The following is a 144,179-nucleotide window of genomic DNA, read 5'->3' on the forward strand; positions in this document are numbered from 1 at the left end:
AAGGCCGCCTGAGCTTGTGACATCTCCCACCGAGACTAGAGACTAGTCACGTCTTAGCCACACTGTGAATTCTCCCACACACCCTCAGTTTTGTTTTTTTTTTTTCTTCACAGCCCCGGTTCATAAGCTCCATGCATTCACTAGGTCTTAGTCTCCTTTTATTACTCCCCACCAGAATCAGGTTTTTCTGCCTGGCGGAGGGCGGGCACAGCCCTGAGCTGGCACAGCTGTTACACACGTCCAAAATGGTGCCTGCTCTATTGTTTGGCATGCCTTTGTAAGGTGAGTGGAGAGAGAGAATCGTGTCCGTACCATCCCTTTTATTTTTTTCTCTCCTCTAGTTAGGCTGGTGTACTCTTCCCCGCGGGGCTTCAAGCCTCGTTCCCTCTAGGCTCTTCCTGTTGCTTTTCCGCCAGTGTCTCAGGCTACTGCGGTTTCTCTTCACCTCTCTTTCCAGCACTGGTGTGGAAGAGACTGTTGGTAGCTGGAGTCCCGAGCCATGGGCGCCTGTGCCCTCCACATAGATCCACCGTGTCCCTCTATTTCCAGAAGAGTGTCCTCTGCCGTTTTTTCCCTAACTCTTCTCTGAGACTACACTATCTCCACTTTTATTAAACTATCTTTTCCTGGACTATCAGTGAGTTCCCTCCCTACTCCACCATCTTGGACCCTCCCCAAGTGTTTTTCACACAAATCCTGTGGTAGAGCCCTTCAAGAGCTAGCTAGGCATATTGCCTCCCAGTTCCCCTCACATACAGCGATGTCACACTGGAAGCTTGCTGTCGTCTGTGATAGGGTGTTTAGTTCATGGAAACCATCAGCACTACAGATTAACCACCTTACCCTACCCCAACCAAGAGCCAAATTTTCACAGCATTTCATTGGAAAGAAAATGATCTCGTAATTAGAACTCTCTCTGGAAGGCAAAGATGGATAAGTTCTTATGTAAATTACTTATTTGTTACTTAGAAATATATTGTTGAGATTCCAGGAATAACATCTAGCCTATCAGTGGAAACATCTGCATTTTACATTGGAGTACCTGGGTACAGTACTCAGCTCCAGCTCTTCATTGCAGATTCTTGCTAATGTATATTCTGGAAGGCAGTAGGCGATAGAACAAGTAATCAGATTCCTGTCACTTTTGTAGGAATCCTACATTGAGTTCCAGCTTCATGGCTTCAGCCCCAGCCCAGCCCTATCTGTTGTGGGCATTTGGGAAGTAAACAAATATATATGAATGTTCTTTCATTCTAATTGTGTGTGTGTGTGTGTGTGTGCGCGCGCATATCTGTTCTTCAAAGTAAACATTTTAAAAATGTCATGTAGATGTAGATTTTGATGCATTTTGCTAGAGAATTAGAGCTTAATTTGCTTTGTCAAAGAATGTAATCCAAACTATGCATCTACTTTGACATTTGTTGACATCAGAATCAATTTTTATAAATATCCTACATGTACTTAAGAAAATATATATGTATTTAATAATTATTATTTACAAGATACCATTTACACCTAGGTAAAATATGTTCATTTCACAGTTTAATCTTCAGTATCTTCATGATTATTTTAATCATTCTGACTTTTTAATAATTTAGAGAAATATTTAATATCTTACTAAGGTGTTATATTTGTGTAACCTACTTGTAATTCCTTCAAATATTTACTTTTTATATGAGTGTGTAAATTTAGAATTGTTATATATTCTTGGTGAATGCAAAGTTTTATTGATGTATACAGATTATGTAGATACTATTGCTAGTAATGTTTTTTATCTTAAACTCCATTCTGTCTGGTAACAATATGATAAGAAACACCTTAAAAAAGCATTTGACAATTGTGTATCTTTGTATTCCATTATTGTTCATTTTTTGTGCTCTTATAATTTAAGTATGTCAATAACTGAATGATTTTAAAATTTCAAATAATACAACAATAGTGGTGCTTTATTAGAAAATTTTAGTTATAAATATAGAAGGATTGAAAATAAATTACATAAGTATATAGAAAAAGTTGGTAAAAGAAAAACAGATGTACCCAAAGCCTTTTAGATGAAAAGATAATAAATGGTTAACCAAATCAGTAACATAGAAGATAACTCAACAAAGCCTTTGTTTTCTTTGAAAAGGCTAACAAAATAGACACACTTATAGCAAGGTATCTAAAAAGGTGAAGGAGCAAAGAAGAGACAAAGAAAGGTAGAAATGGGAAGAACACATAAATTTCTAACAAGAGATCTCAGCCAAGGATGATTATGTCCTCCAGGGGATGATTGACAGTGTCGGAAGACAGCTTCTGGAGATCTATGCCTCACTGAGTTTTGAAGGACGAGGAGAAAAGAATTTCTGCAGTAAGTAGGTTCAACAAAGGGAACAAGGCATGAAGCAAAAGGTAGAATACAAATAAGTAAAAGTTTTACTTAGTTTCCTGGATAGTTTAAATAATTATTTTTACTCTTAGGCACAGAAATTTCTGTTGTAAACACTGGTAATCTCCCTCTTAGGCATAGAAATTTCTGTTGTAAACAGTGGTAATCTCTACCTCTTGTTGCCTAGACTTTAGCCCTGAACTCTTTTTTTTTCCTAAAGTTTTATGTATTTATTTGAAAGTTGGAATCACAGAGAAAGGGAGAGGCAGATAGAGAAAAGTCCTCCATATGCTGTTTCACTCCCTAAGTGGCCACAATGGCTAGAGCAGAGCCAGTTCAAAGCCAGGAGCCTTATTTGGGTCTCCCATGTGGGTGGCATCCTCCATTGTCTTTCCCAGGCCATTAACAGTGACCTGGATCAGAAGTGGAGCAGCCAGGGCACAAACTTGGGATGCCGGCATCACAGATGGCAGCTTCCCCTGCTGCACCACGATGCAGGCCCCTGAGCTAGTCTTTACCACTTGCTTGCAGGCCTAGTCCAGGATGCCAAGATTGGTTCTACCAATCTTCATTTGCCATGTGTTTCTCAAGTTACCTACTACCGAAGTGTGAGTCTCCCACTTTAAGAAAAATATGATGCTACTTCTAGTCCAATGGCTTTACAGGAAACCAAAGCCAATAAAGAATTCAAATGTCACTAGGACTGAGCTCTCACCTTCTCTTTGAGCTATCTGCCTCTGTTCCTTCAAAATCAGGAGAGAGTATATGATTTGCTTCCGGGTAGGCAATACATTTCTTTAAGAACACCATACATTTGCAGCATCAAACTTTATAATCAATAAGACAATAATAGTAGGACTCTGTACTATCTGTTTCTCAACTCTTACATTCACTTACTGTGATGCATATCTTCTTCAAAGTTTCACAAGGAAGGAGCTTTGTTTTGTTCATTGCTGTATCCACACTTCTAAGGAGAGTTTTTGACACATAGCCAGTGCTTAACCAACTATATAGTTTAATAAATGATATAGCTTTTTTTACAAACAAGAAAAAATGCTTTTTATACTTTCACTTGCATAACTGCTTAAAATGCAACTAACTATAAACATATTACAAAGAAAATAAAATTATTGTGACCAGGGCTGGCATTGTGGCATAGTAAAGCCAATGCTTGGGACACTGCCAGCCCACGTTGGAGTACCATTTTGCATCTCAGCTACTACACTTTTGATTCAGCTACCTGCTTGTACACCTGGAAAGTACTTGTTCCTCTGCCATATATGTGGGAAACCAGGATGCAGTTCCTGGCTCATAGCTTTGTCTGGCCTACACCTGGTTATTGTGACCACTTGGGACATGAACCAGCAGGTGGAAGATCTCTCACTACATGTGTGTGTGTGTATGTTGCACTCTGCCTTTCAAGTAAATAAATCTTTAAAAAACCAAAATTATTGTGATTAAACATCTTACATATAGACCATAGATTAAATCACAGGGTTACTTTAAAAGACAGTAGAACAATTGCAGGAAAAATTGTTTCAGTTTTTCTGTATGAAATAGGAGTACCCTAAGTCCTTTTATTTAAATTGCAGATTTATCAAATAGAAAACTAGAAGTTGTTGCATTGTTTATAAGTTATTTCAAGGAAGAACCAATTAGATATATTAGCACTTTCCTGGAAATTATCTGCCACTTACTTCGTTATTACCAATCACTATTTATACGCAAAGTTGTTCCAGAAAGGATTTACTATGGCTTGCAAGGTTCCATAGAATGTGCTTAGCATAAGAAAAAGCCAAGCAAAAAAGACAAAGGACATAAAATGCAAGCAGGTTTGTTGCTGACATACATATCATTAGGCCCATGTGAACGTTAAAACTGAGTCAGAAATTAGCCCAGAGCATTTTACTGGGCTCACCAGAAGATGGAGATGGAGATCTGGTCAGTTACTCGAAGCACAGCTTCCATAACGTATGATTTGTCAGCACAAGTACAATTATTGCACCAAGATGAGATGGGATTTGTTCAATCATGTTCTTGTGTCTTACCTCAGTATAGGCTGATGATCACACCATAGCACAATTTAATCAAAGTGATTCAACAAAGAAGACATATCTTTTGGTGACTTGCTGCTGCTGCTTTACCTTCTTGCCATAATTGATTCGAGTAGCTGAGAAATACAGCATTCAGTAGCTGGGACAGCCCCTTATGGAGAATATGCCCACTTTTTTTGTCTCTGCGTTATCTTTTCATTTTTTTTGTTTGTTTGTTTCTTGCATTTCTAATTATCAAGTGCAGAAATAAGAAAAAATGGCATATCATTAACAGTGTCAATCAAGAAGAACCGCCAGTTATCTTGACTTTTATTAGGAGCTTTTTAGTTTACTACTCTCTGCAGAAAATGATGATGTTTACCATTTAAAAAAACCAGATATGTTCCACTAGTTCCTTTCTGTTTGTACAGTCTGTAGAGAACAGTACTATGCTCACTATAGCATTGGTAAACTCCCTTTGTTATGTAATTATTTATAAGATGAATAGAGGTTACTTTCTTTGACAAAGTCATGATGACTAAGCATACTAATATTTCCAAAGGAGGAAAATGTGAAATTTTCCTTTTTTGACACATAATTATTTTACCCTGCAAAAATAAAGTTAAAAATAAGCTTCATTTCTGAACCAGCCATGAAAGGAGGGCAGAATGGGTAGACTGGTTTCACCAGCATTTGTAGCAGAATGCTTGTATACCACTAAGCCAGGTAATAAAGCTGGTAATAGAGCCAAGTAAGAAAGGTAAGAAAGCGTACATGTGCACCACAGTAAGCATCCTGATACCAGCCCTGTGTGGTGGGCATTATTAATTCTATTTTACAAATAAAGGAACCGAGGCTCTAATGGCTGAGGCCTGTAAAGAGCCTTTGAATACATGTGTTAAGGTTTATGAGTCATTCAGACTCTATCACGGTTAATCAGCTCTTCTGCTGTAATGCCAAAGCAACGGGGACCACACAAAAAACTGCTGGGTATGGCCGTGTTCCAATGAAACTGTATTCACAAAGCGCATGGTAAGTCCTGGGCCATAATTGAAATATTTCTAAATGTTAATGACTTTCTCCTTTCCATAGCCTCTTCACTACCTAGAAAACCACTTAAAATGACTACTAATTTGTGAATAACTTTAAATCAGTTATTCTCAAATATAACCAAAATTATATGCCAGAAAAATTTTCAGAAAAGTATTTTAACATATCCAATCAATAGTCCACTAGTTGTTTCATTGACATGTTGACAAATAAAAACATTTTTGTTTAAGGATAGTTTATTTTCCTTTAAACATCAACAAATTAATCTGTTTTCCCAGCCAAAAAGTATTTGTAGAGAAGTTTCCAAATATGAGAACTGCACCCAAATTTGGAGAAGCTAAAATGAACGTACACTAATCAAAAAGAAAAGAACTGTGCCTTATTGCAGTGTACATGCAAGCCCTCTGAAGCAGATGCCTTCAAATGAATGCTTCTCTTGGTCTATAATGCAAGTCCTGAAGATACAAAAGTGAAACCAAGTAAATATGTACTGGCGCAAACTCCAGTGTTATTTAAAAACATAGCAAAACAGGTTATGAAAATGCAAAACTCAAAAATTCTGAGGGTTAGAAAATATTTTTAACATTCATTCAACAGTCTACTAGTAAGTACATTGACATTTTGACAAATAAACTTGAAAACTATTGTTTAATTAAAAGATAGTTTTCTTTCCTTCAAGTGAACACATCTACAATTTATCTGTCAAGCAATTGTGATAGAGCCAATACTGAATACAGATATAAATGATACATTATCATTTTTAAAGGTTTTATTTTATTTGAAAGGCAGAGTTACAGAGAGAGAAGATCTTCCACCTGCTGGTTCACTCCCCAGATGGCTGCAACAGATAGAACTGGCCAATCTGAGGCCAGTAGCCAAGAGCCTCTTCCGGGTCTCCTACATGGGTGGCAGGGATCCGAGGTCTTGCCCATCTTCCACTGCTTTCCCATGCACATTAGCAGGGAGCTGGATGGGAAGTGGAGCAGCGAGGACTCCAACCAGTGCCTATATGGGATGCCAGTGTCAAAGCAGTATCTTAATCCACTACTCCACAACACCGTCCCCAAAAAATGATACATTAACAGAAGAGAACTGATCAGTAGAGATGAAGAAAGAGAATTCTCAATATATGTCTGTCTCCCTGTCTCTGTCGCTGTATCTCTTTCTTCATTTCTCTTCCTTTCAAATAAGAGGAAGGTTAAACTGAAACAAAAGATGGTGTGAATAGAGTGTAAAGAAAGAAGCGGAACATAGTAAGAGGCTTTACAAATTAAAAATAAATGCAATATTGTACTTGAAATTTCAACCACAGCAATAATTAAACTCTATAAATGATCTAAACATCTCTGTTAGAAAGCATAAACTGTCAGGCTGAGTTTATTATTTTTAAGATTTATTTATTTGAAAGTCAAGATGGACAGAGAGAGAGAGATCCTCTATCTGCTGGTTCACTCCCTAATTGGTCTCAATAGCTGTTGATGGGTGAAGCTGAAGCGGGAAGCCTGGAACGCCATCTGAGTCTCCCACATGGGAGCAGCCAGGGTGTTTGGGCCATCCACCACTGCTTTCCCAGGTGCATTATCAGCGAGCTGGGTAGGTAGCAGAACAGCCAGTACATGAACAAGTGCTCTGATGTGGGATGCCGGCTGTGCAGGTGATGGCTTAACACACTGTACCACAATGCCAGGCCGCAGACTGAACTTAAAATGCAAGACTGAACCATAGCTGCCTATAAGAAGTTGCCTTTAAATATAAAGACACCATAGGTTAAAAATAAAATAATGGAAGTACATGAAATTTGTTCCCTTTATATAAATAAAACATTTTTCATACCAAAAATGAATGAATAAATAATAAAATGGAGAAAATTGTCATACTAGAAAAAATAAATACTATAAAAGCCATACCATATAAAATAAATAGCTGGAATGGATATATTATTCTCAATTCTTTTCAAAGTAGATTAAAAAATAAGGAATGCTATTATATATACATAGGCACATTTTCTTAATGACAAATAACCAACATACAACAACCCTAAATACTTATTAATAATAATTCTTAAAAAGATAAAGCAAAAAATTGAGAAAACTTAAAAAAGATATAGATACACTATAAATTACAGTTAGAATTTTTAACAGTCTTCTCCCAGTAATTAACAGGACAAATCAGTAAGAATATAGGCTTGAATAGTATTAACCACTTCACAATTACAAAACATTCCACCAAACAATTGCACAGCACACAATGTTTTAAGTGTACAAAAAGCATTCAGCAAAATAAAACATAATTTATTTATATGTTTAATAGTTATTAAAGTACAGTTGAAATTGTTATAATAAAGTTGAAATTGTTAAACATTGAAATTGTCTAAAGACAGTGGAATTCAGTCAGATATTAGTCACAGAAAAATATCTGGATTTTCAGCTCACTGGAAATTCAGCAATACAACACCAAACAGTATACATGTAAAATTTGAAATTGGAAGTAAAATTCATGTTTTGAGCTCAATGAAAATGAAAAAACAACATAAGATTTTAGGAGAGGTAAACTAAAGCAGTGCCAGTGAAAAATTTAGATGATTAAATGCTTATTAGGGGCCAGCACTGTGGTGCAGCGGGTTAACGCCCTGGCCTGGAGCACTAGCATCCCATATGGGCGTGAGTTCTAGTCCCGGCTGCTCCACTTCTGATCCAGCTCTCTGCTGTGGCCTGGGAAAGCGGTAGAAGATAGCCCAGGACCTTGGGCCCCTGCACCTGCTTGGGAGACCAAGAAGAAGCTCCTGGCTCCTGCCTTCGGATCAGTGCAGCTCCGGCTGTTGCGGCCAGTTGGGGAGTGAACCAGCAGATGGAAGACCTCTCTCTCTTTCTCTCTGCCTCTCCTCTCTCTGTGTAGCTCTTTCAAATAAATAACTCTTAAAAAATATAAAAATAAATGCTTATTAAATAAGAATGGTCTAAGTCAATCTAAGCTTCCATATTAAGAAATAAAAAAATTTTAAATCCTATTTAAATATAAGGAAGGAGGGAAGTTATAAAGATAAGAATAGAAATCAATGAAATAAAACAAAATTAAGAGAATATCAATAGAAGAAAAGTTAAGTGTTCATATAGTATAATAAAGTAAATAAACCTCCACATAGAATGATCATGAAAAAGGAAGGAGATACTAAAATCTTACCTTGATCTTTTCACAAAAAATAAATATGTCATACTATTAAAGTTTAAAAGTAAAACTACAAAACTTCTGGGGCCGGCGCCATGGCTCACTTGATAAATCCTCCGCCTGTGGCGCCAGCATCCCATCTGGGTGCCAGGTTCTAGTCCCAGTTGCTCCTCTTCCAGTCCAGCTCTCTGCTGTGGCCTGGGAAAGCAGTGGAAGATGGCCCAAGTCCTTGGGCCCCTGCACCCGCATGGGAGACCAGGAAGAAGCACCTGGCTCCTGGCTTCAGATCGGCACAGTGCCAGCCGCAGCGGCCATTTGAGGGGTGAACCAATGGAAGGAAGACCCTTCTCTCTGATTCTCTCTCTCACTGTCTGTAACTCTACCTGTCAAATTAAAAAAAAAAAAAAAACTACAAAACTTCTAGAAGAAAACATAGAAGATTTGTTATGGGTTATACAATTTTTCTCAGGTGGAATACAAAGATCCACAGAACAACAAAAGTCAATAAACTGTACTTTATCCAGAAAATATCATTTAAAGTTCAAAACACATTATCAAGAAAGTGAAATTGTACATTTGGTGTATATATTGACACAAAGAAGTTGGATCTAAGATACAAAGTTCTCTCTTTCAACTGAAACGTAAGACAAAGTTCAATTTTAAAAAAATGACCGCATGATTTTAATAAACAATGCACAAAAGAAGATACAGGAATTGCAAATTATCCCATGGAAAAGCTAGAAACTTCATTAGTTATTAGGGAAGTATAAGTTAAAAGCATAAATGAAATACCACTATATACTAAGATGACTGCAATTCCAAAAACTGACACTACTGAGTGCTAAGAATGTAGAGCCATGAAAACTCTTTAAACTGATGAAAGGAATTGGAAAAGGGCACAGTCACTTAGAAAAGTCTTACAGTTTCTTACAAAGTGAAGGACACACCTGTCCTAATACCAAGCAATTCCACGCCTACGCATATGACAAGCAAAATGGAAGACATATGTCCACACCACGACTTATTTTTTTGAATTAAAAGATAAGTTTATTTTGTTGCAATGAATTTAAAATTTATTGCTACAGGAGGTCTTCAGAAAAATGATCTCTTTTCTGTTCCACTGGTCCAAGATTTTTATGCAAAACCACAGTTTTAATTACTATGGCTTTATAATGTATTTTGAAGTCAGGTTTTTTTTTTAATTTATATTTGTATAATACCTCTTACTATGTTCTTTTTCCTCAAGATTCTTTTGATTATTCAGGGGTTTTGTGGTTAGATGCAAATTTTGGTATTTTTTTTCTTAGTTCTGTGAAATATATCAGTGGTGTTTTGAGAGATTGCATTTAACCAGTATTATGGTTTGGGTATTATAGACAATTTAACAATATTTTTATAATTAACAAGCATAGAATATTTTCATTTCCTTGTTTCTACTACATTTTGGGGGTCAATGCTTATAGTTTTGATTATAGAGGCTGTTTACCTCTTTGATTATATCTATGAGTTATTTTTAGTAGCTATTGAAAATTAGATAGCTTTCTTGATTTCTTTCTCAAATAATTTGTTGGTGTATAAAATATTATTTATTTTGGCCAGCGCCATGGCTCACTAGGCTAATCCTCCACCTGTGGCACCGGCACCCCATGTTCTAGTCCTGGTTGGGGCGCTGGATTCTGTCCTGTTTGCTCCTCTTCTAGTCCATCTCTCTGCGGTGGCCCAGGAAGGTAGTGGAGGATAGCCCAAGTGCTTGGGCCCTGCACCCATGTGGGAGACCAGGAGGAAGTACCTGGTTCTTGCTTCGGATCTGCACAGCACAATGGCCATAGCAGCCATTTGGGGGGTGAACCAACGGAAGGAAGACCTTTCTCTGTCTCTCTCTCTTACACTGTCTACCTCTGCCTGTCAAAAAAAATATTATTTATACTTTCACATTGACTTTATAGACTGCAAATTTCTAAATTTATTTATTAGGTCTAATAGTTTTTTGGTGGACTCTTTGGGGTGTTCTATATTTAACATCATGTCATCTGCAAAGTGACAAATTGACTTGCCCCTTTCCAATTTGGATGACCTTCATTTCTTTCTCTTGCCCAGTTCCTCTGGCTAGTACTTGGAATGCTAACTTGAATAAAAGTGGTGAAAGTGGATATGCTTGTCTTGCTCTAGATCTTAGAAAGCCTTCAGCTTTTTCCAATTTGGTATATACTTGGTATATACACCCTTTATTATGTTGTGGCATGTTCCTTCTATATATACTTTGTTCAGAGTTTTTATCATGAAGGGATGATGGATTTTATCAGTGCCCTTTCTGTATCTGTTGCAGTGATCTTGTGTTTTTTAAAAATATTTATTTTTAATTTGTATGTGTTTCATAAATACATATGGACATAGTAATTCTTCCCATCATGCCCACCCTCCCATTCATTCTGCTCCCCCTTCCTGGCCTCTCTCTTGTCTTATCTGAGAAAGAGAAATAGAAAGGAAGAAAAAGAAAAAAAAAAACAAATGGAGTAAAAAAAAAAAACTCTAAATGTTCCTCAACTGTCTATACGAGGGCTGATCTATGTTATTGCTTCTCGAAGATGATTTCGCTTTTTTTTTCCCCTTCCTCTTTTCCTTTCCTTCCTCCCCCTTCTTTCCTTTTAGAAACTTAATTGTCTTTAAAGAAGAACCCAAGGATGTTACTTCTTTTGCGAGCTCTTGGACAAAAGTATATCTTATGAGACATAGTAATATCCTCCTTTTAATATACTAAAAGGAAGTGATTCCTAAGAACAAGTTTTACAATTAAGTTTCACAGTACAACTCTTTGGGGACAGAAATCCTGCATAGGAAGTTAGTCCACATTGATTCTTACTGTTTATTTAACAAACAATATTCTTATGTATGGCATTAGTAATTGCCCAAGGCTCTTCACATGATCTATCTCAGTTATGGAAGTCTTTTGGATTCACTATCTCAACACAGCCATAAGCAAAGTGGAAGTTCTCTCCTCCCTTCAGAGAAAAGTACATCCTTTTTTGGTGGCCCCTTTTTTCCTCTGGGGTCTTGCCCATAGGGGTCCTTTGTGTAGGATAGATTTTGCCAGAGTGTCTTGGCTTTCCATGCCTGATATGCTCTTCCTGGGCTTTCCAGCCTGGCAAGAGTACCTTAAGTGCTGATTCTGAGGTCCAAGTGCTACCTAAAGCAGCTGTCCTTACATGAAGCTTATGGATTGCTTCTCGTGTTGGAGCCTTCTCTCCTTTTTAGTTCTGTTTATTATTATTTCCATGCACTTAGTTGTATTTATATGATCATGTGCTCACTTGATCCTATTTATATGGTCACTTTAGTACTGAATCCTATCTATTTGGTCTTTATAACACTTAAACTGCTATTTTTATCAGCCAGCTTGAGGGATTTTGGGGTCCTATGGCATTTTGTTTAGCTTTACTCATATAAGTGAGTCTGTAGGGGAGTATGTAGGACTATACTGCTTTGTAGTTATGCCCTGCATGCTTTTCAGAATTATAGCTTTAGGGTCTTGGCAATTCTTCTCACCATGCCCACCTTCCCACCCACTCTCCCACCCCCATTCCTCTTCCCTTTCTTATTCTCACTGTTATTCTTTACTAAGGTCTATTTTCAATTAGCTTTATACATATATGATTAACTATATGTTAAGTATAGTGTTCAATTATTCATATGAAAGAGGAAAAGGTGAGGAAAATACTCTAGAGGAAAAGGAAGGAAAGGATAACCAAAAATATAGAATAAAAAGCTACTCCTCAATAATCAAGAGAAGGGCTGTTCAGATCATTGCTTATTCTTATAGTGTCAATTTCACTTCTCCATGTTGCCTTTTAGGTGCTCTTTTAGTTTTTGGGTGTCAAAGAGAAGATATAGAATTTGTCTTTTGGGATTGGCTTATTTTGCTAAGTATGATGTTTTCCAATTTTGTCCAGTTTGTTGCAAATTCCAGGACAATTTTTTTTAGTGCTGTGTAGTATTCCATGGTGTACATATCATAATTTTTTTAACCCAGTCTTCAGTTGACAGGCATTTGGGTTAATTCCATGTCTTTGCTATTGTGAATTGAACTGTGATAAACATGGAGGTACAGATAGCTCTTTCATATGCTTTCATTTCCCTTCCGTAGATTCCCTGAGTGGGATGCTAGGTCTGTATTCAGACCTCTGAGATATCTCCACACTGTCTTCCATATTGGCTTTACCAGTTTACCTTCCCACCAACAATGGATTAGGGTACCTTTTTCCCTACATCCTCTCCAACATTTATTGTTTATTGAGTTCTGTATGAGAGCCATTCTAACTGGGGTGAGGTGAAACCTCATTGTGGTTTTGATTTGCATTTCTCTGGTGGCTAGTGATCCTCAGCATTTTTTCATGTGTCTGTTGACCATTTGGGTTTCCTCTTTGGAAAAATGTCTGAAGAAGACTTCTTTAACATGATAGTAGTTTTATTCCAAAAACCCCAACCTTGACTTTTTGGAAACCATTAGGATGGACAAACTAAATGTCCATTAGCTGGTAAATAGGTATCAACAAATTGAGATATAGTCATACAGTGGAATATGCTTAAGAATATAGAGGAACAAATTACCAACATACACACAGCATAAATGAATCTCAGAAGCTTACTAAGAGAAAGAAGGCAAATAGAAAAGGTATATATCGTATGACTCCATTTATATGAAAAAGTAAAAGGGCAAACTTGTAATGGTAGGAAGCAGATCAGTGACATCCAGAGGCTAAGAATAAGTGGGTGTTCAGGTGGTAGAGTCCCAAGGAAGGGGGAATTACTACAACCAAAAGGATACCCAAAGGGATTTCAGGAGTAATGGAATTGTTCTTTGTAATGATTGCCATGGTGGTCACAAGTCTACATGATAGAGTGAAAATTCACTGAGTTACACATTTCAAGTGGATTAGTGTTATGTATAAATTATATCTCCATAAAACTGACTTAACATTTGCCCACACATGTTCACACTCACACTGCCAGTCCACCATCTTTGTCATTGCTGGGGTGTTCATCATGAACCTATAAGTAATTCACCAGCTAAAATTTCTCCATGACTCTTCACTGTTTTTTCAAATTATTTATTTTCATTTTATTTCAAAGAGAGATGAAACAGAGACATAAAGGAAGTTGGGGAGAGAGATCCTTTCACTGGTTCACTCCCCAAATATCCAGGAATGGGCCAGGCCAAAGCCAAGAGCCTGAATTCAACCCAAGTCTCCCACACTGGTAACAAGGACCCAAGTACTTGAGCCATCATCTGCTGTCTCCCTAGGGTGTGCATTAACAGGAAACTGGATCAGAAGCAGAGGAGCCAGACTCAAGCCAGACGCTTCGTTAAAAGATGTGGGCTTCCCAAGTAATGACTTAACCTCAGCACCAAACACCTGCCCCCTTCATTTTCTTTAGAATTAAATACAATTCCATTTCAATCTTATTTATATGAGATCCTTCATGATCCATTTTCTGACTTTCTAAATAGTCTTACTTCCAATTCATTTGATTTTTCCTGTGCCCCAACTAGATTACAATATTTGCAGTTCTCAGGACATGCATCAATGTTTTAAGACTGCATTCTTGGGCCCACGTTGTGGCCTTATGGGCTAAGCTTCAACCTGCAACAGCAGCATCCCGTATGGGCACCAGTTTGTGTTCCAGCTGTTCTTTTTCTGATCCAGTTCTCTGCTTAGGGCCTGGAAAAACAGTGAAAGATGGCCCAAGTGCTTGGGCTCCTGAACTCAAGTGGGAGACCTGGAAAAAGCTCCTGGATTCAGAGCATCTCAGCTCTGGCCTTTGCGGCCATCTGGGGAGTGATCTAATGGATGGGAGATCCTTCCTTCTGTTTCTCCCTCTCTTTGTCTGTAACTTTACCTCTCAAGTAAATAAATAAAATATTTTTTTAAAAAAAGGCTGCACGTTTTAGGATATGAATTTATCTTTTTTATAATGTCCTTCAAAATTCTGTTTAAATATCAACTTTTATAAAGTCTGTTGAGCCCAGCCCCAACACAGTTAATCTCTTTCCTGTAGTATTTTGTACATTTTTTCCTACTTCACTTGATCATAATTCTTACATGTATCTGAATGTTATCATTTTTGCTTCTGACTGCCACTATTAATACAGGAAAGTAAATCTTTTACTCCAGACTGCTAAAAATAATGTGGAGAGAGAGAGAGAGAGAATGAGAATGAGAATGAGTGTGTGTGTGTGTGTGTGTGTGTGTAGGGGGTGATTAGAAGGACAGGTGACACATTTGAATGCCTCTGTGTGACAGGAAATGTAAATCACAAAGATGAGAGCTAAATATTTTCAGTCTCCTTTCACAAAAGCTGAGACTTGTTGTGGAAAACTAATATTCCCGTCATCATCCATTCATTGAGTGACAGGATCTTAGTTGGAACCTGTTTTACTGTGTTAAAATTCTATTTCATTTTCAACATGTTGGAAATAAGGAAATAAATGGTCTGTGTACTGTTAATGTGGTGTAGATAGGAAGTTTTTTCATTCTGTTTTCCTTCACTCATAAATATATGACCAACTTCTAAAAACAAGAACTAGAACACTCTTAGGATCTTAAGTTAGACAGACTACTGTGGCTTGCCATTTATCAGTGTCACAGCCTCAGGTTGGGCAATGCAGACCCATCCACCACTGGCTACGCTGTAACCTCTCTCAATGATACCTCTGGAGTTGTGCAGTATGTTACTTTCCCAGCTGTACCTGGAAGCTGCTCTGGTTCATTTATTCACTAAATAAATTTTTATTGAATATCTGTCGTGTGCTAAGCTTTGCATCAAACTCTAAGGACACAGAGATTAATATGGAACTTAGATCTTAGTGAGGAACTGAACAGAGACAGGTGATTGCAATATATTATAGCAAGAGCAAAATGGAATGGTAAACCGTAGAAAAGGCTTTGGACTCAGAGACTGGAGGGATGTCTGGGATCTCTCTTCCCCATACCAGTATTTTATTGCTCTGCCACTAATGCAGAGTTCCTGCTCCACAGAGTGTGGTGGACAAGGAATGGTCTCATTCTTGACTCCTTTGAGATAGATTATGGGGGACTTTTAGATTTGTTGGCTTATTATAATCTCTTATATAAATTGACCTACAAGGTAAACAAACTTTTTTCTGTGACTGTTGAAGCTTTTCTACATTGAATGTCAATGTTATCAGGCTAACAGTCTCCCCCAGGGGAGGCAAAGTTGGGAAGGAACCTAGGAAGGTAACTGCATACAGAAACTTTGTTCTTCCAGGGTTGTGAATTCCCTCAAGGGGAGCCATGAGTGACTTTTTCCTGACTATAGCCCACACCCTGCACACATATGAGTGCCAGATTGCACTGGAATAAAAAAATTAAAAGAATGAAGGAATGATTGAAGGCTGGATTGAAAAAAAGTATTAGCCAGGGAATGTGGACATTTCAGTTAATGTGAAAGAATGCACCAAGGAGAGAAGAGCATATACAAAAGCATACAGGGGTAGTGGGTTGGAGGCCTAAAGGCAGTATGAGAGGCTCCAAGAACTGCAAATATACTAACTAGTCTGCTAAGAGTTGAGAATGAGGGGTCAATAAAAGATGGAAGCTAGAGATGGAATTCTGAATCAGATCTGTTCATCTCAGTCATTTGACATCTCACACTTGATGAAAAATTGCTTCCTTTTCCATAGACTGTGTTGGTATTCTCTAGCATGCTGTACTATCTAGTCAACAAAGGATTAAACCACCTTCTACACATTAGTGTAGATAGTAGGGTATCACAAGTATATTGAGCTAAAACGCATAACATATTTTACATTTTCCCCAATATTAATTATTTTATTCTACTTGTCATGGCTGGGAAACTCATGAAATCATTCTATAACGTTAAAATACTGTTAATCAGTCTCAAAAATTAACATTTTCTTTCTTATGCCTGCAGCAATGGCTTCTGAGAGCTTCATTTTAATTAAAAATGTCCAATTATAGTAAATGCCTCTAATGAAGATGTAAAAGGATAGTAATAAAATCAGAAGGAATGGGGACATAGTAAAGAAAGGTTCTAAGGGGCAACTATTATTCAATTTCTTGTAATAACCCTCAGAATTCACCATCTCCCTTAAAAGAAGGAAACTGAATTATAGATAATGTATTAGTAACAATTACACTTTTGTAGGCCTATATAAGGTCATGTATCTTCCCAGTCTGAATATTTAAAGGTAATAACATTAATTTTAAAGCATACTAGAGAGAAAAAGGTTAATCCTTCTCTATTCTTCCGAGACATCTATTGATTTGTTCAGGTGTACTTGCAAAAAAGTTATAAGCAAAGAAATTGTCAAGTGCTAGCATTTACTCATTTTAACCAATGAGCTCATATTTTAGCTGTCATAATGTTGAAATTCTCAGCCTTAATTCTTAATTATTATAACATTAACTCTGCCAACTCTTGGTTTATGTGGTGCACAGGGGGGAATATTTCCTGATCAGTTCTTAGAAGGTGATTGAAATTCTGGACTTCTGGTTAGACTTTTAATTCCATCAGTAGCATTAGAATCATTTGAATCTATTTGAATGAAATCTATGTGCACAACTTTCTTTCAATATGTTAACATCTGTCCAAAGATGGAATTCATTCAAGTTGATGGTCAGTGAAGTACACACATTTAAATTCAGAGATAAGGGCTACTTTAACAAGCTTTTCTCTACAACAAGTAATCAGTTTTTGTTCTGCTTTTGCCCATGAGGAAATCTAGAAATTTTAGGAATCACCAGAGCAAGTCCATGAAATAAATGCATGCCTATTATTTGTCTGCTGTGTAACGGGATTTTTAGTTCTATGATTTAATTTAATTCTCATATTTCTACAAGTTAGATAGGTTGATTTTATACCTAATTGATAAATAAGGAAAATGAGGTTCATACACTTGACAATGACTCAGATTAGAAGATTCCATGTCAGTTTAGCTCTAAAGCCTCTGCTTTTCCATTCTACCCAGAAGCCTATCTTACATAAGTTTTTTAAAACATGAAATCAGTGCTTTGGAATATGTGGCAACTTTACCTCCTTAGTACTCATATTTTAGTACTTTTCGTCCCTCTGGAATAAAAGAAAAGATTGTATCCCTGTAGAATAGCAGATGGGAAGTACTCTGAACAGAAGATACCCAGAGTGAATATAGTGCTTTTGAAATTTGTGGCTCTATTATCTAGGCCCTCTGTTTTCTATGACTCACATTTAAATACCATTCTATGGGAAAGAGCCAGCACGTGTAGCTCTTTTTTTTTTTTTATTCAGAGATTTACTTACTTATTTGAAAGAGTCACACACAGAGAAGGAGAGGCAGAGAGAGAGAGAGAGATCGAGATCTTCTATCCACTGGTTCACTCACCATTCTGCCGCAACAGACGAAGCTGCACCAATCTGAAGCCAGGAGCCAGGAGCTTCCTCTGAGTCTTCCCACACAGGTGAAGGGACCCAAGGACCTGGGTCATGCTCCACTGCTTTTCTGGGTCACAGCAGAGAGCTGGATTGGAAGTGGAACAGCTGGGTCTCGAACCAGTGCCCATATGGGATACCAACACTGCAGGCAGCAGCTTTATCCACTACACCACAGTGCTGGCCCCACAGCTGTAGTTTTTAATAACATAATCAAAGCAGACAACATTTCCTCACCTCCATTTTAATTTCTAAAATTATAAATCATCTTTCTAAAGAAACCTTAGTATAACTGGCTAACCATAAACTCCCTACCATATTCTGATTATGGAAAATCTACCCCATAGGAAATTCCTTTTCAAAAGAAATATGGTAGATACTGAGCCTCAGGAAAGCTGCATGTGGAGGAATGGGAATTGTTCTGTGGGTTTGACATTTCCCTTTCTTCAAATCGCATTTAAGCATCTTAGCAATAGCAGAGCTGAGGAAGCTTGGAGGCATCAACTGAAGGGAAGACTCCGCTTGATGACAACATGGTGAGAGAGGGAGAATAATGCCTCTTGGCTTCTCGTTAAACATGCATCAGTTGACGTTTCTTCCCAAACCCCACCCCCAACCTTCCACTGGCTCTTCCTCGTGGACTGTTCCATCAGCCTACTTCCCAAGTGATCTGAAATTATTATAAACAAAACACTCTACTTCCTTTTGAGCTCTTGACTGGATGCAGACTAGAAACTAAGCACAAAGACTTTAGCATCATTTGGCTTGAAGTTGTATTCTGGACTTGAACAGACTGACTATGCCTGTTACCCCATGTATTAAATGGGATTAGTAACAGTATCCCCTTCACATAGTGGTGAGAAGGGTTAAATGTGAAATGTTTACAACAATGCCTGGAACAGAGTTAGTTTGCAATCATAAGCTATTACTAATAATTTGAAAAGTTTTCAGTTTAATTCTCCAACTCCTTACTGATATAATTATAGAGATTCCATTTATACTTGCAATTTAATTGTGTAAAACAATGTGTTTTTTTTCCTCAGCTTCATCAGATTCTCATTAAGTACTCAGAGAAACATATTCCACCTTTGCCTAAACAATAGTTGAAATCTCACTGGTCACTGAATTCCCTCTATTCAATGCTTCTCTGCACTCCTAGATTTTATGATCATGTGTTTTTAATGAGACAAAAGAGGAGCGTTCACATTTTGACATTTTATTTCCCCTAGCTTCTAATGAGAACAATAAATATTCTCACTTGTTTATTAATTCACTGTCAGTCACAGCTCACAGAATACTTTGCAATCTTTCCATGTTGCATATATGAGATTATTTTCAAAATTTCATGGAAAGAAAACATGTTTATTTTGGTGCAAAAATCGGTGAAATCCACTTATACAAAGTATGCTTCAAAAGTTCATAATGAAAAAAATCATGCATGGATTTAAAAACATTTATGCATATATATAGGTGTGCCCTCTCATTTCTATGTAAGTATGCACACAGAGCTATTTAAACCAACAATTGTTCTGTTCTGTCTTTTAACTCATGTGAACAATCAGGCTTACAGAGAATGACTCACCAATCCCGGTTTTCTGGGGATTTTTTGGGTTTTCAAATTCCTAATTCCCTGTCCCATATATTTATAGTAGAAATATCTTTTTAGTTCAAAGTAGAAAGAATAACTCATTAAATTGCATCCATGAGTGAGCATTTTTCCATATTCTATACTGTCTTCCACAGTGGCTGTATAAGTGTACATCTCCAATAACAGTGGATTACGGTACCATTTTCCCTACATCCTCACCAGCATCTGTTGTTTGTTGGTAAAGGTGAAATATCATCGCAGTTTTGATTTGCACTGCCCTGATGGCTAGTTATCCTGACCATTTTTTCATGTGTCTGTTGGCCATTTGGATTTCCTCTTTTGAAAAATGTCTATTTAAGTCCTTTGCTCATCTCTCAGCTGGGTTGTTTGTTTTGTTGTTGAGTTTCTTGAACTCTTTAAATATTCTGAATATTAATCCTTTATCAGTTGCATAGTTTGCAAATTACTTCTAAATTACGTCACTTGCATCTTCACTTTGCTGAGTGTTTCTTTTGCAGTGCAGAGCTTTCTCAATTTGATGTAATTTCATTTGTCAATTTTGTTTTTTCCCTTTTTTATTATTTTTTAAATTTATTTTAAGGAATACAAATTTTATAAGTACAACATTAGTAATATGGTTGTTCTCCCCACCATAACCACCTCCTACACACACTCCCACTGCTCCTCTTCCTCCCTCTTCCCTTGCCAGTCACATTATCCATTAAGATTCATTTTCAATTAACTTTTTACATAGAAGACCAACTCTAAGTAAATATTTATACAATTTGTACACACACACACACACACACATGCACACAGAGTGTTTGAGAACTAGTTTTACAATGAACTTTCATAATACAACTCATTGAGTACCTGTGCCTGTAGGGTCTGTTCCAAAAACTGTTTCTCTATGTCAATGTCTTGAAAGGTTTCCCCAATGTTCTCTAATAATTTGATAGTATTAGTTCATAAATTTAGATCTTTGATTCATTACTTATTTATTTGAAAGTCAGAGTTACACAGAGAGAGGAGGAGAGGCAGAGAGAGAGAGAGAGAGGGAGGGAGGGAGGGGGAGACGGGGAGACTCTCTCTCTCTCCCCCCCTCCCTCCCTCCCTCTCTCTCTCTCTCTCTGTTCCTCTCCTCCTCTCTCTGTGTAACTCTGACTTTCAAATAAATAAGTAAATCTTTTTTTTTAAAAAGAAAAGTTCTTTTTCAATAGTGGCATTTTCTTTGTATACAAAGGCTATTGATTTTTTTGTGTTAATTTTATATCCTGATACTTTATCAAACTCTTTTCTGAGTTCCAATAGCCTCTTAGTGGAGTCTTTTGGATCTCTTATATATAGAATCATGTGATCTGCAAATAAGGGTAATCTGACTTCTTCATTTCCATTTTGTATCCCTTTGATTTTTTTTTTTCTTACCTAATGGCTCTGGCTAAAACTTCTAGGACTATATTAAATAGCAATGGTGAGAGTGAGTATCCTTGTCTGGTTCTGGATCTTAGTGGGAATGCTTGCAACTTTTCTCCATTCAATAAGATGCTCGCTATGGGTTTGTCTTGAATATCTTGTGGAATGTTCCATTTATACCCAGTTTGCTTAAGTGTTTTATCATGAAAGGATGTTGTGTTTTTTCAAATGCTTTCTATGCATCTATAAAGATAATCATGTGGTTTTTGTCTTTCAGTTAGTTAATGCAGTGTATCACATTGATTGATTTGCAAATGTTGAACTATTCCTGAATACCAGGGATAAATCCCACTTGGTTTGGGTGAATGATCTTTCCGATGTGTTGTTGGATTCAATTGGCTAGTATTTTGTTGAGAACTTTTGTGTCTATGTTCATCAGGGAAACTGATCTATAGTTCTCTTTCTTTGTTGTAGCTTTTTCAGGTTTAGGAAATAAGGCGATATGGCTTCCTGGAAGGAGTTTTAGAGGATTCCCTACATTTCAGTTGCTCTGAATGGCTTGAGAATAATTGGAATTAGTTCTTTAAATGTCTGGTAGAATTCAGCAGTGAAGCCAGTCCTGGGCTTTTGTTTATTTTGATATTCTTCATTACTGATTTAATTTCTGTCTTGGTTGTTGGTCTGTTTAGGTTTTATATGTCTTCATGGCTCAATTTAGGTAGGTTGCATGTGTCCAGGAATCTATCCATTTCTCCTAGGTTTCCCAGAATACAGCTATTTGTAGTAACTTTTGATGATTCTTTTTATGTCTATGGTGTCTGTTGTTATATTTCCTTTTTCATATCCAATTTTATTGATTTGGGTCTTCTCTCCCTCCCTTTTTTTTGGTTAGTTGGGTCAATGGTGTGTCAATTTTGTTTGTTTTCTCAAAAACCAGCTCTTCATTTTGCTGATGTTTTGTAATTTTTTGTTTCAATTTTATTTCTTCCCTAATTTAATTATTTCTTTTCTCCTACTGGTTTTGGGTTTGGTTTGCTACTGTTTTTCTAGATCCTTGAGTTGCACTGATAGCTCATTTATTTGGTGCCTTACAATTTCTTGATGTAGGCACCAATTGCTATAAACTTTCCTTTTAACACTGCTTTTGCTGTATCACATCAATTTTGATATGTTGTGTTGTTGTCTTCATTTGTTTCCAGAAATTTTTAGAATTCTCTTTTGATTTCTTCTATGATCCACTGTTCATTCAGGAGCATGCTATTCAGTCTCCATGTGTTTGCATATGTTCTAGAGATTCTTGAGTTGTTGATTTCGAGCTTTATTCCATGGTGGTCAGAGAAGATGCATGATATGATTTCTAATTTTTTTGAATTTGCTGAGACTTGTTTTATGGTTACCATGAGGTCTATCTTGGAGAATATTCCACATACTGGTGAGAAAAGTGTGTATTCTGAAACTGTAGGATAAAAAATTCTATGGATATCCACTTGATCCATTTGTTCTATAGTGTTGATTAACTCTGATGTTTCTTTGCTGATTTTTTTGTCTGGTTGATTGTCCATTGTTGAAAGTAAGGTATCAAAGTCCCCCATTACTATTGTTTTGGAGTCTATGTCTCCCTTTAGATCCATTAACTTTTCTTTTAAATAGCCAGGTGCCCTGCAATTAGGTACATACACATTTGTTATAGTCACATCTCCCTGTTGAATTGATTCCCTAATCATTACCTAGTGTTCTTCTTTGTCACTTTTAACAGTTTTTGTGTTAAAGCCTATTTTGTTGGATATTACGATGGCTACACTAGCTCTTTTTTGGTTTCTGTTAGCATGGAATATCTTTTTCTATCCTTTTACTTTCAGTCTGCAGGTATCTTTGTTGGTGAGATGTGTTTCTTGTAGGAAACAAATAGATGGGTCTTGTTTTTTAATCCATTCAGCTAGTCTGTGTCTTTTAACCAGAGAGCTAAGGCCATTTACATCCAAGGTGACTACATATGACTTGTATCTGCCATTTTTCCATAAATACTCTTATTGTTTACTTCTGAATTTCTTTGTACTTTTACTAGGAGATTTTCTGCCTTCACTTTCTTTCATGGTGATGACTATGTTTCTGTGTTTCTGTGTGTAGCACATCCTTAAACATATTTTGTAAGGCTGGATGAGTGGTAACAAATTCTTTCAATTTCTTTCTGTTATGGGAAGTCTTTATTTCATCTTCATTATCGAGAGCTTTGCAGGGTACAATATTCTGGGTTGACAGTTTTTTCTCTGAAGACTTAGTCTCGGCATTCCCTTCTAGCCTGTATGGTTTCTGATGAGAAGTCAGCTATGAGTCTAAGTCCAAGTTGGGCATGGTAAATCTACTTTTTTATTTTTTATCAGAGAGGAGTGTTTCATCAGAGAGGAGTGTATTATGCTCACCTCCTCTCCTCCAAGGAGACCAAGGCTAGGTGCTAGCCCCAGTGGGTGCAATATTCATCTGTACTGCCAAAAGAACTACACAAAGGACCCATGCAGTCCTCAGTGTGAGCATGGAAGCTGCAGCAATGACCCTTACCAGGCAATCAGGGAGCCCTGAGTGTGTGGAGCCACCCACAGTGACTGCTTAGAGACCTAGGCACACCCTGCACCCTCCCATGCAGCCGGAGCATTTTCACACTTTCCCATCACACAAAGCTACCACAGTCATGAGCAACCAGCCCGCTGTCAGTTCTTCCAGCCAGACTCAGGTGTCTCCTCTTGGTTGCTCAGTGTGCAGACACAAGCTGGCTCTGCCGTTACATATGTCCAAAATGGCTCCTGACTTTTCTCAGCTAGTTACAGAGTGCCAGTGCCAGGTTGTTGGGGAGAGAGAAATGTGCCCATGTTTTTTTTTCCTCTAGGTTGACAGAAACAGACTCCTCCACAGGTCTCTAAGCTGGACTCATGCCAGGCTCTTCCTGGAGCTTTATCACCAGTGGCTTGAGCTGCTGCTGTCTGATCTCACCTCACTCTCCAAAGCTGGTGCTGAGGTTCTCATGGTGTGTGTCTGCTCCCTCCATGTAGATCCACAGTGTCCCTCTAATTTGCATAGAGTTTCCTCTGCCATTTTCTCCCTAACTCTTCCCTGAGATTGCACTCTCTCCACTTTTTTTTTTTTAAATATCTTCCCCTAGACTAGAGCAGTAAACTCCCTCTCTATTCTGCCATCTTGGAATCCACACTGAAAAATGTAATCCCAAATCATTTCCAGCTTTCAACTGTATTAGTTCAATAACTTCTCTTCCAAAATGAGATATCAGAATCTTTTACATTTAAGGTATATACCAGGGTTAAAAAAAAAGTTTTTGCCTATATCTCAACGCCTTCTATTCTGAATAGTTGTGTAAATTATGTACTTTCTCAGTGCACCAAGCGAAAGATTTCTTTGGCTTATCTTAATATTTTCATAATTTTTCTTCTGAAAGGAAATGCTGCCAGAACATCTGTACTACACCAACAGAAAGCTAAAGAATTGGTCTCCACCAAATCTAAGCAAAATGTCATTTTAACTGATGATGTCTCACTCAGGCAGTTGAACCAAAAACACCTTCTGTAGTTATTTGAGATCATTGTGATCATTTTTGGTTTGGTACAGTATTTACCATCTCTACCCAGTACTATGCCAGCCTTCCTACTCCTTCTAGTGATCACTGATTCTGCAGCCCGCATCACTTCTCTTCATACAAGAAAGATCCAGGACTTGCTTGTTGTACAATTATTTAAAGTACAATTATTATTTATAGACAATCCTGCTGAAATGAAGCACATCATATCTCACTTGGCCTTGTTAATTGCTGAATTTTCTCTTTAACACTCTTAACAACATGGCGCCTCCTGTTCAATTATTTCTTTGGAACTTGTTTCTTCCTATATTGTATACTTAATAATTAAGGGGAATTGGGGATGGCAATATTAGGGGTGTGCAGTTACTTCAGGGAACTTTCCACAGCAGACAAATTTTGGTGCCCATCTCCTACCCTACATAAATGTGCCATTAGCCAAAATGGTCCTTGATCCAGCTGAGCCTAAACATGCTCCCAGGCAGCCTAGTTTATTTCCTTCATAGTCCTACCAGAAACCAGCAGAGGTACCATCTGAGAATCAGAGGATCATGGGATCACATAGACTGGCAATAGTCCTTCTCAACAAAAGTGACTACAAATTTTCATCTACTAATTTTGCTTGGTTCTTCTCACCAATGAAGTTTTTCATCCATTTTCTTATCATTATGGAGATCTATTCCTTTTTGTTTAAGTTCTTCATATTCTAGAGGCCAGAATTCAAATTCCATTATCCTGTCCTCCCCTAAATATCAATAATCAGTTCTCAAATTCTAACAATTCCTTTCCCATGAATCTTATTTTGTTTTTTAAAGATTTATTTATTTATTTGAAAGGCAGAGTTAGAGGAAGAGATGGAGGCAGAAAGAGAGAGAGAGAGAGAGAGAGAGAGAGAGGTCTTCTATCCACTGGTTTACTCCCTAGATGGCCACAATGGCTGGAGATGCACAGATCCGAAGCCAGGAGCCAGGAGCTTCTTCTGGGTCTCCCACTTGGGTGCAGGTGCCCAAGGACTTGGGCCATCTTCTACTGCCTTCCCAGGCCACAACACAGAGCTGGATTGGAAGTGGAGTGGCCAGGTCTCAAATTGGAGCCCACATGGGATGCCAGAACTGCAGGCAGCGGCTTTGCCCACTATGCCATAGCACTGGCCACTTGCATGAATTTTAAAATCACATTTTCTTCCCTCACTTTATCCCTTGCCACAATCCTAATAAAAACAATAACTACATTTTGGGCGGGGTCTTCCTTAGGTTAGGTACTTTTCATAAACTGTCTCTAAATTACCATGCAATATAAAAGTTATTGCATGGGCTTGGTCTTTATTTTCTTACATAAAATATACATATAAAATATACATAAGTACATATGTATATTTATGTGTATGTGTGTTTATTGATTGCCTCAACCAACCAGAAAATAAACTCCATGAGGACAGGAATATTTTTTTTGTTCTTACATTACTGTATCCCTAGCTCCCAGAACAAGTTTCATGTTGGCAAGGGCTAAACCCATTGCTCATCACTTCTTTTTTTAAATTTTATTTAATGAATATAAATTTCCAAAGTATGGCTTATGGATTACAATGGCTTCCCCCCCATAACGTCCCTCCCACCCGCAACCCTCCCCTTTCCCACTCCCTCTCCCCTTCCATTCACATCAAGATTCATTTTCGATTCTCTTTATATACAGAAGATCAGTTTAGCATACATTAAGTAAAGATTTCAACAGTTTGCTCCCACACAGAAACATAAAGTGAAAAATAATAGATGATTTTTTAAATGATGATGAAATCACATCAGACCTATTGTCATGTTTAATCCCAGTGAGAGTCAAGTTGGGAATTGATAATTTCTTTTTTTTTTTTTTACAGAAGATCAGTTTAGTATACATTAAGTAAAGATTTCAACAGTTTGCACCAACACAGAAACACAAAGTGAAATATACTGTTTGAGTACTTGTTATAGCATTAAATCTCAATGTACACCACATTAAGGACAGAGATCCTACATGAGGAGTAAGTGTACAGTGACTCCTGTTGTTGACTTTACAAATTGACACTCCTGTTTATGACATCAGTAATCTCCCTATGCTCCAGTCGTGAGTTTCCAAGGCTATGGAAGCCTTTTGAGTTCTCCAACTCTTATCTTGTTTAGACAAGGTCATAGTCAAAGTGGAGGTTCTCTCCTCCCTTCAAAGAAAGGTACCTCCTTCTTTGAAGACCTGTTCTTTCCACTGGGATCTCACTCACAGAGATCTTTCATTTAGGTTTTTTTTTTTTTTTTTTTTTTTTTTTCCAGAATGTCTTGGCTTTCCATGCTTGAAATACTCTCATGGGCTTTTCAGCCAGATCGGAATGCCTTTAGGGCTGATTCTGAGGCCAGACTGCTATTTAGGACATCTTCCATTCTATGAGTCTGCTGCATTGCTCATCACTTTAATATATACAACACTGTCTTGAATTTGTTTAATATTAATATATTTACTATATGTTATTAAATAATTATAAAGCAGTTAATCATAGGAAGATTATGAACACATAAGAAACCTCTTCTAATTTTGTCTATATATATATATTTTATTTTTGGCATTCCACCCTTAATTAGTTCACCTCTTTGATTTAAAACTACTGGAAGGGTACTTTTCATCAGGAAGGGTGCAATCAGAAAAAGTAGAGCTAAAAGGGGAATCCATTGATTAAAAAAAATTCCTGAGATATCCAAATCTGCTTATAAGCATTAGATAATGGAAAGGGGAAGAGATAAGGGAAATTAATCAGGTACAGCTGCAGGTGAAACCAACCAGACTATTTCTAAACTTTCCAGACTACTAGCTGCAACCAATTCAGAAGCAAAAGAAATTTCTCATTATTGACCATCCTCTTATCTTAAAGCTTTCACCACACTTCATATAATCCACCCCTCTAATCTATAGCTAGTGAAGGTACATTTTCCTTCCCCAAATTTTATAAAAATACTCTTACCTCCAGGTCTGACAGACAGGTTTCCAACTGGTATCCAGCCTAGCTGCTGGTTGTTTGTGGAAACCTGTTTCAGAAACTAGCTCTTTCCCTGGACAGCATCCATAATGACTCAGTAAACCTTTTACTACAGAGACCCTTGGGACTTAAGAGTTTTGGTTTGACATCATAATATGAGATTTGTCACAGGATTTGACCTTCCACAATTGTGGTAACTGATTAAGTTGTCTGTGCAAGTTCTTTGTTTCTGATGTTGGATCTTGAAATCCATTCATGGGCGTGGGGGGATGGAGGTAAAAATGGAGGATATTAAGAAAAGCTGAAATCTGTAAACATAAGCCTACAAGGAAAGACTGAAACCAGTGGTGGTTCCTGTCACCTCTGATCTTGACAGTGTGGGTGTCAGCAGAAATTTGAGCCTTTGTCATAAAGAGTTAAACATAACACAGCTTTCCCAGAATTCCAAGAAGCTAAAGGGTAATCCAGAGGGAGAAGGATCCAGTTGTGGGCCTGGCTGCTGCCTATACTAATAGGTGACCCAGCCACATGACACAGTGTTGTGCACACTGCGCTCTACCTGAGGCTTTCTTTGTGTATTTCAAACATCCTGCAAGGATCCCTCTTGTTCTCCACTATCTGAAAACAGAGCAAAAGGAATTCTGAAAAATGTAGTTCAGCCTAGCCACGTTGACAGATTATAAATGTTTCCCCCACATCTTCTAATTAGCTCATGACAACAACTTTGAGTCACATTCTACCTCTTTGTCACCCTAAATTAGATTAAAATCTTGAAGAACAATATTTAGTTATTTTAGAAAGGTTTTGGTAAGATTACTGAATTCCTGTATTCCTATTAGGATTTTTATTTTGCTGTGCCATTTAACATTTGATAGAAGGTTAGTTTAAGTGAATATTCTATCAGTTAGAAATGAAATTGTCTACAGACAAAATTAAGACAAAAAAGAAAGATAATATAAAAATGTACTTTAAAAAGATAATATAAAATGTATTTAAAAAAGATTATATAAAAATGTATTTCATTATCATATTAAATAAATACAAGCATAGAAAGTCTAGGAGCAAGTCTGTCCATGTTTATCAATGACCCAGGCATCTTTTATCAAGTCTTTGTATCTTCAAAGTTATTTCATACTTCATGATAGCTTCCAGAGCTGCAGTTATCACACCTACTTCCCAAAAAGGGGGGAAATCCGAAGAGCTCACTTACCAGCTTATTGCTTCCTGTGGGCCTTTTTGGAAGTCCTGAAGGGCAATTTCCTCTTATAACTCAACAGCTGCAGGAGAAGCTGGGGATTATAGCCCAGAGGTGTGCCTATTTCTCAGCAGAAAATAAATATCAGGAGGCGAATAGCAATGTCTGCCAAAATATCTAGGAAGAAATACTCCCTGAATAAATCAGAATTATTAAGATGAAACATTGCTTTCTTCCCTAGAGTTAAAAATATCAAATATAATGGGGGGCTTTGCGCTGGTTAATTTTGTGGCAGGCATCTTCATTTAACATTGCCAATAAATACTTCAGCTCTGCCCTTACAATGTGAGTTACAAAGTCAGTTCTCAAACTCAGGGTGAAGCAGTGCAGATAATAGAGAAACCCAACTTTTGCATTCAAAGGCATGAAATCACTTATATAAAAGCTGTGCAGAATGTCATGAGAGCTCTGTGGGACCCTGAATGTCCATTCAATGGGAGTAAGAACCACAGGAAGTACAGACTGATTAGAAGAGGGGTATGGATGGGGCACAGGCTGACTCATTGCAATCAACAAGAAACAATGGTGTCTTGAACCAGGTGGTAGAGAGTGCAGGGCTCAATTAAACAGGGTCTCATTGGTTTACCACAGAGCATTTCTCCTGTTGAGAGAAGATAAGAGGTCTAGGATGAGAAGCTTGATGAAAATTCTGGGAACCAACAGAAAGGGAAGGAGTGAAGCAGAACTCACTTTGGCCAGAGTTTGGCTGTTGTATATGCAGGCATGTAAGCTGAAACTGCATTCTTTGTGGAATTACTTTAATTAATCAGCCACACGATTGTGCATACCATCACAGTATTTCCTGTCTTCATTATTGAGAATAGTATGCCAGAAAAACTTAACCTTACTGAAATCAAGGTAGTGCTCCATGTTTTCTTCTACTGCCTCTGCCTTCTAGCATTAACAAAAAAGCTACTTTGTCAACATTTGTCAATTTATCATGTTGATTATGACATAGGAAGTAGGACCACAGTATAATGAAAGTGATATCTTACAAATTCAGTGGCATCTACATATCCTAATGAATCCTACCCCTTTCAAAATAGCCTTGGGCTAAGAAAGCACTTAAATGGTCACTACAGTTCAAAATATTTGGAAGTTCATCTTTTAAAATTCAGCCAAGACTATGGCATCTGGAGGAGGGGAGCAATCAAGTGTGTGGCTTGGTTATATTAATTCTGAAATCTGATTCCTTAGGATTTCAGAATGAATCTTTACTGTATGCATTAGAGAGGCCCATAGCGTGATGATCAAGACCACAGGCTCCAGGGACAAAGCACCCAAATTCAAATCCCAACTCTGCTTCACCCAGGCTAGACAACCCTGAATGAATTTCTTACAACCTGTTGATCTCAACTGTCTCACCTGCAAAATGAGAATACTAAGAATAACTCTACATCATAAGATCTGGGGTAGGGCATAGGACTCAGATAAAGTTCACTTTTTAGCTGTTTCAAGAAGGTAGCTTGGGGGCCGGTGCCATGGCTCACTAGGCTAATCCTCCGCCTTGCGGCGCTGGCACACCGGGTTCTAGTCCCGGTTGGGGCACCGGAGTCTGTCCCGGTTGCCCCTCTTCCAGGCCAGCTCTCTGCTGTGGCCAGGGAGTGCAGTGGAGGATGGCCCAAGTGCTTGGGCCCTGCACCCCATGGGAGACCAGGAAAAAAGCACCTGGCTCCTGCCATCGGATCAGCGCGGTGCGCCGGCCTTGGCAGCCATTGGAGGGTGAACCAATGGCAAAGGAAGACCTTTCTCTCTGTCTCTCTCTCACTGTCCACTCTGCCTGTCAAAAAAAAAAAAAAAAAAAAAAAAAAAAAAGGTAGCTGGGAACAACTAGAAAAGGAGTATGGTATTGGTGAACAAATAAGTATGAAATTATACTTCTGACTATTTTTTCTCATAAAAAAATACTTTTAAGCGATTAAGTGAAATATGAACAACCAGTTACCTGCTCTTAAAAAAGGGGGAGTGCCTTTGTAATTAGAGTATTAAGTCTTTTAAAAATCATAGATTCTCAATAATGTAAAGAAAGAGCAGAACACGGTTTTCCAAATTAATACTGCCGTTTTGAAGGCAAATTAAAAGTAACTGAGAAATTAAAGGGCAGTCTCTAGATCCTCTTTTAATTCCCACCAAGACTGCATTCTAAGGTCTGCACTCTTGGATGACTTCACCTCCTCTTTTCCGTAATTCAGCATACCTGAAACTGTGTCAGCTTGACAGGTCAACCTTAGTCTGAAGGAGCAAATGAGAAAAATACAATCAGAGACTGTATAGTTTTAAACATCTTTAAATTGCATAATTGCAGGTTCTATTGATTTTATTAAATCTATTTTTACTCTCCATTAAAAACTGAATGGGTATCCCCAAACCACCATGTAAAAACGGACTGCCATCTGCTTTAGTTACAAAGCCCTAGGATAGATGGATCCTTCAGGCCCCATGACTCCCTCACAGCCCAGGACAGCGGATCAGACACACTGCTTTCCAGAATCGAGTCAGTCTTGCCACGAAACAGTTCACATGCTTTAGAAATGTTAATTTGTATTTGTAATTTGGGTTTTGCATGGATACACAAATTCACATTCATGGGTATCTATGCAAAGTGTTTCCTTATTCCCAAGTAGACCAAGAGTGAAAAAAAAAAAATTCCCATGTGGGCTTTTGATTGGCACTTTAAACCCATGAATTCATATGAATGTTCTGGAAGCTAGTCTTAGCCTTTGCTTTTTCCTTCATTCTTTTTCAAAAGAATGCATTTCAAGCAGCAAATCCTTGCCTTTGTGGCATGGGTAGCCCCTGTTTTTGGCTGTGAACCTTGTACAAGCAGTACCTGAAAGTAATTTATACAATGAATTTGAATCAGCTTAGAGTGAGCCTTTATTAATTCACAAAGAAGAATTCTTTCAAATCTGAGATGAAAGACTGTTTAGGGGTAAATATTTGTAATCGATTTCAACTCATTTTTCCTGTTTTTAGTATTATTTGCTTTTATTCTTATTTCAAAGTGTTAATCTGATGCTTTGAGAAAGTTTCCTTTAAAATATTTTTAAGATGCTTATTATGAATTCGCTGTAGGCAGTTCAAAGGGAAAATCCCTAGAACTCCTTTAAGTTCCATGAGTTGTGAAGAACACACTTGTGTCTGGCATGATATTACATTTTTGAACTTCAGAGAATCCACAGGATGCCTGTAAAAGGCAATGCAGCAGACTTATTTAAGTATTATACAGTGTTTAAAAAGCTAAAACATTGTTTTTCAAAATGAGTTCTACAGTTGGGTATAAGGTAAAGGCATACACAAACACAAATACACACGGGGCAGGTGGTGGCCACATACAATGGGGAAATGTTACACACCCTGCCCCTCCATAGAGACATTTATTATCTTAGGAAGGTATAAAATCTAACCAAGAATTTTTCAAAGTTGTTTGAACAAAAAAATCCTCATTACTTGAGGTTATCAGGACTTGTATTTTTAGTAAAACACTTTGGGAAATAGTCTTTCAATAGTCACCCTTTTATATCTATATCAAGGATTGGCAAATACATTAATCACATATTTTTCAGATTTTTATTTTTATAGACTTTTTTCAGAGAAGTTTTGTGTTCACAACAAAAGAAAGAACAGAGATAGAGTGTACAAAACTTGCATGGTCACATGCACAGCCTCTCCCATCATCTCCACCCTCCTCTCCTCAAAGTAATATGTTTGCTACAACTGATGAAACCATATTGATACATAATTATCACCCAGGGGCCATAATGTACATTAAGGATTCACTCTTGGTGTTGTATATTATTGAGTTTGGGTAATGTATAATGATACCTGTCTACCATTAGGGTATCATAGTTTCATTGCCCTGAAAATCCGCTGTACAGCTCCTATTTATCTCTCCTTGCTTTCAACCCATGGCAGCTACCAATCTTTTAATTTATTCCAAAGTTTTTCTCTTTCAAGAATGTCAGATAGTTGGAATCATACAGTCTGCATGAATTCAAACTGGATTCCTTCACTTCGTAATATGCATTTTTTAAGTTTCCTCTGTGTTTTTCCATGGCTTGATGGCTCATTTTAACAATGAAGAAAATTCCATAATCTGAATATATGATTTTATCCAGTTATCTACTGAGGAAAGTAAGTGTTGCTTCCAAGTTTTCACAATTATGAATAAAATTATTACCAACATCCATGTACAGGTTTTTGTGTGAACATATGCTTTTGATTCTTTTGGGTAAATAACCAGGAGCATGATTGCTGGATTATATTGCAAGAGTACAGTTAGTTTTGTATCACTAACAAACTGGCTTCAAGGTGGTTGTAACACATTTCATTCCCACCAGCAATGAATGAGAATCTCTGCTGCTCCACATTCGCATCAGCATTTGGTATTACCAGTGTTTTAGATTTTGACTATTCTAACAGGTAGTTAATACATTTTTGTTTTAATTGTCATTTCCCTGATTACATGTGAAGTATATTATCTTTACATATGTTTATTTGCCGGTTGTGTAGCTTCTTTGATGAGATGTCTATTCAGATCACTGGCCCATTTCTAATTGGGTTCTCATTGAGTGTTTTTTTTAAGATTTATTTATTTACTTATTGAAAGGCAGAGTTACAGAGAGGCAGAGGTAGAGAGAGAGAGAGAGAAACAGAGTGAGGACTTCCATTCTCTGGTTCACTACTCAGATGGCTGCAATGGCCAGAGCTGAGTTGATTGGAAGCAAGGAGATTCTTCCGGGTCTCCCACGAGGGTGCAGGAGCCCAAGGACTTGGACCATCTTTTACTGGTTTCCCAAGCCAGAGAACCAGATCGGAAGTGGAGCAGATGGGACTCGAACCAGCATCCATATGGGATGTCAGCACTGCAGGTGGCAGCTTTACCTGCTATGCCACAGTGCAGGCCCCTTCATTGAGTTTTAAGAGTTCTTCGTGTATTTTGGATAACAGCACTTTATCTGATAGGCCTCCAATATCTGCAAATATTTTTCCCCTGTCTGTGCCATATCTTTTCATTCTCTTGAATGAAGTATTTTTTGTCGAGCAGAAAATGTAAATGTTAGTTACCTTCCACGTATCAACCCCTTCTTTCATCGATTATAACTTTGCTGTTGCAAGTCAAAAGTCATCACCAAACCTAAAGTCATCCACATTTTTTCATATGTTTTCTTGTAGATTTTGTAATTTTATATTTTACATGTAGGTCTGTGATCCACTTTGAAATAAGTTTTGTGAAGGGTGTTAAGTTTAGATTTAGGTTCATTTTTTGCATGTGGCTATCAAATTGTTCCAGCACTATTTGTTGCAATAATTAAACTTTTAAAAATAATTATTTTGTCAATTTTAATGATTTTTTTCTGTTAACTATTTTATTTCTTCAATAGTCATTTGTGTGATTTGAACCTCCATTAAGTAAGGATACTAAAATATTGAAGTTAGTCTTTAGAGGTCAAGAGATGAGGCCTTATTTAAATTAAGAAATAATTACTTCTCTCTGCTGATAGTTTCTTTGCTTTTTTTCACTCTTAGATGATAATCACAGTAGTTTCCACACAAATACCATGGCCAGGTATAGAATGAATATCTCCCAACAATCCAACAGGTAAACTTACGTACATTTTGCAAATAAAATGAAGCTCAATCAGATTTGCCTCAAACGGTAGAGTTAGAAGCGTGCCAGGGGATTCCAATTCAATCCCATTAAGGTGGCATGTACCAATGCCATCTCACTAGTCCAAGTGATCAATCTCAGTTCATAACTGATCATAATGAAAGAATTAAGAGTCAAAGGGATCACATAAACAAGACTAGTGTCTGTTAATACTAACGGGTAGAATCAAAAAGGAGAGAACGATCCAACATGGGAAGCAGGATACACAGCAGACTCATAGAATGGCAGATGTCCTAAACAGCACTCTGGCCTCAGAATCAGCCCATAAGGCATTTGGATCTGGCTGAAGAGCCCAAACCCACGAGAGTATTGTAGGTATGGAAAGCCAAGACACTCTGGCAAAAAAAAAAAAAAAAAAAAAAAAAACCACAACTGAAAGATCTCTGCGAATGAGATCCTAGTGGAAAGAACGGGCCATCAAAGAAGGAGGTACCTTTCTCTGAAGGGAGGAGAGAACTTCCACTTTGACTATGACCTTGTCTAAATAAGATCGGAGTCGGCAAACTCAAAAGGCTTCCATAGCCTTGGCAACTCATGACAAGAGCCTAGGGAGATTACTGATAATGAAGCTTCCAAGATGCTGAAGTGTTTAATTAATGAAAAGCAGAGAGAAGGACTGAATACAGACTTGCTTCACTCCATCTGCTGGGCCACACAGCTCCATTTACTCAGAAGCATATCTGTTTTTGTTTCTCAGGCAGAATATTAGAGATCTGTGTCCTAAATGAGAGCACACTGTTCCTATTGGTTTTGAAGAAAATTGACTGTGAATTGTTACCTTCAACCAAACACCATCTACACACACTTCTGTCATCACAATTGTCACACTCTGTTACAATTATTGACTTAGGATCTCATTTGCCAGGTTGTGAGCAGACAATGGCTGTGTTTTTTGTCCCTAGATACTCAGAACATACAATAGAGATTTGGCAGATTACAGGTATAATGACAACTAATGCTTACTGAGCAGTAACTTTGTGTCAGGTCTTGATTTGAATGTTTTCGGTGTACTAAGACCACACCGAGACCACTAGGTGAGTACTCTTTCAGATGAGAAGTCTGAGCTGTAATAACGTTAAGCAATTTGCCCAAGATCACACAGCAGGTAAATAAAAGGGGCCAAGCTGAGCATGACAGGGACACAAGAACTCATGTCTGAGTGACTAAATGAATAGCGTGAATATTGATTGAGTTCCTGCTGTGCACTAGGTGCCATTCTAAGAGTCTGACATTTGTTGTCTTGTTATCTGTTATTCTTCACAATAATTCTGTGAGGTGGGTATATTTACCTTTTCCCTTCCTCTCACTTCTTACCGAGAAGGAAACTGAAAAAAGACAGCCTAAATAACTTACCGAAAGTCTCGAAGCTACTAAATGATGGGTCCAAGATTAGATCTGACTCAGAACTTGTACTTTTGTGCTCTAAGTGAATGAATAATTGTATTAAATTTTTAATGAACCCATCACAACACAACTCAATGGAGGATAACACATCTTAAATTACATAGGAAGTATATACTTGTGAAAGTGATAATCTCAGAATTATTATTAAAAAGCAATGAAGTGTTTCCAGTGGTCTCCATTATGAAATTCTCTGATTTAATGTCTGGATTCCCTAAATTAGACGAAACATTTTGGCACAGCCTTCCTTCCTATGACTTGTCCTTTAAAAGGTATTTAATTAAGATTTTGATTTGTCTCCTATTGGAAAGATTTTAAATCAATCATGTACAAAAAGTAAATTCATTCCAAATAAAATATTCCTATCCTTTATCCTCCACACTTCCCTTCAAAAACAAAAATTCTCAGCTTCAAGCTTTCCTAAAGGGACAGAGGCCAGAAATAAATGGGAACAGATAAATGAGGAGAGGAAACAACCAATAACATTTAAAAAATTTAAAAACCCTCTAATTCACCAACAGCTCTGAGAGGGCCATTCTCTGCTGCCCAACAGCTGTATAACATTCAAGGGAGAATATTTGCCTCTCTGGATTTATGAGGTGTAAAAAAGTGCCCGTTATAAGATCTCAAAATGATGAGACTGGTCCTGGAATCACCATGTCAACACTTAGAAACTGCTGTGAAAGGCAAATAAAAATGATTAAGTTTTGTGAGACAGAAGGTGCCGGCACACAGAACACAAACATCTGTTTCCACAGGGAGTCATTTATCTTCAGCGGGATAGAGATGGTGGTCGGGAGCTGTTGGCCAGCGGCAGGTGGGCGAAAGGAAACTGGCGTTGTTTTGGTGACTGCCAAACAAAGGAAGCGTGTTTGTATCTTCACTCTGAGTTGTATTTGTTCTTTCCAAGCGGGTAAAGTCTTGCTATTTCAGTTAGTCCCATGATGATCCGGCATCTTCCATAGTGTGCGGAGGTTCCTGTAGTTACTAATTACGCCTGTTAGTGAACAATTCTGATCAGTTTACAGATTCCCTCTACTTTCACCCTCAAAAACCTCCATGCACAGGTAGTAACGCCAACTTCCTTGTACACATCAGGGGAACCAAGTCATGAATCAATCAACTGCCCAAGTGAAAACAGCTAGAAAGGAAAGTTCCAGGAGTTAAGCATAGACAGTCTGACCCCTGATTCTCTTCATAGTATATGCCAGAGGTCTGTGAACAGCAGCCTGTTGGCCTCTGTTGCCTATTATTTTAGTGGCCTATGAGCTAAAAATATGTTTTTACACTATTGAGTGGGAGAAAAAAATTAAAAGAACAGTATAATATATTGTGATACAAAATCATATGAGAGTCTAATTTCCTGTTTCATAGATAGATTTTTATTGGAACACAACTGTGATTCACTTACATATAGTCTGACTGCTTTTTGTTGTGGAGTGGCCCTTGCCTATGCTTGGTCCTAGTTCTCTGCACATAAGAAGGAATTCAAGGAAGAGACATAAGCACAGCTGAACAGAGAAGCAAGATTTGTTTAGAGCAAAATTGCGTACTTAAGAATGAGTATAGGCAAGGTCAGGAGAGCATGAGCTGCAGTCAACAAGGTTTGGGGCTGCCCTTTTCTATGACTTGAAAGACTAGGGGTGGTATCTGGGCCAGGGCTTAACTGAAAATTTAAAGAGGTCAGAGTTTGGGGTGAGGCTTGAGTACCTCCCATTTCTGTGCCCTTTTATGGAAATTTCCGAAGCATCATGGAGTCATGTGCATGATAGTATGGGAGTGTTGGCCGTGGGATTTTATTATAATTACCTAAAGGCCATCCTGGGGACATGGCCTGCAGCCTTATTGAGTATTTCTCGTTGGCACTGGTTCTAAGTTGCAAAATCAGGGATGCTACAGTTTCCATGACAAAGAACTGGGGGAAATTGGCAGTGCACAGAAAGGGAGGTGTAGGCCGTTGGCAGAGGCTGGGGTTAGACAATGCAGATGCTGGGGACGGGCGCTGTTTTGAGCAGTGCTGACTGGGCTGTCCCAACGGCCAGGGCTGGCAGGTGGGGCAGCCAGGGCTGGTAAACTTCAGCTTTTCCCTGCTTTTGCTAGCTCCCTGCCTACATCACTTTTGTGCTCAAGTGGCAGAACTTAATAGTTACAATGAATGGTTTGTGCTGCAGAACCAAAAATATGCCTTCTCTGTAGCATTATAGAAAACATTTTTCGGAGCCTGGTCTATGCAATCCTGAGCTGAGGAGAATCTGCCAAGTTTGCCCTTCCCACGTGATAATCTGTCTTTCCACTACTATCCAGCCAAACCTTCCATTCTGCTTATCTCCATCTACTTCATTTCCGTATCTTTGTTCTTTCATGGTAATTTGGCATAACACCAAATTCCTGATTCATCACCCACAGGTTAGTTTAGTTTGTGTTGAAACGTAGGGATGGAAATATACTCATGGTGCATCGGCAAAGTTGGATGAAGACATCCCTTATAAAATTGAATTAGAAGCAAAGCCAAGCTTCCAAAGTAGAGTTATTATGGTTAAAAAATATTTGGCCAGTGTTCCAAGTAGGAAAGGAGAAATAAACATTTGAAATATCCCTTTAATTAGGTCAATCTCATCAAAGAATAGAAGGTTAAGCTCAGCCCCCCCAAAAAAAGCAGTCTCTTCAGCTGTTCTGTGCCTGCACCATGGCTCAGCAATTCTCACCTGGGAATTAAAAAAAAAGCAAGTGAGTCACCCTTGCTGAAGACACCTGTGTGCATACACCTGTGAAGACAAAAAGGCAAAGGTAATTGGGAAAGTAGTGCTTTAGCCTCCCAGATTTCAGATATCTTAATAAATAAATTAAAAATCATAAATAATTTAAACATTAGTATGATAAAAATTTCACCTGAATCCATGCCTGGCTTTTATCTCTCAGGAATCACTATAGCAACAGCACAGGGGCAGGATTCAGCATTTCCTTAACCTCAGTTAAGTGAGTAACCAATAGAAGATGTGAGCTTACAATGAAAAAATCATAAAATACACATCATTAGGCCAGTAGAGCTCTGCTTTTCCCTTGAATTAAAATATACTCTATAAGAACAGGAAGCCCATGGGTAACTATAATAGTTATCTCTGAAGATGTGGCTTTATCCTGTACTCTCAAGGGGACTCATCTACATGTGTACAGTGAATTTAAAGATCTGCAGGAGCTTAAGTCTTTGCCAGCATGTGGGTTTTTCTGCTCTGTTCCTTTATGCAGCTTTAAGTCGCCACAAATAGTGCACTAGCTAATGGCATTAAGCCTTTGACACCCAAGAGTTTGGGTACTTTTCCACAATGTAACAAAGGCAGCACAGAGAAGTCAAATACAATGGCCTTCTAAGCTGCCAGTCAAGGTAGGCAGTGTAGTGTTAACGGCTGTGATGAAATCCCTGGGTACAACCAGAGGGTCAAACTTCCTAGTCCAGCTCCTGAATACCAGCTGTGTCCATCAAGAGAAGAGACTGGCTTCCATTTTAGTTCCCCAAAATGATGAGTGGAGGAAGGTGCTATGCTATGACTGAGCTACCTGAATCTTAAACATCTTTTCTCTTTGGTTCTCAAGATGATTGTGGTTCTCTAAAATAAACCTAAAGTCAAATGTGTAAAACCAGAACAAGTCAATTATTCTAATTCTCTCATGGATAAGGAAACTGAGGCACAGAAAATTAAATTGTCACCCAGGCAATTTATGAGATGCTCAAGTTTTTTTTTTTTTTTTTTTATGAGACACTCCAAGACTTTTGTTTACATTATATAAATGACCCTACCTCCCTGCTCTTCCAAGCAAGGAATCAATTGTGTTTTTTTAGAATGAGCAAGCAAACAAAACAACTCTGAATTGCTATGAATTATACTAAACTTTGGTTGCCAGAAACTAATGTTGCATGTTGAAACATGTTTCTAAAAGTCTATGTCCATGACCGGCACCACGACTCAATAGGCTAATCCTCCACCTGTGGCGCTGGCACACCAGGTTCTAGTCCCGGTGGGGCACCGGATTCTGTCCCAGTTGCCCCTCTTCCAGGCCAGCTCTCTGCTGTGGCCCAGGAGTGCAGTGGAGGATGGCCCAAGTCCTTGGGCCCTGCACCCACATGGGAGACCAGAAGAAGCACCTGGCTCCTGCCTTTGGATCAGCACCATGGGCCGGCCGCAGTGCGCTGGCCTTGGCAGCCATTGGAGGGTGAACCAAAGGCAAAAAAGGAAGACCTTTCTCTCTGTCTCTCTCTCTCTCACTATCCACTCTGCCTGTTAAAAAAAAAAAAAAAAAAAAAAAAAAAAAGTCTATGTCTAGAAGGAGGAGAAGATCTGCTTGTTCTGCCCTGGAGAGCTGGTGAACACTTGACATAATTTAATTGATACGAGAGAGGAAGGTTTCAGGTTGCAGCCTATAGCACCTCTCTTGAAAGGCAGTAAGTCAATCAATACAAACTGCTTCAGTCTTTGAAGTATGCTAACCCCTTAGGTAAGCCAATTCAGCCAGAATTTTTTAGAAACAGGCATGATATTGTAGACATTTTCTTTTTCCAGCTGCAACACTATTCAATTACAGACACTCAATAGAGTATCCAGGAAAGCAGCTATTTTGGCAAGGTTCAGCATATCTTCAGTTATTAGAATGCTGTAGAAAAATATACAACATTTATTTCCAAAGACTCCCTTATTACTAGGAAATATGGCAGTGAGTAAGTTAGAACAAATCATACTTCAATTAATATGCTCTACCCTCTCATTCCTTTAATCTGTTGTACACATTCTTCCCTCAGCTTGAATTACCCCCTTCCTCTTTCTCCTCTCAAGATTTAGGTCAAAAATCAGTTTGTCCACGTGCTTTTTTGATCCTTCAGACCAAATTGGTGGCCACTGAACAGCTCACTGCATTTCTTCATATTTCTATCACTGAAATTATAAGGTGATATGGAAATTCATATTTTGTGTTAGCTTCCCTTTCTAATTGGACTATAAATTCATTAAAAACTAGGCATTCTTTGATTTTTTTTTTTTTTTGACAGGCAGAGTAGATAGTGAGAGAAAGAGAGAGAGACAGAGAGAAAGGTCTTCCTTTGCCGTTGGTTCACCCTCCAATGGCTGCCGCGGCTGGCGCACCGCGCTGATCCGAAGGCAGGAGCCAGGTGCTTCTCCTGGTCTCCCATGAGGGTGCAGGGCCCAAGCACTTGGGCCATCCTCCACTGCCTTCCAGGGCCACAGCAGAGAGCTGGCCTGGAAGAGGGGCAAGCGGGACAGAATCCGGCGCCCCGACCGGGATTAGAACCCAGTGTGCCGGCGCCGCTAGGGGGAGGATTAGCCTATTGAGCCACGGCGCCGGCCTGGGATTCTTTGATTTCTCTTTTCTCCCTACAAAACATAGGTGTATGGTAAATGTTTATTGTCTAAAACAATGATTTACAAATGACACTAATTGAATCTTTAAGTTCTGCATATCCCTGCCATTTTCCCTAAAAGCATGCCCTTGAAGACTGGTATTTTTTTCTTTTGCATATATTTCCCTCCTTTTTTCAGTCTTAAATTGATTAAATCATTTGGCTACAACTCAGGAGTGGTCTGAACATTGACACTGGCTTTGATTGCCAAGGTGACTGAAATTCTAACAAGAAAGTCCACTTGCCCAGGCAGCTGGAGTAGGGGCTGCTTATCTTCTCTTTATCATAGTGATTTTCAAACTCTTTCCATTCAGACCCACAGTTAGACATGATTTTACATGATAACCAAGTTCTTCATAACTTGTAGATTCAGGTTTCCAGGTTTGGATCCTAGGTCTTGAATTTTTCAAATTCAGTCCTCAGAGAAGTAATTTAATACCATGATTTCCTCATTTGCAAATTGAGTAGTAAGAAGATTTACCTGTTGGAATCATTTTGACAATTAACTGAGATTTCATATATAAAACTCTTAGAACAATATAGGGCACTATTTTCAATGTCCATAATTATATTATTACTTATATGTATAAATGAAACTAAAGGTAAGAAATAGGTGGTGGTCATTTGGCCATGTGGTTAACATGCTAGTTGGGACACCCACCTCCCAAGTTGAAAGGCCTGACTTGATTCCAGCTTTCTGCTTGTGCAGAATCTTGGATCCAGCAGCCATAAGTAGAGTGACTGAGTTCTTGTCACCCACATGGAAGACCTGGGTTGAGTTTCTAGCTCTCCATTTGGACCCCGACCCAGCCTTAGCTGTTGTGGCATTTGGAAAGTTAGCCAAAAGATGGGAGTTCTCTCTTCTCTGTCTCCCTGCTTCTCAAGTAAACTTTTTTAAATAATGAAAATAAAAGTTAAGAAACAATTCTCACTATTACATGCTATCTAAGAAAAGCATTTCTCATGAAAATTTAAATTGATTTCAGAACCCAGCATTGGCTCCAAACCACCAGTTTGAAAATGACAGTGCTTGGATGGTTGTTGGGCATAGCAGTTAAAAGGCTGTTTAGGATGTCTTCATCCCATATCAAAGTGCCTGGGTTTGAGTCCTGGGCTCTGTTTCTGATTCTGGTTTCTTGCTAATATGTACCCTGGGAGGCATCATGTGATTTCTGGAAGACTTGGATTCATTCCCCAGATCCTAGCTTCAGCCTGGCCTAATCCTGTCTGCGGCCATTTGGAGAGATGAACTAATCAATGGTAAATTTCTCTCTCTCTCTTTCTCCTTATCTATATCTCTCTCTCTCAAATAAATGTTTAACATTTATTTGATGTATTTAATATTTAATAAAAATAACTATTTTCTTTAAAAAAGAAAATGATCTTTATCAATTTCATTCTTTTTATATATTTTACTTGAGTTCGGAGAAAATCAATTGCTTTGCTTTAGGATAAGCAGGAAAAATATAAAATGTAATCATAATGACTCAGTAAATATGGGCACTCTGATTCAGTTCAAGGATTGTTAAGCAAAAGAACAAGAGCTACCTTATACATTCTCTTCATCATTAAACAGACTTAAATCTTCTCAGGAAGTTCTCTGCAACAGCAATGATCATCTAGCTTTCTGTAGATGGTCCTGCCACTTCATGATACCAGTAGAATACTACCTAGGTACAACATGAGAAGCCCAAGCATGAAGAATCAGCAGAATTAGAAATTAATCTTTTTTCTACTATAATTGCAATAAGTTTTAATTATTATACTCATGAAGGCATAATTCCAATATTTTTAATTATTTCACTTATTCTTTTGTTTAAAAAAAGTTATTTATTTGAAAGTCAGAGTTACAGAGAGATGGAGAGACAGAAAGAGAGATCTTACATTCACTCCTCAGATGGTCACAACAGCAAGCAATGGGCCAGGTCAAAGCCAGGAGCTTCACCCAGGTCTCCCATATAAGTGGCAAGGGCCCAAACATTTGGGGAATCTTCCACTGCTTTTCCCAGGCCATCAGCAGGGAGCTGCATGCAAAGTGGAGCAGCTGAGACACAAACCAGTGCCCATATGGGATGCTGATCAGCAGATTGTGGCTTTACCCACTATGCCACAATGCTAGCCCCTCATTTCATTAACTCTTAAAAAGAAAAAAAAAAAAAAAAACGCAGAATCCTAGGAGACAGCTACTATTACTATCCCAACTTTGCAAATGAAGACATTGAGACACAGAAAATTTAAGTGATTTCCCAACATCACAAAGACTCTTGATTGCTTGTTTTTTCATCCTGAGCTTGAATCCTGTTGACCTTCACCATACCACTCACATGGATTTCACACTTCTAATCCTGTACACCCGTAAACCCTCAGTGGCAGCCGCTGACACACTTACATTATAATTGGCAGTTCCTGGAGGCCACCGATGCCAGGTTAGCAGTTCCTCTGTGCTTTCCATATTCACTTTTCATGATCCTATCGTCCTCAGCGTCTGGTGTAGAACCTGTCAAATAACTGTAAGTAAGCACTTAAAAAGCGTGAATGGATGAACAGATGAACTTTTACGCTAAAGGTGAGAAATCATTCTGTAATGCTGTCTCGTAATTCATTTGCCATACCTCTTCCCTACCATTCTTTTCACAGAGACTTTCCCAGAAGGCTGGAAAGTTGAAGAGGAAATAAGATATTTCCAAAGCTTTCTACTTTAGAAGAAATCAATATCATCTCATAAACTGAAACTTTGTTCCATATGAATGTTTTATTTTTTTAATCATTCCCAATGCAAAGTGACCTTTGATTCCCTAAATTACTATGCTTTTGATTCTGGGAGAGTTCGCTCATTACCTTCTTCAGAAAACCACCATTTCCTTTCAACATCCTTCCCCACAAGCCTCCACTCCACTCACCTTCTCCAAGGATTTGGGTCACCTGTGGCACCAACAGAAATCATTTATCTGGAAGTGTGGTCCCTTCTGCACATCAATGCTAGGGTGATCTCATCAGTAGCTCCAAATATCCAGCTGCTGTATACAACCTAAAAATTAAGGTACTGAATTTTATTTATAACCACTCTCTTTCTTCTCTTTTTTTTCTTTCAAAATTTGGCTTCAATAATCTGTACTGTCCTTTCTATCTTTAGATATGACCTAAGCCAACACACTGAACACAATGAAGGTGCTTTGTGACAATACTGATTTGTTGTATAAGTAAATAGATTTCTCAAATCATTGACTTAAACAATACTTCATAGAACAGCTGTGATGGGTAAACAATGTACACATATCAGGGATAAACTCTGTAAAGCTTAATGTATTTACTGTTCTATAAACATAAAGACATAGTGAAAAACGAAAACTGCTGTTATTGAACTTGCTAAAAATCATTTAGCACCATTAAAGTGATATCTAAGTTATAAGATATATCCTGTGGAGATTTTTGTGGTTTGGTTAAGACATGTCTCTATGGAGACTAATGCCACATCACCAAGGAGCTATAAAATAACAGAGCTTTGAACTACATGATTCAAAAAGTGACAGAAATGGAAAAGGAAATAGAAAATCCTCAATTTTTGTTGAATATTTATACTCCATGGCTCAGTAATTGATAGAAAAGTAAACTGAAAAATCAATGGAAATATATAATTCTTAGCACTACCAATCATCTTGAATTAATCAATTTTTATAGAACACTCTACCCAACCAAAGCAGAACACATCAAATAGTCACCAAGTTAGATAAAATGACAAACCATGAAATAAGTCACAATAATTTTTTAAGATTTATTTATTTACATGAAAGGCACAGTCACAGAGAGGCAGATACAAAAAGAGAGGTCTTCCATCTGCTTGTTCACACCCCAAATGGCCACAAAGGCTGGAGCTGGGCCTGTATGAAGCCAGGAGCTAGGAGCTTCTTGTGGGTTTCCAATGTGGGTACATGGGCCCAAGGACGTGGGCCATCTTCCACTGGCTGTAGCAGAGAGCTGGATTGGAAATAGAGCAGCCTGGACTTGAACTGGTGCCTATATGGGATGCCGGCACTGCAGGTGGCAGCTTTACCTGCTATGCCACAGTGCCAGCCCCACAATAAATTTAAAAGAATTGAAATCACATGATGTTTTCAATCCAAAGTAGAATTAAAATAATAGTAAATACCAAATATATATCTGGAAAGCCTATAAATATATAAACATTAAACAATATTTATAAAGTCTAAAAGATTATATAAAACGAAAATCAGAAAATATATTGAACTGAATGGAGATAAAAATATAGCATATGAAAATTAATGAAATTCAATTAAGACAGTGTTGACAGGGGAATTTATGATTTTAAATACTTACATTAAAAAGAAGGTTCAGTGGGAAAAATTTGTCCTAGAAGCTAGGACACTCATGTACCATATCAGCATACTTTAGTTTGATACTCAATTTCATCTTCTAGGTCCTGCTTCCTGCTGTATGAGTGCTGGGAGACAGCAGTGTTGGCTCTGTGTGGTGTGCTTGAACTGAGTTTTCAGATCCTGAATTTGTCCTGGCCCAGCCCCAGTTTTGGTGGCCATTAAGAGAGTGGCCTGTCTGTCTCTGTCTCTAACTTTTTCATTGTGCTTTCAAATAAAAAATAAATTTTTAAAGTTTTTTTAAAAAATGCAATCTTAATAAACTGTATAAATTCACTTGAAGACAAATAATTAAAAGTACTTATGAAGTAGAAGACAACAATAGCTCCATATCTGGTAAAGAAATTACATTTTAATTAAAGACCTTGTAACAAATAAACTCCATGCTCAGAAACCTAGTGAGTACTCTCAAATACTAAAAGAGGAAATACTACAAATTCAATAAAAATATTTCAAAATATAGAGAAAGTAGGAAGCCCAATAACTTATTTTATCAGGCCAGTATTGTCCATTAGAAAAACCAGACAATCATCTTACCAGAAAAGAAAACTAGATCAACACCATTGAACATCAATGTAAAAGTCCTTAACAAAATATCATAGGCAAATCAAATCTACTAATATATCTATTAACTCATTCGAAATTCAAGCAATGCAATTTAATATATTAACAGAACAAAAGAAAAAATAAGCATACCCATAGACAAAAAACATAAATTGGCAAAATTCAATATCCATTCTTAATTAAAGATACCAAACAAGAAAAGAATAGAGAACCTTCTTAGCTTAAAGAGAGTTTCTGAGTAAAACCTACACATTAACTTTCACGTTAACAGTGAAAGATTAAATTGTCATATCTACACACATATATCATCTATAGGAACGTCAAAAGCATGATGAATTTAACATAATATGTTTAAGACCTATGCACTAAAAACTGCAAAACCTTCTTTGGAGAATTTAAAGGACACCTAAATAAATAAATATATAATTGTCTTGGATCAGAAGAGTCTACACTATAAAAATGATAAAATATTTCTATAAATTCTGTGTATGTGTACCTATTAATAGAAATGCCATAGAAACAAACACTTGGAAACAATCCAAATGTCCACTAAAAGTAAATGAATAAACAAAAAATGATTTATCTACATATATTCATACAACAGAATATCCTACAGCTATAAAAGGGAGCAAGCTACTAATACATGCAACAAATAATGTATACATGTTTTTAACTATGCCAATTGAAAGAGATCAGACACATAAGAGTACATGCTGTTGAATTCCACTTACATGAAAGTCTTCAAGCATTAGTAAAATTTAAAGGTACAAAGATGAACAAGAGTTACCTGAACGCAGAAGTGGTCAAGACGTAAAGAATTGGGGCTGGCGCCATGGCTCACTTGGTTAATCCTCCACCATCAGTGCTGGCATCCCATATGGGCACTGGGTTCTAGTCCTGCTTGCTGCTCTTCTAGTCCAGCTAGAAGTCCAGCTTAGGCACCTGCACCCACGTGGGAGACCAGGAAGAAGTACCTGGCTCCTAGCTTCAGATTGGTGTAGCTCTGGCTGTAGCAGCCATTTGCGGGGTGAACCAACGGAAGGAAGACCTTTCTCTGTCTCTCTCCCTCACTGTCTAACTCTGTCAAGTAAAAAAAAGAGAGAGATAAAGAACTGACTAAGAAAGCACGCTAGGAATATTGCAGTTTAAGGATAATGGAAATTACACATATATTTGGTTATTGGCCTTTCTGTAGGGTTTTGGGAATCAGTGTTTATGTATGCAAGTGTGTGTGTGTACATGCACATATATATGACTTAATAAGAAAATAAGAACAGTAGAGCAACTGAAGATTTAAATACCATGCAGATTAATTTAATGGGCAAAAGGCATTTTATTGGTTTGACCCAACAATTCATGTAAATACATAAAATTTGGACTTCAGAGTCCCTGGCAGCCAAAATGAAGAATTAGCCATTATCACCTAAAATATAAAATGTTATGAAAACTTCAGATTAGTTATTTTTAAGAATTTATAAAACTTTGGAAATAAGTTTTTACAGTGTTCCATAAAATGTGCAATAAATTATAGTAGATATGAACACAGTTGTTAGACATTTTGATTAAAGTTCTATTCTTCAGTGGGCTGACGCCGTGGCTCACTTGGTTAATCCTCCACCTGCAGCGCCAGCATCCCATATGGGCTCTGGGTTCTAGTCCCAGTTGCTCCCCTTCCAGTCCAGCTCTCTACTGTGGCCCAGGAGGGCAGTGGAGGATGGCCCAAGTGCTTGGGGCTCTACACCCACATGAGAGACCAGGAGGAAGCACCTGGCTCCTGGCTTCAGATCGGTGTAGCTCTGGCCGTAGTGGCCATTTGGGGAGTGAACCAATGGAAGGAAGACCTTTCTCTCTGCCTCTCACTGTCTGTTAACTCTGTCAAATAAATAAATAAAAAGTTTTATTCTTTAATATTTTTTGTAGGTTTCCCCAAGGTACACTTTGGGGAAATGTAAAAACAATGTTAACCCTTCCTGAAAATACTGTTCACCTGTCCACATCATGAATGTGCACACCATGAAGGGAAAGGAGCTATATAGACTCGTTTGTACTTCTTCATTTCCAAACATTCTTAGGTCAAGTTCCACTGTACTTTGTTTTAAAATGAAGATCCTATTTTCTCCCCAAACATTGACACTATGAACTATGAAAGTATATACGGAAAAGACATAGAAAGGGAAGGCAGATTGTGCTCAAAATACACATTATTACCATACAGCCTTTCAGAGTCGGCAAGACTTCATGCCTTTTCCAATAATCCAAAATCCAACTTTATAATCCCATTACATATTTTCATTTGTTGATCTAAAGCCAACATATTCTCTGGCTAATATTTAAATTTCAGCCAAAATTGACTTGGACATTTTTTTCTATAGTTTGCCAAAGCTTTCTTCTATGCAAGGGCCTATGATGAAGCCCACACCTGAACAAAGGAAATATAAGGACATTTCATTTAGTATCTAAGCGACTTAGCATCACAACCTGTGTTGACTTTCTTTTCTACCTCCAGGGCCCAGAAAGCCCATACCAATTCCAGTGACCAACTCCTCATACTGTCAGTGTCTGAATTTTAAGATTGCTTCACATGCAGTATTTTTAATTTTTTTTCTTATTTGTTTTAGAGGCAGAGAAACAGAAAGAAATTGAGACAAAGAGACAGATATTCCATCCCCAAGTATGTGCAACAGACAGGGTTTGGGCTAGGCTTCAAAGCCAGGAGTCAGGATCTTAATCTAGGTCTCCCATATGGGTGGCAGAAACCAAAGTCCTTGAGCCCATCACCTGCTGCCTCCCAAGGTGTACATTATCAGGAAGATGAAATCAGAACCAGAGTCAGCAGTTGAATCCAAGCTCTCAAAATGGGATGGGGGCATCCCAAGTGACATCTTAACCACTGGGCTGAGTGCCCACTCTTCAGCATTTCTAACACTGAGAAGCCTTACAGATTATACTATTTCTTTCAAGAACCAGTATTGTGTGCCAGTGTTCTCTGCTATCTCAGCTTTCTGATGCTGTCATTTTTCCTAACATTTGTAGGTTACTTGGACCTAGTTTATTTTACCTCCCTGGCCCTCCTGAAGACTGGGCTGCCATGTACCACCAAACTCTCACCTCCTCAGACCAAATTCTGTTGGCATAGCTCAATGGTTCTCAACCATCATTGAACATACCAAAGTTTGACCTTCATTTTCTGATTAATTAAATATGAATATATGAGAGAGGTACCTAGGAATCTATAATTTTACCAACTTTCAATTTGAAATTCAGCCAGAGATGAGAAGACTGAAAACAGGTAAATAATGACATAAAACTTAATGGGGTCCAAATAGACACATTAATAAAGATGATATTTGAATGCAATATTTTCTGAACTCAATGCTAAGCAATCCATTATAAACAAAATATCAAAATTTTAATAAAGGATCAGTCCTTGGTGCCTATGGAAAAAGACAAAAATCATTATACTGATCCTATCTTTTCTTAAAATTTTGGCATTTTATACATTATAGATGCTTACACATTAATTTTTATTTATTTTAAAATATATCACATTAAAACTTATATGATTGCTTAGGTTTTTGGTTTTTTTTTGTTTGTTTGTTTGTTTGTTTTTACAGGCAGAGTGGACAGTGAGAGAGAGAGAGACAGAGAGAAAGGTCTTCCTTTGCCGTTGGTTCACCCTCCAGTGGCCGCCGCGGCCGGCTCGCTGCGGCCGGCGCACCGCGTTGATCTGAAGCCAGGAGCCAGGTGCTTCTCCTGGTCTCCCATGGGGTGCAGGGCCCAAGCACTTGGGCCATCCTCCACTGCACTCCCAGACCACAGCAGAGAGCTGGCCTGGAAGAGGGGCAACCGGGACAGAATCTGGCACCCCGACCAGGACTAGAACCAGGTGTGCCGGTGCCGCTAGGTGGAGGATTAGCCTATTGAGCCATGGCGCTGGCCTAATTGCTTAGGTTTTTAGCATCCATTTAAATTTTACCTTCTTCTTACCTGGATCTAATCATACAAATCATTGATTTAGCTGGATCTTTATACCATCAGCAACTTTCTGTGGACCTGGTGTCACTTGACTACAGCAAGCACAGATAGTCTCTTTTGTGACAATCCCCCATCAACCAAGCTAAGCTCCCACTAAGAAAGTACAAGAAAAGAACACAGGCTAGGACAAGAAGATCACGTTGCTTGCTTCTGTCCAATGTCCTCATCTCTCTCTTAGATTCTACAGTGATCCTAGGAAGCACACTTATGCCCCAAAACATGTAAGAGGATTAGACTAGATACATACATGTTAAAACCCTGTCTAAATGACTCTTATTCATCATTTCTCTCCATTACAACCATTGAGTGGAGCAGGTGTTTAGTACAGCAGTTGGGATGCCTGTAACCCATATTGAAGTGCCTGAGTTCGAGTCCTAGCTCTGCTTCTTATTTCAACCTGCTAATGTGCACCCTGGGAGGCTGCTGGGATGATTCAAGTAGTTGAGTCCCTGCCACACATATGGGTGACCTGGATTGAGTTCTGCCCAGACCTAGTTTTTGCAGGTATTTGGGGAGTGACTAGCATATGAGAGATCCCCTACCCCAGCCTTTCATATAAATAAAAACGTTTTTCAAAAAATCATTGAAGTAGATCATATAGTACAATATTACTCAAAGTATAAATCAGCAGCATCGGTATCACCTGGAAGTTATAAGAAACCCATACACTTAGTCTCCATCCTACATATACAGAAATAATAACTGAGGAGCAGAGGCAGCAATTTGGGTCTTACTAAGTTCTGTAGGTGATTTGGATAGATGCATGCTAAAGTTTAAGAAGGGTGATACCATAAATAATCATCTAATGGATTTGTGATGATCAGCAGAAAGCTAGCCCCTCCCTAGATATCTAAGACCATCTCCAGAGATAAGTGTAGGGATTGTCTGAATTCTTCCTGTGTGGAAACAGGATGACCCCGCAGGTATGATATCATGTCCCATGGACAGAGATTTGGGCAAACTGCATCCCATGGACAGAAGTTTGGCCAAACATACAGTTCCCTGGAGTAACTAAGAAAAGACTTGCCAAGAGCAAGTCCTATCATTGGGAACTCCAAGGGGGCAAAGCAGAAGTGCTGTCTGCCCTTGCTCAGGAGGCAAGTCAAAGCCAAACAAGGAAATGAAACTCCTAGCGAGAAAGCCAAGGGCATTCATAGAAGGGAGCTTGTGAAGCCTGATGCTCATTTATCTTGATGGTAAGCCAAGCAGACACAAATGAGAAAGCCTGGCTAAAGGTGTATGGTCAGAGAAAATAGGACTGAGAAGTGGACACAGGAAAAAGTGTGTGCAGTGTTTGGGGTTTGCCACCTATACTTTTGCAGCTTTGACTTGTCCTTTTCGTTTAACACGGATGCCCTAGGACTGTTTTTAAAGTAAACAACTCTCTCCAGTCAGAAGTACTCATAAAGACCACACTTTGTTAGAATTTAAGATAAAGTTGCCAGAAGAAAAAAAAAGATCTTAACCCAAATGTCCATTTTATTCTAATTTTACTCTATCTTAGAGCAGTTCTTTGTACAAAGTGAACATGTATTAGATTTATCTAATTGAAGTAAACAAGTGAAAAACTCACATTATGAGACCACAGTTGTTTTGAAAACACAGTCTTGTAAAGAACATGAAGTAAATTGAAAGCACACAGAGCCATAAAGAGCAGGCAGGTCTGGGATGAGGAAGTCAGAGTGTGGCCTCCATGGAGTTGAAAGAACAACCAGTGAAGGTGGAGAGTGGAGGATGGGTGAGTCAGAGCCCACGGGAGAGCTCCTTATCAGAAAACCGCCTGGCAGTCATCATCACCAGCTCAAACTCCCCATGGCCAAGGCAGACTCATCAAATCCTTCCCCAGCCACCAAAACCTTTGCAGTTTTACACAGCTGAGTCCTGACTCCCTTATCCTCACTGGTTAGAATTTCTTCATGCTTCCTATCAAAAGAAAGCTCTAGTTTTCTTCCAGACTCTTCTCAAATGTTTCCTCCCTTTGAAAATCTTTCCTGGTCCTTCAGTTCACTGTCCCCACCACCCACAAATGTTGTCCGTTCGGAACCCAATCCCACTGAATGTATGCTTTTAGTGTACATCTCATAGTAACTGTTTTCAGTCTCCTCTCTCAACAGACCTACTTGAAGGTAAACTCCAACTTTTATGTATTAGCTATAGATGGTTTAGACTAGGGGCTTAGCAATGGGAGAGTGAAAAGAAATTCAGAACAGTAACCTTGCCTAGAAATACTGGAGACTGTCAATGGGAAGATTTAAAGCAGAGGGCAAGTGGAGAGCAAATAGCATTGCAGAAGGCTGCTCCCTTGTCTTGAACACCCAACTCTAAGATTTGAAGGAAGCTTTTTTTCAGGGAGCCTAAAGCCTGACTAAAATCCTTGGGAGAGCGAGAGGGGAAGGTGTGCTCAGGTTGGAGGTGGTAGGGTTGGGATGGAGTAAGAAGATGAACCCTTCACCTTAGAAAGCATTTTTCATTCCGAAATGCAGAAAGCTAGGCAAGACATAAGCTACTGGGGGTAATCTCTGTCTTCTAGATCAGGCGTAGAGGTGAAGGAGACATCTGTTGTCCTGTATGCTAAATCGACTACAGGAGACAACCTCAATTCAGGCAAAATTCCTGCTCAAGGAAAACGAATTGACATTTGTGTGATTCTCCTGTACTATCTTCCTCGGGAACGTCAAGGTGATGCAGGGATCAAAGCTGATGGCAGCGGGAGTCCGGCTTGCATGCTTACTGAGTGCAGCTGTGTGTGATGCCAAGCAGGGAGTGTGGAGTGAGGAAAACAGAAAAGGGCCGAACTGCCCCAAACTTCTCCCCACCACCACTTCTGAGCCTTGGAGGGTGATTTCTATGTGGAAATCTGAGTCTGCGGTTGCCAGAGCTTTTGGATTTCAGTGAGATAAATCTGATTTAAAATTTTATTTCTCAATTTTGAAGGGTAAAAGGTAATCAAATTAGTTTAGAGCACTCTTGAGTCTACCTTGTGCAAACCAAACAATGTGGGCAGAAGGCTGAGTCGGGTCCCTGGGTTGCTAATTTGCAGCCATGGGGGATTTGGAAGGAGAAATGTGCATCCAAGGTTCACTCTGACCCCAACCTCCACCCTTATCTCATCATTACCTAGCCTTAGACACGTTTTTGATACCCCAATGATCCTATCTACCCAAAACCAGTTTCTTCCGTCAACATCTTCCAGAAAGAAGAGCCTCTAAAACTCTCAAGCTAGTCAGCCAGTTCACCATGTTGGAAATTAACCTAAAGCTCTTTCTTGTTGTCGCTTAAGAAGATAAAAGCAGACAAACAATAGCATTTCCTGTGTTCACTTAGTGTCTGGAAAAGACAGACATATTTTCTGTGTCTTCATAAAAAGTATAGATTTGCTTATGGGCTACTGTAGAGAAATAAAAAATCAAGCTGAAGTGTACTTCTCTAAAAAAGATGGGTTTATGAAATTTCATTTCACAATTGTGGTACCAGAGCAGCACTGGGCTAAAATTCCACTAGATGATCCTTCCACCTAGAAATAAACAGAGACAAAACATTGCTTGGTGATAAATGCAATTGGCAGTGCAGAAGATAAGTGACAGGGCAGGCACCTAGATTGGTTAGAGAGACTCTGGTACAAGGGGCAGAGGCAGAGTGCAAAACCACTTACCAGGTCATATGCAGGTTTAAATAGACACTCTTGAATCAGTTTTTTAAATAATAATTTTATAAGCCTCAGAAGATTACAGTTCCAATGATTTAAAATCAATTTTAACATATTTTCCTTTCATATACCATGAGAGGAGGGAGCCAGTTTTACTGGTTCATTGGCTAAAGAGGCTAATAGTTTCCACAGTAGGGGAGGAAGTAGACTTCAGCTCAGATGGATTATTTCAAGCTTCAAGGGCCTTGTCTAGACTGAGAGGGCTTTGCTACCCCCGTAGCCTTGTCAAGCAAAACGGGTAGAGGTATTTCAGGGCAGCTCAGGTAGTTCCTGCAGAACTTAAAGTCTCAGCAACCGCAAAACAGCTGCCTCTGGTTCCCTGGCTTGTGACTCCTGCTTTCCAGGCAGAGGGCTGTATCCTGAGCACATATAAAAGTGAATTCTTCAAGGAAGGGCAGATGATTCTGCATCAGCGAGGCCTGACTGGCATGTGTGAGTGTGAGCATGTGTGGATGTGTGTGAGTCTGTGCGTGTGTGAGAGAGCGAGCTGGGGTGTTCTCATTAGGGAACGATCTATGATTTGACAGCCTCGCGCAGCTCCTGCTGCTGCTCAAGCCGCTGCGGCGGCTGACTGTTCTGTCATGAGTTGAAAAGGGCTGCGAGTGCTTAGGGGAACAGCAGTTCTGGAGACTGAGCCCTGCTAAGTGGTCTCTCTGTCAGAGGGGACAGAATTTTCTGCAGGATTGCAAACTTGGACCTATTACCACTTCATCTACCCAGAAAAAGAGGCAGTGCTACAGAGGATACGGTAGGAGAGAAAATTGTTCTCTTTGGGGTTGTGGGGCAGGGGGCAAGGGGAAATGCTTGCTGTTTTATGTCACAGAGCTCTCATCCTCACCCTCAGAGCAAGTGGCACCAGCTGAATTCTTACAGAGCCTGACCATTGAGTCTTGGCTTCCCCGACCCCGTTCCCTTTTTCCTTTTTATTATACTTTCCCCCAAGCATCTGAAAGGTTTCTTTGTGTTTATTTTTCAGTTTTCAGCTATTGTTTAGTTTTCTTCCGTTGAGCAGGCTTTCAAAACAAATGACTTTTTCTTTCTTTAGTATTTTACTCCGTGAAAAGGGAATGAGTTCCTTTTCAAGTGAGCTGATCAAAAGAGTTACTCCATCCGACACTAGAGTTGCAATAAAAGAAGTTTTCTAAGCACCTCTGAGCTCTGTTATCGTAGACAAATGAGGGTGAAAGGAGAGGAAGTGAGAGTTGTAGACAAACGAGGGTGAAAGGAGAAGAAGTGAGAGTTGTCTGTGACTGTGAGTTGATCAGAAATGGTGACATTGTGAATCAATGTGTACTGTGACCCTTACAGGGGGATAGAACCGCTGCAATTAAGGTGGGCACTGGAAAGAAGATGTTTTGAGGAGTCAGTGTTTCAGAGACTGGAAGCCACTAACGATGGAAAACGAGACAGTCAGTGAACTGAACCAAACACAGCTTCAGCCACGAGCAATGGTGACCCTAGAATACCAGGTGGTCACCATCTTACTTGTGCTCATTATTTGTGGTCTGGGCATCGTGGGCAACATCATGGTAGTCCTGGTGGTCATGAGAACCAAGCATATGAGGACCCCCACAAACTGCTACCTGGTGAGTCTGGCAGTTGCTGATCTCATGGTCCTGGTGGCTGCGGGCCTCCCCAACATCACAGACAGTATCTATGGCTCCTGGGTCTATGGCTATGTCGGATGCCTCTGTATTACTTACCTCCAGTATTTGGGAATTAATGCATCCTCTTGTTCAATAACAGCCTTTACCATTGAGAGATACATAGCAATCTGTCACCCGATCAAAGCCCAGTTTCTCTGCACATTTTCCAGAGCCAAAAAGATCATCATCTTCGTCTGGGCTTTCACATCCCTTTACTGTATGCTGTGGTTCTTCTTGCTGGATCTCAATATTAGCACCTACAAAGATGCTACTGTGGTATCCTGTGGCTACAAGATCTCCAGGAATTACTACTCCCCTATTTATCTGATGGACTTTGGTGTCTTTTACGTTGTGCCAATGATCCTGGCCACCGTTCTCTATGGATTCATAGCTAGAATCCTCTTCTTAAATCCCATTCCTTCAGATCCTAAAGAAAACTCTAAGGCATGGAAAAATGACTCAACCCATCAGAACAAGAATTTGAACTTAAATACCTCTAACAGATGTTTCAACAGCACAGTATCCTCAAGAAAGCAGGTAAGCAAAACTGAACCTCCAAGTCAATAGAGGAAATGTGAGATAGAGTTCCTGGCAACATGAGTTTCACGTGACCCTACCTAGCTGATGGTGAAATCAAAATACAATCATGCAAATGTTTCTCAGGGCAAGCTTCTGCTTTACATATTAAACCCATCTCTAAAGCAACTGAAGATCTAAAAATAGGTGAGAAAGTTGTGTTAGCATATCAGCAGGTATCAACTCAAGTGCTAGAAAATATAAGGAAAACATGTAGACACTCTAGAAATCTACCTTCAAAATGTGCCTCTCTAGAAATGCTATTAGAGTACTTATATCATTTCTGGCTTCCATAGGGAATTTGGTTGTACAATAAAGGTTTGAAGAGATAGTTCAAGAATAAGTGAGACAAAATAGTGAAATTTTCCTTGCCATTTTACAGTTAGACACATAATTGAGAGAGGTTCTGGGACTTATTTTTGTTGGTCTTAGTTGGAGAAGATTCTATCATCTTTTTCTTCAGCTCCACATAAGAGTCCTGGGATACAGAAGCTGAAAATGCACTTTGCTCGGGAAATGTCCCAACACAGGGAAAATATCAACTTCAGTTTATTACAAGAAACCTGTCAATGTCTTTTGTTTCTTGATAAACAAAACTAAAAATTCCTTACACTTTCAGATAACTAGAATGTCCATGTATTTACAGTTGAATAGTGGTTTAACCAGTGAATAAAATGCAACTGTATTATAATAGACATAATTTATCTCATAATATAAGAATAAAGTGTTTTACATCATATAAACATTCATCTGTATTTACACAATTGTTCTAAGCTATTCACCTATTTAGCTTTCAGTTACTTTTCCTCCTTTGTCAAACATAATCAGCAAATGATAAATATTATTCTCCAAGCTGAAAAAGAAAACTTGAAATCAATAATACTGTTTCTTTCAGTTGGGTTGAATTTACTCATTTTTTCCCAAAGGGGATAACAGTTCTTTGTATGTACATATATAGAAACTGAATATACTTTTCAAAGTATGCATTTAGATCATCCCTGCTATTACTTCCTGAACTAAGTTAGCTGAGTGCATGAATAATTGTCATTCGATATATGATCACATGGTGAAATAAACAAAAATCTTTAGGCAGTTTAGATATGCATGAAATGAATAGTGAACTGTGAACTTAATGGAAATATATACAGCATTTGAAATGATACTGTAATTCTTGATTTATATAAAATTTATTATTAAAGATACTTAGATAAATGATAGAAGGGAAGATCTGATCAACTATTGCCAGCTCTTAGATTTCTATTGCTTTGAACCCAGCAGTGCTGCCTCATACAATGCATATTTAGCCATCTATTATCCAAAACTTGATTGATGGAAATTTGGAGAGATCTGTTGACCATCTGCCAAGACAAACATTAACAAATAAAATAAGGGAGTAAAGAATATGTACATCTCAATTACAGACTAAACATAGGTAAATGTCTATGGCAAGGAAGTTCAGCAAATAAATTCATTCATTAGATTCCAATTTATATTCTTGTTTTAACTTCTAAAAAATTGTTTGCCTGGTCTAATGTCCTTTCTTTCAATTATAGTCATTAGTACCTATCAACATTAATAATGGACTTGAAATTGGTAATTAAGTTACATGTTCACACTCTTATTGCAAAGCTGTTATAGATAAGTTGTATTTATAGAGGCTGTGTGAAAGAAGAAAAAGGCAAAGATTTGGTTCTAAATGCCCTGGGCTTAATTGTCAGGGCTACAATCAAACTATGTGACTGTGGATAAGCAGAACTCTGAGAGCCTTGGTGTCCTAATCCATAAATTGATACAGCATCCCCAGGATCAGGGTGTGTGTCCAATGAGATAACTTATAAACGACTTCTGAAGTGGATTGGCGATTATTGCCTGTTAGGCACCTTCCTAGTGTTTTAATGTTACACCTCTAAGATTTTGTTCTTAAAAATACACATTTACCATTTGAAGATGTATTCAGAGTATTTGGGGTCATCACATTAACATCCAGGAGTGAGGGGTGTCGAACGTCCTGCAAGATATAAGACGGTCCTGCCCAAAAAGGTGTCCTCTTACAAATATCAGCAAGACCTCACTGATAATCATGAAATGGCATCTTTCAACACGAATTTATTTAAGTACTGAGTCATGTAATTCAGCCCTGATTATAGATAGCAGAGGAGTTTGGTGAAAAGATGGAGAGTGTATGAGGCTGATGCAATCAGAGAAGTCATCATAGAAGAGGTAACATTTGAAAAGGCTCTGGAAGAATAAGTATAATTCAAAAAATTAAAGTCAATAGGAACAACATACCATGCTACCATGCATAAAAGATGAAAGATTATGGCTGGGGTAAGAGTGTATGGGCTTGCAGAGGGACAAGGAGGGTTTCATAGCATGGGGCTTTTATGAATGGAAAAACTTCATTAAGTAAAATGAATGAAGCATTTGGGAGAGTGGGAAAAACTAATTTTTAATCAATAGAAGTGTGTGAGAGAGGGAGAGCTGGGAATGGGGGGGTGGGCAGAGAGAGAGAGAGGGAGAGGTGAGAACCAGCAAGCCTGAGACTGTGGAAGCTCCCAATTATCAGCCAGAGAAAGGAGTTTAAACTTAATGAAGAGACAACAAAGAATTTGGGTGGTGAGCAGGGTGCAGTAATGATGACTGGTGTTTGGGAATGAGAAATCTGACAGCTGTGGGTGAGGCAGATTTGACGAGGGAAAGACTGATGCCAGAAAGGCCACTTTGAAAGTTGTTGGTAGAGATACAAACATAAGGTAGTAAGCTTCTCCAACAGGAAAACTTAAAAGTAAGGTATAAACAAGAGATCCTTCAAAGAAAGGCTGAAGTGTGAACATGTCAGTCACAAAAGATGAAGAGAGGGCAATTCACTCTGGGGCAAGGCTCCTGAGCCTAGTGGAACCAGAGGCCCTGATGAGTGGGACTGAGAGCTATGCAGTCTGTTCTCTCCAAAGTTAGTGCTCCTTGATCTGGACTTTTCCTTTTTGGAAATGGCTCTTGCCTTAAATGTTACAAAAGTTCAAACCGTCACCTTCTATAACATAAATACTTTTATTTTAATATTTCTCTGCATTTTTTCTTTTAGCAAGTTTAATTTACATTCTAATAAATACCAGTCTAGGTCAGGTCTTTCTCACCAAGTTTTTAAAGTCAAATGTGCATCGCCTAAAGGAACCACATTTACAAAAGAATTAAAAGAGCATTTACATGTAAGGGGCAGATGTGAATTTTTTTTGTTTGCAGAAAATCCAGGCCAGAATCCTCTACTCCTATTATTCACAGTCTCAATTATCTTTAGGAAACACTTGAATATTGGATAAATTCAATGAAATAAGTTACTCAAACTTACAGCTTGGACAAAAAATTATCTAATAGACTAAATATTTTGCTTTGGAGCTGTTTGTTTTGATTTTGAGGAGAAATTGTTTAAATGATCGGATTTGTTGCACTGCAGTTCTATCCCCACAATGCCAAAAGATTCTCCAGTTCAGACAGTTGAGGTGTTCAGCATTATGGAGACACAATTTCTTGAATTAGATATTTTGTTATTTTGGAAGCATGGAAGCACCTATACATCTTGGTATACATTAAATGTACTCATCCTAAATACTGATTTACAAAAGGTGCAGTGATATGCAGAATACTTTATAGATCAGACTTTGTTTCATTTTTAGTGGAGTCACTCTAACTTTTTTTTTTCTTGCAACAAAACTGGTAGGGGAAACTGTGTTACACAGCCTTAATAGAATCCCCAGGAATTTATGGGAAAATTTTTGTTCTGAGTTTTATTTGACAAATCAAATCTGGAAAGTATCAATCTTTGTTTCCAAAAAAAAAAAAGTCCTTGTTTTTTAAAGATTCATTTATTTATTTGAAAATTGGAGTAATACAGAGAGAGAGAATCTTCTACCCTCTGGTTCACTCCCCAAGTGGCCACAACCGCCAGGGCTAAGCCAGGATGAAACCAGGAGACAGGAGTTTCATCTGGGTCCCCTGTGTGAGTAGCAGGGGCCCAAGCACTTGCTATTCCTAGGCCATTAGCAGAGAGCTGAATTGGAAGTGGGGCAGCCAGGACATTAACTAGCACCCATATGGAATGCTGGCATCACAAGAGGCGGCTTTACCAGCTACACCACAATGTTGACTCCTTCCAAAAATTTCTTAAAAGCCTTCCACCTTACTAGAAAGGTGTCGGCAGCTCAATAAACAAAAGTGACTTTCTTTTTAAAAGCAATACAATCCTGGCTGGTGCCGCGGCTCACTTGGCTAATCCTCCACCAGCGGCACCGGCACCCCGGGTTCTAGTCCCACCCGGTTGGGGCTCTGGATTCTGTCCCAGTTGCTCCTCTTCCAGTCCAGCTCTCTGCTGTGGCCTGGGAGTGCAGTGGAGGATGGCCCAGGTCCTTGGGCCCTGCACCTGCATGGGAGACCAGAAGGAAGCACCCGGCTCCTGGCTTCGGATCGGTGCAGCACTCTGGCCGCAACGCGCCAGCCATAGTGGCCACTTGGGGGGTGAACCAATGGAGAAGGAAGACCTCTCTCTCTCTCTCTCTCTCTCTCTAACTCTGCCTGTCAAAAAAATAAAAAAATAAATAAAAGCAATACCATCCTTTTGTTGTTAGTGACAATGATGGTTATCACAGTGATATAAGAGCAATCATGCATATTATAGGTTATACAGAAAACTAGAAATAACACTTTACCACACTCCACTAAACCAGTATCATTATAATTTGGTTATATTTTTTCTTATGTTTTCACTGGATCTTTTTTATATTTGTAGTAAAAATGTAGACATAATTTTATATCACACAAAATGCTGAAATTAATATTCTCAAAATGAAAAAAGCAGAGTAAAAGAAAGTGATTCGGATTGGGTTGCTTTGCAGCCTCAGTTATCTCATGACCGAAATGGGGAGAACAATTACCTCACAGCTTTGTTGCTGACATCAAGTGGCATCAGACTAAGTCCATTTTTGTTCTCCCACATGTCCAGCCACTTCTTAGGGACCTACATCTCCCTGGGTACCCTCCTGACTCTCTCTTCAGGAATCTGCAGTCATACAATGTGCGCATGGACAATTAAGACAGAGAAACGGTCTCCATGTGTCTTCTGTATGCTCCTCCTTCTTCCCTCCAATGCTATTGACTTTTTAAACAAGACATCTGAAAGAAGAATATGTCTTTTAAGACACAAAGGGAAGGAAGCATTGTTGCAGACAGACAGGAGGACTGGCACTCAGAAACTTAGAGCCCTTTGGGTTTTCTGACTTAAGTAACGGATAATTGCACCACCTCTAATAGAACCCTTGCTCAATTCAGTCCCCACCTTCCCAGTTAGCTTAATCAATGATTAACCTTACAAGGCAAATTAATGACACTAAACTCAGCAGCATTAAAACTAAATTAGAAATTTCCCAAGTTTACTGGGGCTATTTTACAGCTTTATTTTAATTTTTAATTGTTTTATTTATTCCAGTTGACTGGGTTCAACTAACTATATGCAAAGGTCCCTAAATTGGAAATAAAAAAGTGCAATTTTTGTCACTTAGCACCCAGGTAGCTAAATGTGCCATTTTACTTTTATTACTAAAGAATAATTTTCCATTTTGCTTCACAATCATGTATACAAGAACATGTTTAATGTATAGCTCATAAATTGACACAGGGGTGCTCCCCTGCAGTTTCATGCTTTTGTTCTTTGTTTCAGGTGAGCATACACTGTTCATGCCCAATTTTATATCTACAAGTTTGAGCCATAATTCCACCAGTAGAGAAAAATGAATTATCTCAAATACCTAGAGACAGGAAAAACTGCAGTCGTACAGAATTCTCAATTTGGCCATGCAAAAAACATCTTAAAATCAGTCAAACTTGAAAATGACAAACTGCTTTACTTTGTACTTCTTAATACAGCGTCTTGTGAATTCTTCAAAATGCAGGTATCCCAAGTTCCAAACGGACAAAAGGTTAATCTGTAACTCTGTTCTTGTTGTTCTTTACTATTTGTTATTAACTGCGGGAAAGGAACTATATGAAGCTAGAACTAGGTCAGTATTAAACACATTTTACAGTAGGCCAGTTAGATTCAATATCCCCCCAATTTGGTTAAATATTCATTCAGATCTCTGAAAGCACCTTGCAACAGCCTAGGTGTGGAGGTCACAAGGATCCATCAAAACAAACTCATCTTCGAAGAGTCCAAGGCTAATGAACACAACCAACCCAGAGCAGACCGTTATATTCCAACAGAGAGGACATAGCATCCATGAGGGGAGAAGTGAAAATGGAAGGGAATGGAGGTAAACTTTATGAAATACGTGATATGTGAGGGGGACCTGAAAGACAGACAGAATATCACAAAGCAGCGATGAGGAGATGGCAGAAAAGGAAGAAATGTCACCAGAAAGGAGAGAGGAGGTGGCAGAGGACTGGGCGTATCCAGAGATGGAATTATTCAGTATTGTTGAAGGGGTCTGTGGAAGGGAAATGTCTGGAGAGGGAAGGGAAGTCTGAACCAGACTGTAGTGTGGCCATGCACAATTCCCATCCCTCCTCCCCAGCCCGGCCCCTTTGTCATTTCATATACTTTCCTCCATATCTGTGCTTATAGCTGCTGCCTATGAGTCTACAGTATATACGGCTCCAGAAATGACATCTCCTGTCCCATACATGCAATTGCTTCTTGGATGTAATGTAATTATATCAAACTCACTGGTTTCTTTCATAAATGTCTCTTTTTCTTCTTTTCTGTTCTTTTTATTTCTCTTTATTTTTCTTCCTTTCTTTCTCCCTTCCTTCCTGTTGTTCTTTCCTGTTTTAGGTTCACAAACTATAGACCTGGGAATCCTTTTCTATTTTTTTTTTTAATCCAAATATTTCCCAACCAGATCTAAGCAATAACCAAGCCCTAGTGATTCTGGCTGGTAACTCCCCCAGCTGGCCTACTTCTCCACTTGCACTGCCATTGCCTGCAGTTGCCACCTCTCACTGCCCTACTTCACTAACACCTCACCAGCCTCTCTGGCTCCCGGTCCTCTCTCCTCCAAATCATCCTTTGTGTTACCAACCAAGGGATCTCTCTAACAGAGATATATTACCAAAATAAATTTTAAAGTCCACTGAAGCCTGGAGTTTCAACTGCTTAGCATAACAAATAAGATCTTGGCTCCTTCCAACATTTTCAGCTTCATCTCTTGTGCTCTCCCAACTTTATGCTCCAGGAATACTGAATTATTTGCAGTTCTTTGAACATGCTGTGTTCTCTCAGCCTGAATGCTCTTTATCTGGCAAACTCCCAACTGTTTTTCAAGCCTCCAATCAAATAATGCCCCATGCAAACATCAAATCTTTCCTGAGTTTCTCAAATTTATGTACCTGGACCTCGCAGCATAACTATTTAGATGTTCTTCCTATGTTTCTATAGTCCTTTGCATATAATTCAAGTTTAGTATTTCTTCTGGACCATAATTATTAACCTGCCTGTCTCTCTACTGCCACTAATATCCTTAAGAGCAAACTTTGGTATATAGTAGGCTCCCAAAATGTTTATAAATGTATTGGTGTGCTGCAGCCAAAGAGTATGGGCTTTCAAGATCAAGTTGTTGGACTGTCATCCCCATGCCACTTTCAAGGCCATTACATTTTATTACTTAAAATTAGCCATGACTGGCAGACTTATAAAAGAGAGATCAGTAAATAGGATAACCCACGCCCCCCTACTTTTGTGGAGAGATGATTGTTAAATATGTACCAGAACCTTTCTATTTATGTGTGTATAAATACAAATACATGTATGTTGTCATATGTATCAAACATATATAATTTCACATATATAATAAATTAAAGTGTGAAAGTTCAGTCAAAGCCAACACTCAGTTTTGCTCCCTGAAAAATTATTTATGTCATATCCTCCAATTTTAATTAAAATGTATTTTCTTTTATCAAATGCATTTTGAATTCCTAAATATCCAAAGTCAACTAGCCAGAATGGTGGTGATTTTGTTAGTAGATAAGACATTTTAGGAAGATTCTTTCCCTTTCAAAGGGGGAAATATTTACTTACAAACACAGCAGACAGAAAATAATTCACCTTGTTATACAAAATCACGTTGATTTTCTTGTTATCCTTTAAAATCTTCTCCATCAGAGAGCTCTCTGAGGCAGAAGGGGCAGAGAGACAGAGGGATGGCAACCCGGGGGAGGAAAACAATCCAAGCAGAGATTTAAAGAAGAGAATAAATCTACTTGAGTGCCCTTGTGTGACTGCTTTCCTGAAACAATTTGCACGCATTCTCTTCCTTCGGAAGGAACTATCTCCACTCTGCTCTGACAAGCTTTCAACACCCTCTAAAATGTGACATTTCATCATATTCCTGGCACTGTTCATCCACTGTCTCGTTAATTCAATGAAGATTCATTGAATGCCAGTTTCATACCTGATATTCTTCTAAAGAACCAGTGATAGTCACCAGCTTATCAAATTTTCAATAAAATACAAGAGATTTGATATTTAAATATTTAGAAAACACAAGATTAGGCTGTCCAGCATGCAGAAGGAGCAGCAGCAAAGGGCGAATACTGTACTTAAGACTGGAGAGCAAACCCCCAATGGAGTAAGTCACTCTCACTCATGAAGAATGAGTTGACATTCACCAGGCCAACATGAGAAGACGACTTTCATGTCAACAGAACTAGTCATTTAAGTCACCAAACTCGGCCCAGACAAGACCATGGAAAACCTAGTGTGTCATTTGAAGATTGGTTCTAAGGTGCTAGGGAACCATAGGTGGTCTTTCAAAAAGGCAGTGGTAAATGATATTTGACTTTGAGAAATTTGCTATTAAAATTGTCTGATGGGGCCAACCAGGAACCTGGGAAACAGGAATGAAGTTGCTGCAATCAATCAAGGAACGCATGAATTCAGGGACAGCATTAGGGATTGTTAGGATAGAATGTATGTAGATGAAAAATATTCAGAAGGCAAAATCAGAATGATTTCAGAACTAATTAGGTAGATAAAGAACAGAAAAAATTCCTAAAGGGAGTTTAGGTTCTTAGCTGGGGCAGTCTATGGTTTATTAAACACAGCACAGAATACAAAGGGACGAGCAGTACTATTTATATTTCTCTCTTCTCCACAGATTCAGACACATTGAACAAGAATTTCCCGCACATGCCAAGTTCATTAGTACTTTATGACTTTGCTCATGCAAATTCTCCCCGCTTGTAAAGTCCTTGCTCTTGGCACTTCCACACATTTCTACAATGTGCAGGTTCCCAGCACAGGCTGCAATTAGGTCAACAGATTAGGGTAGACTGGGAGGCAGGTTGAGCATGAGCTCTAGAATCAGAAAAGCATAAACTCCAATCCCAGCTCTTTTAATGCTTGTGTCTATGGCTTTGGGTAAGTCATTTTATTTCTTGATACTTTAGTTTGTTCATATATAGGGTGAGATACTAATAATTCTCACTCATAGAGTGTGAGGAAATGACTAGTTCATCATAAACATTCAAAAATATTACTGTGGTTAAATTATAGATTTCAAATATCATGTACTCTTTCCTTATTCATAAAGCAATAAAAATATAAAATGGTCGTACGTTCCTGAAGAAGACAACAAAATTTATAGGTTATAACAGAGGCAGATCTTGCAGGGCTCTAACAGCATATTAATAAGATCAAATCAGTAAATGCTTCCTGCACTCAAACTGTGTGCCCAGAGAGAAGTACAACACCTAATGACACACAGAACAGAAGCTAGACATTATTCACTTTTTATTATGTGTTCTGTACTATTCAAAGTGTTTTACATAAACTCAGTAAATCTTAACAACAATCCTGGAAAGTACAGACTTATAGATGATAATTTGGTGGCATTGAGATGCTGCAAAACATGCCCTGAATCACTCACACAACTAGTTGTGGCAAAGCCGGGACTTGAACTCAGCACCTCCGCTCCAGAGTTTACATAATGTCAACCACTAGGACAAAGAACATTAAAAAAAAAAAAAAAAGATGAGATTGGTGGAGGTTACAGTAAATTTTCTTGGAACTGATAGGATACAGTATAGAGGTTAGGTTAGTAATTGAATAGAATGAGAGAAGAGAAGTTGTTATAAGAGAAGTAAAGGGAGGATTGAGAAGATATGATGGCATTGTCAATGGAAAAAATGGAATTAAAATAAACATGTTCTGCCAGAGGAATGGTGGTGAGATTATCCAAATATGTTACAGAGACATGAAAAATAAATTTGGAGAATGGATAGGCTGAGATTGGATCAATGATGTCAGGACACGAAGCCCAAAATCACCTCCAAGAGCTGCCTCGGTTTCTTCATCATGCTGTTGAGCAATGCCCATGACAATCACATTCCTTAGATGGTGACTACGTTATCCTTGGAGTTCCCATTCCAAATGTGCTCCCAGTGATCTCTGCCTATCCATTTGCAGGACATTAATCACGTCCCTCCTTTGATTCTTGAAATGCCTATTTCAAAACTCACTCTCAGGTAGTTGTTATCTGCCACCCCTCCCGCAACACACACAGAAGACACCCAACATCTTTTCTATTGTTTTTGCCTCTGTTCCAGTCTCATCATTTCCCTTTTGTACTGTAGGTGAAAAGGCTGGTTTTCTGCCTCCCCAAAGTTTCAGTGAATTCATAACCAATATCTGTGACTCTTAAATGTTATCTTCTAATTCATTTCCTAGAGTGCTGATACAATCATCAAAATCGCAGACTTGATACCATCGCTGTGCTGCCTGAAATCCTTCACTATTCTCATTTCTTATCTGTTGAAATCTCAGGTTGCTACCATGCCCTACATTTATGATCTGTTCCCTAATGATTGCCCAGGATGTCGCCTTCCTTCCCCCAATATAATCCTTATCTGTTATACTCTAGCATACCTCCAAGCCAGTGGGCATATTCCCCCAAGTTTTAAGCCATCTAATTGACCTAATACTTCCAATTCAGCCTCTAATGGGTCACTTCTCAGAGCAGGCTCCCCTGATCTCCACTGCCAAGGTCTGGTGTTTCTTCCTCTCTGTTGTAGCACTGTGTGCTCTCATCTGTCCTACTAATCATGGTTTTGTTAATGACCTGTTCCAATGGCTGTTTTCACCACAAGATTGTCCACATCACCACTGCAGAAACATCAGCCCATTAATCTTTGTGTCCATGGTGCCCCACTCCATATGCTTAGGAACATATTGATAAATGACTAGAACAGCATGGAAGTGAAGAAAAAAGTGAAAGAATCAAATATGACTTGAAAGAGATTTTTCAGAAGTTACTGAAAGACATGTTCAGGGAAAGGTATTTAAAACACTGCTAGGGGAATGAGTGTTTAGCTCTGTGTTAAGGTGTCTGCATCCTGTACAGGGGTATCTGGGTTCAGGTCCTGGCTTTCTTCTTGACTCCAGATTCCTGATAATGCAAACCCTACAAGGTAACAGTAATGGATCAGGTAATTGTGTTCCTAGCACCCATGTGGGAGACTTGAACTGTGATCTTACCTTCTGGTTTTAGCCCTGGCCTATTGCCTACATTTGGGCAGTGAAACAGCAGATGGAAGCACTGTCTTTCTCTCTACCCCTGTGACTCTCTGCTTCTAAAATAAATACATTTTAAATTTAAAAAAAAATCAGAAATGTTCAATTTGAGATGAGAAGTAGCTGTATGGAGGAGTTGGAGATATTAGATAGTGAATGATCAGAATCAGATATGTAGATTTGAGAATCACCAAAATAATGGAAAGGAACTATGACAAGGATTCTAAGTTTTTTTCTATTTATTTGAAAGGTAAGGCAGGGAAGTGGTGAGAGCAAGAGTGCTGCCATCTGCTGGTTCATTCTCCAGATGGCCACAATGGCCTGGGCTGGGCCAGGCTGAAGCCAGGACCCTGAAACTGCTTTCAGGTCTACCATGATGGTGGCAGGGGCCCATGAACTTGAGCCATCTTCTGCTGTATTCCCAGCCACATCAGCAGGAAGCTGGATTGGAAGTGGAGCAGCTGGGACTCCAATCAGCACTTAGACAGGATGCCAGTGTTGCAAATGGTGGCTTAACCTGCTGTGCCACAACACTAGCCCCATGAGGATTCCGTTTTTAAAAATGGGAGGACAGATTAATAAAAATTGAGATCTAGAAGAATGCTTTTATTTCAGAGGCTAAAACAGAGTTGGGTACTTTGCTAGAAATAAAAAGACCCATTTTCTCCTCTTGGAATATGGCCAGGTGAACAAAGATAGATTTTAGTGGGTACTCCCACTTGGGAAGGAATGTGAGGACAGAAGTATTAGTCAAAGTATGAGGAAAGTTGCTGTTAAAAGAATAAGTGGATTTATCTAAAACAAAAGTCATGGCCTGGCCACCAGAGTCAGGCACAACGCTTGAGAGCTATGTGGAGACACAGGAGAAAAACTTGAAAAAAATGTAAATTAAATTAGACCTAAAAATTAAACAAGGCTATGCATATGCACATGAAATAAAGTGAATAAGACACTTGATAATCATATTTAGTAGACATAAAAATAATATCCTAGAAAAAGAACTAAACTGGGGCCGGTGCCGTGGCTCAATAGGCTAATCCTCCACCTAGTGGCGCCGGCACACCGGGTTCTAGTCCCGGTCAGGGCGCCGGATTCTGTCCCGGTTGCCCCTCTTCCAGGCCAGCTCTCTGCTGTGGCCCAGGAAGGCAGTGCAGGATGGCCCAAGTCCTTGGGCCCTGCATCCCATGGGAGACCAGGAGAAGCACCTGGCTCCTGCCTTTGGATCAGTGCGGTGCGCCGGCCACAAGGCGCTGGCTGTAGCGGCCATTGGAGGGTGAACCAACGGCAAAAGGAAGACCTTTCTCTCTGTCTCTCTCTCTCACTATCCACTCTGCCTGTCAAAAAAAAAAAAAGAAAGAAAGAAAGAAAGAAAAAGAACTAAACTTCCATAAACAACACTGGTGACTCCACTGTACCCTTGAATAGTTTGCCCAGAAAAAAAATCATATAGTAACTTTAAAGCCTCCTATGCTCCCCCATTTGGGACCTTAGTTGTTTGAGCGTGATGGAGGTTTATGGCTATGGGAGAACTCAGTGTATTTTCTGCAGGCAGAGGTAACTTAGTTTTGAAAATAAGAAAGTGACTCAGGGAGAAATGTGGCAGCGTTGTGAGAGTGAGAGAGGACATAGGCAAGGCAAAGGCGGAGCAACCCATGCATTTTTCAAGATCATTTGTAAAGTCAAGTGGCTCAAGCCCCCACAGATATGCGGCACTGAACCTTCTGCCACACTTTCTTGGATGGGAGTTCAGCTTTGTGGTTGATTCCTCTTGGTAAACATTTGAAAGATTATACAGACTTAAAATTTTGGTTGGTGGACGGTAGAGGGGAAGAATGCACTAATCCATTTTCTATTTTACCAGGAAAGATAGGAATAGGCTCAGATCCAGGGTAAATTTACAAGAGAAATATTTAACTAGAGATTATAAAGTACTAGGATGAACCTCCAGGGATTTCTGTAGGAATCCATTAGACAGCTCTCTGAAAAAGTTAAAAGCAATCAAATCAATTCTTATGTATAAACCAACTACAGTGCACAGTGGAGGTGCTTTCCTGGAATTAAGTATGGTCTGGTTAAATTATTACAATCCCTTCCAGCACTTAATTACATGGGTTGGGAAAACAGGCAAAGTAAAGAGCAGATACACATATTCAGGACAGATTTTCACTTCCTCACCAATGCTTTAAAACCTCTTCTCTGCCAGGCACTGTGTTCATCCCTAGGATATGAAAATAAATGAAGAGTTTTTCTCAGAGGAAGTTCAAAGTCTAATAGGAAAAGCAAAGTAAACTGATAAGCTATAAAGGAATGTACTAGCGTGGTGAAAAACACAGATTAGTGGCTCTTGATCTGGAAGGTTGGGTAGAGGTGGTCATCAGAAAGGCTTTCTGGAACCAAGGACTCCTAAATTAAGCCTTGTGAATTAGCAGACATCTTATAGATGAAGAAGGAAAGCGGTGTCTGCAGTGGGAACATTACAGGTGAAGGCTAGAAATACAGACTTATCCAAAGAACCTCAAGTATCTCATTAATGCTGAGTAACCAAAGATGAAACTAATGAGGTAAGTAGAGACCAGGAAAGAAGGTGGTTAGTATACTGAGGGATTCAGACAAGATTCTAAAGGCTGTGGAAAGCCACTGGGAGATTGCCAGGCAGGGAGTGTTATAACCAGATTTATGCTTGAAGAATATCACTGCTTTCCATATAGGAAAATAGTTGGTCCAAAGTCAGGGATTTTAGTTAGGAGAGGACTGCAATAACATGAGCACAATGATAATCACCCTGTGTATGCCTAACATGACAAGGTAAATAGCTATTAGTAGAGAAAGAAATATGTACAATCAGAATAGAATCAGTAAAGTTGGTGTGAGTAGATGTGAGAGAGGAAGGCAAAGGTGGCTCTCTTGAATCTTTGAGAGCAAAAGTGGTGTGACAGCCAAGAGATTAAATTCTGGATCTAACCCCCTGGGATAACATCCTGGATTGCCAATGATTATGTGATGTGAACCAGTTAATTTGCAACCTTGAGCCTTAGTTGATACACTGTGAAAATGGTGATGATAACAGCACCTATCTCTCAAGGTAGTTATTAGGACTTGCTGCAAACAAACAAACTCTTTATAAAGTACATATCACAGTTCCTGGAATATAGAAATAATAAATTTTATTTACTGCTATTATTAAGTGGATAATGTCATTTACCTGAATGGGGACAGTAAGTGGAGGACAAACATTTCCTTGAGGTGAAAAAGTTTAGCTTACTGTATTTGAAGTATCTACAGAAGACAAAGACAGAATCAGAAATACAGATTTAGAGCTCAAAAGAAATAAGTAGCCTGCAGACATAGATTTGGAAGCAATTAGCATACAGATCATTTATTAAAGAAACCAGAGTAATACCATCCCGGGAGGCAATTTTGTGGACTAGGAAAGAAACACTGAGTAGCTAGAATTCTAGGGAGAATAAGAGCCTGTGAGATAAACAGAGAAGGAATAGGCAGAGACAGAGGAAGGAAACAAGAGAAAAGTCACAAAGACCAAAGAAGGAGTCTATTTTAAAGGCAGTCAATGGAAAACATCAACGATAGGGTCTAAAAATGCATTGGAAAATTTTGCAAGTGGTTTCCTTAAAGCATCAAGGAAATTAGACTGCGTGGATTTGATGGAGGAGGATGTATGATGGGTGGAGGAAACTACAAAGAGGTCAGGAATCGATCTCTGTTATAACAGCCTTGATTGTGATAGAGAAAGTAACAACTGGAGAAATAAATATAGGGTGTTTTTGTATCACTTTGCTTTACTTCTTAAGTTGGAAGAAACCTGAGCCTGTTTAAGTCTTGATAGGAAAGAGCTAGTGGATTAGAAAGAATTATTTGGAGAAACATGAGTAAGACTCAATATCGATAGAAAATAGTTTCTGAGGAGGCAAGAAGTGATATGATAGGGGCCATCATTCTTTTCTTTTTCAGTGAGGTTTGGGTCAAGTTTACTGAGGCATGTGCTGCACACAGCAGGGTCTGGTACATAGAAGTACCTAATAAATGTTTTTTTCAGTAAATAAGTAGATAAATGAATGTGTTCTAAATGAATGGATTAAAAAGGGAGTGAATAAGATACAAGGAAAAGAGATAAGGATGATCATGGTTGCTGATGAATTTTAGATTAGAAGGCAGAATGTTCTCATTAGATGGTCTCTATTTTCTCCATGAGATAGAACAGGAAGTCATGGGCTGAGAATGATGAGATTAATGCCAGGGAAAGGGGACAAGAGTAGAAGCATGGATGTTCATTGTGGGAAATGGGAGAGGTAGGTGATTGGTGAAATGATAATGATTAGATTCCAATAGTGTTTTTTTAAATGAACTAGTGTGATAGTAAATTACATTTGATATGAATTTCTTAATAATATCTGAACATGTTCCAGTTGTCTTTTCTGGGACTCATTCTCAATAGTCCACATTTAAATGAGCCATTTCATTGACCAGAAAGCTACCTGGCATGGTCCTCAAGGTTGTTACTGTTCTGCCGCAGCAAGTGACACATCCACAGCCAGGATAATTTCTCATTTAGCATCCTATTCCCCTTCATTGAGGCAAAGATCTTATGATAAAGGGCCAGACTGGATTAGATTGGAAGTATTACCACAGGGCAGAGACTTCTTCATCTGCTAAAAGTTTGCATCGGAAGCCCTGACTCCAAATCAATAAAACCAGATGCTTCAATAAATCCCTTACTCAAAGCCATTGTGAACAAGACCAGCTCATAGGAAACAACTCCTTCTTCACAATCTTGAGCCAGCTCTCTCCTTTATCAACATCCCCAGATGAACATCTGAGCTACACAGTCTGTTTTTCATTTCCACTTTATCTTTGAAAAATTCTGGAAACACATTTAGAAGCAATTCGCCTTGGGACAAAAGCAGCACATTCCGTTTCGCACCTGGTTGTTGACTTCACATTGCTGCTGACTTTACCTCAATGGAATATGGTGTCATGAGGCTTGAACACTTAATAAACAGGGATCGACACAATCAAGGGTGCTTGACTCTTCTGGTTCATAGGCAAGTGTCTGGCTTTTTGTTCCTCACTGAGACCCTTGAGAGTACTATAGGCAAAAACTAAAGTACTAAAGGCTTCCGCTATCAATGTCCTGCCCTCACACTTCAGCATCATACAGGATGTTTGTTTATTCCTGGGGGAGCTCTCTGAACTCAAGGAGTCTGTGTCAGTCACTCAAAATCCAATGCAGACCAAAATTCAGACAGGAGGGAAACTGCCGTTATTGACCATGGCTTTTAAGCTAATGAATAGCGGTTTCTGTTGCTGGCTCCTCCTCAACTCTAGCTATTTCATCAGAATAATTAATCAAGAGAGGTTATTAAATCATCCAGGCTATTGTCCCCATAGTAAATATGCTTTAAAATAGACAAATACCTATGCATATACTCCAAGTAGAGAAAGCAATTTTTATTTTTTAAAAAATGTAATGATAAACACTTAGGCACCAGAAAAAGAAACTCCTGTCCTTATCATGCCCTGGTAGTCAAGACATAAACTTCAGGACTGCAACAGAATGAATTATCTCACATAATTTCAGTGGTCATTAAGAAGATCTTGGCAGCATTTTTGGAAGGAGCATTAATTTTTGCAAACTGATTCCTAAATGTAAACCCACTGTCAGATAATGCTGCCTTCTTTTAGAGAATTACAGCGTGAAGCTCTTATAATTAGAATCCTATTCATTCAATAGAGTCACCTTTTTGCCTGAGCTAAACTGACCCAACATGATCCTGAAAGCTATTTTTTTTCTTTTGTAGCAGTGAGAAATATAAAGCATTCTTTCAAAAGCACTGATAATTTATCATAAAGGCAACTTGAAGAATGTTGATTAGCAAGCATAAAATTCAGAAAGCCATTTTCCCTAAAGAGTAGTAGAAATGCCTGCATTCAGAGGTAAAACATCTTGGTAAACTGTTATATAGTGGCACCAGGGGAAATGCTGTGTGCAAAAGCCTTTGTAATGAGTAGCTATTTCCTCATAAACTGATGAGTTAATATTTCATATATTTGCTGTGTTCACCATCATCATAAAGATTCAAACATATTATATCTTAACAAGGTGTTATAAATTTGTTGTTCACATTTATTTCACTCCAAAATTCCTGAAGAATAGGACATTTTCCCTTCACTTTTAAAGGCATATCCCAATACAAATTCTAACGAGAGGGCGAGATTTCAGACTCCCCAGACACCATGGAGACTTTTGAACATTTCTCCAACTGATTCTTAAAACCCTCCTCAAAGCCTCTCCATCCACTTGTATTCCAGCTTAGATTCTTCAGTTAGTATCATGCAACAGACTACGTGTTTGGTCTTCCTCCAAAACAACACAGCCTGGAAAATAGTCTATCCCACCTGCGTAAGTGTCAAATCATTAACCAACTTTTATGATAGATGATACTACTGAGCTCTTATTATGTGCCCAGCATGGTGCTAAGACATTTTTACCCATCATCTCACTTGCACCCAGGGTGTAGTCATAATGTATGCTATCAACTTCAAAATGGGGGCTGACATTTAGTGACATTAAGCTTAAAGTCATTTAAAAAAAATGGAGGAGCAAGGAGTTTAAACCTAGTGTCTAATTCAAAGTCTCTGGCAGCAACATTATACTCCATATCTTCACATACCTGCCCATGGTGCTAGTATCTCAGTGATGAGATACAGAGTGAGCCATATCTTCACAAGATAAATGGGATTTATTACATGTGTGACAATTAAATTCATGCATTCATTCCATAATAATGCATTGAATACCTGTTTGAATGTTCCAGGCACTATTTTAGACCTTGGGAACACAGCAATGAACAAATCAGACAAAAATCTATTCTAAAGAATTTACCCTCTAAGACAAAGGTAGGAAACAGGGAGTAAAGAGACAAATACATATATCATATGAAATTGTGGCATATCCTATTGTGGATAAAAATCAAAAAGAAAAGGGGGATAATGAAATGCTGAAATGGAATACAATTTTAAATAGGATAGTCAGATATATTAAATAATAGCCTCTTTTCAGAGTATGATATTTTGATTCTCTATACAGACACTAGCAAATGGCATTTATAAATCAATGCTCAAAACTCAACACAGTTTTTCCCACTGGTGCAATATTAAAATCCCAAGTGGACTTATAGAAGTCATTTGATTTTTATGTGCAGGAAGTATAGCATTAGTGATACTATTCAATTATATTTCATAAACTTTTATAACACCCATTCTAAATGAAAATGTATTCTGATTCATAACTGAAGTGTTTCTTGGTGTTGGAATAGGAACCTTTTGGTGGATCTGTGATTAAGAGAAGTTACTGATAATTGTTCCTACATCCAGGTACAGTGTTAATTCTCTCCATTTTTGTGAGAAAGTATGACAGTCTTGCTCAAGTCCTCACCTGGGACTAAGAAACAGTGACCTTTTCAGAGACAAATCAGAGAAGACTCTTCTACCCAGTTCAAATCTTCATTTTACCCTTAGTATGTGGTGTATGAATTTCTTCAAGTGTGAAATGGAGATAATAATAGTACCTTGTGCATAATGATCTTGTCTAAATATGATAGTACGTAAGTGAAGCACTTAGAACACAGCTTGATTCACAATAAGAACTGAATATTTACTACTAATAGGTTTCAAAAATAGCTTTAACTTTTCAAGAATTGACTATGTTTTGAGAACTGGCAGGAAGAACTTAACATTCTTACATTTATCTATACGGCAACCATGCAAGATAGGTCAAGTTACTGCTTCCATTTTACTAAAGAGAAAGCTAAGAATCAGAAATAGTAATGGGTCCAAATGGTAACAACTGTCAAGTGCTGGAGACAGGCTACTAGCCCAGCCTGGCTGCCATAGAAGAAGAGAGTCTTTTGTATTGCAGTATTAGGAAAGTCTGAGTGACAAACCCAGGGACTGGTTTATTTGGGACCAAGACAGCCAGCTACCACCAATCTGTAAATATGCCTTCTTCAAGTGCCTCTTGACATGGTTTCTATATGTCTTCCAATCTAATAATTCTTAATAGTTCTCATCTTCTGGAAAAGTGGGTCTCAGGGTGATTAAAATACAGTGAAATGATTTCATGAATTTTTTTTTGTTGCTAGAGAGAAAAAGCTAACCATGAATCTGATATAAGATAAATCAAATTTTGAATAAAAACTTTAGTCCACAAGATAAGAGCCAGGATTATTTAATCTTTATTTCTCATAGGCTTTGATAATTATGTGACAGAATTGACATTTTAAGCCTAAATCATAATAGTGGTTTGAAATAGGTTGTACGTCATTTGTTTTATTAAAAATATTCAACTCTTCTGTGGTTAGCAAACTAATTATGGACCGAATTCTGACCTCCTGCTTATTTTTCTAAATTGAGTTTAAATCAATCTTAAAAGGCTATACACATCCATTTATGCATTGCCTATGGCAGATTCTTCCCTATAATGAAAGACTTTTGAGTAGTTGCAACGGAAACTGTAAGGTGCACAAAGGTTAAAATATATACCATCTGGCTCTTTTACAGTAAAAGCTTGATGACTCCTGGACTCTTCCTAATTAAGAATTTGTTTGTGAAAATATTAGATACTTAGTACAGCTACTAGTGCATGACAGGTGTTCACTAAATACGTAATAAAATCATGCTAAATAAAAATGTTTAGATTGCACAAAATCTTAGAACTAGAAAATCCAAGCTTACCACGAGCAGCCCAAGTTAGCAGCTAATGGATCCCAGGCTTTTATCTTTACTTTATATCCCCCAGAGCAAATGCTCTGTCCATTACATTGCAGAATGTTGATTCTGATGAACCCTAAGAATACAAATTTGTATTTAGATGCAGAGTGATATCAGGAAAAATAGCTTTCTATAACTTTATAAGTGACAGAGAAGTCCCAAATGATTGACTGTGACAGCAGGCAGATAAGACAGAACAGTGCCTGTCATTTGGAGGCAAATCCCATTCTACTTTGGTGTATATTAACATAGTGTCAGTCAACACCCACTAATGGGAAGTGAACTCAGCATAAATCATATTGAGTTAGTATGCCCTTAGGTCTTTAATTTCCCTACATTCTTCCTACCAATACAGTCACCAATTCTTCAATTTTGCAGAATAGCAAACTGTTCTCCAGAATATTTTATTCACCATAATTTGATCTATCATATCTCTTTTGGAGAAAGAATATTTACACACTGATTTTCATTTTTAACTTTTAACTTACAGTATTTTTTGATGCCAGACTCTGTTTCAGGAAATAAAGATACTAATATGCAATAAGTTATTCCTAACCATTGAAATCTCACACACCAGAAAAGAAACGAGACACAAAATAATATTTGGGACTAGACCAGAAATATAAAATGGCCACACAGAATTCTGTCAAAGCTGTACATCTTAGAATAGTCAATTTGTTTCTTCATTCCATCGTGTGTTCATTCATTTTCTGAATATTTATTTCATTGACTAGATGGCAGATCCTCACACAGCTTCTTGCAGATAGAGTAGAGTAAGGCTCCTCAAGGAGTGGTTATTCTCGCGAGGATAGACAATAAGTAGGTAAGTAAGTAAAACAAGATCCTTTCAGGTTGTAACCATGAATGCAAGCAAAATAAACAGAGAGAAATAGGAGCAACTAACTTGGAGGAGGACTCCTACTTACCACTCTAAAAATAGTAACTCCTCTGGATCTCTTTTTTTGTTCACCTAGAAAATGAAGTGAATACCTATGTCATAACTGCTGTAAAGATGTAATAATTCAATAAAGTCTTTAGTACTATGTTTAACATACTGAGTGTTCAATAAGGTATTACTATAGTGGTTGTCAAAGGCTTCTCTACCTTTGGTTAAATCCTCCACATTTTCCCAGTGATGGGAACTTTTACCATTCCAAATTATGTAAAATTAGCTGTCATTTGTTGAGGCCCATAATCCATGCCAGTGCTTTATATACATTTCTTTCTTCATTTTTCTTACCTGCTTTTGTTTCACAGATGAGTATACAGGAACTTAGAAGGATGAAATGTCTTGTGCTATGCCATACACATAATAAGTAGTAGAATGAGAATTAGAATGCAGCCATGTCTGTATTCTATGTATGTGTTCTCTGTATGTATGCATTCAACAGCCCATTTTCCTTTTTTTAAGATTTATTTATTTTATTTGAAAAGCAGAGTTAGAGAAAGAGAGGAAGAGACAAAGAGAGAAAGAGGGGGCTGGTGCTGTGGCACAGTGGGTTAACACCCTGGCCTGAAGCTTCAGTATCCCATGTGGGTGCCAGTTCAAGACCCAGCTGCTCCATTTCCAATCCAGCTCTCTGAAGTGGCCTTGGAGAGTAGTGGAAGATGGCCCAAGTCCTGAGACCCTGCACCCATATGGGAGACCAGGAGGGGCTCCTGGCTCCTGGCTTCGGATCCGCACAGTTCTGTGTTGTGGCCAATCGGGGAATGAACCATCAGATGGAGGACCTCTCTCTCTCTCTCTCTCTCTGCCAATCCTCTCTCTGTGTAACTCTGACTTTCAAATAAATAAATAAATCTTTAAAATATATATATATATATATATATATATAGAGAGAGAGAGAGAGAGAGAGAGAACTTCCATCCACAGGTTCATTCCCCAAATGGCCACAAGAGCCAAAGACGGGAGCTTCATCCAGCTCTACCATGTGGATGCAGCGGCCTAGGGCCTTTGGCCATCTTCCAGTGCCTGAGTAGAGAGCTGGATCATAATTGGATCAACTGGTACTCAAACTGGTTACCATATGGAATTCTGGCATTACAGGTGACAGCTTAACCCACTATGCCACAATGCTGGCCCCTACTAACCCATTTTCTTAACCACTGCACTACAAAGCCACCTAGACCATCCAAAAGACGCTGATGTGTTCATCTGTGTTGAAAGTTTGGACCTCATAGCCAGAGCCAGCATACCCTGTGCCTCAAGTACATTGTAGACTCAAATGATGTTCTGACCAAACAGGTGAGAAGCAAATACAGAAAAACTTCATTCAGTTTGCAAGGTGAACACAGGGAGAAAGTTGGCACCCATTGCAAAGAATGTAGATTTCAAGACAGGATAAAGAATATGGCACCCCCCTCCCTTTCCAAGGTGGGCATTTGATATATAAGTTCAGACACCACTTGGGATAACCTGCATCCCATATAGAAGTACCAAGATTTGAGTCCCTGCTTCAATCTTGATTCCAGCTTCCTGCTAATTTGAAACCTAGGACATAGCAGGTGATGGCTCTAGTCATTGGATCACTGTCACTCATGTGGGGGACCTGTATTGAGTTCCTGGTTCCTTACTTTGGTCTGGACTGTTTCCAGCTATTGCAGGCATTTGGGGAGTGAACCAGTGGATGGGAGATCCCTGTCTCTATCTCTCTCTTTCTCTCTCTCTCTGCCTTTCAAGTAGTTTTTAATATAAAAAGATGACTACAATAGCCCTTTGTATTAATATAGTACCTGTTACAATGGATTTCATGTCTTCTTTTTTAAAAAACTTTTATTTAGTAAATATAAATTTCCAAAGTACAGTTTATAGATTACAATGGCTTTTTCCCCCCTATAACTTCCCTCCCACCCGCACCCCTCCCATCTCCCATTCCCTCTCCCATTCCATTCACATCAAGATTCATTTTCAATTATCTTTATATAAAGAAGATCGATTTAGTATATATTAAGTAAACATTTCAACAGTTTGCACCCACACAGAACATAAAGTGTAAAATACTGTTTCTGTACTAGTTACAGCATTAATTCACATTGAACAACACATTAAAGACAGAGATCCTACATGAGAAGTAAGTACACAGTGACTCCTGTTGTTGACTTAACAAATTGACACTCTTGTTTATGGCGTCAGTAATCTCCCTAGGCTCTAGTCATGAGTTGCCAAGGCTATGGAAGCCTTTTGAGTTTGCCAACTTCGATCTTATTCTGACAGGGTCATAGTCAAAGTGGAAATTCTTTCCTCCCTTCAGAGAAAGGTACCTCCTTCTTAGATGGCCCATTCTTTCCACTGTGATCTCACTCACAGAGATCTTTCATTTAGGTCCTCTTTTTTTTTTTTGGCCAGAGTGTCTTGGCTTTCCATGCCTGAAATACTCTCATGGGCTCTTCAGCCAGATCCGACTGCCTTAAGGGCTGATTCTGAGGCCAGAGTGCTATTCAGGACATCTGCCATTCTAGGAGTCTGCTATGTATCCTGCTTCCCATGTTGGATTGTTCTCTCCCTTTTTGATTCTATCAGTTAGTATTCGCAGACACTAGTCTTGTTTGTGTGATCCCTTTGACTCTTAGACCTATCAGTGTGATCAATTGTGAACTGAAACTGATCATTTGGACTAGTGATATGGCATTGGTACATGCTACCTTGATGGGATTGTATTGGAATTCCCTTGGCACGTTTCTAACTCCACCATTTGGGGCAATTCCGATTGAGCCTGTCCCAAATTGTACATCTCCTCCCTCTCTTATTCCCACTCATATTTAACAGGGATCACTTTTCAGTTAAATTTAAACACCTAAGAATAATTGTGTGTTAATTACAGAGTTCAACCAATAATATTAAGTAGAACAAAAAATACTAAAAGGGATAAAGTATTAAATTGTACATCAACAGTCAGGACAAGGGCTGATCAAGTCATTGTTTTTCAGTCAGTTTTCTTGCACATATTTACACATTTTAAATGTAGTCATCAGAAAGCTTTGAGCGGTAAAGCTGAGATATAAAAATAACATCTTTTGAGATCCATGTTTAGTTAAAACATCAAAAAGCTAAGCAGAATTTATGGCTTGCTAAAGGAAAGAAACATGTCTCCTCCACTTGTGTTGTCTCTGTGAATTGTCTAAGGATGGCTGGAAAATTAACTTTGTTAACTCTGTGGGGAGCAACCCGGACTAGACTAAGTTACTGGAATTAAGACTTATTCTATGCATCTGCTCTCCCACAATATGGCGCTGGGAGAGGAGAAAACAGCTTCTACACAGCTGCCTCCAGTTCAACCAATAAACTGTAGGACCTGCTCCTGATTGGAGGAGAGCAGTGTACTCGGCGTGTGGGCAGCCGAGTTGGGATTGGTGGAGGAGGACTATAAAGGAGGAGAGAGACGGCATGCACCAGGAACATCTAAGGGGAACACCTGTGCAGCCCCCGAGAGAGCTGGCCGGCGGTGTGCCGCTCCCCCGCAGAAGTGGGGAATGTGGCAGGGGGAACCGCCCTTCCACGGAGGTGGAAGGGTCGGCAGCCAACCCGGGAAGAACCAGCAGCAAACCCGGGAAGGGCCGAGCAGACAAAAGAACAGCGCAGGGTCCTGTGTCGTTCCCCCACGAAGACGGGGAGCGACATAATGGTGCCGTGACTCGGATATGAAGCCTAGGCAGGATTTAGTGTCGTTCCTCCATGAAGAGGGGGAGCGACAAACTCCAGACAGGTTCAAGCAGGATCTACTCTAGAAAAGACACATGTACTGTGGGAGTTGGATGCCTCCCAAATGCTCTCGGCCTGTTGATGAGGGACTTTGTTCAAGACTTTTAGAAGTGAGACAACTCAATGCCCACTAAAAAGTTGGCAGCTCAGAGAGTACCATCACCTTTTTTCTCTCCATAATTCATATTTCACATGTTAAAGTATCCTCTTTGATTTCCCAGTAGTCTTTGGGTAAGCAGCTGAGGTATCACTTTTTTTTTTTTTTTTAGAGATTTATGTTCTTTATTTGAGAGGCAGAGTTATAGACAGGAGAGGTAAAGATAAAGAGAGAGGTTTTCAATTCACTGGCTCAAATTGCCACAATGGTGAGAACTGGCCTGATCCAAAGCCAGGAGCCAGGAACTTCTGGGTCTCCCATGTGGGTTCACGGGACCAAGGACTTGGACCATCTTCCCCTGCCTTTTCCAGTTCATTAGCAGGGAGCTGTATTGGAAGTAGAGCAGCCAGGATGCAAACTGGTGTCCAAATGGGATACCAACGCTCAGGCAGAGGCTTAACCTACTACACCACAATGCCGACACAGAGGTATCGCTCTTCTGTACCTGGGTCTACAATTGTCACTCTTTCCAGGCTGGATATCCAGAGAATCATAGGGGAGAGAGGAGGTTAGGAAATACCTTCCTGAGAAAGAATCGATATTGTCAGAGGAGTGTTACAGCTTACTGCTGGATCTCCACTGCAGAGCCAGCCAATGTACATCATTTAAGAATTTCTAAAACTTGGTTCCAAACAGGAAATTGATCAGGAGCAGTAACCATACTAGAGAGCAAAGGTAGGAAAACTGAAGAAATAGGGCAGAGTTACCCTATGCTTAGCTATGGACTAGTAATTTACCTTGAAGAGAAAACACTTAGAAAAGTCTGCATGGCAAACTTAAACCACAGCAGAGGAACAGTAACATTGTTCCAGCATGGCTCATGAAAGAATTCAAAATCACATTTTTATCTTCTAAATTCAGATGTTATTATAATTTGAATCCCAATCCTACCAGCTGAGATTTTCCTTTCTCAGTGTGTTTCCAAATATCTGCCTCCTGTGAACAAGAAACCATCGACTCAACAGGAGAGATGCCAGTCTTTCATCCTGCACGATTAAAGAACTCCATAATCAATACTGAAATGCCACACTACAATAGGTGCTAGTTTTATGGAAAGTTTTACATATAATATTCAAGTGTTGCTACAAATCTTTTTTATAAGATTTATTTATTTATTTGAAAGAGTTACCCAGAGAGAGAAGGAGAGGCAGAGAGAAAGATCTTCCATCCAATGGTTCACGCGCCAGTTGGCTGTAACGGCTGGAGCTGCACCCATCTGAAACCAGGAGCCAGGAGCTTCCTCCAGGTCTTCCCATGGGGGTTCAGGGGCCCAAGAATTTGAGCCATCTTCCACTGCTTTCCCAAGCCATAGCAGAGAGCTGGATTAGAAGTGGAGCAGCCGGGTATCGACCGGTGCCCATGTGGGATGCCAGCACTGCAAGCTGCAGCTTTACCTGCTATGCCACAGTGCCAGCCCCCTGCTGCAAATCTTATCTAGCACACAGCTGTTTTCCACTCTCAGTAGAACCCTGAAATCAAAAACATTTAAAAATATATCCCATCAAGACGCGGTGTCACAATGCACATAGCAATACCTTTGTTAGATGCTGTAGGTAAAAAACCCGAGTACAAACAAGAATTGGTTTTTCATTTTCCCTTCTCTTCTCCAACATACAGCCTCCACCAATTCCAACTTTTAAGTCTACAGTTTGTTTAGTTTTGGTTTTTACAAATTTGGAAAAATATTTCTTCCCCAAATTCATGATATTATAGTAAGGAGAAAAGATGACTTTGGCGTGCCTTTCAGTAATTGACTTGTGACTTTGCCAACATGAATCGTAAATGCAGATGAAAGTAGGACTGTTGTGAAGATAATACCCAGCACACTGCCTGGTACATAGTAGGTACTTCATATGTCTCCATTCTCTTCCTCCCATTTATCTGCTAATTCCTATCACTAGATTAGCCTACCTTCAATTTGCATTCCATTTTCCCCCTTCTACATTGAAACACATTAAGAAAATACTGCACAGTCCTCATCTAACATAGACTTAAAGTCACTCATGGCCTCTCCAACACTAAGAAATTTTGGTATAACTTAGCGTTGAACTCCAGTTCCACTAATCAGGACAGCTCAAAATCCAATCACTTTTCTTCTTTTCTCACTCTTGATGCATTCATGTCTTTCTCTGTTTACTTTTTTTTTTTTTTTTAGATTCATTTATTTATTTGAGAGGTAGAGTTACAGAGAGGGAGAGACAATGAGAAAGGTCTTCTATCTGCTGGTTTACTCCCCAGATGGCCACAATGGCTGGAGCTGGGTCAATCTGAAACCAGGAGCCAGGAGCTTCTTCCAGGTCTTCCACATGGGGGATAGGGGCCAAGTACCTGGACCATCCATTACTGCTTTCCCAGGTCATAGCAGAGAGCTGGATCAGAAGAGGAGCAGCCAGGACACGAACTGGCACCCATATGGGATACTGGCACTGCAGGTGGAGGCTTAGGCCACTACACTGTAGTGCAGACCCCTCTAACTTTGCTTTTGAAAGAAAGTACATGGCTTCCAGGGTCCATCCCATGTCGACTGCAGTAATTGCCACCACACTCTCATTTGACAAGGCTCAGGTATTTTCCTAGAGAACTAAAGGACTCACAGAGGAAGGCTCACATCGTATTCCGCATAGCAGCGCCAACCTGTAATGCCAGCACTCATCTGTGCTCTGGTGTCCTCCCGGTACCCAATGATGACCTTATTACATAGAGGCCACTGTCCTGTTCCCCAAATGTCTCTCTCACTCTTCCTGAGTTCCACCTAGCTTCCTTAGCACTCCCTAGAATTGGGGAAAAAAAATAATTTCACTTCACATGTACCAGACCTATAAATGTGCACTTTAAAAAAATCCTATGTCACTATTTCCCCCCACCATAAGCCTCACTTTTCCTTCCCCAAGCACTACCAGATGCAACCAAAGTTACTCTTGTGGATTTCTACTAATTTTTTCATGGATGTTTTTAATTATAGTCCAGCACAGAAAATACTTCATAATTTTTGCCAGAAAGGTTATTCTGAATGAAATACTGACAAGATCAAGATCCCATTCATTAGCATCCTTGGATATCTTGTCATCAAACCTATAAGGAGGGCAGGCTTTTAGCCTAGAGGTTTAATCACCAGGTGGGATGCTTGCATCTTTTATCATCAGAGTGCCTTGTTTTGAGTCCTGGCTCCATTCCTGATTCCAGCTTCCAGCTAATGCTCACTCTGGTAGGCAGCAGATGATGGTTCAAGTTGTTAAGTCCCTGCCATCCATATGGAAGACCCCGACTGAATTTCCAGCTCTGAGCTTTGTCTTCAGCCCAGCCCTAGCTGCCACAGGCACTTGGGGAGAAAAATTTGGTGGGAGTGTGTGCTCTTTTCCTCTCTCTCTTCTCTGCCTCTCAAACAAAGTAAAATAAAAAATAATATTTGATAAAATAGCTATCCATAAGTAATGTACAATGCAGAGTGCATTGGTTTGTGCACTCTGTACCACAAATCACCGCTTAGGTTTTATTCACTTGTATTATACTTTAACTGACTTTGAGTTGATTCCAAGCCCTTTTCTAGGTATACCCATCATTCAACTTTTAAATCCCACTAGTGATCTCACTCCATGATAGGAAGCATCGTATATTGATTATAACTGTATTTTAAAACTAACTGTTCATACATAAGTCGAAACAAAGCAGAACAATCTGTAAGAAATTCCCAGAGCCCCCAGTTAGTGCAAAAGCTTGGCTAAATTTGATTTATTTAATTATCAAGTCAAATTTATCCTTAAACTGGCTCAATTAATGGAACAAAATGCAAAAGGTCATTGATCACTTTGCTGAGAGCCATCTGAGAGCAAAATATTCTCATTTAAAGAACACTGTGTTAATATGCAGAAATGCAGAACAGGGACAGAGTCCAAACACAGAATGTATTGTTACCTTACAAAGAATGGCGTTAGAATATTAAAGACTAACTGCTTTGTATTCATTGACCAAGACAATGCTTCCAGAAGGAAATATACATCTGAAATTAAGAATATTCTAGCCAGAAAAAGTACAAGAACAGGAGCACTCTGCTCTGATTTAAAAAAAAAAAAAACAACACCCTAGAATCACACAAAACTCCACAAATACATCTTAACACTTGTGAAAAATAAGCATATATGCCATAATAATTCAGCAATGCATTGAGCACTTACTATGTGTCAGGATTAGGTTTTGTGTCACAGAGATGCAGCCAAAGTTTGTTGTTGATTTATTTTGTTCATAAAGTTAAAAGCAGAGTTTCTGCATCATACGGTGGGGGATTCAAAATTAATAAAAAGCCTATTCTCATAATAAAGTTACCTACTAGGATGCCCTTGAAAATCTCTCATTCAAATATAAGTTTAATAATGTGTTTGTCCCCTCTTATTTTATGCCTTTGAATTTTTAGTACTAACAAAACTTTTCTATTAAAGATTGCCCTGGAATTTAGGTGAGCTTTAGACATAAGTCATTATGTGGCCTGCCCAATGTCCCCAAAGGCAGAGATGGATTGTCAAACCAATATGCCAGATACCAATCCCATTTTCTTCTTTTGTATCTACTACACTTTGTCAGTCATTAACATACCAAAGGACTATGCTTCAGTCTTTATCTCCAAAGGGAAAGTATCCAGGAAACAGCAAGACCATGCTGTATGACCATGTACAGAACTTTTCCTGAATTATATATAGAATCAAAATTCAAATTTTCTGAAATAGTAAAAGGTTTTCAACTAAATCTCCTAGGGAACTGAGGTTTGAATCAGAGCATGTGGCTTTCTAGGTTGACTAACAAGTTGATTTTTGACAATTAATCAAAATATCTCCAGATTCTATGTAACCAGAACGTAGTGAATGACATTCTATTAATTGGGCTGTGGCCCAAGAAAGAGAGGTAGCATTATTTTATTTGATTATTTTCATATTTTCAACTTTCTTGTTGAAAAAGATTGGTGTGAAGGATTCCCATCTGCCTTCTCCCTCATCAGTACTTTCTAAATATAGCACTCCAGTATAGGGCAAAAAGTCACAACTGATCCCAGTGCTACCAAGGATGCCTATACCTCCCAAATAGATCACAAGCAATATTTATAGCAATTAGAAGTTTTTACGTCACTGTATGTGATCTTTGTGATTATCTTGATAGAAGACTAGAGTCAAAAAGCTTCAGTTTAATAACTAGCTTTGTCGCTTTTATATATGTCTTATAGTCATATAGTCTTGTTCTCTGCCTCTCAGCTGGTTTTTATTTCCTCATCAATGAAATACAAATTATAATACTTAGCCTACAAAACTCAGAGGAATATAAGCATAACATGGTTTACTTTTATTATTTATTTATTTATTTATTTTGAGACTCAGGGAGACATACACATATACAGACAGAGCTCCCATCTGTTGGTTCATGCCCTAAATGCTACAATGGCCCAGGCTGGGTCAGGACTGAAACTGGGCCATCAGCCCAGGTCTCCTACGTGGGTGGCAGGAACCCAATTATTTATTCCATCACCATTGCCGACCAGGACCCACATTAGCAAGAAGCAGGAGTCAGGAACCAGAACCTGGTATCAAACCCAAGTATTCTGGTATGAGTTACAGGCATCAAAATCAGCATCTTAATTGCTGGGCCAAACAACTGTCCCACATAACAGTTTAGTGATGATGAAACAATTATATTAATTCCAAAGATCTAAATGAATTAACTGCTATCAAAACTCCATTAGATTTCAGGAGACCAGTGAGATAGGTTTCATTTTCTCATGCATCATCTTGATCTGTTAAATGTGCCTTAGAACAAAGGGACAGACACTGAAAAAGTAATTTTGTGCTTGTGTTGAGAAGATGACAATCTCACCTCTTGTATGTTGGATAGGATTCCCTGTTCTAGAGTGCAGTTCCTCCCATCATCCTCCTCTTCCCTCTCGTATCATAATCTTTTACTGTGCGTAAAATCATCTCCTAAGCAAAGGTTCTGTATCGTCTTCCATCTTTGAAAAATATAAATGAAATCTAGGCTCTTCATCCCTCTCTGGCAAGTCCTTTGGTTTTCTCCTCCCTTTTCCAACAAAATTCTCAAAAGATATGTTTACAATGACTATCTCCACTTCGCCAATTCTCTCTTGAACATATTCCTACCAGGTTTTCTTGATAAATGAAAGCTTTTATTAGTATAAGGCAATAATATTTTCACCCAAAATTCCCATTTCCTTGTCATTCTCCAGGTTCCAAGAGCAATGTGAGAGTGTGTCCCAACTGTATCTTTCCAGAGCCTTAGTATCTCCATAAATATCAGTTAGTACTTTTTACTATCCATCATAATAAAAACTATCTCTATTAATTATTTCAAGTACTGAGTAGCTAATATTCTTGAATACTCAGTTACTTAAAAGGTAATATTAAAAACCAGAGATTTCATTTCTAGATATATAGCCAAGAAAAATTAAAACACACATCCCCATAAAACTTGTACATAAGTGTTTATAACTATATTATTCATTATAGGGAAAAAGAGGAAACTAAAGGGTAAATTAAAATCAGAAATATGAATACAATGAAATATTAACAATAATAAGAAATGAAGTACCTCTTTATAAAGATTTATTTGAAAGGCAGCCTTGAAAGAGAGAGAGAGAGAGATCTTTTATTATTATTATTATTAGACAGTTAGACAGTGAGAGATAGACAGAGGGAAAGATCTTCCTTCCGTTGGTTCACCTCCCAAATGGCCACTATGGCCGACACACTGTGCCGATCCGAAGCCAGGAGCCAGGTGCTTCTCCTGGTCTCCCATGCGGGTGCAGGGCCCAAACACTTGGGCCATCCTCCACTGCCTTCCCGGGGCCACAGCAGAGAGCTGGACTGGAAGAGGAGCAACTAGGACTAGAACCTGGCGCCCATATGGGATGCTGGTGCCGCAGGCAGAGGATTAACCAAGTGAGCTACGGCACCGGCCCTGAGAGAGATCTTCTATCCACTGGTTCACTCCCCAAATGTCCACCCACAGCTGGAGCTGGGCTGGTCAGAAATCAGGAGCCAGGAACTTCTTCCCAGTCTCCCACGTGGGTGCAGGGGCTCGAGTACTTAGACCACCCTCAGCTGCTTTTCTCAGGCACATTAACAAGGAACTGGATTGGAAGTAAAGCAGCTGAGACTTGAACAGGTGCACATAAGGGATGATACCACGACAGAAATGAAGTACCTATACATGCTACAATAGGGTGACCCTATCATTGTAGTAGTGAAGGAAGTGAATCATACACAAAAGTCTGTGCAATTTTTTTACATGAAATGTTTCTTTCTCTAGAGACATAAGTAAATTAGTGGTTGCCTGGAGTGGGGTGGTGAGGGAGAGAGAAAGTAGAAAGTGACTGCTTATGGTTAATGGGTTTCTTCTTGGGATTATACAGAGGATCTAGAATTAGATTGGGGTGATGATTGCAAAACTCTGTGAATACACTAAAATCCTTAGAGTTGTACAGTGTGGATTCTGAATTTGGTTAGATCTCAATAAAGCAATATACAAGGTCAAAATTATCAGTCATAAATCAAGGAAGAGCAAGCATCCCTGGTGTGTTATGTTGAAAAAGGCACTTCTGTGGCCTTCCTCCCTGCAATCCATAACCTCAGTCTAATAATGGGGAAAACATCAGCCACACATGATATATTCTATTAAATACCTAATATACTCCTCATAACTGCCAAGACCATAAAGAACAAGTCAAGTAAGAGAAATTGTCGCAGTCCTGAGGAAGCTAAGGAGACATTATAACTAAATATAATATTCTATCCTGGATGGGATCTTGAAACAGAAGGACATTAGGAGGAAAAAAAATGAATAAAAGCTGAATAGAGTTAACTAACTCCATGTAAAAATTATCAACATTGATTCATTAATTGTGAAAAATGTGTAATTAAAATAAGGGGTTAGATGAGATGGGTGTATTGATATGGAGAATGTGGAAACACTTTGCATTATCTTTTCAACTCTTTAGTTGATCTAACACTTGTTCTAAACACACACGAGTTACCAGTTCCAGAACTTGTAGTAATAGTATTCCTAACAGTGATGATAGTAGTTAGTAATGCAAGATTCCTTAGCTGGATAAAAAACAGAACCCAATTAGCCTGTTTATCCATGAAACACACATATGCAGAGCTGAACTTGTGCCTACCCAAGAAACCATAATCTGAATTTTAACAATGAGATAGCAATCCAATTTACATTTAAAAATTCCCATAAAATCTAATTCACATAAAAAACTAAAAGTAAATCTTTGAATAGAATCTTAATATATAAAAATGATAAAGGGTATATTGGGAAGGACTAAATCCAAACTCTCTTCTTAGAACCATATGCCATTATCTCACATATTTAAATATGGTGAAGGGTAAAAGTAATGTAACAGCATTTGATTGCAAAATTTCCAGCTGATACTCCAATCTTACAAATTATTCAAGAATATTGGGGGCCAATATTGTGCCATAGCAAGTAAAGCCTCTGTCTGTGACTCTGGCATCCCATATGGACACCAGTTCCTGCCAAGGCTGCTCTACTTCTGATCCAGCTCTCTGCTAATGCACCTGAGAAAACAGCAAAAGATGGTCCAAGTGTTTGGGCTTCATTCAGAAAGATCTGAATGAAGCTCCTGGCTCCTGTCTTCAGCCTGGCTCAGCCCTGGCCATTGCAACCATCCAGGGAGTGAACCAGAAGATGGAGGATCTCTCTCTGTCTCTTCCTCTTCCTCTGTTACTCTGCCTTTCAAATAAATATTTTTAAAGTACTCAAGAATATTACTTAATATTTGAAAATTATTAGAGATAATTGTTAGGATAAGATACAGAGTAAAGACAAAACTAAAAGAGTTGGCACACATTCTGAGTAGATACTCATGTTAACCTTGCGTAGCCAGGGGCCGTCCAGTTTACATCCCTCTGTTCCCACCCTGCCTTTCTCAGTTATCTCTACTGAAAATCTCTGTAATTAAATACTAGGTTTTAATCAATAGATTGTTACAGTTTCCTTCGTTTCCTTCAATACATGCTGCAGAAATGGCTGTCTGCTTCCACCTTGATCAAAACGGCTCCCCAGAGCTGACATTTTCAAAACTAAACACCCCACCCTGCAGCTGTATATTCTTTGGAAGCTGTGTCTTTCTCTTTGTGTCCTAGAAGTGGAAGCAAAGCAGTTTATGGAGGGTGACCATCTTATTGTATAAAAATAATTGCTGTTAGTAATGGTTCCCACAGGCTTACAAGGAAGAGAAATGACTCCACTTCTTTACACGTCTGCAATTGACACTTGCATACTCAATCACTTCTAGTCCCAACTCTCATGCTTCCAGATAGTCACAAGTTCATATTTCTACAGGAACACCTCCTACCTCTCTTTACCCTGAGCTTTCTTCTTGGGCCAAAATGCCCTCACTAACCAATCTCCAACCCGAAGTTCTGAGCAGGTGCTGTAGTAGAACCTAAATGTTCCTCAGTCCTAGAATTTATCAAATTGTATCATAACTGTCCATCAGAGCTAATGTTCAGGAAGGCATTGGCAATGTCTCTCTGAATCATCTTCAGAGCCAGCACATTGAAACACAGTAGGGGTGTAGATGAACAACGTAGAAGTAATGAAAAAATTCCTTCCCAGTCAAAAATACATTATAACATCATTTTCCTTGAAGATTGTGTCATGCTGTTTCTCCAGTCCTTTATGTCCTGAGGCAGAAGGTGCTGTATGGAAGCAATCCTCCGCATCACTACATGTCCCGTGTAGTATCCTGGCTAAAATGCCTGTGTTGAAAACAGTGGACCAAAGATATTTTTCAAATATGCATTTTTGTCACTTTATTCAGCATAAAGACTAAAACATCAGTAACTACAGTGAAATTAATTGGGTATCAAAGACAATCTCAGGAAACTTCATTCCTATATTGAGTTTGTTTCTATAGTAAGTAAAAGCTTTTAAAAATCCAAGTGTCAGCTATAGTAAAAATGTGTGAACATTTTTGAAAGCGACTAAGCTCAACCAAGGTATTTATAGTTAATATACAATAATTATGTGTTGTCTGTTATTGCACTGAAGACATACTTTCCTTTTAGTCAATTGTAGAAACATCATCATATTTGTTTCAGTTTACACATCCCTAAAATTTTTGAATACACTTTAAACAAAAAGCTGAAATGTATTTGGGGTTCATTTTACTATTAACCTCTACTTATGAGGGATTTCTTTAAATATTAAAAAACAAAATGTTTAAAAAATCCTCTTACAGTATACTGGAATAATAACACCAAAAAAAGAATCATGGTTATATATTTCAAAATAATTCTTTCCAGGTCCAAATTTATTTAACCCAGTCTAAAACTTGGTTTAAGTCATATGTTATACCAAATTAATAAGTTTGTCCATGCCTTGAATAAGCTGATAATTTATTGGAGATATGAACAAGTATAGTTGATTGTCCTGAAGTGTTTGGGAATGATGTCAGTGTGTACATAACTGACTATGAAAGCACATGAGAAACTATTAAACTTGAAACAAGTTGATCTTCTTTAAAACAATGAAAATTGCTTCCTCTCTGACATTAAGTGAAAAGAGGTAGGTAAATGTTAAATGTAGATTCAAGGTTTTTCACCTAATGATTGTAAAGAAAAAATATAAAAGTGGGTGAAATTCAACCTTTCTTCTGAAATTTTGCAGCAATAAGTGTGGTTTATATTTAGAAGACATTTAATGTTTTGGTAACCATAAAGTAGATAACAGAGTATCACCATTGAAACCAAACAAGCAAACATTCATAAAGAGGGTAAAGTATCAAGTGAAGAACATGGACTTTGATTCCAGTAGACTTGGGTTTGAATTACAGCTGTCATTTGGTACACATGTGTGCTTAGTAAGTCACATACATGCTCTAAATCTCAATTTCTTCATATGAAAAATGAAATTAATGGTAATATTCATGGAGCTATCATAAACAAATTGGTTTATAGCACTTGTTAGATTAGGGGAGCCATCACCAAAGACTAACTGCTATAGTTCCAATCTAATGGTAAATAAAGCCAGGGATTTCACTGTAAAAGATGTTCAGTCCATGCAGGGGTTGGGAGGATGTTGGCAAGTGTGAAACTGTGACCTGATAACAGACAGAGGCGAGAAAGACAGGGATGTGAGTGATGATGTCAACTATGATGATGATGACAATGAAAGCAATAATCGCTATGGCTCCTTCTAAAACTCAGAATATTTACCATTGAAGTGAGTTTTTACTTTCCTAGGACCAAATAAAATGTTTACTTAATAATCTTTTAAAAATCAGGTTGCAGTTAACACTTTGGCTGAGTAGAGCCTCTCTATCTCTAAAGAAGTCAGAATCACTAGAATGTCTTACCTGGTGTTGTGTGAATTAGTGTGAAATCACAGGTTCTTATTAAACAACTTCTCTAACCCAGGGATAAAATCTAGAGTGTTAGTGTCCTACAGACACTGAGGTAGAAGAGAAGCCCAAAGAGCCATGAGTGCAGTCAGATAGGGGAGGCTGGGGCATATTCTTAGAGGAGAGAGCTTGAAGGAAGCAGGAAAGTGACCTGGAAGAGGAAGATGAGAGAAGGAAGATAGCTCATCAGTGCCATTGCAGGAAAGCAGCAAGAATAGGTACAGTTTAAAAAATAAATATCAAGACTATGTGTGCCCGTAGATGAGAAGTCTTGAGGCAAATAACGTTTGGAGAACAAAGGAAGGAGAGAAGCAATAACTGTAGATCTAGGAAGAAAACACCAGGTAGCATTACCCCCACAATGCAGGACTAATGGAGAGTTCCTAGCTGAGTGAAAGAGGTAAGGTCAAAGGCAAGACAGAACCCTGGGGTCAAGAGACTCAGAGTGCTGGGAAACAAAGGCAGGAGACCAAGATTCCTGTGTTTCCAGGCTGAAGTTGAGGGTGGGAATTAAGTTTACATTAGATACTAATGATGGAGTAGGTGTCTAGATGTGGAATCTTTATTTCTATGCTGGAATTATTCCCCTCAATGCCAGAAGAAAACAGAGGCTTTGAGCGGTAGAAGAGGATAGGGGGTTTCATTGAGACAGGCAGCTAACAGAAATAGGGAAGGAGAAATCACATCATTCTATTTTATGTAGTGGTCAAGTTCAGAACATCCATAAATTATGAGATAAGGAAGAGGAAATCGCTCAAACTCTGTGAGACGCTGAAGATAACTGAAAACTTATTTCCAAGAGTATAATATGTGGTTCTTGAAGAATCAATTAGTGATTAATCCCCAACCAATGAGGACCAACACTCCCCATCATTTAGTTAAAATATTATGATCTCTTTATGTTGTCATTAATCAAAGGATACTATTTTTATAATGCTTTATCATTTCAAAGTCTTATCACATAATTATTTTACTTTAGTCCTCAATAACTTTATTACTAAGTGAAGCAACATGATGAGGTGTAGTTTCCTGTATAAATGGACGAGTTGATGAAGGTCCTAAAACCAGAGTAAAGGCGAAACTGATGTGCAATTTTAAGCCAACCCCAATATCTCAGTGACCACTGAGATCATTAAATGAAATCTGCTAATCATGTCCCTTGATAATCTTGTCCCTGGGCAATCTTGGGTATTGACATCATCCTATCTATCATCCTATCTCTTGCACATTGCTCTTATTACAAAGTAGGGCCAGGTAAAATTCTAGAATTCTAGTAGGGTAGGTAAAATTCTAGAATTTGGTCTCTCTATCATGCACCTCCCTTTAACCAGAAAAAGAGCTGTTTTGGGAAGAGCAAAAGCTTTGAATTCAGAATGATTCAAGTTCCAATCCCAGCCATTAGAATCTGCAATTTGCTCAAAATATTTCTCAGACTCTGTGCCCAAGTATTGTAATCTGAAAACTGGCAAGTACAATGCCAGTTTTGGAGGATTTTAAGGCTTACAAAATACGTAGAATAATATCTGCCGTAAAGTAATAGAGTCAACAACCATTGCGTTTCTGCTTTATGTTTTTTACATTATTATATTACCTCATTTGTTAGGAGGGCAAAATTGTCTCTATTTTACAGATAAACTTTAAGAAATGTTAATACAGTTTCTTAGGGCCACATGTAAATTAAGTAAAGATGGGATTAGACATACATTGTTGAAGATGCTTTGGTGTACTCTCCTTTTACTCTTACCCCAACTGATTTCAGCCATAGCTGTAGTGGATGGTTCCTGCATGCAGCCAACATTGCACTTTAGTCATCCATTGTTCCCTATTTATCTCACCTCTCCTGTGTTTCAAGGGCCTCACTAATGACCGAAGAGTTCCCAGGACAGACCATACTGGAAGTACAAGTTGAAATCCCTAAGGGCATTCTTCCACAAATGGGAACTGGTGGCCAATGGGTAAATGCCCTAGCCTCTCTTCCTTTGAACTGATTATTCCAGTGCTTTACAGTCCCTCACAGCTAAAGCCATCTCCACAGCTCCCCCTATTTTGGCTTGTCCTCCTCTGTTACATTCTCTTCCACATCTTTAATTCTGCTTCCTAGGATCACTTCCCAGATAAATTATCTTTAGCTAAGCCCTTGTTGCAGACCATTATAGAAACTAAAGGGTTGGCAGTGGGGTGAGAGGGTAATTTTGTTTCGTTTTGATTTGTATTTGTACTGCATTTCTTTCTGTTTCTCCATAGGTCACCAAGATGCTGGCAGTCGTTGTAATTCTGTTTGCCCTTTTATGGATGCCCTACAGGACTCTTGTGGTTGTCAACTCATTCCTCTCCAGCCCTTTCCAAGAAAATTGGTTCTTGCTCTTTTGCAGAATTTGCATTTATCTCAACAGTGCCATCAACCCAGTGATTTACAATCTCATGTCCCAGAAATTCCGTGCAGCCTTCAGGAAGCTCTGCAACTGCAACCAGAAGCCAACGGAGAAACCCACTAACTACAACGTGGCCCTAAATTACAGTGTCGTCAAGGAGTCAGACCACTTCAGCACAGAGTTTGAGGATATCACTGTCACTGACACTTATTTGTCTGCCACAAAAGTGTCTTTTGATGACACCTGCTTGGCTTCTGAGGCAACCTCTAGTGAAAGTTGATTGATAAATTAGAAGGAAATCAAAATCAGCAAAAGAGGAAATGGGAAAACTCATATGTGAAGAAGGAGCAGATGGGACTTTGCCAATGCTCTGACAAGTCTTAGCCCCAGATACCTAAACCCATGAACACGATTCAGATTTTCCTTCTTAGAAAAAGAGCAGATCTGTGAAATAGCTAAACCATGGAAACTGAAAGTGTAGCTCTTTTCAGTTAATTTCAGAAATTTACTACATTTTCTAGTTGGGAAATTTTCATAAAATCTAGACACCAAGTCACATTATATATAGTAACATTCTCAAAAATGATTTCCCAACTGCTTCAAAAATTACCAGTATACTTCTTGCTTTGGTATTATGTATAGCTTTAAATGTTTGCACTTAATATTTTATTTTAACAAAGTACAGAGATATTATGTGAATATCTAAGAAAAATAGAGAAAAGTTTTTTAAAAATCATATGCTTAGTAAAAATGAGATTCAGAAAAACAAACCCACTATATTTTTTAAATTGTCATAATGTTTATTAAATATTGAGATGATTTTTATCTCACAAAGTAGATAGACATCATTCAACTTCAATGTAAAATAAATCCCAAAATATCCAAGTTGTGTGTTGAGGAGTCTTCAGCTTTGTTTCCAAGTTACATCCAGACCTTAGCTACTCTTAGAGCCTCAGAAATGATGATTTGAACAAAGATTAAATTGCTGTAAACACAAAACTGCCATATCATTAATGTTGAACAGTATAGCCACATTGAGACCAAGTATTTAAAATAAGGTTTTCCTTTTTTTTTCTGAAATGTTTAAGAAAAAAGATCCTTTTTGAACATTCTTGTGTATATATTACTGAGCCATGTCTAGTGAATATAGCTTATAGTCTGCTGAATATAGCTGCATATAGCTTAAAAAGTCTGAAACAGTTTCAAAAGCATTGTTGTTATTAAAGTCAGTCAAAGCCTGGCTATTACACATTGAGGTGAAGACCTCCTACTGAGAATTGTAGTTGATGGATTTGTAACTTTCCTTCAATTGTCCTTCGTTTCTGTTTGCTTTTCACTTGCTTTTTCAAATGCTGGTTATGTTTTGCTTACAGATTCTAAATCAAAGCAACGAAAAATTCTGTTTGCTTTATCTTCAACTGATCTCATCATATTATCGGTTTCTCATCTCTGCAGTTATGACCTAGACTTGCTTTGCCAGTGATCATTAGACAGATGTGAATATGCATCTTCCCAGGACATTTTTCTCTGTCCAATTTTTATCTCTTACAAATTACTCACCTACTGAGATTTGATCAACCAGCATCTCCAAGCTAAATTACCCTTGGTGATAATTCACTAATGGCTTATTTTTGATGACTGTATGAAAAATTCTCATACTCTTAAGTGTCCTATATGTTGACCTTTTCTTTCTCTAGCCTATTTCATGGATATTTTCTGAAATCTGATTACTAATGATAATTACTCCTCCTTACCTTCTTAAAGTAAAGTACATTATTCTGTATGGAATCTCATTTTTTAAAATGCCACCTCATGGAGACTCTGCCATCCAGCGCTCCAGAATACGCTTTTATGAATCTTGATCTCATCTGCTCCAGGAAGACATTCTTATCCTGTCACTGAGTCAGTAAACAAATACAAACAAACATTTACAGCAAATACCCTAAAAATCTGTCGCATAACATCGACCAATCTATTTTAACTGACTTTTCCAGGATTAAGTGCTAATCTTGAGGTCATACAGACAAAGAACCAGAGTGCTCCAACCCCAACTCACACAAGCACATGTAGAGGTGCCTGCAAACACACATGCACATGTGCATAAATTGGTTACCAAAGGGGAATGGAATATATTCTGTTATTTCAATAGGGAAAGGAACTAATTTCATTGAACATCTATAATATCTCAAGCATGCTAACAGGTACATAACTAATACGATCTCATCACAGTCTCACTACAGCTGCAATTTCTTTAATGATATGAACAGAAGGTAGGAATCAATGCTGCTTAGTGTGGCTACTAGAAAGAGAAAATAGGGGCAATATTTTTTTAAGTTAACACATTAGCTAAATTCTTGCAACCTGATGGGCTACTTTATATATATATGTATATATATTTCATTCAGGTAACATCAGATGTTGAAAAAATATTCTTTTTATAAGATATATTCAGAACATAATACATTCTCATTCTTGGAAATGTAAATAAAGTCTTGACTTTTCCATTTTAACTTTTAAAAACTTATTTGCTAATAATTTATTAGGTCTAAACTGCTTGAGAAATTTAAAAGAGGGCAATTCAGAGTGTTTCATCTTTAAACCAAATGACATTATAAAATGGTTCCTGTGTATTATCTAATAGATATCTGGATCTACACAGGAGAGAGATAATGTTTTAAAGCATTATTCATCACACTATATTAAATCATAAAATATTTTCATAAATAATCAAAACTTAATATACCATCAAATGAAAACTAAGGAGCTAGATGAAAATTTGCGGGTAGAGTAAGGCAATGTTATTAAGAGCCCAAAGAAAGAAAATTTATTGCATTATTTTATTACTTCCAGTTTCATTAATCTTTGGTTTGTTCATGCCCTCAAGATAATTGGGGAAAGGGCACAGATCATGAATAAATCAAGCAAACAAAAATCCATAAATTCTCTCTTAAGAGTTCTTCATCAGTATTAGGAACATATTTCTAGAGCACAAAACAACACAAATATTCTAATGTTAAAGGTAAAGAGGAAAAATCCAAACCTTACAAAGTTTGTGATCATTCTTAAACAGGTGAAATGCATAGAACAATGCACCTTGATAATATACCAATAAATGGCTAGTTTAAGCAAAACAGCCAGTAAAATCAAAGAAAAACTATAGCCATAAACTTAGTTGAGTGTATTAAGTATTAAATTGGTATTACTTGAATAATTTAATTTTCAGATGACAACATTAGAATATTAAGGACAATATGTTTCAATGAAGCTGGTTCTACATGGTTTTGCAACTGTTCTGAAAGAATAAAAACTTAAGTAATATAAATTATGTTAGATCTCTAAATATGATAGAAACAAAAAACTGTTAACCTTTTAGAGAGAAGGATTTTAGGTATTTAACTCATGATTCTAATAATTTTACAAATATCATGTTTGATTTTATTTTTAGTTCTGAATTACAACTCACAAGAGACTGGAATATTTGTGTATACAGTGAGAAAACTGGATGTGAATGCAAGAGAACCAAGATTTGACTGAGTGGATATAAGTTTTTAGGGTAATACATAAGAAGAAATCTTACAGAGCTCTGTAGTGATAAATGGTTTCCTCTTCTCTTTATACTGTACATCATATTTTCTCCTCCCCTCAAACTCTCACCCTTCACAACCAGGGCTTTCTCAGTGCAGGAACAGTCATCTAACTTCATCAACATTGATCTTGGACATGAACTGTCTTACATAAAAAGTAAATGTTCTATATTTGCATGTATAAAAAGTATGTTATGGTTCCACAAACTCATTTTCATAAAAATCTCCTTTAAATTAAGGAAAAATATATACCTCTGAAATTTTTATTTGACTTTTGACCTCATTTATTTTGGTAGGAACCATGTGTAGAGTTGCTCTGCTTAACATGGATTTTCCTCTTCAAAGTAAAGGTTTATATTTCAGAATTTTCTGTCAGAATCTAAAAGAATACTGAATGCATGCAAAGATGCTCCAGTATTTTGTTTAAGAAAACAAAAGGTTCATCCCATTCTCAGGAAACTCACAATTCAATGAAAAATATAAGACCAACATGATAATATCTCAAGATGCAACTGTTTGGCAGTATTTAGGATATGAATTGGAGCTGTCAGAAATATTTTTTATAGAAGAAATTGTTAATGGTATATTTGGAAATATAATGTACAGTATAAAGATCTATATGGTCTGATTCTATATTATGGGCTATAGACATATTGATTAATTTAATTATTAAGTTCATTGATAATGCAAGAAAAAAGGTTAGATAAGAATAATATTTTCCTTATATGCCTTATCTCTAAATTTAATCTCTAATAACTCAGTTCCCATTCTCATGTATAGAAACTGCACACTGGGGTATAGTTTTGTTACTGAGGTGGTTATTAACACTAAATTGACCATGCTGACATAAAATGAATCTATATGGTTATTATTTCAATATTTAAATATCCGTTTTGACAGGAGTTATCATAAATGTTTGAACACGGTGTTGGCAAGCCTGCTTCTATTATTCTACACAAAGTTGATTCATGGTAAATCCAATATATGATGGTTAATTCAGTTTGGGAAGTTACAACTGAAAAAAAGAGCTGGATGAGGTAGTACAACTGAAACATGACATTGTCCAAAATATTCAAATCTGGATCCAATGAAGAAATAAAATTTACATAACAATTTCCTGTATGTCCTCAAGGAGAAGCATCTAGGTCAAGTCCATGGTACAGACACTCAGCTAGAATAATGTAACTGAAAGCACTTTGAAAATTTCAAAAATTAAATGGATGGGTTAAGCAATGGAATTCACCAGAGCTCCTGAAATCTGAACCATGAAGTACTATCTGTAAGTGATTATTTTGTTTCTTATAGAGTAATGGACTTAATTCTTGTGCCTGAACTTATTCTCTGAATTCTGAGAGAGAGAGAAAGTTCCTCAAGAATATGATACACTGATAATGATAAAGATGAAGCCTTTTCAGAAAAGGAAAATAAATGCAATGTAGTAATAGGGTAAGACTTCACCTTACCAGAGATCTAAATTTAAAAATCAAGAACATTCTTGATATTCTTAAAATATCAGAAGATATCCCAATAAAGATCCCAAATATTTATTCCCTAGCCAGGAAAAAATTAGCCATTTCTGCTTAGGAATTACTCAGGAAATTGTCTTAAAGTACACTCTTTAGCTACACCTGAGTCATTCTTAATTACTAGCTGATTTTGATGCCTATAGTTCTCTGAGTATACTCTGAAAATTGATTTCTTCTGAGTCCCCATATAGAGCCATCAAAGATCTCCACTGTCACATAATTCCTAATAAGCTACTAAACAGAAAACTGCTTGAGGGTAAGTCTGTTTCATCTTTGTATTTCTAAATTATCTAAACTTGATGGTCCCTATATGTACCTGTAAAATGAATGAATAAATCAATGAATTCCAAATTAAGGGATACATTCTAAAATCTTGATGCTCAGTTTGCCAATTGTAGGTTATTTTCCCAATAAAACAACTTACTTTGTTTACTTGTAGTTTTTAAGTAATTCTCCTGGCTCAGTGAAGGGCACTCTGGTAAATGTGTCAAGTGAAAGTCAGAAAAATCTCTTATGTGTGCATCATGCATAACAATTTCCATAGCAGTCTCGTGTTCATCATCTAATTTAATAATGAGAAGTAAAGGAGGTTAAGTATTGCTCCTGCTTTCAAAGAGATTAAAATCCAATGACAATATATTAACACAGAAACATATAAGGAGACAGTATATATAACTGAAAGCCAAATTGCATGACTTCAGATTGTAAACAACTGAGCTCTTCAGCAAGAAAGGATCATCAGTAGGCCCTCTTGACATTAAGCAGAGCTTTGTAAAGAAGGTAGGACTTCCTGCAAGGATGGATTTGATCTAGATAGTTAAAGAAAAGACTGTCCATGTGAGAGAAACAAGATGAATGACAAACTTTAGGGCAAATCTCTGGATATTAAGGACTTGAATCCAAAGTAAGTTGAATTCACCAAATTGACAACAAGGCAGACAGCTAGTCCACAGAAAACATAAAGGAGGTAAGGGACAGACATGTACTTTCATTTGTTGAGGAAATATTGACCCATACACAAGAATATAAGCTAAAAATGTATATGTCAGTTATATTTCTAAACTTTCATTTATGATCTTTAAAAAATATATTGCACTAGTGGTCTTGCAAGTGTTGTAATTCTAAAAGTATCCTTTAGTCCTAGTTTTCCAAGTGAAAAATATATGTGAGTCTATATCTTTTTTCTGTATTATAGTATCACTGTATATTTAAAAATATTTATGTATGTGTATTTTGATAGAAATACTTAACAATTCTGGATTTATCCAATTATGCTTAACATAGAGATCAGAGCTAGCTTAGCGACCTAAGCCATTTATGAACCTAAGCTTCAACATTAGACATGAAATCAAAAAACACATAGTGACTATTTCAGATTACTGTGACGACATTGTTGACTTGCATGTTTATGATGTACCTCTGAATGTTCTGGCTTTCTTCTGTCAGCTTTGGAAATTTGCTGACTCACTTTATCACTTTATGTGTTCTTATGGAACAAAGACTCTTCTTTAAGAAAGTGCAGTATTATGCGCTCTATTATGGGAATGTGTGTCTGGTCTATTGTGTGTATGGGGAGCAATAAAGCATCAAGTGGAAAGATCTGGATTTTTAGCTTTCTTTTTCTTCCAAATTGCTTCATTTGGGGTATCATTTGACCCTAAGCCACTTGCCCAGCAAACTTTGTTTCATTCAGTTCAGTGCAGCTCAACATGGTCCACCTGTGAGAGTTTTAGTTGTTGCTTTGGGATAATTAGAAATAATATGTAAATAGACATTTTCCAATTTAATAATAAATGTACTGGAACAAATATGTCTAGAGCATCAAATCCATGATTTTATTGATATTAATGAGTTCATTTCATGTTGTTAAATGAGATAAAATCAAGAGGACTAACTAGTGGTTCAAATTTGGGCAACATGGTTTGAAGCATTTGTTTCAAATGTCTAACTGCTCCTTCTTGAAAAATGGGAAACTCAAATGTAAAAATCAGATTGCAAGTAGTTTCCAATTTACCTGGATAGGTGATATAAAATCACTTGGCCTATAAAATTCAGCTCTGTATGGAAACATACTTGGCTGGTTCCTGGGACATGGAGTAAACAGATTCTCTTTAATAATGTTCACTTTGGAAGATAAAAGAGAATTCCTGTGTAAGTAAATCTCAAACTTTGAATGCTCTTATTTGTTCACACCTGATGAACATGGGAAAAATAAACTAAAAAACATACTTGAAGCATTGTAACATTTTTTGAACCAAAAAAAAAAAGTTCTTTCAAATTTCTAGAGAATAAGGTAAACTTATTATCACTATCTCCTTTCAAAGTCTTTTTTTCTTATATTGCAATATGTTGCTCTCGAGCTATATAAATTTTCTTCAGTTCCCCGAGATGAGTAGTTTCATGGAATTTTACCAAATAGCATATTCTTCTTTCCCAGATCTCCTGAAAAGGCAATAAAAGTCAATGGATGCACACTTTTGTGCACTCTGGTCAGCAAATTGCCTTGCTTAGCACAGTACTATAACATAAAAGACCCTTCAGAAACCTTTGTCAATGGATGCAAATGATTGTGTGCATTGAAAATTAACTTTAAGGAGCAGAAAGTATTGTGTATCACATGTAATAATTATGAAGAATGGGGATTTCAAGTAGGTCTCAAACAACAACCACTTATTCATGTTAACCCTAAAGTACATTCATCATCATGAGTTAACTGGTTTCTCTGACACGAAAGTATACTAAATGTGCACCTTCCATCCACTCCACAAAATTCTACATTCAGCCGAAATATGTGTTATAAAGGTTGAGGTGTTACAGATTAACCTATGCAAATAATCCAGTAGTAGCAGCCCCTTGTGGTTCCTTATGTCACATCTCCTCTTTGGAGTCATAATTTCAGCATAGTTGCGCTGGACAGCTCCACACACTTTGCCACTATCCTAAATCCAACAAAACAAGTGATGGTTTTTTTTTTCTCCAGAGTGTTCTGCAAAACTTTGGAAATCCATGAAGTCTGAACCTAGATAGTCAAGAGTTTCAAAGGTGTTATTGATGCTAGGGACAACACGCAAAGTGTGTGGGATAAAAACCAATGGACATCTTTAACTGTATGCTTTATGATAGAATATTCTTGAGGCATCTTCAAAATGATTCCTCAGAGGGTCTTTGTATGATTCAGCCAACATTCTCCATATAGAAAATCAGTTCAAAAACAAACACATTCAGATTCCTTCCTTGTCCCACTGTCCTAACTCCCTCATTTCTCCTTCCAGAAGTAATCTCCAAAATGCACTACCTGAATCCAAACATGTTTATTGCTGGGAAAAATCAATACTACAACTGTTTTCAATAAATATCTTACAAATTATGAATCAGAAATATCTTTTTATCTTGAAAATGAAAAATCACAAAGTGACACTGCAGATAAATCTCTGAATTTTTAAGCATTTCTTTCCTTCTTTTCTTCCTTTCTTCCTTTTTTCCTTTCTCTCTCCCTTTCCCTCTTTCTCTCTTTCTCTCTCTCTCCCTTCCTTCCTTCCTTCCTTCCTTCCTTCCTTCCTTCCTTCCTTCCTTCCTTCCTTTCTTTCTCAAAGTCAGAGTGACACAGAGAGAGAAGGAAAGGCAGAGAGAAAGAAATCTTTCATCCTCTGGTTCACTCCCCAAACGGCCACAATGATCAGAGCTGCACTGATCTGAAGCCGGGAGCCTGGAGCTTCTTCTAGGTCTCCTACACAGGTGCAGGGGCCCAAGTCTTGAGCCATCTTCCACTGCTTTCCCAGGCCATAGCAGAGAGCTGAATCAGAAGTGGAGCAGCCAAGACTTGAATCAGCACCCATATGTGATACTGGCACTGCAGGTGGAGGCTTTACCGGCTATGCCACAGCGCCGGCCCCAAGAAATTCCTATCTAAAAGCTTGAAGAACTCATATGGCACATAAATGTCATGTGCTGCACTTTTCATATAGCACAGACTTTGTGAATTTAAAAAATGCTAATATTTCAGGGCCAACATTGTGGCACAGCAGGTTAAGCTGCTGCCTATAGCAGTGGCATTCCACATGTGAGTACCAGTTGAAGTTCCGGTGGCTCTGCTTCTGACGCAGCTCCCTGCTCACATGCCTGTGAGGCAGCAGATGATGACCCTAATGCTTGTGACCCTGCCACCTAGATGGAATTCCAGGCTCCTATCTTAGGTCTGGCCCAGCCCCAGTCATTGAGTCCACTTGTGTAGCAAACCAGCATATGGAAGATCTCTCTGTTTTTCCCTCTCTCTTTGTCAATCTGCCTTTCAAATAAATAAAATAAATCTTTTAAAAATCCCGTCATTTCATTTCAACTTTGTTTCCTTCCTTCTCATGTAATTTATATATAATTGACTATTAGCAAATATAATAATTGCATATAAAATGGAGATATAAATACTTATTGGCAAACTCTTAGGATTAAATATAATTACATTAAAAAGTAGTTATAAGATATGTGGTCCATTGTTTGCACTCAACATTTCCTAACAACTACTAATCAGATACAAAGCAAAAAAAATTCCAACCATATCAAAACACAAATACTGAGAAATGATAGATACAAGGTATTTCCTAGATGTTGGGATAAGGCAGAGCACACGATACAAATTATCTTTAAGATGTTTACAGCCTTGCTGAAGAATTCCAATACAAACATTTAAAAGTAAGGTAATAGAGACCTGCATCATGGCACAGTAGGTTAAGCAACCACCTACAATGCCAGAATCCATATGAATTCAAGTCCTGGTTGCTCTGCTTCCAATCTAGCTCCCTGCTTATGAACATGAGAAAGCAACAGAAGATTTCCCAAATACCTGGGCTCCTGCCACCCATGTACAAGACCCATATAGAGGTATAAGGCACCTGGCTTCAGACTAGAGCAGCCTTAATCATCGTGGCCATTTGGAGAGTGAACTAGTACATGTTTTTCTCTGTCTCCTCCTTTCCTTTCTCTAACTCTGCCTTTCAAATAAATCATTTTTTAAAAAAAGGTTAATACAGCCCAAGCAGCCAACAGAAGCAAAGAGGAAGAACATGATTCATTCCCCACTTATTGACCCATACAATAGTGGTAATGGAAGTCTGGAAGAGAGATCACTCCAAGCTAAGCTAGGATCTTACTTGGGTAGCTGCTATAACAAAGTACCATAAATGAGTAGCTTAAAAACAACAGAAATTTATTTCTCACAGTTCTGGAGACTGGGAAGTCTAAGATTAGTATTTGATGCCTGGCAAGGGCTAAGGCTGCTTTATGGTTCATAGCTTGTGTGCTTACTGTGACCTTACATGATGGAGGAACCAAATGAATGTCATTGAGCCTATTTTATGAAAGTACTGATCTCTTCCATCCAGACTCTACCCTCATGATTTTATCATCTCCCAAAAGCCATTTACATGGCCCCACTGTAGCAAGCTGAGAAGCAACCTTTCCAGGGTGAAGAGGGGACTGAGTGCAATGAATAAAGACAGAGGCAAGAGATTATGGAAAAGCAAAGGGCCAGAGAAGGAACGTCTCTTTGCCTCTCATAGCAGCTTTTATTTCTTCTAGATAACATTAAGTCTTGCTAAGTCAGCAAGCATATATTCACATCAGCACAATTTTGCCTGTGTGGTGGTATGCATCAGGCAATCTCTCACAAAGAGGAGAGGAACATCTTTTGTGATTATACAGACCTTTATTCATTATCCTGGAACAAGATGTCCAAGGCCTCTGTGGCGTGAGCTTTCCCACAACCTGAGGCACAAGAGGACTGTTCGCAGCTTCCTTGGCCTTCCAAGGAATGCAGGTATGATGTTCCTATGTGTCTCCTTAAGAGATTGCCATGAGGGCACCCACTGGTCCCTAGCACACCTTCACATTAGCAATTGGCTTTCAGCATTAGAGTTCGGTACTGAGAACAAGATGGAAAATGTGATCACCATTATGAGGAATCCATGTCAGCACAAGATCCCAGACTGGTTCTTTAGCTGATGGGAGGACATAAAGGATGGGAAATAGAGCCAGATTCTGGCCATTGGCCTGGTCAGCAAGCTCCATGGGAACCCAGCATGACTAAAGAAGATTCAGATCCATAGAGGGGTGCACCACCTCTGGGGTCTTCGTGTCCAAGGCGGCACAGCAACACTGCTGATCACTGTGAATACATCATGGTTTTGTCCAAAAAGAATACATCTATAGACCTGATCTGTTAAAAGTTTATAGACCTATAAAGGGAAAAATAAAACCCATAAATATAAAGCTATAGTTCCTTTATTGTTGCCAGTGCATATTGAAGATCCTTATTCTATTAAACATTGACAACATATAATTAAGGAGATTAAAAAGATAGATAGGTGATAGATAGATACAGATGATAGATATATAGACAGATAAAAGAATGATAGAGATAGATACTGACACAGTCAGGGAGATAGGCAGACCCTTAAATACATAAGTTTGTTAACAATGATGTAATGCTTTTAAGGTTACTCTTGATACTCCTCTTCCTGCTATTGTTCTCATTACAAGTTCACTTTCTAGCAGACTCATCAAAACTCCTTTATGTTGCTCTTCTAACATCCCTCCGCTTCCATCTTACCCTTCTGTTAAATAAAGCAATGAATTCATTCCACACACTATCCTCTGCCAAGAAGAAGGTTTTACATTTGCTTTTATTAGCCCTAGGAGGATATCACTTTCAGCAAGCTTCCATTTCTGAAACAACACAAAATAGAAAAGCTTTTCTCATCATCAGATTTTAGAAAAAAGTCATAAAATATAAATATGCTGGAATAATGGAAATAGAGCAAAAAAGGTTGATCATTGCCAATAATTTTATATTAACTCAAAGTGTCCTAAGGCAAAAACGCAATGTCTATTTTCAAGTGAGCTGAAATTTGAGGTTCTAAATATGTATTTTCACTGTCTTAAATAGAAGTAAATACAGCTCAAATACCCTTGGATTTCTCCAGTCTGTGGACAAGTTAAGTAACATTAACATTAATAGGCAAATTCACTAGCTGGTAAGTATCCCTGCCTAACCAGAGAGCTTCAGCCTCTCTTTCAGTTATTTCTTGCAGACCCTAGGGGTGGATCACCTTGTTCAGGAAATTTCTTATCCTGTTCTTCAACCTCAGCCTTCTCATTGATGTTAAACCACCAAAGGATAGCACTTGCTAACCATCATGGCTCCTGGTTCCCACCATGGTAATTCAGTTTATCCAGGGAGCAATCCCTTCTGACTTCAAAACATGCAAGTTTTCATTTCTTTTTTTAATAGAAAAATTAATGATTAATGTTTAGTAACTCTTTAATAGTATGGGTATATCCAGGATGAGTTAAACAAATCTTTCTTTACCCCATGCTAATGAATGTTATGGTTTCTACATCGAAACATGAAATGTAAGTTCCAAGGAATGAAAACCTGCATTTATAAATATGCATATTCTATACTTCTTAAGGTTAAGTGTAAACGGATGTTGTGACTCCATTCCAACAGAAAACCACAAAGCTAATACAAGAACCAAACTTCTCCCTATAATATGAATGTGCAAAATTAAAGCAAGTTAAATTGATAGTTACATGAATATCAAACCAACAATTAACTTCGAAAATGTATCACAAATGATGAGCGGTTCAATAAATGCTTCCAATGGAAAAGGTATAAATAAATCCCAATGCCTTAAAATGACATACATGATCATCCTTATCTGTTTTATGAGTATCTCAGAGTATGAGACATGGTTTTATAATAAAGTTTATTATTTTTAAATAAGAGGTTCTAAACAAATCTTTAGAGTCTACGCAGAAAAAATTGTAGGTGCCATGAGATTTTCATTTAACAAGTTATCCGTCTCCAATTTCCCAGTTTTCTTTGGCTGTAACTACTTATTTAATTTTATCTTAAAAAAAAATTTTTTTGGACAGGCAGAGTTAGACAGTGAGAGAGAGAGACAGACAGACAGAAAGGTCTTCCTTTTCCGTTGGTTCACCCCCCCAAATGGCTGCTATGGCCGGCATGCTGCGGCCGGCATGCTGCTGCCAGCGTGCTGCGCCCATCTGAAGCCAGGAGCCAGGTGCTTCCTCCTGGTCTCCCATGCAGGTGCAGGGCCCAAGCACTTGGGCCATCCTCCACTGCTCTCCTGGGCCACAGCAGAGAGCTAGACTGGAAGAGGAACAACCTGGACAGAACCAGTGCCCCAAATGGTACTAGAACCCGGAGTGCTGGCGCCGCAGGCAGAGGATTAGCCTAGTGAGCCATGCTGCCGGCCAACCCTCTTTCTTAATCTGGGTAACCTAGTCATATTTTAAAAGGAAGGTTTTGTCAAAACAGATGGCTGTACAGAAGCAACCCAGAGTCTGCACTGTGGTACAGCAGGTGAAGCTGCCTCTTCTGAGCATGGCATCTCATATGACAGTTGGTTGAGTCCTGGGTGCTCCACTTCTCATCCAGCTCCCTGCTAATGTTCCTCAGAAAACGTACCTCAGAAGAAGATAGTCCACGTACTTGGGCCCCTGCCACTCATGTGGGAGACACAGACTGAGTTCCTGATTCCTGGCTTCAGCTTGGCCCAGCCCCAGTTGTTATGGGAGTTTGGATAGTGAACCAATAGATGGGGGAACAATGTCTTTGTGTCTCTGTCTCTTTCTGTTTCTCTGCCTTTCAAATAAATATTTTTTAAAGCTTGAATTATGCCATTTTTAAAGTATGAATGACAACTTAGTATCTTCCAAAAGTCAGTAGCCATATTTTATACTAAAATAATATTTCCTTTCCACAGCCCACCTCAGGGGAGCCTAGAAAGTTAGAAATATTTCATCTACTTGTACAATCTGTATAAGTTTTCTAGGGATTTGAACTGATTAAAGAGGTCGTATGTGAATCATACTGCTGCAGATAGGACTAGGTACAGCAGCTATGAATGAGTGAGGGGTCCCGCTCCTATCTATCAGGTAATGTAGCTTGGAGGTGTTCTTCAACTTCAACTTTCCCAATGCTTCCTTGGCTTCACGTTGTTTTCCAAAGAAAAGCTGGTAATGAGTCCATTTCTGGCATCTATGGGCCTGTTCTGACAATCCTTTAGATGGTCCTTTCTCTGAGATTTCTCTTTTTTATTGTAAATCTGAACATAGAAGTTTGGGAAGAGAGCAAACAGGAAAACAACATCTGCTCTCTGGAAATATAACCTAATGAGAGGCACATGAACAGATGACTTCGCAAATGACCTCGTCTGGTTGATTGTCAGCACAAAGTCATGCCACTGCCCACTGCCCATGAGTAATGTCCTTCTTCCTCCAAAGGTAGAGACACATGAAAGGGACACACAAAAAACCAGGGGACCAGTCCATGAGGATGTGGACGAAGCTTTCAAGTGTGGCACCAGAATAAGAATGTAAAGGATCTAATTTATCACAAGTCACCAAATGTTCATCCTGAATTGAGGGTGGTAAAGAGAAAGGATAAGCAACCATCATCCAGTGGTAGTGCCTGCCCATGATGAAGAAGAAAATGTCTGTGAATTCCAGGAGTTCGGCCAGTGGTACCACCAGAGGACATGGATCGTCATACCTGATTCTCCCGCGCTGCCTGCACGTTGCCAGAAGAAGTTGTGTTTGCCTCCCCTCCTCCTGTCACTGACTCAGAACATACAGAGACGCAGCAATCGGAATCCCAAGTTTACATTACTAACATTGCCTGGCAGAAGAATGATGTCTCATGTTCATGTATTTTGGTTCCAGCCATACAATTAGTAAATATATGACACAGCAGACAAATGTGGATAGATAATTGCCCAGGAGAAAGCATCCTTTCATTATGGTATCTCAGAGGCTTAGCATGCCTTGAAATAGGTTCTGAATAAGGCATCAAAATGTTTGATTTTAAAACCAAGAACTTATCAATATGCCAGTTCTGGGGTCCTGAGAGACACAGCAGGAGGCAAGTCAAAATTCAGGCAAGGTTGTTTTTTCCCCTAAAGAAAGAGCTTTTTCTGAGGCCTCCTTTGGGATCTCTCACCATGAGTGCATCCTAAAAGGATGGGGGCACTTGAGCACCTGCCAAGCTTTTCAATTGTAAAACAACTGCACTTAGCTTCCTGTTCCATGGAGAATTGCCCTCTGTCCCCTATTTTATATCATCTTGTATCATAACCTCGAGTCTATAAACCACTGCTTATATTCTAAGTGTAGCAATAATTTCTATGAAAACTGTCTCAGCTTTCACTTAAAAATCTTCTCTTGCTCAAAGGTGATCCAGTTACGGTCCACCTTCCCCTAGGCCTCTTTCATCTCTGCTCTCAGACACTCAAACACAAAACATCTATCTCTAGTGTGTCTTTCTCCCTTAAAATAAATCAATTCATGAGAGTAAATAATGGAGGGCATTGGTCTACCAAAACAGAAGGCTGATACACTAAGATAGTATAGTTTCAATGAAGATCACAGTTATATTGAAAACACTGTTTGCGGGGCTGGCGCCATGGCTCACTTGGTTAATCCTCCGTCTGTGGTGCCGGCATCCCATATGGGTGCCGGGTTCTAGTCCCGGCTTGCTCCTCTTCCAGTCCAGCTCTCTGCTGTGGCCCGGGGAAGGCAGTAGAGGATGGCCCAAGTGCTTGGGCCCTGCACCCACATGGGAGATCAAGAGGAAGCACATGGCTCCTGGCTTCGGATCAGTGCAGCACGGGCCACGGCAGCCATTTGGGGAGTGAACCAACAGAAGGAAGACCTTTCTCTCTCTCTCTCTCTCTCTCTCTCTCTAACTCTACCTGTCAAATAAATAAATCTTAAAAAAAAAAAAAAAGAAAACACTGTTTGAGACCTCTAATAGATATGTTCGTTTTCACAGAAGCAGGTGTTTGGCACAGCAGTAGAGATACCGCTTGTGACACCCGCAACCCATATCAGAGTTCCTGGCTTCAAGTCTTAGTTCCACTTCTGATTCCGGCTTTCTGCTATTGTACACCCTGGGAGGCAGCAGGTAATACCTCAAGTACTTGGTTTCCTGCCTCCCAGAGGGGAGACCTGGATTGAATTCAGGTCCCTGACTTCAACCAGCCTCAAATGTTACAGGCATTTGGGGAGTGAACCAGCGGACAAAAGAGCTCTGTGTGTCTCTCTCTGTCTCTGTGTGTGTCTCTCTGCCTTCCAAGTTAAAAAAAAGTCTCCTCTTTTTTGAGACATGAAAGAAAAACAAATGTTAAAGGTAAGAAAAGCTTGAGGGATTCCTTGATTGCTTCAAATTCCAGTTTAACCCTACCTAAGCAAGCAAGACTAGTACCAGCTGCAGACATCATCACTTATGGCTTCAGAATATCTCTCCATAGGCAAGAGCCCCATGCATTCAGAAGGCATGAATGAAGGACAGAGCCAAAACGAAACATGCCTGGATGGCATTAGGCTGACAATGACTAGGAAGGAAAATATCTGCTTTTTTGATCAACTGACATCTGTTAAAACTCAAATGGAATTGCAAACCAAACAGCAATTTTTAGCTGTTAAAATCCTAAAAACAAATTCGTTCAGTGGTATTTACTGTGCTTTTCAGTTCTTATTCTGACATCTTATAGATTAGACTGAGATTACAAAGCATTTTAACCAATGAACCAAAAGCTCATCAATTTTTCCAGTACATTTTGGAGGGAGGTCAGAGAGTCCACTCTCTGTTTTCGACAATCATTAACTGATGGAATCACAAAATTCAATTTTATAATGAAAGGCTACAGCATTTCTCTCTCCATGTTTTAGAGACCATAACATTATTTATTCTCTCATTTCACAGTTACATCAGGGGAGTGAGGTCTAAATCTTCTCCTGCGGATAAATAAAAAACAGAAATTTCATTAGCAAATAAAGAGTACAAACCAGAAGGTTAATCTTGGTTTGTACTTGAAAATCTCAAAGCAGCAGCTCAGCCAGGCTCGCTGAACCCAGTAAGAAAAAAAAAAAAAAAACTAGTCTTTAAATGGAATCTTGGCAGTTGATTTCTTACTTTTCATATTACCTCTCTTGGAGAAAGTTCCCAGCAATTAAAAGTGCTGGATTCAGGCAGAGTGCCTGTTGCACAGAGCAAGCTGCATGCAGAAAATTGGGAGACACATCACAGCATCAAGTGCTGTAATTAAGAAAATTGTTTTTATGATTTTCTATGAATACGAATGACCGAATCAATGACTAAGCAACAAGGCCTCTTCATTACCAAGACAACCAGATACAGGAGAGGCACCTGGGTCTTCAGGAAATCCAAGAATGGTTAGAAGAAGAAATAGGGTCAGAAGCCAATTGATCTCAGTATAATGTAAGAGCCTGGATACTTGCAAATAAGATAAAAATGAATGCAGTGTGCAGCATAGGTACAGAAGCTGAAATATTAGCCTGAGCCAGAAAAAAAAGAAAATAAATAGAATATCTCAGATAAAAGGCACCTAAATAAAGTGTGGGGTCTCTGTTGAGAAAGTAGGTGTCCCTGAGTTGTACTTGACATTAGCACTGCACTTCATTCTTTCCTTAACTTCTACCCTACTCTTAATACTTTAGAATTCCTTTGTGATCACCTCTTTGAGCTTCAAGAGGGACTAGAGCTGGTGAAAGCTATTAATTCTAACAGATGAGAAAGAAGGCAGAGAGGCCCTAGGCTGGGCTCTGTGAAGTGTCCCAATGTCTGCTTGGCAGAAATGGGGCAAGGTTTTGGTCAAGGGTCACCTTTGGGAGAGCAATGAGGAGACATGAAGGATGAGGAAGCAGATTTGGAAAGCAAATGGAAGCCAACATTCCAACAGTAAAAGAACAGTCAGGGAAGAGAAATTAGGGTCCATTACTTGGGTGTTGTTTGCACTGAAAAGGAATAGCTGAATGGTTCATAATTTCCCTGGTAGGCTTAGGGACATATTCCAAACCAGTCCTCAGATTCATTTTAAAATAGCCCTGGATTTCCACAAGTTTGATCTTTCAGTCTGAAAAGGTCTCTTCAGATTCTACAGGAACATTTATACTTACCCATTTTGTGTTCATTGCAAAGAAATATTTAGAAGCACTTTAAAAATTCAACAACAAAAATTTGGTCAATTATGGTATTCCTAAAATGGAGTACCATGGAGCCATTTAAATTTATGTAGCAGTAGTACAAAAGATTTTTAAAAGCCAGCATTTATTTGTAATGTTCTGATTTTATATGCATATAAGTGTGTGCAGTTTGAATATATTTTTATGTAAATTAAAAATTTTTTATCTTTACCAAGCAAAGAATCATTGAGCAGCCTTCTTGGTTGTTCCAGTGTAGTAAAATTAGCATTCCTAGGTTAGTGTAAAAGAAAACCTTTTGTAAACTGACATCAGGTCATGACCTCAGAAATTATCTGGAAATTCAGTGGCTTTTTGAGAAACTGGGGAACACAGGCAACAACACTGTTGCCTGAAACAAACACTCAGGGAATCATACAGGGACTTGCTGGGATTACTCTGATCAGCTCTTATTAGCAAGAAATAGCAATGGGCACCTGAAATAAACCTATCTTGACAAAAAGGATAGCTGTGTAGGCTTCTGACCCAGCCTCATGTCTGTTGCTTGAGTTTGTGCAGCTGGACTGGTTCTCATCCCATGCATAGGTGACTCTGGAAATCCCTCTGTAACCAGCCTTTTGGAGCATAGTGGTTGTGCATTGGGAAATGTTGACTTGGCTGAGATGACAGCTCTTGGGAATCCAAATGTGGAATTCGGATGAAGCAGAGAAGGAAAAAGATGAATCCCATCTGCTCTTTCAATTTAAAACTGGATGGCTCCAGCACATGCACCAATAGGTCCAGCTCGGAAGAGCTCTACATCTGCTGCTTTAAACGAATCTTTGATTTCCACTGCTTAGAAAGTCAGAGGACAGTGCTGTCTTCTAACAAATCCTCCAATACCTTCCTAACAGACCCCTGAGTAAGGTTATATGTAACATTTTTTTTAGGAATAAACAGGATAGAGGATTTCTCACCACAATTCTGAATAAGATATGCTTCTCATTGCTCTCTCACTACTTGCTACCTGTTCCCTAGAAAAATTAGTCATGTGTGTATATTGTTTATAATTTCTAATTATGTTGTGGTATGACAACAATTGATGTAAATCATTAAGTGCGTCGGGTAGGTTAACTTAAAGTTTTGTTTGGGCACAACACAAAAATTTGCATTGCTAATCTTCATAATTAGCTGTCCCTATAGTATATCAGTTGGTAAGATTTCTGTTGCAGTAATAGAAGCTATGACTCATCCAGATGTAAACAACAAGGAACTTTATTATGTTACATAACAATGAGTATAACATTCAACTGTAGGATGATTTGAGTTTGTGGCTCTAAGCATAACATCAGGAAACCAGGACTTCTCTATGCTTCTGGTCTTCTGTTTGGAGTGGCTGGCTTTATCCTAATGGTCATTTGCATTCTGGTCATTACATGGCTGCCAGTATCAATTATAGCAACATGATGTCTTGTGTGACTGCCCAGGAGTGGAATAAAAAATGTTCCTTAGTTTGATTGAGCCAACTAAAACCAGAAGGCCACTCCTGCTTCAGTACCCGTTGCTGAGAGTGCCATGTACTGATTTCTTCAGGCTAATTATTATCCACTAATTTAAGCTAATTATTATCCACTAATTATTATCTGTGCAGTGCAGAGATAGCTAAATTTGAACAAAGTTAGGATCAGGAAAGGAGAGAGGGGTAATGAATGTCAGAAAGGTAGCCTGCAGTCCTTGATTTTTCTGAGGAATGGGCATGGGAAAGAGAGAAACTGCAAACTAAGAATCACCTGGGAGTAGCTTACGAATGCAAAACATCTAAATTTTGAGCAACTTGGGAGAACAACTTTCAAAGAATCTAATGTATTTCTGTCATCAGTGTGAAAGTAGTATGAAAAAAGGGAAAAAAATAGCTATGTGCTGAATTCACAGATTATTAAATTGATGCTAGTCATATTGAGACAGAAGCTATACTCCTGTTAAATTCAAATACTATCTTGTGCTCACACCAAGATTCCAGATTCCATTCCTAAACTTTTCCTTCCTTGTGATCTCCTTCCAAGGAGGCTTTTAGGTCTCGTGAAAATTTGACTGGCACCGCAGCTCACTAGGCTAATCTTCTGCCTGCGGTGCCGGCATCCCGGGTTCTAGTCCCGGTTGGGGTGCCGAATTCTGTCCTGGTTGCCCCTCTTCCAGGCCAGCTCTCTGCTGTGGCCTGGGAGTGCAGTGGAGGATGGCCCAGGTCCTTGGGCCCTGCACCCGCACTGGAGACCAGGAGGAGGCCCCTGGCCCCTGGCTTCAGATCAGCGCAGCGCCCCGGCCGCAAGGGGCTGGCTGTAGCGGCCACTTGGGGGATGAAACAACGGCAAAAGGAAGACCTTTCTGTCTCTCTCTCTCCCTGTCTAACTCTGCCTGTCGAAAGAGAGAGAGAGAGAGAGAGAGAGAAAGAAAAAGAAAGAAAGAAAGAAAGAAAGAAAGAAAGAAAGAAAGAAAGAAAGAAAGAAAGAAAGAAAGAAAGAAAGAAAGAAAGAAAGAAAGAAAGAATCAGTTGCTGGTGATGCTACCCTGTCATCCACTGAGACCTCGCTGGATGTGTCTGTGTCTGAATCTAATCCTCATCTGAGTACAGTGTAGGTTTCCATCTGGGACCTTTCTATGCAAGAAGTCTCCAGCATTAAAAATAGAATTGAATCTGAATGATCGAAAAGTCTGCATTTATCCAAGTATCGTTTGTACTCTGTAGAGAATTGAATAAATGATTGTTTAAGTTGAAATCCCTTTCACCAAATGGAAGAATTGATATTATCTGATTAAAGCATAGCCTGTTGGAGTCCAGAGGCCAGTTTTTTGGGTTTTTTTTTGTCTTGTTTTTCTTTTTGGCCAGACGGTGTGAGCTTAGCCAGTGATCTGAGTTTGTAAATCCTTCAGATGTCAGCTGCCTGAGTGTTAGCTTTCGCAGGTTAGCAGAGATAACACATTTCCCAGTTCATAGATCTATATCAATTGTAGTCAGCACATGTATGAATAGTGAAAGCTCACTTAATAGGTAAGAATTTATTAAGCACCTACAAAGTGCCAGGCACTGTACTAGGTCAAAGTCACCACTGTTCCCAATTGCAGATTGATATATAGATACTTCACAATGACATAAGCTTGAATGTAGGCATCTGCAAAGTGCTTTGAAAACACACAGGCTAGGTGATAAATTCTTCCTGAAGCTGTCAGGACAACCTTTACAGAGGAAGCAACATTTAAGAAAGGTCTTTAAAAAGAGTAAAATCTTGAGAGAAGAAAAGAGCCAAAACAGATGTATTTTCGGGAAAAGGGAGTTGATGAGCAGAAGCACAGTACATGAATAAGCATGACAATGTCAAAGAATGCTAATGGGCAGGAATTTGTTAAGATGACCTCAGGAAAGGCACGGAAGGAATTTGTGATGCATAAATCAGTAAATAATGGGATAGAGAATCTAAAGACATGGGTTGAATTCTTATTCTCTCTTCATCTGTAATTGATGGGTATTAATCTACCTTAACTGGTTCATAAGATGATCCCTGATTGTGCTGTGACCGGAAAATGCCCTGCCCTAGATTTACCTAACACTGACCCTCTAAATCATGATACTGGCCCCTATGAGGGCAGCCTGGTGGGGCCAGCCCCAGCTATCCCTCCACATCCTGTGAGGGAGCTTTGCAGACTACTCTTTATTAATGTGTTACAGTACCTTGCACAAATACTCAATAGACACAAGCGTTGAAATATTTTTGGAATAATTAATTACTAATAAGAGTAAAATAGGCAAAGTTAATAGTTGAATCGTAGATGTGCTGGACACTTTGAGGTCAATTGAGAAAATTTGAACACAGTATTATATTAATGTTATATTTTCTGATTTTGACTAATGTGCTCTGGTTATTTAAGACAATATCTCTATTCTTTGAAACTGCCTGAAGAAGCACAGTAGTCCACATGCCCCCACATGCAGTTTCATGGTTTCAGTTACCAATGGTCAACCAAGGCACAAGAACGTTAATTGAAAAATTCTAGAAATAAAAAGTTCATAAGTTTCAAAAGAATGTTGTTATAACTCCTCTATTTTATTATTAGTTATTATTAATCTCTCTCTGTTCCTACTTTATGAATTAAACTTTATCATAGGTATGAAAGTATAGAAAAAAATAATGTATATAGGATGTGATAGTATCCATGGTTTCAAGCATCCACTAAGGGTTTTGGAAGAGTTTCCCTGAAGTTAATGGGAGTAGTGTGTTTAGGGATATAGGGGCATGATAGCTACAGTTTAATCTCAAATGTGTTAGAAATATATATATATATATATACATATACACATATACATTATGGGTATGAGACTACAAGAGCTTCTTACTCTCCTCTTGTAGTTTCTCTGTAATTTTTAAATGACATGTAAAACTGGATATTAAAGTACCATACCATCCAATGAGCCATTAGTGTATTTGCTAGATCTATTTGGAGATTAAGACAATGCAAGGTACGCCAACAGTTTTTTCAGAAAGGTTAGTGGAAGAAATCTCCTTGGACAGGCAGATTGTTTTATCCTATGCCTATCACAGTGTGCTAAAAACCATCCACTCCATCGTAATTGTGCTAATCCAACCTGCCCTGAAAAGTAGACTTAAATTCCTAATGTCAGCTAACTCTTACTATGAGAATTTTTGTTAGCTTAATTTGGCCTAATTTTTTTTCAGACCAATGTAGACTTCCCGCCTTGAGTAAATTTCACTCCTACTCTGGATTCCTGATGTTTTTGCAAATTCTTATTACCAGTAAGAATTCATGTCAGAAAGAAAGGGAGGCTTCTGCAGAGTTTAACCCTTGACTTTTCTTCTTATTTGCTTCTGGGCCATAGCATGTAATGAGTTTTGAGAAATTTTGACCCTTACTGGTAAACTCTCTCCTGGAGCATTTCTCACGTGACAAAAATGAATCGGGAACTTTCTCCATCCACAATACTGCATGGAATGAAGCAGATATGTCACTGAAAAAATATTTTAGATAAGTCCAAAGAATGACAAGTAACAGTTCAGAAAGCTAACAAAGAGTGTTTGACTTTCTCCAGCATATAATGATTGGAGTGTTTGGTTTCAGAGATCACTAATGAAAACTTCATTTTACATCAGTATATTTGGATTAAGTATGACTTTGTCTGCTTCTAAAATCCAATAACTCTCATCCCAGGGCACATTTAAAGATTAAAATAAACCATGGAATAATAGGTTTTTAAAATTCTTTTTCTAAAAATTATCTTTATTTTGAAAAAAATTAAATAAATAATGAACACAAACTTGTCAAAGCATAAATAAGGCAGAATAATATAGAGTTTTTTTAAAAAAATACTACTTAATATTTCTTCATCTTTGTGGGGAGCAGCTCGGACTAGACTAAGTTACTGGAATTAAGACTTATTCTATGCATCTGCTCTCCTCTGTGGGGAGCAGCTCGGACTAGACTAAGTTACTGGAATTAAGACTTATTCTATGCATCTGCTCTCCTACAATATGGCGCTGGGAGAGGAGAAAACAGCTTCTACCCAGCTGCCTCCAGTTCAACCAATAAACTGTAGGAGCTGCTCCTGATTGGAGGAGAGCGGCGTGCTCGGCGTGTGGGCAGCCGAGTTAGGATTGGCGGAGGAGGACTATAAAGGAGGAGAGAGACGGCATGCACCAGGAACATCTAGGGGGAACATCTAAGGGGAACACCTGTGCAGCCCCCAGAGAGCCGGCCGGCGGTGTGCCGCTCCCCTGCGGAAGTGGGGAATGTGGCCAGGGGGAACTGCCCTTCCACGGAGGTGGAAGGGATAGTAGCCAACCCGGGAAGAACCAGCAGCAAACCCGGGGAGGGCCGAGCAGACGAAAGAACAGCGCAGGGTCCTGTGTCGTTCCTCCACGAAGACGGGGAGCGACACATCTTAATCCAAGCTCCAAAGGTAACCACTATAGAAAGCTTGATATGTATTTTTATAGTCTTTCTATATGAAAGTACTTCAAAAGATTTATGGAAAAGTAAAGTTAAAAGGTCATTTTGGTGCAAGAATTTAAAATCCATAGCAGTGGTCTTCAAAAAGTTCATGAAAAGGGCACAGAGGGTTAAGTGGCAGCTCATGATGCAGGCATTCCGCTTGGAGTGCCAGTTCAAGTCCTGGCTACACAGCCTCTGATCCCGCTTTCTCCTAATGCACCTGGAAAGGCAGCAGAAGATAACCCGAGTGCTTGGCCCCAGGACGGAGTTCCAGGTCTCTGACTTCAGCCCGTCTCAGACCTGGCTGTTGTGGCCATTTGGAGAGTTAACCAGCAGATAAAAGATCTCTCTTCCTCATTCTTTCTCTCCCCCTCTCCCTCCCTTTCTCTTTCTCTCTTTCACTCTGCCTTTCAAATGCATGCATACATACATACATACATAAAAATTGTTAAAAGTTCATGAAAGATAGATATTATGAAAAAGCAGAATTTTCAATTATTTGGACAAAAAAATCTATCTTAGCTTTTCCACATAGTTTTATAAGTACCCCCATAGCTAGAGTTCATTTATCTTCTGAAATAATGTTGTACTTGGCTTGTAATTCTGTAACTTGGTTGTTTTCCATTCAAGGAAGTTTTATATCTTTAGGGCATGAACTTGAAGATATTTCTCAGCTATCTTAGGAATTATTTTTTTAAAATCCCTTTAGAGAAAATGCAGACTTTACTTAAGTTAGAAAGCACTGAACAACTGCATCCTATTCTGGCGTAGGTGAACAGTGGTTTACTTAAATTCATTAATCACTCATGGCTAGGCTGTCCCTGCCATTTTACTATCATAAGCAGTGGTTCAATAAGAATAAAAATTAAGATATTTTTATGAACATCTCTCAGAAATCTGATAGGATATGTGCCTTGGAAAAGAAATTGCTGAGGTGGCCAGCACTGTGGCATAGCAGGTAAAGCTGCTGCCTGCAGTGCCAGCATCCTATATGGGCACTGGTTTGTGTCCCGGCTGCTCCACTTCCTATCCAGCTCTCTACTGTGGTCTGGGAAAGCAGCAGAAGATGGCCCAAGTTATTGGGCCCTGCACCTGCGTGGGACGTTCCAGAGGAAGCTCCTGGCTCCTGGCTTCGGATGGACTCAGCTCCAGCCATTGCAGCCATCTGGGGAGAGAACCAGTGGATGGAAGACACCTCTCTCTCTCTCTCTCTCTCTCTCTTTCTCTCTCTCTCTCTTTCTCCCTCTCTCTCTGCCTCTCCGTCTTTCTCTGTGTAGCTCTGATTTTCAAATAAATGAATACATCTTTAAAAAAAATTGCTGAGACAAGGGTATGTGTGTTTATATTTTCTAATATACAGCTAAGTTAATCTCCAAAAACACTACATTATTCACACAGCAAACAATATATGAGAGAAATCATTCCATTATATACATTCACCCACACTAAGTATTATTAGTCTATTTATTTACTTATTTCTTTGAAAGTCAGCATTACAGAAAGAGAGAGAGAGAGAAATTATATTGGCTGCAATGGACAGGGCTGGGCCAGTTCAAAGCTAGGAGCTTCATGTAGGTCTCCCATGAGGGTGGCAGGAACCCAGACTCCTGGGCCATCATCTGCTGTTTTTCCCAGGCCATTACAGGAAGCTGGATTGGAAGTGCAGCAGTTAGGATATGAACCAGTGCCCATATATGATGCCAGCATGCCAGGAGGCAGCTTTACCTGCTATGCCACAATGCTGACCCCAATATTCTCAATCTTTTAAGATACTCTTAAATGAATGGTTAAAAAGTCACACTATTTTAAATCACAGTTCCCTAATTTCTAATAAAGCTGAGCATTCTCTCTCTCTCTCTCTCTCCCCTCCTTCCTCCCTCCCTCCCTCCCTCCCTTCCTCTCTTTTCCTCTTGTGTTATTTTATTCTGTAAGATGCTTTTTCATGGGCTTTATCCACATTTGTAAAATGTTTACTTATTTAAAGCAGAGACAAGATCTTCCTTCCACTGGTTTACTCCCCAAATGCTAGCAACAGCTAGGGCTGGGTAAGGCTGAAGCCAGGCACTCAGAACTCAGTTTGGGTCTCCGTGTGAGTGGCAGGGACTCACGCACTTGTGCTATCTCTTATTGAATTCCTGGGTGCACATTTAGCGCGCAGCTGGAATTGCAAGCAGAGCCATGACTCAGATAGGGGAGGCAGTCATCCCGAGCAGCATCTTTCCTGCTGCACCAAACACCCTTTGTTTTTTTTTTTAAATTGCCTATGTTTCCTAGTACTTTATATTTTGTGCATTCATAATGTGCATATTTGCAGTACGTTTTGTGTATGTTTTTGTTTTTAGTATGGTCTGATTTGGTCATTTGTTCTTTAATGTATTTTATGGTACCCTTCATTGTGCAAAAGTTTTTAATTCCATAGTTATGAAACTTGTTCATCTTTTCCTCTGTAAATTTTGTGTTATACCTTGCTTGGGAAAGCCTGCCCGTAGTAAAAGATCCTCATATGTTTTTCCCTAGGGCTATTTTTTAAAAATTTATATTTTGCTGGCACCGCAGCTCAGTAGGCTAATCCTCCGCCTAGCGGCGCCGGCACACCAGGTTCTAGTCCCGGTGGGGCACCGGATTCTGTCCCGGTTGCTCCTCTTCCAGGCCAGCTCTCTGCTGTGGCCAGGGAGTGCAGTGGAGGATGGCCCAGGTCCTTGGGCCCTGCACCCCATGGGAGACCAGGAGAAGCACCTGGCTCCTGCCATCGGATCAGCGCGGTGCGCCGGCCTCAGCGCGCCGGCCGTGGGGGCCATTGGAGGGTGAACCAACGGCAAAAGGAAGACCTTTTCTCTCTGTCTCTCTCTCTCACTGTCCACTCTGCCTGTCAAAAAATAAATTTATATTTTAACATATCTAGAATATGGTGAAAGGAGATTCACTAACTTTTCCTTGCGCCAGCTCTGTGGCATAGTACACTAAGCCTCTGCCTGTGTCGCCAGCATCCCATATGGACACCAGTTCACGTCCTGGCTGCTCCTCTTCCTATCCTACTCTGTGCTTGTGGCTTGTGAAAGCATTGAACCCATGGGAGACCCGAAGAAGCTCCTGGTTCCTGGCTCTGTATCAGCCCAGCCCTGGCCATTGCAGCCACGTGGGGAGTGAACTAGCAGATGGAGGACCTTTCTCTGTCTCTCCCTCTCTCTGTCTGTAACTCTACCTCTAAAATAAAAAATAAAAATGCAAAAGTAACTTTTCCAGTAGAAATCCAATTGTTGTAACCCTTTTTAATTAGATTTCTGCTATTTCCTCATTGTTAAGGACCCATTTATCGTGTGCCTGATTCACACTCTTGGTCACCCTGACTAGGTGATGCCCTCTGACATCAGCCTTTGTGGAAACCAGATAATTACTTTCCCAGAGATATTCAGGGAGAATCCTCCTGGCTGTCACCTTAGCATGTATAACAGGTCCTTGATTACCTATTTGTGAATCAGTCTCTATATTTTCCTTGCCCCAGTACCATTTTAATTATGTTAGCTTTATGGTCTATGAAATTTGACAGTGCTGTTTCCTTCTGGTTTTCCTTTTACCAACTTCCCCATGCATGCTCCCCTACAGAGAAAATTTAGAATCCAGATATAAGAGTTCATGAAATCTCCTACTAGGCTTTTAATTGGGAGTGAATCAGACAGTGAATGCGGGTGGGAACTTTTACGATCCTGAATCTCTGCAGGAAGAAAACCGATGCACTGAAGCACTTCCCCGTCCTTCCGGTCCCCTTTCCTTTCAGTAAAGTTGGGTGCTTGTCTTCACATACAACCTGAGCACTTATTATTAGTTTTTAAATAATTTAAAGACTTTTGTTGCTACTGTGCATCAGATTTTTTTCCGTGACTTCTTAAATTGGTTATCGCTTATGTATAGGAAAAATACCCATTTTGTGTATTGATAGCATTAACACCTCTGTGTGTTGACTTTAAATATGAACAACTTATCTATTTTGCTATTATCTTTTGGCTTTTCTAATCTTATTATCTTCAAATAAATACAGAGTTGTGTCTTCTCTGAATGGACAGGAGTAACCAAAGGGAGGAGAGGAGACAGGAAGGATTGAAATAGGGAGGAAAGATGGAGAGAAGAGAAAGAGGGATAAATACAGTTCAGCAATACGAGATTTGCTTGCTTAAAATCAAACAGGTGATGGCTCTAGTAATTGCATAGTTGAGTCTCTGCTACTCACGTGGGACCCTTGGACTGAGTTCCCAGCTGTCATCTTTGGCCTGGTCCAGCCCTGTTGTTTGTCTTTCTCTGCCTCTCAAATTAATTAATTAATTAAACTTAAAAATATGAACATAGAATCAAAGGAGAGCAAATCTTTACCATTATAATAATAATATACTTCTTCTGTCTATTAAATATTGCTGTATCCCTAAACATTAACACATGTGAAAAAAGGTATGATTTGGGCTAAGGGCAGAATGACAAAATACCTGGTCTTAGAATTAGGCAGACCAAGTTTAAATCCTAACTCCATCACTTATTTTCAGTAAGCCTAACTCTTCATTTCAGGGTTTCCATCTATAAATTAGGTGTGATTTAAAAAATACTTAGGTTGGTTGTGTTGAGCTTTAAATGGAATATTGTATTAAAGTGCCTTGCTACCATATTAGCATTTAAATATTTGGTTCTTTAGGAGGAACAAACAACAAACAAAAGTTTACTTTTTTCTAAGCTGATTAGAATGTATACTAGATTCTTTCTGAAATATCATTCATCAAAAAACAGAATTTGAGGGTGAGCCTTGTGCACAGCAGGTTGTCTGCCATCGTGATACCTGCATTCCGTACCAACGCGCTGGTTCAAGTCTGCTTCCAATCCAGCTTCCTGTTCTTGTGCCTGGGAAACAGCAGATGACGGCTCAAGTACTTGAGATCCTGCCACACACTTGGGAATCCCAGATGGAGTTCCTGGCTCTTGGCTTTGGCCTGACCCAGGCATGGCTGTTGTGGCCATTTGGGAAGTGAACTAGCAGATGGAAGATCTCTATCTGTGTGTGTGTTTGTGTGTGTGTATGTGTGTGTGTATGTGTGTGTATCTGTCACTTTGCTTTTTAACTAATTTAATTAATTTTTTAAAACAAGAAAAGAAAAATAATTTGATGCTTGCCACCCTGGGAACAAGTGACTGCTGCATCATGTATTTTTATAACATTTTCTCTATCCTGCCTTCCACAGCAACCATCAGATTTCATTAGAATTGGCTTGGAATTTTGCAAAGACACGAAGCAAATTAATCAGAACTACTGGGTAATGAGCACATCAGATACTCATTTATCCTTTACAGCTACTGTAGAAGGTAGATATTATGGTCCCCGTGTGATATGTAAGGCAACTCCATTCTACTAAATGGAAATATCTCATCCGAATTGTATGAATTCCCACACACTGTCAATGAGAAACAGGATTCAAATTAGGCCTGACTGCAAGCCCACCACCTTTCTGTCACATAATAATGCCTCTGAGAGTCACTCTCACACAAGTGGCCTTCTCGTTTTCAATGCAACTGCAGTTCAGAAAAAGAAATACATGTGCATGCCGAATTTAGAGAACAGAATTTGGAACAACAAATGATCCAATGAGAAACATTCACAATTCCATTCTGATTGATTCTCTCTGGAGAACTTTAAAGATCAGAGCTCACGACAGAACAAAAACAAGATTGGCATGATGCCCTAGAACATTAGTTTGGAAGCCAGGAGAACTGAATCTAATTCTCCTTTTGATTTTAGTCTTGGAAAGTATCTGTGAAACTATCTGTGTCATCAGTTCAAGTTCTCTCTTTTCCCGAGAATGTTTTTGCTCCCAGTAGTCCATTTCTAGATGCAACAGATGGTCCTTCTAAATGATTCATTACTTGAAACTTAGGAAAAGCCTTTGGGAAGTCAGTTTCTTTGCTCTCTTGTTGAACTTCAGAAAATCCACCGCATTTCTTTAGTTCGTAGGAATCCGTTTCTTAGCAGCCTTATTGATATAATTTATGTACAAAAATATAATATATACAGTTTAATGAGTTGACATATGCTTATGTCCAACACACTTTACTTGGAGAGTTTGGGTTTTTTTTTTATCCTTTTTTAGTTTTCTTAGTAGGCTAAAATGTCAGCATGGTATATGATATTCTGTCGTCATTCATGCACAATACGTCTACTGGTTATTTTAAGTAGTCATATTCTGAGATAATGTTCACAAAATATTTCCCCATCACCCTACTTCAAAACAAGTCTTAATCTGTGCCTTAAAATAAATAGCAAAAATCTCACCATACAGTTTCCAAAACTGCAAACTTAAAAACTATTTCCGGGGCCAGTGCTGTGGCATGAAGCTGCTGCCTGTGATGTTTGCACACAATGTGTGTGCCAGTTCAAGTCCATACCACTGCACTTCTTTTTTTTAACTTTTATTTAATGAATATAAATTTCCAAAGTACAGCTTATGGATTACAATGGCTCCCCCCACCATAACTTCCCTCCCACCCACAACCCTCCCCTTTCCCACTCTCTCTCCCCTTCCATTCACATCAAGATTCATTTATAGCCTTGGCAGCTCATGACAAGAGCATAGGGTGATTACTGATGCCATAAACAAGAGTGTCAATTTGTTAAGTCAACAACAGGAGTCACTGTGCACTTACTCCTCATGTAGGATCTCTGTCCTTAATGTGCTGTACATTGTGATTTAATACTATAACTAGTACTCAAACAGTATTTTTCACTTTGTGTTTCTATGTGGGTGCAAACTGTTGAAATCTTTACTTAATACATACCACTACACTTCTAATGCAACTCATTGCCAGTGTGCCTGGCAAAACAGTGGAGCATGATCCAAGTCCTTGGGCCCCTGAATCCACATGGGAGACCTAGAGGAAGTGCCTGATCCCTGGCTTTGGATGAGCTCATCTCTGGCTGTTGCAGCCATTTGGGGAGTGAACTAGTGGGTGGAAAACCTCTCTCTCTTTCTCCACCCCCTACCCCATAACTCTGCCTTTAAAATAAATAAATAAATTTTTAAAAAGAAATTATTTCCATGGCAGACATCTTTATAGAGTTTCCTTAGTTCTGTTTCCAGAGTGTGTAATCTTCGTGTCATTTTTACTTCAGAAGTTCTGTTGAATAGGAATATTGTAGACCAGTTTCTCACATTTGCCTTCTTAAAATCCCAAACTTCACAGTGATATTAAGGCAAGTCAAAGTCAATGATTAAAAAACTAAATAGCTTCCAGAGGTGCAGAAACAAAGGCATTCAATTAGCTTTAAGTAATAATGATAATATCAGACACTATTTCTAAAGTACTGTGTGTTTAGTATACCAAGTGCTATATAAGGTATTTATTTCAACTTACAATAAACTTGGACTTGGGAATAATAGTTTAAGCAAGTTTCCACATACAGTGAGTGATGGAGCCAACATATAATTCCAAGTCTTCCTGACACCTAAGCTTACAGTCTTAACCACAATACAATATTATGTGTTCATTGTGTGTGTTAATTGTTATCCTGTGACTTTAATATCCAAATCCACACTGTGTCTCCCTTAAAAACAACTCACATATCTTGAAAAGGAAATCAGAATAAAATTGGAGATATTTGGTGATTTCTACTTTAATCAGGAGTTGACTACATTAAAGCAAATAAAATTATTTGAATTTTTTCTCCTTGTCTAAGCTGTCATTCTTGATTTTTTTTACGAGAACAGAGCTAAAGTATATTTTAAAATGCTGCTACATGGGGTTGGTTGTTAAGATGCCACTTGGGACACTTATATCTCATATCACAGTGCCTGGATTCAAATCCTGGCTTTGCTTTCCATTCCAGTTTCTTTCTCATGCACACCCTTGAAGGCAGCATGTGACGGCTCAAGTACTTGGGTCTCTGCCATGTAGGAGGTCCGGAAAGAGTTCCCAGGTTCCTGACTTTGGCCCAGCCTTGGCTGTTGTAGGCATTTGGGGAGTGAAAATAGAGTATTGATCTCTCTCTCTCTCTCTCTCTCTCCCTTTCAAATAAGTAACATAAAAAAAGTAATAGTGCTGTGATAATGTACTCAAACATTTGCTAAATATTTACAACATAGCCTGCATAGTATCAGGCCCTGGGGATGCATTTGTCTATGCAGAGAAACAAACAGTTGTGAAAATAGGTGGCTTGTTCTGATGTTTAAACTTAAACATGCCACGTGCCCTCTTTGGCACTGCAAGGCCTAATCATTACAGCTGAACACGATTTGACTGATCAAGAAATATCTGCAGGGTTGGCACTGTGTTGTAGCAGATAAAGCCTTGGTCTGCAACTCTGGGATTCCATTTAGGTGCTAGTTCATGACCCAGTTACTCCACTTCAGATCCAGCCCCCTGCTATGGCCAGGGAAAGCAGTGGATGTTGGCCTTAGTACCTGGGCCCCTGCCACCCATGTGGGAGAACCAAAAGGAGCTCCTGACTCCTGGCTGGCTTAGGCCTGGTCCAACCCATACCACTGAGGCCATCTGAGGAGTAAACCAGCAAACCAGCGGATAGAAAATCTCTCTCTCTGTCTCTCTCTCTCTCTCTCTGTCTCTGTCTCTCTCCTCTCTCTCTCTGTGTCTCTCTCTCTGTCTCTGTCTCTCTCCTCTCTCTCTCTCTCTGTCTCTCTCTCTCTTCCTCTCTTTTCCTCTCTCCACCCCCCATAACTCTGCTTTTCAAAATAAACAAATCTTTAGAAAAACAAAAGAAATATTTGCTTACTCTGTACTAGGTACCAGGGATTGTATTATGTGTCAGTGACATAGTGGTGAACGAGTTCAACACTGTTCTTTCCTTCAGAGAATTACAAACTGATGAATGTACCTAGGGAAAGTGCCCCAAGAAGTCACATAGCCCATGCCTGAAGAGGTATGAGGGCAAGTGGTAGGAGTTAGCCACATGGATGGGAAGGAAAGAATAAAGCTCTTCAGGCAACAGTAGCAAACCCTGTCCACTTTATACAAACTGCCACAGCTGAGACAGGGTCCAGTGCCAGTATGTCTGGATTATAGGGTTTGGTATGAAAAAGGAAAGTAGGGGTGTAATCATTCAATGCATCTCAGCCTTACTATGGAGTTTAGACTTTCTTGAGTACAATAGGAAGTTAACAGATTTCAAGAAGAAAAGAAATAACTGTATCCAATATTTTCTAAAAATCTATATTCTAGCTACAGATGAAAAGAATAAATTAGAAGGAAACTAAACTTGCATAGGGAAAACAGGTACAAGAATATTGTAATAATTCACGTAAGAGATATTCAAAGTCTGATAGCTACGGTATTTGGCAGATTTCACAAATAAAAATTGGATACAATCTGCAAGAATTGATAGGTGATTTGACATGAGGAATAAAGAAAACAGAGAAGTCAAGAGTGACTCCCAGTTTTATGTTTGGGCTGAAGGATAGGGAAGGTTCCCATTTTGCACAGTTTCTCAACAAAAATTGTTGGGAAAAGAAAATGAGCTCCTTTCCTGTTGTAGCTTATAACCTGTTAGCATTCAAGTGGAAATCTTAAACAGCTGTCCTTCTCACTGTTCTGACTAAAGACCACCAATAAGCCATGTCTTCTCACAGATCTAACAACCTGTGGCTGAAGAGTTTAGTTGAGACTAATTTAGATTTAATAATCACCAATCTAAGCACTCGAAATGCAGCCATGGGCCAGTGAGATTTTCATTCTAGTGGGAGAAGGTAGACCATAAATCAAGAAAGAGATGATGTGACAGATAAGATACATGCTAGAAAGAGACATACAGCAGGATGAGTAGGGAGAGAGTGGGAGAGCTGGGTGCTGGTGGTGTTCTACTGGGGAGTGTCAACTGGAAGAAACTGGATGAAGGGTTCATGAGATCTTTCTGTATTTTGTGGTTTCCTGTGAATCTACACTTATTCCAAGGCAAAAAAGTAAAATAACATTCAAAATAAAGAAAAGTCAGCTTTTCTCTTCCATAAGGAAGGGAAGGAAGAATTACACCCAATTCAGGAGTAAGCCCTGCAGAATAAGGGAACAGCAAGGACCAAGGCCCTGATAGGCCCAGGGTGTCCCAGAAAGAGCAGAGGCCAGTGCAACTGAAGCTTATTGTGTCAGGACACTGAGGGATGCTGAGAGCAGAGAGACTGGGGGTGCAGGCCCTATAGGGTCTTGTGGCTTTCATAAGGTCTTCAGACTTTTTTCTGAGTAAGTCAGGAAACCATTGGAGATTTCCAAAACTAGTGACAGGATCTGACTATGTAACTGGGGATCACCAGCTACTGAGTGGATTAATCCAGATGGTTTATTTGGGGAGCTCATTCCCAGTGGTTGTTGAAGGATTACATGCTTTTTACCACTGTCCTTTCCCCTTTCCCTCACCACCTTTCTAGCATTTGCCCCTAGATAAAGTCAGTCTCAAAGAGAGTTTAGAAAACTGCTTTGCTTCATAATTTCACAGTGGCCAGGATGGGCACCTCCAAGGCAGCAAGCAGGTTCCAGACTGGTGCAGGCCTTCGAGAATTTAGGGTCAAGTGTCCTTTTCAATGTCTCATACAATGTGCGGGCCGTTCTCTAAAGGCAGGGATCTGGGGCAGAAGGTTCTCAGAAATGGACCCATTTCTGAGAAGGGCATGGAGTCCCCCAGGAACCAGAAGGCAGGGGAGAGATGATGAAGAAACCGCCACAGGTTCAGCTGGGGGAATCAAGGAGCACCAGCGCAGATGCACTTCAAAGCCCTCAGCTTTCTGAGCTATTGGGGAACTCCAAACATCTGAGCTGTGTGGAGAACGCTTAAAAGTGCAAAAGAACTGAAGGAAGGAAGCTGTGTTGTGTTTTGCCCTGAAGTTCCTTGGCAGTGAAGATGCACTTGGCATCGGGGAGCTGGGAACCTTGCAGGCGCTTTCAGGGTGAAAAAAAATCCACCAACAAAGGACTTACCTGTGCCTGGAGGTCGGAGGTATGTTTGTGTACACCACTTTTTAATCAAACATCACTGTTGTTTGCTCTTAGACACAGTTCCACCAGAATATCAAATAAGACTGTCCTTTTACTGTTAGGAGGTCTATCAAATAGGGCTGTCCTTTTGCTGTTAGGAGGTCTTGTTGGTCTGTTTGGGTAGGATTTTATTTGTTGTCACTGCTTTTGTACTTTCTTAAACCCTTAAAACAGGCAACCCTTGAGGGTTCTACACAATCCCTTTCATTCATAGCAGGGTGTCCATGTCCTCGCTCTGCTACACGTTAAAATCAGCAGGAGTGACATTTTTTAAAATATCCACACTCCAGGCCCCATTTCCAAAGATTCAGATTTAACTGGCCATGGGTAGGACCAAAGCCTCAGTATGATTTGACTTAAGCTTGCCAAGTTTGAAATGCTGCCAGGTTGAACTGCCATGCCAAGTAAACATGTCAACCAGGTGTCAGGCTGATAATTTCTGGCTTTCGGCTTTCTTGCTGAATTCTAATTAAATCAGTGTTTACATAGTTCTTCGTAATTTTCTACTAAAAGTCATTCAGGACTTTTTTCCTCCATGTGGTATTAGCAAAATGTCAGTAATCCCTCAAATGGAAGAAAATAGGAAATTAAAATTGCAAAATTAAGGCTGTAACTGTATGCCTTAAAACATCTACATTTCTTTTTGTCCTCCTCTATCTCTAAGGCTTAAGTCCTAACTATCTGCAACACAGCAATATTTGAGGCTCTAAACTGAATTGTAAGATCCTTCCTGTTATTTCCTCATCAAAAATAGAAGACAGAATAAATGAGAAAACAACGATCAAGCAACAAATTTAAGTGCATCAATGATGATGGAGAGGTTTTGTTGGTTGTGGTAGTGACTGGAAGAGCGGCAGATGGCATGTTTTGATGTGCACAGAGAAGGAAAATGGAGAGCATTTTCCCCTCCCAATTGTCCATGACTTCTTTAAAAGAGGAGAGTATGTGAAACGGGGTCAGATGCTGCTTTGGAAAACACTTCAATGATTTGACGGCTGGAGCGGAAGAGTAAACTATTCACAACTTGCCTGTGTGCTGTGATATAGCTTGCCTCAAGTCACTATACTGTTCTGATTAAATGCTTTCTGTACTTCTATATTTGCCGTAAATATGTCCTTTGAAATGAATACCTTGATGTTCCTGTAATAGGGTTCTTTTAGGATCATCATAGGATCCCATTACTAATTGAACCCAAAACAACCTGTAAGAATCATAACATTCATGATAGTTCACATTTATTTAAAACTTATGTGCTTGGCCTTTTGAGAGGTACTTAATTTGCTTCATCTCATTTAATTCTCACAAATATGTAGGTGTTAAGTCTCATTTTGCAGATTAAAAAGTATATTTCCTAAGACCTGATTCCAGGATCAGTTATCATGTGGTCACATTATTGGGCATCCCAGTGTGCAAAGGCTAGTGCTAAAAGTGTTTCAAAGTTGTAGAATATATGTTAATTCTCTTGTATCTAGAAACTCACGCTAAAAAACTTTCCCCCACCAAGCTGATAAGCTACAGAAGCAAAAGAAGTCCGTGGACTGGTGAAAATTCATTAGCCAACCACGGTACAGGTTCTCAACTTTGCTACAATATACGACTTATCTGTGGAGTCTTGAAATTAAGAATCTCTTATCTCAGTTTCAGACTCTGATTTAATTGAAGGGTGAGGTTCAAGTGTTGGAATTTCTAAATGTTTCCCAAGTAAGACCATCTATAATCTATAGGTCATTGCAAAATGAAAATATGGGGCTCTGCTTTAAAAATTGTTAAGGTGATGAGAACAGGCCATTAAAGAGGAGAGTCCTTTCTTTGAAAGAAGCCTTGGCCATTGCCATGGCTCAATAGGCTAATCCTCTGCCTGCTGCGCCAGCACACAAGGTTCTAGTCCCGGTCGGGGTGCTGGATTCTGTCCCGGTTGCTCCTCTTCTAGTCCAACTTTCTGCTGTGGCCCGGGAGTGCAGTGGAGGATGGCCCAAGTCCTTGGGCCCTGCACCCGCATGGGAGACCAGGAAAAGCTCCTGGCTTCGGATCGGCGTGGTGTGCCAGCTGCAGCAGCCATTGGAGGGTGAACCAACTGTAAAGGAAGACCTTTCTCTCTCTCTCTCTCTCTCTCTCTCTCTCTCCCTCTCTCTCCACTCTGCCTGTCAAAAATAAAAAATTTTAAAAAAAGCCTTGTGGTGCTGCATGGGTCATACATTCATGATGCTAACTGTTAAACTTTAAGAACCACTGGACAAGAAGGTTCAGTTGCTCAGGAGTCACTCCTGTAGCTTGAGCACTTCTTGGACATTTTCATAGCATTATTGCATGTATGGAGCTATTTGCAGGCATCACATAATCCTCACAGTAACATAATGAAGGAAAAAATGCAACTATATTTCCATTTTAGCATGTAGAAACTAAGGCTTGATAAGGTCAGTATTGTATAATGCCCAAAGTAAACATAACTACCTCCTCAAATATTATCTCTTGATAATGAAAATACTCGATGGGGGAGGCAAGATGGCGGAATAGGAAGGGAGCACACTGATAGTCCGGGGAGAGACAGTTTAATAAAGTGGAGATACTGCAGGTTCAAGGAAGAGTAGGGGAAGAAACAGCAGAAGAAACTCTTCCAGAACAAGTGATTCACAGTGGACCTGCGTGGAGAGCATGGGAGCCCACAGTTCGGGACACCAGCGGCAGACTCAACACACCAGCGCTGGAATGCGAGGTGAGCCGAACCTCAATAGCCCGACACCAGCAGGCAAGTGAAAAGAGGAGACTAGAGGGAATGACCCCGGGGGGAAAAATTCACCAGGCTAACTAGAAGAGAGAGAAAAAAAGTGATACGGACACGGGTTTCTCTCTCTCCGCTCACCTCTCAAAGGCGAGCAAGACAAAGAGCAGGCACCATCTTGCACATACGTCATAAGCAGAGTGACCTCAGGTCTGCACCAGCCCTGAGCCTAGCAGAAAAACCTGATTCTGGGCGGGGTGAATTAACAGGAGATTAGGACCTAGTAAATTTGTGGTGCTACTGAACTGAGACTGTGAAAAAAGAGACGGTGGGGGAGAGAACTCACGGAATTCACATGAGTACTCTCCAGAGATGCTACAATTCCGTAACTTTGGCAACCCAGTGGGAGACTGAAGGAGAATTTGAGCCCACTCTGAGGGCAAGACAGATTCCCTGTGTGGTCCTTGGGAAAGAGCTTCTGATCTCTGGCTCCTGTGGGTATATCATTTGCCTGCTAACTACCTCCAACTTCGTTCAGCTGTGCAGAATTACTTCCCTTTTTGAATAAAAAAAAGAAAGAGAGATCTACCACCCCTAACCTGGGAGTGTCACCTTTGGCACACCAAACAGAGCTCTCAGGTCACACCCATCTCAAGCCTCTAAGGCTCCATCAAAAACAGACAGTCCACTTAATCTAGAGTCATAGTATAACAAGAAAAAGCACCACAGTGAAGAAACCAAATATCTCCAATATGCCAAATAACAAACGCAAAAACCAAGGTAATAAAAACAAGGAAGTCACTATGATGCCCCCAAATGAAAAAGACACCCCAATTCAAGATTATGAAGATGATGAGATAGAAGAAATGCAAGAAGCAGATCTCAAAAAATTGATAAGAACATTAAGAAGTTCTCAAAAACAAATTCTTGAATTACAGAAATCCTTAATGGACAAGATAGAAAATCTCTCTCGTGAAAATGAAATATTGAGGAATCAAAATGAAATGAAACAACTAGTAGAACAGGAAACTGTATTAGTGACGAGAAATCATAATGAAGTGAAGAATTCAATAGATCAAATGAAAAACACATTAGAGAGCCTTACAAACAAAATGGGTGAAGCAGAAGAGAGAATATCAGACTTAGAAGACAGAGAACAGGAAAGGATACAGTCAGACCAAAGAAAAGAAGAGGAAATTAGAAATCTAAAACATATTGTCAGGAATCTTCAGGATACTATTAAAAAACCCAACATTCGGGTTCTAGGAGTTCCTGAAGGCATGGAGAGGGAGAAAGGATTAGAAGGCCTTTTTAGTGAGATATTAGCAGAAAATTTCCCAGGTTTGGAGAAGGACAGAGAAATCCTAGTACAGGAAGCTCATAGAACCCCTAATAAACATGACCAAAAGAGATCCTCACCACGACACATTGTAATTAAACTCTCCACAGTGAAACATAAAGAAAAGATCCTAAAATGTGCAAGAGAGAAACATCAAATTACTCTCAGAGGATCTCCAATCAGACTCACAGCTGACTTCTCATCAGAAACCCTACAAGCTAGGAGGGAATGGTGAGATATAGCCCAGGTACTAAGAGAGAACAACTGCCAGCCCAGAATATTATGTCCTGCAAAGCTATCATTTGTGAATGAAGGTGAAATAAAGACTTTTCATAGCAAACAGAAATTGAATTTGTCGCCACTTGTCCAGCCCTGCAAAAGATGCTTAAAGATGTGTTGCACACAAAAACACAGAAACACGGTTATAAATATGAAAGAAGGTAAAGGAAGGAAACCTCACAGCAAAAGATCACAGGGATTCAAAGCATATATTAAAACTTATCATTAGCAAATGGCAGGGCAAAGTTACCACTTATCATTAGTCACATTGAACATTAATGACCTGAACTGTCCAGTTAAAAGACACCGATTGGCTGATTGGGTTAAGGACCAAAACCCATCTATTTGCTGCTTACAAGAAACACGTCTTTCCAACAAAGATCCATACAGACTGAAAGTGAAAGCCTGGAAAAACATATACCATGCCAACAGAAATGAAAAAAGAGCGTGCGTAGCCATCTTAATATCGGACAACATAAACTTTACCACAAAAACTGTTAAGAGAGACAAAGAGGGACACTATATAATGATTAAGGGATCAACACAACAAGAAGATATAACAATTATCAATGTATATGCACCTAACTACAGGGCACCAGTTTATATAAAAGATTTGTTAAGGGACTTAAAGGGAGACTTAGACCCCAATACAATAGTACTGGGGGACTTCAATACTCCACTCTCAGAAATAGACAGATCATCTGGTCAGAAGATCAACAAGTATACAGTAGATTTAAATGACACTATAGCCCAAATGGATCTAACAGATGTCTACAGAACTTTCAATCCTACAGCTAAAGATTTTACATTCTTCTCAGCAGTACATGGAACCCTCTCTAGGATTGACCACATACGAGGCCATAAAGCAAGTCTCAGCAAATTCAAAAGAATTAGAATCATACCATGCAGCTTCTCAGACCACAGCAGAATGAAGCTGGAAATTAGCAACTCAGGAATCCCTAGAGCATATGCAAACACATGGAGATTGAACAACATGCTCCTGAATGAACAATGGGTCATAGAAGAAATTAAAAGAGAAATCAAAAATTTTCTGTAAGTAAATGAGGATAACAGCACAACATACCAAAACTTATGGGACACAGCAAAAGCAGTGTTAAGAGGAAAGTTTATATCAATAGGTGCCTACATCAAGAAATTGGAAAGGCACCAAAAGATGAGCTTTCAATTCACCTCAAGGATCTAGAAAACCTACAGCAAACCAGACCCAAATCTAGTAGGAAAAGAGAAATAATTAAAATCAGAGAAGAAATCAACAGGATTGAATCAAGAAAAACATTCCAAAAAATCAGCCAAACGAGGAGCTGGCTTTTTGAAAAAATAAACAAAATTGACACCCCATTGGCCCAACTAACTAAAAAAAGAAGAGAAAAGACCCAAATCAATAAAATCAGAGATGAAAAAGGAAATGTAACAACAGACACCACAGAAATAAAAAGAATCATCAGAAATTATTACATGGACTTGTATGCCAACAAACAGGGAAACCTATCAGAAATGGGTAGATTCCTGGACACATACAACCTACCTAAATTGAACCAGGAAGACATCGAAAACCTAAACAGACCCATAACTGAGACAGAAATTGAAACAGTAATAAAGGTCCTCCCAACAAAGAAAAGCCAAGGACCAGATGGATTCACTGCTGAATTCTACCAGACATTTAAAGAACAACTGACTCCAATTCTTCTGAAACTATTCAGAACAATCGAAAAAGAGGGAATCCTCCCAAATTCTTTCTATGAAGCCAGCATCACCTTAATTCCTAAGCTGGAAAAAGACGCAGCATTGAAAGAGAATTACAGACCAATATCCCTGATGAACATAGATACAAAAATCCTCAATAAAATTCTGGCCAATAGAATGCAACAACACATCAGAAAGATCATCCACCCAGACTAAGTGGGATTTATCCCTGGTATGCAGGGATGATTCAATGTTCACAAAACAACCAATGTGATACACCACATTAACAGACTGCAGAAGAAAAACCATATGATTATCTCAATAGATGCAGAGAAAGCATTTGATAAAATACAACACCCTTTCATGATGAAAACTCTAAGCAAACTGGGTATGGAAGGAACATTCCTCAATACAATCAAAGCAATCTATGAAAAACCCAAAGCCAACATCCTATTGAATGGGGAAAAGTTGGAAGCATTTCCACTGAGATCTGGTACCAGACAGGGATGCCCACTCTCACCACTGCTATTCAATATAGTTCTGGAAGTTCTAGCCAGAGCTATTAGGCAAGAAAAAGAAATTAAAGGGATACAAATTGGGAAGGAAGAACTCAAACTATCCCTCTTTGCAGATGATATGATTATTTAGGGGACCCAAAGAACTCTACTAAGAGATGATTGGAACTCATAGAAGAGTTTGGCAAAGTAGCAGGGTATAAAAATCAATGCACAAAAATCAACAGCCTTTGTATACACAGACAATGCCATGGGTGAGGAAGAACTTCTAAGATCAATCCCATTCACAATAGTTAAAAAACAATCAAATACCTTGGAATAAACTTAACCAAGGACGTTAAAGATCTGTACGATGAAAATTACAAAACCTTAAAGAAAGAAATAGAAGAGGATACCAAGAAATGGAAAAATCTTCCATGCTCATGGATTGGAAGAATCAATATCATCAAAATGTCCATTCTCCCAAAAGGAATTTATAGATTCAATGCAATACCAATCAAGATACCTAAGACCTTCTTCTCAGATCTGAAAAAAATGATGCTGAAATTCATATGGAGACACAGGAGACCTCAAATAGCTAAAGCAATCTTGTACAACAAAAACAAAGCTGGAGGCATCACAATACCAGATTTCAGGACATACTACAGGGCATTTGTAATCAAAACAGCATGGTACTGGTACAGAAACAGATGGATAGACCAATGGAACAGAATTGAAACACCAGAAATCAACCCAAACATCTACAGCCAACTTATATTTGATCAAGGGTACAAAACCAATCCCTGGAGTAAGGACAGTCTATTCAATAAATGGTGCTGGGAAAATTGGATTTCCACGTGCAGAATCATGAAGCAAGACCCCTACCTTTCACCTTACACAAAAATCCACTCAACATGGATTAAAGACCTAAATCTACGACCTGACACCATCAAATTATTAGAGAGCATTGGAAAAACCCTGCAAGATATAGGTACCGGTAATGACTTCTTGGAAAACACCCCAGAAGCACAGGCAGTGAAAGCCAAAATTAACATTTGGGATTGCATCAAATTGAGAAGTTTCTGTACTGCAAAAGAAACACTCAGGAAAGTGAAAAGACAACCGACAGAATGGGAAAATATATTTGCAAACTATGCAACTGATAAAGGGTTGATCATCAGAATCTACAAAGAAATCAAGAAACTCCACAACATCAAAACAAACAACCCAATTAAGAGATGGGCCAAGGACATCAATAGACATTTTTCAAAAGAGGAAATCCAAATGGCCAACAGACACATGAAAAAATGTTCAAGATCACTAGCAATCAGGGAAATGCAAATCAAAACCACAATGAGGTTCCACTTCACCCCAGTTAGAATGGCTCGCATTCAGAAATCTACCAACAATAGATGCTGGAGAGGATGTGGGGAAAAAGGGACACTAACCCACCGTTGGTGGGAATGCAAACTGGTTAAGCCACTATGGAAGTCAGTCTGGAGATTCCTCAGAAACCTGAATATAACCCTACCATTCAGCCCAGCCATCCCACTCCTTGGAATTTACCCAAAGGAAATTAAATTGTCAAACAAACAAGCTGTCTGCACATTAATGTTTATTGCAGCTCAATTCACAATAGCTAAGACCTAGAACCAACCCAAATGCCCATCAACAGTAGACTGGATAAAGAAATTATGGGACATGTACTCTATCGAATACTATACAGCAGTCAAAAACAACGAAACCCTGGCTGGCCCCGCGGCTCAGTAGGCTAATCCTCTGCCTAGCAGCGCCGGCACACCGGGTTCTAGTCCCGATCGGGGCGCCGGATTCTGTCCCGGTTGCTCCTCTTCCAGGCCAGCTCTCTGCTGTGGCCAGGGAGTGCAGTGGAGGATGGCCCAAGTGCTTGGGCCCTGCACCCCATGGGAGACCAGGAGAAGCACCTGGCTCCTGCCTTCTGATAGGCGCTGCGCACCAGCTGCGGCGGCCATTGGAGTGTGAACCAACGGCAAAGGAAGACCTTTCTCTCTCCCTCACTGTCCACTCTACCTGTCCAAAAAAAAAAAAAAAAAAAAGAAACCCAGTCATTTGCAACAAGATGGAGGAATTTGGAACACATCATGCTGAGTGAATTAAGCCAGTCCCAAAGGGACAAATATCATATGTTCTCCCTGATCAGCGACAACTGAGCACCAAAGGGGAAACTTGTTGAAATGAAATGGACACTATGAGAAACAGTGACTTGATCAGCTCTTGTCCTGATGGTTGATGTACAATGTAATGCTTTTCCATTTTAGTATTTTTTTTTGTTCTAGTACCATTGGTTGAACTCTGTAATTAACACACAATTATTCTTAGGTGTTTAAATTTTAACTGAAAAATGATCCCTGTTAGGAATTTGGAAAACATTATGTTGAGTGAAATAAGCCAATCCCAAAGGGACAAATACCACTTGTTCTCCTTGATAGGTGACAACTAACTGAGCACCAAAAAGGAAACCTGTTAAAGTGAAATGAACACTATGAGAAACGGTGACTTGATCAGCCCTCACCCTGACTGTTGATGAGCAACTTCATGTTATCCCTCTTAGTATTTTTTTTTTGTTTGTTCTACTTAATACTTTTGGTTGAATACTGTAATCAATGCACAATTCTTCTTAAGTGCTGAAACTGTCTTTTCCAAAATGTTCTTAGCACTTTTCTTAAAGATCAATTGACTATAGATGCATGGCTTTACTACCAGGATCTCTATTCTGTTCCACTTGTCTGATGTATTTACGCTACTTACAATGCCTTAATTATTGTAGCTTTGTAATATATTTTACAGTTGGGAAGAGTACTGCCTCTAGCTTTGTTCTTTTTTCTCAAGATTGTTTTGGATGTTGAGGGTTTTTTGTGGTTCCATACACATTTTAGTAGTATTTTTTTCTAGTTCTGTGAAAATGTTAGTATTTTGATTGGGATTCCATTGAATCTATAAGTGTCTTTGAATAATATGGACATTGAATGATATTAATTAATCCATGAAGATGGGATCTCTTTCCACTTCTTTGGCTTCTTCAGTTTCTTTCATCTAAGGTTTATGGTTACCATTGTAGAAATCTTTCATCTTATTAGCTAAACTTACCCCTAGGTGTTTTTAAGCTATTAGAGAAGGGATTGTTTCCCTACTGTATTTTTCCAGATAATAAGTTATTGATATATAACAACTCTACTGCATTGTATATGTTGATATTGAATCCTGAAACTTTACAGAATTCATTTATTCTACTAGTTTTTGGTGGAATCTTTGGGATTCTCTCTATACAAGATTGAGTCACCTGTAAACCCTAAGAGTTTGTCTCCTTTCTGATTTAGTAGCTCCTTATTTCTTTCTCGTTCCTAATTGTTCTGGCTAGGACTTCTAGTACTATGCTGAATAAAAGTGGTGAAAGTGAGCATCTTGTCCTTTTCCAGATCTTAAAGTCTACAGCTTTTTCTTGTGTATGCCAGCTATTGGCTTATTTGTGGCCTTTATAATGTTGAAATACATTCCTTCTGTAACTAATTTGTTTTGAGTTTTTATAACAGATGTTGAATACATTCAGATAATTATGATTTTTTTCCTAAATTCTGTTGATGTAGTACACCATGTTTATTGATTTGCATATGTTGAATCATCCCAGGGATGAATAATGCTTGGTCATGGTGAATAATCTTAAAGTGCTACTGGATTCAGTTTGCTAGTATTTTGTTGAGGATTTTATATCAATGTTCATCAAGGATAGTTACCTGCAGTTTTCTGTTCTTGTTGAGTCCTTGTTTGGTTTTGCTGTCTGGGTAATTCTGGCCTCATGGAATAAGTTTTGAAGGATTCTTTCCTTTTTTTTTTTTTACATAACAAAAATTTTAAATTCTTTAAATGTGTTTAATAGAATTCAGCAGCAAAACCATCTCCCCCTGGACTTTGCTTAGATGGGAGACATTGTATAACTGAATCAATCTTATTACTTGTTATTGGTTTATGTATTACACATGATTCATATCGATGTGTGTCCAAAAATTTGTCCATTTCATTTAGGTTATCAAATTTTTGGCATATAATTGCTCATAACTTCTAATAATTCATTGTATTTCTGTAGTGATGGTCATAATATCTCCTTTTTAATTTTGATTTCACTTGAGTTTTTACTCTTTGCTTGTCTAAAGATTTATAAGTTTTGCCTATGTTTTCAGAGAACCAGCCATTTGTTTTATTTTCTTATCTATATTTTATTTCTCCTGAGTTTTATTATTGCTTTGCTTCTACAAATTTGGATTTCATTTGTTCTTATATTTCTAGTACCTCAAGGTATAGCAATACATTGTTTATTTAAGATCTTTCTTGATGTAGCCATTGATTGCTATAAACGCCCCTTTTGCTGTATCCCATAGATTTTTGGCATATCTTATTTTCATTTGTTTCAAGAAATTACATTTTTCCTAAGTTTTTTTTTCTATATCCACTGTTTGTTCGGGTGTAACTTGTTAGGTTTCTGTGGATTTAATTTTCAAATCTTTTAGTGTTATTGATTTCTAGTTTTAATGCTTTACAGTAAAAAATCATTGATTCTGTAAATTTATTGAATTGTTTTGTTACTTATAATGTAGTCTACCCTTGAGAATGGTCTATGTGCTGTTGAAGAATCTGTACTCTGTAGCACTCTATAGCTATTAGGTGGAATATTATATGCATCTATGTTAAATTGTACCCTAAATCAATTGAATATAACTATAATTCCTTTGCTAAGTTTCTGTATGAGTGACCTTCCCATTTCTGAAAGTGGAGTATTAAGGTCCTCTACTGTTACTATCCCTTTAATTCTATTAATATTTGCTTTATGTATTTAAATGCTCTTATATGGGTACATATATATTTACGGCTTGCTCTTGCTGGATTTAACCCTTTATCACAAACAACTTTCCTTATCTCCTTACTGCATCTGATTTAAAGTCTATTTTATCTGATAGAAGTATGGCTACTTTATCAATTTTGATTCCACTGTATAGAGTATTTTGTTCCCTCATTTCATTTTTAGTTTTAGCAGTAAAGAGAATTTGTCAGTACTTTGAATCTGGTTTTTTTCCAATCACTTTATGTATTTTTATTGGAGAATTTAATTCATTTACATTTAAGGTAATTATTGATAAGGTCTTGCCACTATCATTTTGATGCACTTTTTCTAGTTTTATTGAAGATATTTTCTTTCTTCCTTGCTCTCATAATCTTTCATTGTAATTAAATTACTTTCCTCTAGTTTTATGGTTGTATTCCTTATTTTTAGTAAATCTATTATAGGCTTTTACTTTATGGCTACCATGAGATTTACCTAAATTACATAGTATAAAAAGCTATTTTGAATGATAGCAAATTTAGGTTATTATAAAGATAGGAAAAATAGAGAAATCAAAATCCAAAAATTAAATAAAGTTAACATTTATTCTCCATTTCTATGCACATTTTACATTTGTGTTTATGTTCCATTATGTATTCTTCTATGTTACCTGTCTCATATTAATTTGGTTAATATTTTGTCATATTTTAATGCTTTTGGCAGTAAGCATGCTAGCCAAGTTTAATGGAGAGAGTATACCTGACAGCCAGGCATCTTGGAAGAATTGAGAGCCCAGTACACATTTAGACTGGGGTTTTTATAGATATGGCTATGGGTCACTGTTCCTCCTCTCCTCACACTTTCTGGGATATGGCTGGGTGGAAGACTTCCTGGGTATGGAATTCCTGAAATTCCTTCAAGGGCTTAAGATTCTAATAGTTTCCTTGATGTTCCTTGATGTTGCTGGAAAGGTTCCCAAAGCTGCCACTAGGAGAGGATTGGGATCCACTTAACAACAAAAGAAATACTTCAGACATGGAATTGCTGGTCTGGCTTGATTCTACATTTCTTCTCCTATTCATTCACACAAAAGAACTACCCAAGAAGCTTATCAGACAAGAATAAGATTTTTGATATGTACATGCTGTTCTTTATATATATATACATATATATAAATAATGACATTTTATTACATGATTTCTTGTTCCTTCTGGGGCAATAAACATGCAATCAGTAGGATATTCCCATGAAGATAATGATAAATAACAGTAACACAATGTTAATTTTCATATTTAAGTTTTATCTGCATTTTGAACATTTTACATTGTCATCTAGCCATCATTGAAGATACAGCTATGTGAACATTTTTCCTTAGTTTAGCCATATATATTTTAGCTGGACTTCAGATGGTAGTAATTTTGCATCTTGGTGAAGAAGTTCCTTATTTGAATTTAGACCCTAGTTCATTAAGATGCAAACCCCATGCTTCCCCCCCCACCCCCAAACTACTTCTTCAAAGTCATATTATCTAAAGGAGCTGAGTTTGCTTCCTCAGCTGAGCTGTGTGTAACTTCGTCAGGGAAAGCATGGACAATCTGACATATATTGCCACTATCTTTTTATTTGTATGTATCTTATAAATACAACATTAGGAACATAGTAATTCTTCCCATCATACCTGCCCTCCCACCCACTCTCCCCCATCAAGTGCTACTCTGACCCCAAAGCTCCATCCCTTGTTCTATCACATAAAACTTCCACATTATCTTAAAATATTTCCATTTTGTTCAACCTCTCTTAAACACATATGCTAATGTCTACCTAGCTACCTAACATTCCTCACTGAGAATTAACAAATAATCCTTTGAGGGTAGCATGGGTGAAGGTCCATCTTCTGTATTCTCTTCAAGTTGGTACTGACATAAAGCTGGTTATCAGTATTCTTCTCTTGCTGTCTGACATATGGTATTCAGAGGTAGCCTAGGATATGACTGTCTTGTGCAGTCTAGAGGGCTGATTACATCATCCAGTGGGTTAGGCTGAAAGTCCTGCCTCATGACCATTTGGAGTTGGAAGATCTGTATTCTGTTAGATGAAATAAGTGCATTAAAGATATGGGTTCCAAAGAGAAGCAATAAGAACACGGGAGCTATAGGGCAAAGGAGAGACAACAACTGAGATGTCCATAACCAGTGCTGGGTGAGAAATTCCAATACTGTTTGGCCTGATTCTGGAGTTGTCTGATCTCGGTCAAGAAATGGCAAATATGGTTTTGTACTTTGTGGGGAGCAGGGCCCATCTCCCGCAACATGGCGAAATAAGTACTGAGACTATTGAGACTAGATTAGACTACTGAGACTATTGAGACTGATTCTATGCGCCTGATCTCCC

The 144,179-nt window shown here is 38.7% G+C and overlaps 1 protein-coding gene and 1 long non-coding RNA gene across 6 annotated transcripts; one reads left to right on the forward strand and one right to left on the reverse strand.

Annotated features, from left to right (window-relative positions):
- Nucleotides 1-37,344: 37,344 nt before the first annotated feature.
- On the reverse strand, nt 37,345-77,952 carry LOC103348114 (uncharacterized). 5 transcript variants are annotated; one of them, XR_011389502.1, is made up of 7 exons: nt 77,876-77,952; nt 77,562-77,605; nt 76,600-76,711; nt 44,277-44,404; nt 43,766-43,873; nt 42,925-43,046; nt 37,345-38,674 (listed from the first exon to the last, which is right to left on the reverse strand). It is a non-coding gene; the product is annotated as an uncharacterized lncRNA (long non-coding RNA). The 5 variants fall into 5 exon arrangements; XR_011389505.1 differs by lacking the exon at nt 37,345-38,674 and adding an exon at nt 41,312-41,857 and having other exon boundaries at nt 43,766-43,884; XR_007919138.2 differs by lacking the exon at nt 37,345-38,674 and adding an exon at nt 41,317-41,857.
- TRHR (thyrotropin releasing hormone receptor) lies at nt 54,129-102,111 on the forward strand. Its single transcript, XM_017341491.3, has 3 exons — nt 54,129-54,820; nt 55,381-56,255; nt 95,164-102,111. Exons 2-3 carry the CDS (start codon nt 55,467-55,469, stop codon nt 95,569-95,571), a joined length of 1,197 nt encoding a protein of 398 aa, XP_017196980.1. The 5' UTR covers nt 54,129-54,820; nt 55,381-55,466; the 3' UTR covers nt 95,572-102,111.
- Nucleotides 102,112-144,179: the final 42,068 nt, after the last annotated feature.

The sequence above is a fragment of the Oryctolagus cuniculus genome, chromosome 6 (assembly GCF_964237555.1).
Source record: "Oryctolagus cuniculus chromosome 6, mOryCun1.1, whole genome shotgun sequence".
Taxonomy (NCBI): Eukaryota; Metazoa; Chordata; class Mammalia; order Lagomorpha; family Leporidae; genus Oryctolagus; species Oryctolagus cuniculus.

Bases quoted from the DNA above. Each gene is read 5' to 3' on its own strand.
- TRHR (XM_017341491.3), top strand. From the start codon at position 55,467: ATGGAAAACGAGACAGTCAGTGAACTGAACCAAACACAGCTTCAGCCA. The intron at 56,256-95,163 runs GTAAGCAAAACT...GTTTCTCCATAG, and splicing joins CAGTATCCTCAAGAAAGCAG to GTCACCAAGATGCTGGCAGT.